Source organism: Cinclus cinclus, chromosome 6 (genome assembly GCF_963662255.1).
Source record: "Cinclus cinclus chromosome 6, bCinCin1.1, whole genome shotgun sequence".
Lineage (NCBI taxonomy): Eukaryota > Metazoa > Chordata > Aves > Passeriformes > Cinclidae > Cinclus > Cinclus cinclus.
The window spans coordinates 4,056,844-4,196,988 of NC_085051.1; the positions used below are offsets into that span (position 1 = coordinate 4,056,844).

Here is a 140,145-nt window from a genome sequence, read left to right on the forward strand (position 1 = left end):
GCTCCGGCCTCCGCCAGGCTCACCTGGGGCTGGGGTGAGTGACCTAGGGCAGGTGGCCGTGCCAGGGGACGTGGGTGCCGAAAGGTGACGGTGGAAACAGTGCCGGGGCTCACACCGTTCGGTTCATCCTCCGCTATCCCAAGGTGAAGGGCCTGAAGGATGGGAGGGTCACCGCTGCCAGCAGATGCTTCTGCCGATGGAAAAACAGAATCGTGGTCAGGGTTGGAAGAGGCCTCAGAGACAATCTAGTTGCCAACACACTGCCATAGGCAGGGACACCTTCAGTTAGACTTGACTGTTCAAAGCCCCATTTAACCTCACCTTGATCACTTCCAGGGATGGAGTGTCCGGAGCTTCCCTGCTGAGCTTGTTCCAGAGTCTCACCGCCCTCCCAAGAAAGAGTTTCTTCCTAGTATCTTGTCTAAACCTACACTTCTTCAGCTTAAGGCTGTTTTCCCTTCTTCTGTCACTACCTGGCCTTGTATGAAGTCCCTCTCCAGCTGTCCTGTAACCCTCCTTTAGGTACTGGAAGGTTGTCATATCTCCCTGAAGCGTTCTCCAGCCTGAACACCCCCAGCTTTCCCAGCCTGTATTCACGGGAGAGGTGTTCCAGCCCTCTGAGCACCTTGGTGGCCTCCTCTGGATGTGCTCCATCAGGTTCATCTCTCTTGTGTTGAAAGCCCCAGATCTGGACTCACAAAAGAACTCAAGTAATAAAGTGTCAGTAGACAGTTTCCTGCAAGTTAAATTTCAAGCTTACTACCTACATTTCCGTCTGGATAACATTTTGCAAAGCTCTTCTGCCTGCAATTTTCAGCTGTGGTTGGGGTGAGAAGCAGTGGGCATTGTCCACTTATCCACTTCTACAAAACAAAACAACTGTTGTAGTCAGACCAATATTTCAAGCCTGTGGAAGGAAAGATGACTTAACACAATAGATTGCCTATACCAACCCTGCTTGGATTTGCAGATGAGCAGCTTAAGGGAGAAGTATGTTTAAAAAAGATAATTTGCTGTGACTGGTTCAGGAGGCATCCAGGACCGGAACAGCATTAATGTCATCTGGATGCACTACTTTCACTTACCACTTAATCACTTGATTAACAATTCAGGCAAAAAGCCACACACACTTCATGCAAATATCTAGCTATCCATTAGGCATAATAAGTGAAATGAAATTACCATGAGGATATTTCTAAATCAGCTAATAATTGTTGTGTTTTTACAAGCTGGTAACATCGGTTAGCTGATGAGGGGTAGACATCAATGCCTATTTGTTGCATGCAGTCAGTATGTGCCCTGGAGAAAAACTCTTATTCATCCATCCTGCCATCAGTTATAAGCAGAAATTACTCCAAGCCTTAGCACAATCCTTTCCTTACATTTGTTCTCTGTTTACTAGCACCAGTTACACAAATTTCAGCCTGAATTTCACACATTATTCTGTTTTGCAGAACCACTTCTTATACAGTGCATGTATTAGGAGATGAACAGTTTTGAATAATTTTTAAGAATATAATAAAAGTCAGTTCCAAAAGGAGAAATACACGCATCAAGCTGTTTTTAAAATATGCATGCATGTAAATCTGTGGAATTTACAGACAGAACGGTGACCCAGATGAATCTCCATTTGGAGCCAAATAACTGTACATGGATGTCAGTACAGGATTTTGTGGGCACAGCTGAAGAGAGAACATTTTGACAAGCAAGAGTGTGCTTGCCTTTGTACGCCTATGTTTGTGATAAATACAGAAAGAATAAGCCAGATATCTCACAAAGAGCAACAGGTACTGGGCTGTGCAGTACAGGGTGGTCAGAATTCAACATGCATTTGCCAAGTCCCTCACAAAACTGTTCAGAAGACCCAGAATCCTTCCTATTTCTCAACAATCAAAATACAGTATTGCTTTTTTAATAGCCCCATGAACTATGTCAGTTTGACATCACAAGGGGGAAAAGTTAAATTAAACAATGTGTTTATGATGAACTTTATCAGATCTGGAAACTCAAATACTGTGTTTAAGAAATGATGCTAAAGCAACAGCCAGACCCTAAGTTAACAGTTTTGATTTTGGGATTTCTTGCAGGACTTACGTGCAGTTCCTTGTGTGTAACATTACTGCAATATTTTTCCAATTGTGGCGTTTCTCTTTGAGGATAGTTAGAACATTTTCCCCCTGTATCTTAAATTTTAAATTACATATTCTACCTTCTTTTTTCTTTTTATGTAGGAATATATATGAACATAGAGCCTTAAATTAATTCTGCATTCATCACAAAAGCCTTTATAGGTACACACAAGGTCTGTTATGGCAGCTGTGGGGATGGAGTTTGCTCTGCTCTATATATGACAATGGAACACTTCCAGGATCCCAGCACAGGGATCAGCAGTCAGCAGGCTGCTGTGCAGGCTGGCCCTGCTGCACCTGGCACAGAGAAATGCAGAGCAGACCATGGGAGCTCTCACCACGCTCCCTGTCAGCCCCTTGTTCAGACAGATGAGCCAAACATTACATCAAATTAATTGTATCCTGCTCACATATGTACTTTTGCCAGGCAATAAAAGGTGGTTAAGTCTCCTCCTTCCTTCCACCCTTCAAATAATTTTTATTCACCTGCATATCTGTCCATGCACAGCTGGTTTTTATTTCTTTTAATATGAGACTCAGAATGTTCAGGAGCAGAGTTTTACTTTCCCAATGAAACAGAATAGGCAAGGTATGTAATGTCCCAACCACAGGCTAGGCTAGCAGAAAAGAGCAGCCAAGCTGGTTAAGACTGTGCAATAAATCATTTACTTGCCTTAGAGTATTTTTTAATACTAACATGTTTCTCCTAGGTGTAGCTCTGCTCCAGCTTTTTTACCACTTGGTCATTTAAAGAATGGAAGTGCAATTTTTAAAAGTGATTTATCAATTTTCTGCTACTGCTGTGCTTGCCCACAGGAGCACCCTTTGCTGACTTCAGGAAGAGGAGAACTAGACCAAAGTCTGCACATTTTATTTTCCTGAGCACTTGCAGTCAGCCTAGAGCTGGCCTGCCAGCTCTGTGTGGTGAACTGCAGAACGTGCCCACTCCTCCCTGAGTAATAGTTAACAGCACAGTAAAGGAGCCTGCTGAGCAGGGAAGGTGTTTGCACACCATCTCCACGTGGCTGCATCAGAACAGCAGAAAGCATCTTGTCAGGGATAAAAGGGATCCACATTTTCATTGCCAGCATCACCTAAAACTCATGCTTGAGGATAAATTTCTTTCCAGCTCACAAGGCGAGATTAATATTGGGTATATGCACATGCTGGAATTTAAAGGACAGCTATGCTTTCTACTCTTAACTTCTTTGGTATAAGAATATTCTGTTCAAATAATATAACAAAATAACAAAGTTTTATAAAAGTAACAGAGTATTTCCAAACAGATTCTTAAAACACATGATGAATTTTTGTTGTACATCAAGGAGCAAAATAGATAGGCTAAGATGTGACGAGGAAAAATGTGCATGAAAGATAAAAATACCATGTTGTATACAGCCACAAAAGTTAATATGTCAAAAGCTTCAGAGGAAAGAAAGTGGGTTTGAAACTTTTTCGTAAAATGGGAAGGTCATTCTAGTATTCACTACTTTTGGTAGCATGTTGTTACATCAATTAGTTATTTACAAAAACTGGGCCAAGTTTACTTGCATTTGAAACTGTCCTTCTTGAGATCATTTTAGGAAAAAATCAGTATTATGATTTTTTTTTCTTAATAAGCTTCAGTTAGTAAGTTGATTTTCTTAATAAGCTTCAGGCCCTTCATTTGGGCTTGTGGCTAGGTACAGGTGTGTTACATGAATATTCCAGCAAGCACAATGCTGGCATGCAGGGCCATCAGGTCTCTTCATAATTCATTAGAAGCAACAGAAGAAACCACAATTATTTTCATAAATATCAGGCGAAGAGCTCTGGGTGAAATCCAGCAAATACCTTGGCCATCACAAAGTTATTTGCCAGGACCCAGGCTCGTGAGATGAAAACTGAAGGAACAGTATTTGCATGCTACCACCTAAATGATGCCAAAATGTGCAGTCCATGCAAGACCCAGCAGGGACAGCTCTAGATCTCAAGCAAAGTCTTAAAAGATGTATCTTAAAAGATATACAGAGTCTCCAATCTGCTGTGCCACATCCTGTTACTTGCTGGAGCAAGGAAGAAAAGAGTGTAAGAGTGTATCTTTCTGGAAAAGGGCTATTAGGGTTTAAACTAATGTGAAAGTCATAGTTGAAATAACACACGCATTGGGCTACAAAGCAGAAGCTTCAAGGCACGAGACCTCTAAATTTGTTTCCTATTGGTCAAACACACTAAAAATCAGTGTCCCTTTACCTTGGAGGCAAAAGGATTGGTCTTGATTCAAACAGCGATTTACAAAATTGTTTTCCCGAGCTTTTTACAGAATCACATAATTATGTTTGAACAGACCTTTAAGATCAAGTCCAGCCATTAACCCAGTACTGCCAAATCCAGCACGGAACCATGTCCCTAAGCACTGAGTTTCTTTAGAACTGTGATCTTTTGAAGAGGGGCCAAGGAGGGTGTGTGTGATTAGAAGAGCCTCGGTAAATTCCTGCGATGGCATTTCTGCCCTGCTTGGCCAGAAAAGTCCACAAGATGGAAGGGAAGGAATGTGATACTGAAAGGAAAATCTCAGTTCAAAAGATGTCAGAAATCACACTGGCCTCTGAAGAGAAGCTCTGTCCTGTGAGGGGGAGAGACCTATCAATGAGTCCAGAGTCATTGAGCAGGGGACAATCGTGCTGGCCCCAGTCTTGCTTATCCTCTTCTCTCCTCTGGGCAGCACATGGTCTCGGCCAATAAGACTCTTCCACTGCTAGAAAGCAACAAAACAGGATGACATGACAGAGGTAAAAGTTAGTGGCACTTGAAAATTGACAATTAATTGACAATTAAGATTTTGATCACCATTTGATCAACACTTTTCCTCTGAGTCTTCAAGGAGCTGTTATAATTTGTGTGTCAAGCCCAGGGAAACCAGCTGGGGAATTCCTGTGTAAGCATGTGTGGAAGTTGTTGGTCTCCTGGGGTTTGTAATCCTGTCTATTAAAGATGCCCCCCTAGCCTAAGAGTGTCATTATTTCTGAACTACAAAAGCGATCTGTGCACTGCAAGATGCTGCAATTTACTTACCAGTACACGAGTTCAGAAGATGATTTAATTTCTTACCTATAGATCTGTTCTCATCTCATGTTATTGCACTGTAGCTGTCAGTGGAGAGAAATTTCTATGGAAATGATTCAGGGACTTCAAAGAGTGAGGCAGAATTTTATTCTTTCAAATAGAAAATTTCTCACAACCAACCTGTTTAGACACACTCAGTACATTCCAGCACAACACATTATACCCTGAAATGACAGTGCCATGAACTTAAAAATGAACAAATCTATCACAAATTAGTGAGCCAAGTTACAGAAAAGATTGAGCAGCAAGAAAACTGATAACCAAACTAGTGCTTAAATACATTTCTAGTACAAGCCAACCATATGGAACTGACCTGTGAACAGTGCACATAGCTTCTCCTTTTTTTAACCCCCTTCCCTACCCTCACAATACACCATGACCTGCTTTAAATGACTTAGGAGTTTATGATTTTCTAAATCACTTCCATGGTTTATGTTTTGATCTAATCTTGTGAGGTACTTAATAACAGGCAGGGCAGCAGTAGCCTGACAGGTTTTTCCACCCAAGAGAGACAGTTTTGGGTGGAGCATTTGTAACAACCACAGGGCATCCAGAAAAGTGCTTCTTTAGCAAAGAATATTTTTGGATGGTCCTCAGCTTCTGTGGACTCTGATGCTCTCAAGAATGAAGGTAAAGGCAAAGTACCCTTTGGAGTTTGGTTTTATAACTGAATGTGTGCCTGCTGTAAACAGAAACCTCGGGGCTTATTTGCAACAGCAACACTAATGTGAATGGACTTCTTAATTGTACAAGGAAGGTGAAAAAACCCAATCCTTTATATAACTGGAGATTTCTGCAGAATTCTCCTCCTGTGCAGAGCTCTAAGAATTTTGCTTTCAAACTTTTTAAAAATACCTTGAAATCATTATGACTTACAGAAAACTATGACATTTCCTAGACTGTCTTTTCCTACAGGACTGCATGAGGCAGGATTGGGACAGTGATAAAACCCAGAAATTCTCTGCAAAACTGGAAATACCAGCAAATCTCAACAGAGAAAATGAAAATATTTATTGCTTCTGTGCCTCTCCTACTTTGTGTCAGTCTTAAGTAATAGAGTTAGTTTAAAAAATCAGTCACTGCAATCCATCTCAGTAAAAAATGTCATCTGAAGATCAGGTATGCTTAGCCTGTGAATGAGAAGGGGAGAAAAACAGTCTGGTGGTTATTTTGGAACACATTTAATGATTCTTCTGCGTCTTTTCACTGTGATGAAAGACAAATTACATGTTAAAGCCCTGAATGCTGCGTTTTAAGGACATCCCTTCAATGGTCACTGAGAACATTGTTTAAAATGTAATTAATATTTTATTGCTAATTATTTACCAAATCTGTAAAGCTGTCTACTCTATGGTGCTCAGCTTTGCTGTAAACAGCTGTTGGAAATACACATTTTTCAATCAAAATCAGAGACAACATCCAAAATGTAGCAGGTAACCAGAGACCCTTACCCTATCTAAACAGTATAATAAATAAATAGAAATAAATATTGCAGAACAATAGTATAAAGCTTACACCAACAGAGGTATGTTATTCATCTGTGGCCAATAGCAAAAACTTGCCTTCACCTTTAGAAAGGGTATTTCAAATTTCTTGCAATATAGAGAAAAAAAACAAAACAACAAAAAAACAGAAACAAAACCAAAAAAACCCTGAAGATAAATCATAAATTATTGTGACAGAATCAAGTGTGTCTGTTACTTTGTTTTAGTACTCACCAAGAGGTTTTTCAGTTTAAAGCTTTTTTAGCAGGAATGTTTCTATCTTTGGCTGTACCATAGGCAGATGCTGCAAATTACCACCATTCACAAAATAATGAGAACATCAAATCTTCCCAGAGCATGAGGTAAAATGATATTTAAAAAAAAAAAAAACCAACCAAAAAAACCCCAAAAACAAAACCCAAAAAACCTCCCAGTCTTTCAGTTTCCCTTTGTTCTTTCCAGTTTGAAAATCTAGGGCATCACACATACAGGTGGAAATACCACCAATCTTAAATTGCAGAATTATCTCTTATTTAAGAAGTTACTTAAATTAGGAGAATTTCTGCATTCTGTTTGGCCAATATCTACAAATGCATGTACAAAAAAGATAGGAGATTGTCTTTTAAGTAAAAAATATGCATATATTCTCAAGCAGCAAGATAAATGTAATTTAAATACACTCACAATCTTTTCTAAAAACTCAGCAATTTTTGCAGTCCTTTTATGGGATGATTCTCAGGGAGGTCTTTTAACTGCTATACCTTTCATCACACCCAACAATACAATTTGTGATGTATTTTAGGAAGAAATTGTGAAGTCTGTCACAGTAAAGTCTGCCCTATAAATATCAATTGGGTCTGAATTACTATTTTTAGATTATCTTTTATCTTCTTTTAAAGACCTTAATCTCTGATACACAAAAAATTTTTGAGCATGTAACAGCTGTAAGGACAGTCACATCTTTGATAATCCCTTACCATTTTACAAAATGCAGGGATTTAATATTACTTTAACTTCTTGTTCAAAAATACACAGTGCAATAGAACTTATAAATACCTGAAAAATTAATTTCCAACATTGCATTTACAGTAGTTTTAGTAAGTGCTTATATGTAGTCATTAGTCAAAGGACTCTTCCTTCCACCAGAAATAAAGACTAACCCTATTTTTATGAGATGCTTGTTTTCTGACTTTTATACAGTTGACCATGGCTTGGCTGTGCCAAAATATTAACAAAGCCACACAGAAATTCGTACAAACAGATGGAAAGTGAGGCTGTCTCAGAAATACTAAATTATGTCATCATGTTCCTCAGAAACTCTACTCTCTGTATTAAAACAAAACTCCAAGAGAATAATGGATTCCCCTGAATCTGATTTCCCTTTCACAGACCCTGGTGCCCATCAGACAGGCAAATTCAGTCCAAATCTGTATCCCAGTGATCCTTTGAGCTGACAGTGAAATGACTGTCTCTGCTATAAGCAAAAGAACTGCTTTAAAGCTTTGGATAACAAAATGATGTGTTTCCCAAGTAAGCTGATTTTAAATTTGAATTCCTTCATTTTCCAGAAGACTGTATCTCTGTGATGGGAAATACTGCTGCAAGGATGTTTACTTGCATGTGGCTCTTTAAATCCTGCTCAGCTGATAACCTGTAGACAGCATAAGGCTTTCGAAGTGCTGGTCTTCTGTTCTTTCTTTCACTCTCTGCTCTTCTAAGGCACAAACGAGTCTATCCCTTTCTTCAACCACTTTCATCATCTTGGTAAAAATTTCATCCTCCTCATTCAGATCCATCTCATCTTTAAGGCTGTCTAAAAGGTCACAACAAAGAGCTTAAGAACCAGATCACTGTTTGCCTTTTAACTGTTAGTGCACAGCTTGAATTAACATTATAGTCAATGACAAATATAGTCAACAGCAGTTAGTATTGTTAAAGTTACAGTACAGGGACAATTTCTCCCAGATTTGGGCCCCTTGAAGTTAGAGTTCCTAGGGTCTAGAGTAGATCTTTTAACAGAATTTAGACTGGAAGCAGGAGGAAAGACACTACTTTATTATAGGAGCAATTAAGCTGTAATTTAAATTTAGCTTATAAGGTAAAAGTCCCAACATGAAATGTAGTACCTCTAAGAAAATGGAAAGCATTTTTCAGAAAACATACTGAAAACTGCCGTCACTTGCAAACCACATGCCTAGAACACAACAGGATATTTTGGCTACTCAGTGCTATAGAACCACTCTTCTCCCTGCATTGCTCCTCCCCACGCTCCTTTTCCAATCCCAAATGAAAGGACAAGCCCAAGATGTAATCCCAAGCACAAAGCAGTTCCAAAATAGTATTGCTGGTTAAGAGCAGATAACCTCTTCTGTTTAGGTGACTGAAGAAGTCACTTTGCGTTGCTGTCCATCATCAGACACTGCTGCCTGGAGAGCACAACCATTGTAATTACACGGGCAGTGCTTCTGCTCCAGCTCTGGGTAGAACTGGGCAGCTCAGCACAGCTGTCTTCACCAGGAGTCAGATGAAGAGACCTCACATTTGGCTGGCTGAGCTGCACTCGGAAGGAGCACAGGAGCCTCAGCCACCCTGGTTCATTTGGGAGCAAACAGGGCTGGCATGGTCTGTCCTGTGGGCTGGAGCACACTTTGACTTACCATCAATGGACATTTTCTCTCTCAGCTTTTGTTCCAGCCTGCTTTGGTGGTCCTCCAATTCCAGCTCTTGGGCTCTGGGTGCAGCAAACAGAATGTTAAAGAAGCTTTGTTCAATGAAGACATATATGTTAATTATGATTTCAGTGACAAGATTCTATGTTCTGTTTATCCAGTATTTTCTCCTCATGGGCTGCCAACACTAAAAGGTTTGCCTGCTCAACATCTCCAGAACAGCTCCAGAAGTATCACTGCCACCTTTTACATTATGTATGGGGTTCAACTCCCCCATACACAGCAACGCTTAAGGTTTTGAGCCATCTGTGCCTTGTTGGTGGCATCCACAGTGTAATTGTGAAGGGTTGAACCCACACATGATGTTCATGAACCCATATGGGGGTCTCAGCAGGCCCTCTGCACAGGAGAAGTCCTGAGACAAAGAAGTTAACACATCCAGACAGCAACATTTTGTGTCCTGCAGTGCTAAAAGCAGCCCGCTGTTGCCTTTTTAACTCACAGACAGAGCAAGGAGAAAGCATTGCTACCACAGCACCTGATGACTAGGAAAGGGGCAAGAAAAAGCTCAGCCTTGGCAGCACCAGCACAGCTGAGGAGAAACTGGGGAGAAACAACTGCAGCTCAGGGCTGGGCTGAGTGATACAGAAATGGAAAATGGCACTGAGCAGCCTGCACGGGCAGCAAACCCAGGGGTGAGCAAGGACTGCTGAGGCTCCCACGTTGCCCACGAATAGTGGGAAATAGCTGAGAGTCACCTCCAGGTGTCTGTGTTCACAGGAAGGCTAGGTGAGCAAGCTATAGCACACATTCCATCCACCCCAACATCTCAGGAAGGGTTATTTGCCTCTTGTGTTGATGCATCTGCTTGTTTCATGCTGTAGTGAATTTCTAGACCTTTATTTCCTATGTCAAATAAAACCAAATGAATTTGTCAGAGTATTTTTCTTCCTAGGAGAAGGTGCCCTGGTGTTCATTGGACCCACGTGATGTGAAGGAGAGCATCTCTGTGCCACATTGGTTCAGAGCATCGTACAGAACTGAAATGTTTGAGCCACTGCAAGAGGGAAGGGTGAGGAGGCCTCAGCTGCAAATCTATGTTCAAAACAGGTTGTAGCTACTCTGGATTTTATTCCTCAGCTGTCTCAAATGCAGCACACAGGAAGGGGTTCAGGTGTACAGTGAGCTGTGAGTACATTTCTGCCCTCTCCCCTCCCCATCTTTAATACTAATGCTTGTCCTTACTTACATAATCAGGAGCTCAGACTCATAACGCATCAATTTATTCTTCTCCATGACCAGCTCAAACCATTGATGTAGCATCTGATTTTCATCCTTTGTGCCTGAATCTGTGTGAAACAGGAGATTTCAGTGTGCTTTACCAGCTTTCTTTCCAATGCTTTTGCCAACTAAGTTCTCCTCCAATAGTTCTCTTGTGTAAGCCTACGTGACTTCAAAAGGAGATGGTTTTGCTGTATGCAACCTACCCTAGTAATGGCTGAGTGCAGCAGGTATGACCTTCTTGTCTGTTTTTGGTTGCCAGTTGTGGCTTACTGCAGCTAAAGATGCATAGGATTTTAAAATACTTTTGTCCTGAAGTTCTTCCTTTCAAATAATCACTTTAATGATTATATGATAATATATGAATATATGATAATAATGGACTATAATGGGCACTATTTCTGTCTCTTAGCTCTGCCTTTGATAAGATAGTGTCTCTGTGGAAAGTGGGCTTTAGGTCTGAACTGTGTCTAAGTGGGTATTTCATGAACACCATCAGCTTTCAGGATGCACACATTGGCAAGCAGCAACTTTATCCCTGCTTCCAGTGGACATCAGATGCACCTGCAAATCCTCTGCAAATTTCCCTTCACTTGTCAACTAAATCTGCATCTGCTTTGAATGACAAATCTCTGATTACTGTGTGGTTTTATAACACTTTGGGTCAGGGCATCACTGACAGACAGCCTTTCTCCCAAAGACCTCACAGCTTGACTCTGCCTTGCTGGAGAAAAGGGTGGATCTCTTTCATCAGGTAAGGACCTTTACTCTCCTAAAATACCCTCTGTACAAACTCTGTGGCAATGAAGAACCCCTGGGTGTTTTCAAATGGCATGTCAGAGCACATATGTATTTCTTGTCCTTGCTGTCCTTTTCAACAAGTTTTCTGTGCATGGAAGCTTATATGATTTCACCTACTATAAGAGGGACTGCACCTTTATTTCATATGACTGAAAGCACTGAAACTTAACCCAAAAGGTCTCAGCTCCAGAGATATCAATTACAAGAGTATCATTAAACTGGATTACCAAGGGGAGAGACAGCCAGAGTCCTGGGAAGTTTAGCAGTGTTTCTGATACCTTTCTGTTGTCATTTTGAAATGTGCTTCGTTTTTTTGCCCCAGGAGTTACCCTCTTGCCTCTGCAGCTTCAGCTGCCCGTCACTCTAAGGTCAGAGCTAGGGTTTGACTCCACTCCAAAGCAGCAGTTTAAAGCCCAGCATGAGGCAGACACGATGTCCCCCAGTGAAGCCCTTTGGCCATCCTCCTGAGCTGAGGGGAATTGCTGGCTCAAAGCCCCTCTGCATGCCTTCACCACCACCATCACCCCAGGGAACCACCCTGCCAGCACCAGGAGTCACCTGGGCCCCCACACCAAGGACAGGAGTCATGCTGCCATGGGTGCAGTTTGTCATCAGGACTTGACCCCAGCTGGAAATTACCACCAAACAGGAGGATAAAACAGCGGGAGAAGGCAGAGCAAGCTCTCTTCAATTCCTGCCTGATTCCATTAAAAGTTGGCAGTAGTGGATGTGTTCCTGTGGGATCTTCCTGGAGCCAGCTGTGATAAAAAAGTGTCTTCCTAGAGTGACTGCAGGAGCAGTCCTTGCTGGAACATGCCAGCTTCTCACCAATCCAGTTCAGGGATGCAGAGCCTTAGGTCTCTGTATGCCACCTCAAGAAATGGTGGCATCATCAGAATTTGATCTATTTTACTGTCAGTAAAAACACTGCACAGACACAAAAGCTTACCGTTCCATTTTTGTTGTTTCCTTGTTTAGGCAAAAATATTCCTTCTTTTAACTTTTCCTCTCTACTCTTCAGAAGCTCTGTATCTCCAATAAAAGACTGTGTATTGTAGGTTGATTGAGGTAACCAAAAATAATGCACTTTGCAAGAAAATACTCATTTTTGCAAAATTCTCAGTGCAAGATGAAACTAAAGTAGCCCTTGTTTTGCTTCCTCCTCCATCCCACAGAACGCCCCCTAAGTGTTCCCAGGGGCAGTTTTCCCTTGAGCTTTCCAAATGTTTGTTACTACCAATGTTAATTCTTATTTAATTTTGATGGAGTGCTTGATGGGGCAGAACAAACCAAAGGGCATTTTGGACAATGCAGTTCAACAGATCCTGCAGTTTTTTATAGGTTAGAGGGAAAAGAGCCTTGCTGTTTTTTGTGAGCCAGATTGGCTTTTCCCTACAGCATTGCTAAAGCAAACCTTTCCTCTTGGTTTACCCGAGTCTCCTCTGACTGTGATCCATTTGAAAGTCAGACACTCTTCTAATTACAACATAGGTATTTCTATTTTCATCACTTTTGAGGGAATTGTATAGGCTGGGGAGGAGTAGTTACTGAACACTCCTCTCAAAACCTGAACCTTCTGCTCTCCAGATTGATGCTTCACTGGCCCTCCTTACAGTCATCTCACAGTTTGCACCTTTTCAGGTACAGTTAAACCATCATATTCCTTATTTCAGCAGGCTTGTAACTGATTTCTTTTGAATCTGTTGAAAATTCTGAGACACTTCAGATATGTTTTTTGTGAAATCAAAAACTAGCTACAACACGTGCAGGTATTTGTTCAACTTCCAAAGCATGGAGACCTTTCTTAACATTCTCTCAATGCAGGTTTTCTTCTCTACCATCACTGTTCATTACTTGTTTAGTCAACTGAGGCCTTATGCTAATTTCAGGGGAAAACGTGTTTTGAGATTTTTATTTCTGTATTTTCTTGTAGGCAGAAGCTCTCCATAAGCCTTCACAAATGTCAGTGGAAAACAAAGCAATGGTACATCAGTGATTTATTATTTGGTATTTTGAAGCAGAATAAAGGAAATAACGAGCATGAAAAATTATTCACAGGACTGATATTATTTCTTAGTTTTTTGGTGTGGTTTTTTGGGGTTTTTTTTTTTTTTTTTTTCTCTAATGCATGAATTGCTGTCACAATTAAAAGATCATCAAAACCTCATTTTGCTCATCAGTCTTCATGGCAGTTGTTTCACACCCACGCATGTTCTCTTCTAATTCAGTTGAGGAGCTAATGAATAACTCCCCCTAACAAAGAGGCCATTCATCCCAGGTTTACAGAATTATTAGAGGAGAGTTGTGTAAATGTCACTGAAGACTGGTGTTTGCAGGCCTGCCTCTAAATTTGGTTATTCACAACCTTTGCAGCTTGATATTATTGCTGAACTGTGATCGTTTTCTAATTACCTTAATAATACCTATTAAATCACTTGAATTGCTTAAGCCCAGACCTGCTTAAATACAACTTAACCTAATAAACACTGGTCATTCATTAAACAATAATGTTCATTATTTTTAGGAAGCTTGAACAGAATATTAAGCTCAGCAATTCCTGCATCATTACACATATGTTTCTATGAGCAACAAAGCACTCACGTTTTGTCTGGGAAACTCATGGCTTCATGCTTTTGCACCACAAGAGTTACTGAGAGACAGTAACATCCTACCTTTCTGTATCTGCCCTATTTGTAACTGGCCACCTACACACAAACAATCAACAGGGAGAAAAAAAACCAGTACTTTCACCTTAATGAGGGCAATCCAATTACCCGGGATGGTAAGAGAATGAGAAGCATCAATCTCTTGGCAGACAGCCTTCTTTAGAAAATGCAATTGTCAAAACAGCAACAACAAGAAGTGGCTCTAGGCCATTTATCCTGGTGCTCAGTGTCTATCCCAAGAGCTAGAAGCGTCTTGTCCCTCTCTATTTCTTAGGTTTCCAAAAAACAACCACCTTTGTATAAATCAGAAGAAGAAAGCTAACTTTCCAAATTCTTGCAGTCTTTTTAGCAGACTTTCTCAGGGACTGTAAGGGGGGTGCTGTTTGATAAAGGGTTAAGATTTCATTTAAGAAAAATAGATGATAAATCTTTAAGTAAAATTTGGGATAGACTGACAAGACCAATTCTAGGAAATCAGTTAATAAATATAAAGGGCTGAGCAAATGATCTCTTGCTGAACTGGTTAGTGCAGTGTCGGAATAGGAGTGAGAGCTGCTATGAAATATGGCATTCAAAAGGCCAGCATGGAGGGGTTGGACTGGATTGCCTGGTTAAAACAACAAGATCAGGTGCCACAGCATATCTGGGTTTTCCGTGTTGTGCAACTACCTGTCAGGAAAACACAAGGCTCAGTTTTCTAAAGGGGAGGTGAATAAAGACACCTTTGCATTCAGGCTGTCAGTGTCTCCAGCACAGAGCCACAGCCCCCTCTGAAGTCCCTGATGGGAACGGTTCACACTCCCAGCCCCATTCCCAGGGGGCCCTGTCCCTCTGCTTCACCGTGTGTGTGCTGGGGAGCAGCACCAGGGCTGCCCAGGGGCAGCATCCCACTGCCCTGTGTGCTTGGCAGTGCCTCTGCCTGGGGCCAGGGTGACACCCCTGTCACCTCCTGCCCACTGGGGGAGAAGCTTTGCTCTTGGGGTCCGTGTGTGTGCCTGCAGGCTGCTGTTGCTATAGCATGGCCACTGGCTCTAATCATATTAATGGCATTTCACACTCCAGGAAAGTCATTAAGGCCTCTGTTACTAGGCACGGGCTGCTGCTGGCTTGGTAACTGAGATACAGCTCCTGGAAACCTCACTGGTTCCCTCCACAAGATGAAATTAAGCTCAGGATGGGACTTAAATAAAAAAAAAAGGGGGGGGGGGTAGGGGGTGGTGCTGGGACAAATGTCAATTCAGGTTTGGTAGCATTGCCAGTAATTCCAAGTCTGTGATAACCAAAAGAAAATTTAAAGCATTCAATGTGAAGGTGCTTGAGCTAAAAGAGAGTTTGAGAAAAAGGTTTATCAATCATTTTTGTCCTGCAAGTTATTGTTCCTTTTCAGATTTTGCACCAAACTATTTCCATGACAACCATTAAAATCCTCTGCTTCAGAACAGGTTAAAAATCCCACCACTAAACAAGCAAACTGCTTTGTGTACCTGCTTCTCCTCTTAGCTCTCTCTCCAGTTCGACACCAAAAATCTCCAAAGCTCTTTGTCTTTCCTCCAGTTCTTCTAGCTGGCGCTGGACTGCCTGCAGAAATGTAATGATAGAAAAGCTACAGGCACAGCTTCAAAGTTCAGAGACAAAAGATGCTCTCAGTGCTTAGAGAAATAGCCTGGAAAGGTCTCAGAGGAGCTGTGGCTCTTGCCAACTCATTGAGTGTACCAGGAGCCTAAGTAACTTAAATGTGGCACCAGGTGTCCATCACACCAAAAGAGCCTCATTTTTTTTCTGAGTTTTACCTCTCCCATTGTTAAAAAAAAAAAAAAAGAGAGATCATAACATTTCTGTGTCTTACAAGGTGTAAAAAGTCAACACTTGCATATTCAGAGACATATATTGTGAGATATTACATTAGAAAAGCTCATATAAATAGGGAAGATTTACAGCTGGAAAGCTCTGCTGGCTATTTTATTGTCCATGGGATTTTGTTTGGCTTGCCTCCATTTTTTGCCTGCTTTTGACCCAGAAAGAAAAGGGTCTAATAGCTAAGATGTGACAATTCAGTGGCACTTCAGGAAAGATTTCTGCATCCATTGTCCATTCCCTTTGAAATAAGATTTTCAGAGGTGTGGTGGGGATAAAAAGCATGAAACACCTTCAAAGGTTGAAATGTCAAAGTCAGATGCTCAGCAGTTCCCATTTCAGGCTGTGTTAGGGCATTCCAAGCCAATTCCTCAGCAACAGGCTAACAAATACAAAAGATCATTCAAAAAGTTTGGACTTGATTGTCTGCACAAAGCATTAGAGTCATCATATATGCATCCAATGCTACCTCGAGATAATTTACAATTCTCAGATAAAAACTAAAACAGAGCTTCTCCTCTCCCCTTGTAGTAAATAGGATACATCTGAGATCAAATTGTGCAGAAGTGCATTTGCAAATCTTAAACTGTAATTGGAAATAATAATACATCAGTAGGGTCTAGAGCTTTCCTAGCATTTTCTGAAGAGCAGGGCCTGTATAAAATGAAGTGACTCTCCATCATTAAGGAAAAAATGGATTCACTTTCGTCATTGTGACAGGGAGAGAACAAAAGCCATCACTGTATTTTTGCATCCTCCTGTAATGCACAGAGGTAATGGCTGAGTTTCTTACATTCTACAGGGTTGATGTTATTTCCCCTTTCTATCTCTTTCCCTCTTCACTTCCCTTCTCTCATTGCCAGTCATTGTTCCCTCTTGTTCTTCATGCACATTTACAAAATTATGATGGCAATAATGATGATCTCCAGGGACTGACATGGATTTGTCCCCCAGAAAGATGCAGGGCCCTGCCACAGGCACCTTCGTGCTGCTGCTGGCTGGGGGGATTGCAGCACCGAGGGCAGTGAGCCCCACTGAGGAGTGAGGGGAGGTGCAGAGCCCCTCCTGGGTGCCCCCATCCCCACAAGTCCCTCTTGGGAGACAAAGGGGACACCTGTGAGCTCCATTCTCACCTGTGCTTTGTGAAGCCTCTTCAGCTCCTCTTGTTTAATCAACTGCTTTGTCTCCTTCTCCAGCTTCCTTCTCTTTCTGAGAGCCCTTTTTGCCTTTAAAAGACACAGAGGGAAAGAAAAAGGCAATCAAAGCATGAATATGCCATGGGGGCTTTCCTTGGAGCTCCCCAGAATCACCATTGGAGCCACTGGGGTTGGGACTGACCCCTGGGGACAGTCTGAGCCCATCCCCTGCTCAGAGCAGGGTGAACTACTGCAGGGTGCTCAGGGAGAAGGGAAACACCCATGTGAGGACATTTACATGCATCTGCTCTGCTGGTTTAAAAGCATTTCAAGCTCCTCAGGCAACCCTAAATGAGTGTCAATAAAACGTTTCCAAATCCCAAAGCTGACTGTATACAACGTCCCACGATCCATGGCCATGCACGGGCTGGGGAATGCACCAGTTTAAGGAAATTCAACCCACTTCCACTGCTATATATAGCTATAAAGTGGTAAATTCCCATCATGGGATACTACCTGAAGCCCTGTGAAACCTACCCTAATGCCATTTCTGTGCTCAATTACAGAGATTTTTGCTTTTCCCCAGGGTACTTGCTGCTGTCGGGAGATCAGGAATCAGGACAGCACATGCTGCAGGGAATCACCTGTCACTGCTCCATCTTGCCTTTGACCCAAACTCTCCTGAAGTGCTTCAAGGCTGTGGTGTTCCCATTTTTGAGGAGGCAGGATACTTGAGCACCATAGACCAGATAATTAAGAAGTTAACCAGCCAGAAAGTCACTAAAATTTTTCCCATCGAGTTTTGGCAGATATAAATGGTGATACTAGGAAAACAGCAGCCAGAAGTGGCATGAAAAGGGATAGTAGAAGGCAGCTGAAAGAAGCTCACTGAGTGGGGAATGTGCAGCAAAAGTGAATCACTGCTAATGCCCATGTGCAACAGCTGATCCTTCTTCCCATTTCTGGCAGCTTCCCTGGAGCTCTGCCCTCCTCCTGCCTGGTCCTGCCCTCCCTGTGACTACCTGAACTGCTGGGGGCTGCTTCTATCCACTTTGCTCCCATGTCTCCCTTTGTCTCTCTATTTTAATTAAACCTTTTTTTTTTTCTTTTTCTTTTGTTTTTTTAAATTGACTGTAACATTGTTGTACTATTGATTGTCTTTCCTGTAACAGGAAAGATGAATGAGGAATCCTGCCATACTAGCACATCCTGACACAGAGCCACTGGGGACAAGTGCTGCCACACATTGCTGTGCTTTGGTTCCTCTGTTTCCATCCAAAGTCCCAGTTAACTTTCCTATTTTTCAGTGTTTTTCAGCATGTTGTTTTCCTTCCTCTTCCCCCCAACCCTCAAAGGCAGCAGATCAAAAGGCCACCTCATACTGTTAATGCCATTTGCTGACATTCTGCACAGGAAAGTGATGAACGCATTTCTGATGAGCTGTTCAGACAAGAAGAGCTGTGTTTCCTCACATCAGAGCTGGGTAGGGGGGTTCAGGTTGCTGCAGCCCCCCCCAGCTCCTGCAGTCAGCCCTTTTGGGGTTCAGGTTTTAACCTAATCAGCACAAGTGTGGGAGCCACAAAGTGTGTCCCAGGCAACCTGCCTGCAGCACTCGTCAAATGAATCTGTATTCCCCCAAAGGAAATCTGCATCTGTTTGCTTCATTTTTTTCAAGGGTTTGCTTGTTGGGCTACATATTAAGGCCACTTAAGAATCAGCTTCGAAGTGTTTTGAGTGAAACATGTCTGTTTGTCAAATTAAGACCTCTGTCAGCGCTGGGGTAACCTGGGGGAATTAAAGATCCAAAGAGGTAAAAGAAATGTTGATGTTCATCTGTCTTCATGTGTTTTCTCTCTGTGACATGTAACCTCCAACGTTCTGGTCCCCACTTGGAGGAATTGCTGTGTGGTTTAGATCAAAATCATATGATGGGTTTTAAACACAGACCAACTAAGGAAATTCCTTTCTGTTTCCCACTCAAGATTACCTTGTGTGTTAATGAAGGCTTGGATTCAAATCCCTCATCGGAGGATGAAGTAGAATATGCAGTAGCCTGTTTTCTGACAGGTAAGTGTTCATATGCTGAAACACAACAACAAAATGGTCAGTGAAGCAAAAAATACTAGTCTGTGACTTAAACAGACACTTTGCACCTGCCCCGAGTTCTAATCAGCAGTACCTAGAGCAATTTGGAAATTCAGCTGACAGCACTAATTAAATTTTTGATCCCTGTCAAAAACTGTCTGGCTATATATTTTGTTTTAATTTTTCTAGGTACTACAAACAAATAAACTAATTCCTTGAGCACCGTGCGTGTAGCACGCTGCTCTGGATGCGCTCAACATTCATTAAAATGTATATGTGAAGTTAGCCATATTACCCAAATGATTGTATAAGGCTCACTATACAGTGTAATTGAATGCACCAAGTCTGAGCCAGCTCTTAAACAAATTACCCTTATGTGGCTTGTAGCATCTGGCACCCATTTTTACTACATGACATCTGCTCAGTGTAAAATAGTTGGCGTCAGAATGTCTGGTCATATAAAAAAATCACAAATGTAATCAGAAGCAAATGGACTAAGAGAACAGGGCTTTTATCACACAGCCTCGTGCAACATAAATATTTCATTAATTATGTCTAAACAAACGTCACTTATTTTTCTGCTTTAGGAATATTATCACATCATTGGGCTGTTGATTAAAATGCCATAAGAAGTCAGGAAAATCCATACATCACAACAGTACACTCCATAAGGAAAACTCAAAGTCTGCCTTTGGAAGAAGCCTGCTTTCACAATTATAAATTAAATTACATTTAATTGCAGCAATTTTATCATGCCTGGTTTTCCAGCATTTTGTTTCAACAGGGTGTAAATATTTGAATTTCTTCTTAATTTGTCTAATGCATAGCTTCATTGTCTTTATTTCAGAAAATAAAACTGCTTTTGGAACATCTGTCTCTGTGCTTCAACCTGCTAGAGGGTTAATGATTAACAGCTGGGCATCTTGGAAATGTACATTATTTAAAGCTAACAGTGTTTGTTTTTCTTTGTATCTACAAGGCAACAGTTGGCTTTCTATGTGTATTCAGATTAAAATCACCTCCCCTTCTCCCAGTGTAGATGTTTCTTCTTTGCCTTGCTCTGGGTCCTGGGGCTGAAGTAGGAATTCTGCCTCCAGCCGTAATTTAAACTCAGGATCCATGAAACATGTTCATCCCAGACAGTAAAGAAATAAAAGCAAATCCAAGTAATTTGAGGCAGAAATCCTGATTTATTTTTTCCAGCAATCTCAGTTTTAGAAGCAGCCAGTCCTTGTGCTCAGAGAAGCTGAAAGCTCAGAGGGCTCAGTGGAGTACAGTTGGGTCCTGTCCTACCCTTTGGGTGATATCAATAATTTAGGAAGCATTGCAGGGTCTGGAGGAGAAGCAGCCTGCTCCAACACAATAAGACAAACAAACAACAACAACAAAAAAAAACAAACAAAAAAAAAAAAAAAAAAAAAAAAACCCCAAAAAACCTCAAATCAAACAGGGTGGGATGGGCAGAACTTAACCAATGGCTGTGAGAATTTGGACAAAACGAACACAAAAATGTTCAAACTTAGGCACTTTTACTGAGTCATTAAATTCTGAAATTTAGAACTGCAGTACTAAAGCTGAATGATAATAATTTGCTTCCAAACATGCCAGGTCTTAAAGCTCAGTCTGCTACAGAAGTGATCTCAAAAATGTAGGTTCGTTTTCAAATATTAACTCAAGTCTTGTAGACTTGAATTTTCACTTTCCAGGCATCTCATTCCTTCAGACTGGGAGTTATTAGGTATTTCTTATTTCCCAGGTACTCCAGCATCTCCCTAATTTCCAAATTAGCATATGTTATACTAGAGCATTCCCTCCCCATGGAACAAGACCAATGAAAGTGCAACGCTTCTGAGACCCTCTCCCTTACCATGGACATCCAAGGGACCCATTTTCCCAGGAAACCTCTGAAAAACGAGGGAGGTATCACATGAGTAGGCTCCCAGGGTGATCCCTTGTGGGAAAGATATGGGATCGCTGCTGGTTGTCCTGGAGATTTCTAGGGAAAACCCACCCCTGGTGTCAACCTGCCTGTCACAGCTCACTTCCCTTTCTCTCCCAGGGTGTTTTTGTGTCGTGGTAGTGACTGCAGCCTAAATACAATACATAAAATGATAATTGAAATATACACACGATAATAAAATAAATACATACAATAGCCTGTCTTGGAGCAGGAGCTGTTTTGGTAACACAATGCTATATTAATGTAACTGTCCAAGATTGCATGTTTTTGTAAAGTTATGGGAGTTAATCATGACCACTGTAAGAACTTCAGTGTTTCATAAATGAGAGAGATAAAGTTACACATATCTCCTGGGGCACTGGTGTCCAAACCCAGAAGGAAGATGGTAGGAAATAGCAAGAATGGTCATAGAAATCCAGTAGAATGACCAGTAGGAAGACAGGACTTGGCTATTTGGTTTCACACCTCTGCTTCTCACAGATTTCTCATGTGGTCCTACACATGCAGTTGATCTTCTAGTGCCTCAGCTCCCCTTCTAAAATACAAAATCAGTGCAGGAGCAGTGTCCTCACTGAGCTGAACACTCCAAACACACATTTTCTGGGGCACAACAATGCAGTAATGGCAACCTGAAACATTTGCAAACAACCCCTTCTCAATCTAAGGGTGAACAGAATCAGCAAAGTGAGTTCACAGTACACTAAATTTTCTCATCAGCTGAATTAGTTATCCTGCTTAAAGTATTAGTAATTAACACAGTGCTTTGGCATTTTTTTTTGAATTTCAAAAGGACAAGTAGGTTTAGGAGAGAACAGTTAGCCATGTGATTAAACAATTTTATTGATCAGGTTTTTTTGGGTTTTATTGCAGGTTGGAACACAAAAGAAGCAGCAGAGGACAAAAAAGCCTTAAAGATATTTGTGCAGTAAATCAAAAATCTGGAATTCTTGCACTTAGGAAGTCCAGCGTGGTTATTTGTGGGCAGCTGTATATTCTATAGGTAAACTTGGGATTTATTTTTTTTAAACCAGTCTCTCAGTGAAAAGTTTGCATGAACCCCCATTGATCCAGTGAGGTTTGTCTAGAACAAATTAAATATCAGAAGTGGTTTCTAAGTATTTGGTTACTCCCCAGGGGATTTCTGTGCCAGGAACTGGTCCAGGCTCATCTCGAGCCCATGAACTTTTATCACCCAGCTCAATCTCATCCACAAAGCACTGAGGGAGAAAACACCAGTGCAATGCAATACCAACCCTACCTGCACAGAGCAAGGTGACCTCACTCAGCACAGGAAAGCCCTTCTGCAAAGAGCCAAGAGGAGTATTAGAAGGAGTCTCATGAAACTGGCTTCTGCAAGGTGCTGGGAGGTTTGTTGGGTTTTGGGTGGGTGGGTTTTTTTGTTTGTTTTGTTTTTTGTTGTTGTTGTTTAGGTTTTCATTTTTTTTTTCCTTAAATAAATTTTCTGAAATTTGTAGTAAAATCCAAGAGAGGAAAATAACAACATGAAGTGTGGGCTAAAGCTTGTCATCACTTCATGTCTAAAGTTTGCCAAGCCTGGGCCTCTGGCAAGTGCCTGTATGAGACAGAAATGCCATTTTTGAAAGCCAAGCAGGACTCATCTCTTTTCTAGTTTTACTATATACAGAATTATTCAAATATGAATGTTTTTAAAACTTCAGAGAGCTACAATGTTGAAACATTGAAGATAGCACATTACTGGGGAAATGCCAAGATTAGAGCTTCATTTCCTTTTTTTTTTTTTTTTGTTTTCTAAACAGACTTTGCATTGCCTGAATTCAATAATAGTAATAATTTAATAATTTCTCTTTTGGCTTGCACAGCAGAGGAATACCACACATAACACCAGCATGTACACCAGCATTATTTTCAGCATAAATAAAATATAGCAGTATTCAAACCTTGCAAGAACTTTTCCCACTTCAGTATAAGCACAACATAACTAAATGCTTTAGAAGAATTGGTAAGATCAAGTCAGGTTGGTTTAGTTGATGGAGTACAGACTCTCCCATTTAAGAAAACAGTGAGAAGTGTGAGCCAGCGACACTCTGTGGCTTCAGTACAGCCCTCAGCATCTTCTGGTTCAATGGTAATGCCTGGTTTTGTGAGCTGTTGGATGAAGGATGCTCCAGGGATCCAATCCAAAAACCCAGGAACGAGAGCAGGAGTTGTTCTATCAGTTTTATGTTATCTAACAGTTATCTATCAGGAGTTATTCTATCACTTTTGTGTTATCTATCAGGAGTTACTCTATCACTTTTGTGTTTTCTATCAGGAGTTATCTATCAGAAGTTCTCTCTCAGGGGTTATTCTATCAGTTATCTATTAGGAGTTATCCCTCAGGAGTTATCTATCAGTTTAATGCTATGTCTCAGGAGTTGTCTATCAGTTTTAATGAGCTCCAGATCAAGTGCCTTACATCCTGATTCTTTCCCACAGTGTGTGGCAGCTCTGAAGCAGAGGGGATGCAGAAGGATCTGGCAGTTTACTGGGAACATTTCAGTATCTTTCCATTCCACATACAGGTTTTATTGCTGAGGCACAGCAGTGATTTTGGGGTTCCAGTTTGGGTTGCAATTGCATAAAGCAAGAGACAAACAAGTGTGTTGACAAAATTCAATAGTTTATTTAGTTAAATAACTGAGACTTTCTGCAGTGGGTGGATGGATCACAGGGAAAGACAGGTGGCTGCAGCTCTCATGCCTCATATTTCACACCTGAATCTGTGCTGCACTTAATTCTTTCTGAATCCATGTTCAGATCACTCAGCTTGCTCTTGGTCTGGCATCAATATTTCTTAGACTTGTCTGCAGTTTCAATACTAACCTTGCTCTCGCAAGCAAACAAGAAAATTGATGCCTTTTAATCACTGCCCAGATAGACTCACAAACAGGTCAGAGGAGGTCAATAGGCTGCTCTGTCCTCTCAAATTAAACAGCAAGGGGATATTAATGACACTGCAAAGCTCCCAAAAGTATGTCCACAGCATGGTCTCTCTGACAGCAGAGCTGAGGAGACACCTGCTGAGGAAGCAGAAAGACAGAGCAAAGCTTCTTGCTGCTGCAACCATATTGCTTCAGCCTCTGGTTCCTCATGGGAGGAAAACAAATGTACTCTGCTCTGCAAAAACAGAGGTTCTGGTGCTCATTCTTCTGCTTGCCTGCTCTAGTTCTCCTTCCACAGCTCAATGTCACTGCAGGAGCTGCTCTGCCCAGCATCCCACTCCTTGCCCCCCCCTTCCACCTCTTGAGGACAATTGTCTGACCCAAACATGTCCCAGTAGCAGCCAGTAGCAAACCAAGCTTGGGTCCAGTGAGCTGCTTCTGCTTGCAGATCCACTCTGCTCCTTTAAATCTGTAGCAGCTCCTAAACTTTTGCCACAAAATGTATTACGTCTCCTTATGTAGACAACAACTAGAAATTTAACACAGCCCACCACAGATGGGTGCCTGCATTGTCACACACAGGTCTTTTACAGGTTAAGGGTTCTTACACAGTCGTAGTAGTAGTAATAATAATAACAGTAATAATAATTACTAAGTAATTCTGCCAGGGTCCTCACCTGTGAAAGGATAACACAACCTTTCTGGAGAATGGTCCTTAATGACAGGCAGAGATAACACCAAGGAATTCTGCTCCTTTTCAAGAGCTTTGCTTCTCAGTCTATTGAAGAGTGACCCTTTTTGTGCAGAGACATCCAGACTGCCCTTGAAGGAGTTCCTGGGCTCTGGAGATGAAAGAAGAGTGGACTTTTTCTTACAGATACATACTTCATCCATTGGAGTCCCTAGAGGACTGTCCTCAAAGGTAAACTTTTCCAGGAGTCCTGGGACTTCCTCCATCCTAGTGCAAGCTGGTTTCTGAGGTATTTGGGCTGTCTTGGAAGGCCTGTAGGGTGTGAAGGATACCTCTTCCCTGTGATCCATTAGAGAGATCCCTTCAGAACCCACAGAAGAATAAGACAGATTTGAGTAAAGGCTCCCATCTCCTACGTCCTTTGCTACCCACTCCCTTACTTTAGGATCCCGTGACTGAGTGTTATTGTTGTTCCTGTTCCTTTGGCTTAGGGAATACCCAGGAGTGCTGGGGAACCAGAAGAAGGAGTGTTCTGAAGAGGCTTTGACTTTGCTGTCCGAGTCCTGCTTTAGTGCTTCTGGAGCTGAGGTTAGAGGCTCCCAAAGGGACCTTTTGATAGCACTGGCTATCAGCTTCAGTGGGGATTTTGGCTGGCCAGCTCCATGCTCCCTGGAAAGCACATCTGGAATCCTCAGAGCATGCTTTATGTCAACTGATGAAGTTGGTGGAGCACCATCTGCAAGCGAGAGAGGCCCAGGACAACCAGAGTGTTGGAACACTTCTTTTCTGCATCCAGCATCCTTTCCCTCCAGAGCACACAGGGCTCCATCGTTCCCATACCCTGGACTGCTCCCACCTGGCTCTGTCCTGCTCGAGCCAGACAAGAGCTGATGTCGAGTACGAAGCCCCAGACTCTGTTTTGCCTCCTTTAATTCTTGCTCAGGCTTTTCTTCTGGGTACCTGGTATTTTTGCCATCTTTCTCTTTCAAACTCAGAGATGACAGCGCTTTGCTCTTCCTGTTGAAGTGCTCTGGCTCAGAGATGCATTCCCGTGTTCCTCCCCTCCAGCCCCGGGCTGGCTGTGTCCCACTGTCACTGTCTGTGTCTTCAGGCTCATAAAAATCAGCAGCTAGTGTTCCATTCCCAAGAGGGGTCCCTGGAGGACCTGTGGTGCTGCTCTGAAGAAGACAGTGGGGAACATAGCAATGTGTATCTTCAGGCATGTCCCTGGCTTTTTCTTTTCTTTGCAATACTGGGCTGCAGGGCTTGAAATGTTCTCTTGGAATTTCTGGTGGTTTCTTGTAAGAAGCCAACTGTGAAATGCATTAAAAAAAACACATATATTTTAGGGATTTAAAAACACTGCTCTGTGTAGCTTCTATTTCATAAAATATTCTAACCTATTTTAATCTTAACATAATAGTAATGAACATAAAATTTAATTTATACACAAATCCACACGTAGATGATAATGTGAGAAAAGCTTTTCTCCCTAAAGGGCTAATATTTCTCTAGGAGAGATCTAATACTACTGGAAATTTTAATAGCCTAAAAATAATGTTATTCATGCTAAGAATCTGTCATATCTTTATGAATTACCTTTAATATTTTCTTTGGAAAGAAACAGTTCTATCTCCAGGAAAAGAGATAAGAGCAGATCTGCTCTATTCTCCTGTGTGTGTTCCAGATGCACCATCTTAGAATTTTGTGCAAGCAAAAGAGACCATTATCCATCCCCTCCAAATGTTTTTCTAATATTGCATGTTTATGTAGCGCAGGTAGGAATGGAATAAGTGACCCAGAAAAGATCATTAAATCTAAGATGGTAGTTTTAAACAATTCAATTAGTTCTCTCTCATGATTATTTTTCCTTTGGTAAAGGTTTAAATTCATTACTGTAGCCACCAAAATAGTAACAGGATAAATACCCACTTTATGTAGCCAAACAAAACTAGAGTTCTCCTTTCTTAAAAGGGAGGCATTTTATCATCAGTGCTATGTGATAGATAATGGATGATGTGAAGATTGAATTCCTGCTTCCACTTATGTGCCAGATACCCAAATTGACAGGGGTGAAGCCATTAATCTGTCTGATTTTCATTTCCCAGAAGCATCAGAAGTAAGGCAATGATGCTTCCACTTTGTTTCACGCTTCTGTTTGATGGCTAGAATTGTTACTGGCCAGGATCTCGGATTAAAAAAAAAATAAAAAAAAAGTAAGAAGCACAATGAATAAATAAACACCCTCTTAATCCTTGCTTTTTAAAGTAAGTAAAGGGCCACTAAGCAGTGCTGGTAGAGCAGGAGCTGGATGGAGTCACCTCTCCTCATGGCAGGCAGCTCTCAGAGGTGCAGCTCTGCTCCCCTGAGACCTTCCCTTCCCTTCCCTTCCCTTCCCTTCCCTTCCCTTCCCTTCCCTTCCCTTCCCTTCCCTTCCCTTCCCTTCCCTTCCCTTCCCTTCCCTTCCCTTCCCTTCCCTTCCCGGCCACATTGTCCTGCCCTGGATCTCAACCCACACCGTGCATGTGCAAGAGTTGATTTTCTCCTAGCACAGGCCCTGGGGTCAAGCAATTTCAGTCATGTTTTAGCCAAGGGCGAGGACAACTGCCCAGGGATGGAGGATGTGGGCTGGTCCCTGCTCCCCCTGGCTGCAGGAGCCCAGGGATGTGGTGCCCTTTGCTCGGGATGCTCAGTCACCACTGCTCCTGCAGGGCTGCACTCATGGCAGCCACACCCTTCCTGAGCCTTAAAAACTCTAAAAGTAAAAAAAAAAAATAAAATACCATGGAATACCGAGGTCCTGCAGGACACAGAACATGCCCCTGAGCAGCAGGATATGTGAAGCCCTTTTCCAGCCTAAACTATTCTGTGATTTTATGAGTGGTGCAACAGATTAGTGGCTAATTCCTGATGTGATGGAGGCCTGAGTCTCACAGCTGCTTGATTTGGGAGTGATTACATCAAATCCAAGAGATTACATCTCTTCCCCACATGCAGCACAGGTCTGACTCCAGCCCCAGCGGTTGCTGTGATGACCAAAACTATTCACAGCAGCAGAGACAGACCAGACACGCAGAGCAGACATGACCCAGCAGCAGTCCCAGCCATTCTGCTCTGCACAATTCCCCTTCCCACCTGTGCTGGGGAGTGCTCCTCTGCAGCACCACTCTGGCAGCGGGCTGAGCCGTCCTTCCCCTGCAGCCCAGGCCTCCTGCTCGACAGCAGAGGGAAGCCTGCAAAGGACACAAAGACACAGCCTTTACCTTCCCATGGGGACTGACTTGGTCTTTAGTGAAGTCTTCAATTGAAGAAGAAGAGTAGAAGATTGAACTCTGTTCTCCTGGATAGAATGAAGCTGAAGAAGCGACCTCCAACATTGCTATGGCCTCTCTCACGTGTAAGTGTGTGTGTGCTGTGCCAAACACGTGGTGATATTTCCAGTGGTGGACCTGAACTGCTTCCACTTGGCTGGAGGAAATGAAGCAGCTTTTGAGCTCCAGGAAACTGTCTGGAAAACCAGTCCTCTTTAGAGGGCCCTCAAGCCTCAGAAGCAGAGGCAGTCAAAACAACCTCTGACTTTTGAACTTTGGGTAATTCCAAGAAATTAAGAAAATGGATGACTTCTGAGAAGGCTGTCCATCTGAATGGGGAAGGCATGGGAAATGCATCCACCTGCGGGCAGCAAGCACAGAGAAAAGTCTCCCAAGCCAGGACAACAGGCAGCACCATGGGGGCTCTCCAAGGACCAGGTAAGGCAATTAATTACTAAAGGAGGCAACTTGCACCTGAAGGGAGGAAGGAGAACTTTCCACTGTTTGTGTCTGTGGGAATTCTACACAGTAAATAATGTCTGGACAAACAACAGTATCCCTGATCCAAGATATCATCATGTCCAGCTATAACATGACAGGTATATTTAAAAATCAATTATTAACTCCCAAACCCAACCATTAGTTCCAAAATCCATGCAGACTTTGGTTCCCCTACATGGGGATTAAAAGGTGCAGGAGGACAAAAGCAACACTCCAGGGACAGAGAGGACAGTTCCTGCATGTGGACTTAGCAGAGCCAGGGAGGGAGGCTGAGTCCCCTTCCCTCTCAGTGTCTCACCTATTTGTACCCAACCTTGATGCAACTTGTTATTTTTTTTCTATGTTTTGTTTTTCCTTTGATCAAGACTGAAGGGACACACTGTGCTGGAGCCTGCCAAGGAGCTCCTGCAGGGATGGCAGCCAGGCTGACCTTTATATTCTGAGCAATAGGAAAACATGAGAATCCATAATTAGGCTGAAGAAGCCACCATCACCACCTGCATAAGTGAGCCAGGGGGGTTCAGCCTGACCCACTAAAGCCTTGAGCCTCCTGACAGGAGCAAATGTCATGGTGCAGGAAAGTGAACTGGGGGGAAATGCAAGTGCTGCAGCAGTGGCAGCCAGAACACTGGTGAGGGCATAAAACCCCCAGCCCAGGGCTCTGCTTGTGCCCATGGGGAGAGCTGCTTCCCACCCCAGCTCTCATGGACAAGCTCACAAGGACGTGGGTGCACATGTGAGAACATTGCTCCACACAGAGCCACAGCTCCCCACCTGTCACAGGGAAAACACAGGGTTTCACTCCCACCAAGATGCTGAACCTGTATTTTCAGCTTTGCTTTCAAAACAGGATTTAGAAAAAAAATGAAAAACAAACAAACAAAAAAACCCCAAACAAACAAACAAAAAAAATAAACAACCAAACAAACAAAAAAACCCCCAAAACAAACAAACAAAAAACAACAAAAAGTTCCCCAGGGGACTATCATGATCTGCTTGGCCCAAAATCCCAAGATAAATTAAGAGCATGGCGTTCCCTGTGGCTGTGCAATGGGGATTAAAGGTTTTGAAAGGTAATATCCTGCTCTGAGCCTTTCAGCCAATATAGCTGTGACACTGATTTCCTCTCCTTGGCTGCCTACCCCGTGCTGTTTATGGAACATATGTGTTTGGGGAAATACGTCTGAAAAGGAGAGGGAGGCTTTTTCATGTGACTGATGATCATATGAATTCCTGTAATCAAATTGGATTAAATACAGAAACTATGGCTTACAGTCTTCCTCCAGAGAGTAAAAAAAGCTTTTATTCTGCTTCCAGCATATGCTGACTGTGCTTTACACCTCATTTTAGCAGCATATTTGAAGTTCAGGCAGACTCATGCAGCACGTTGCTTCTCTATCAAAGGCTTTTAGCTCCCTCTAGAGCCCTTGAGGCACGTGGAAGATTTTAAAAAATGATGGAAAAATTAATTGGCAAACCATTAAGTAATGCCCCTGCTGAGAACAAGCTGAAAATCAGTCAAAATTAAGAGTGACACCCTCTCCAGTCGTCTCTGCTTTCCTGCATAGCAATCGTTCTTACCACACACACAAACCTGGATCAAGAGTCATTACTGACTGATCTTCTAAAAACTGAGATCAATGAAGGCAAGACATTAAACCCAAGCCTTGGGTGGAGGCAAATTCTGATGTCTGTGCCCGTTCCCACGTGCTTCTCAGTACTCAAGAAGCACAGACAAGGCTGGCAGGGATGCCAGAAGACTTTGGGACACGTGTGCCACTCCCAACTGTGCCACTCTCAACTGTGCCACTCTCAACTGTGCCACTCCCAACTGTGCCACTCCCAACTGTGCCACTCTCAACTGTGCCACTCTCCAGCAGTGCCACTCTCAACTGTGCCACTCTCAACTGTGCCACTCTCCAACTGTGCCACCCCCCAACTGTGCCACTCTCAACTGTGCCACTCTCCAGCAGTGCCACTCCCCAATTGTGCCACTCTCAACTGTGCCACTCTCCAACTGTGCCACCCCCCAACTGTGCCACTCTCAACTGTGCCACTCCCCAACTGTGCCACCCCCCAACTGTGCCACTCTCAACTGTGCCACTCTCAACAGTGCCACTCTCAACTGTGCCACTCTCAACTGTGCCACTCTCCAACTGTGCCACTCTCCAGCAGTGCCACTCTCAACAGTGCCACTCTCAACTGTGCCACTCTCCAACTGTGCCACTCTCCAGCAGTGCCACTCTCAACTGTGCCACTCTCAATTGTGCCACTCTCAACTGTGCCACTCTCCAACTGTGCCACTCTCAACTGTGCCACTCTCAATTGTGCCACTCTCAACTGTGCCACTCTCCAACTGTGCCACTCTCCAGCAGTGCCACTCCCAACTGTGCCACTCTCCAACAGTGCCACTCTCAACTGTGCCACTCTCCAGCAGTGCCACTCCCCAACTGTGCCACCCCCCAATTGTGCCACCCCCCAACAGTGCCACCCCTCAACTGTGCTGCTCTCAACTGTGCAGCTCTCAATGTCTATCAGAATTCCCTGCATTCCTGTGGAATTCTCACGGGGAAAGACAGGCCAGCCCAAACCAAGGCTAACTCCTGCAGGACAAGAATTACTAACATTATTTTCACCATCTCACCTTTTTGGATTGTCTTTCTCCCTTTCTCCAACCCAGAAATGTCTTCTTGTGGGGTTTTCCAACAGAAAAGAGGTGACAGAACAGCTGTGGAAGTGTGTCAACAGGCACCAGGACCATTACTAATGAGTGACACCAGGCCAGACCCAGGGTTCCCCTGAGGAAAAGCAATCAGTGCAGGCAGGGCTACAGACAAAATATGCACCTCTGGGACAGGGGTGAAGAGTTGAAGTAGACACCACCTGCTGATGGGTACAGGTACACAGAGAAGTCACAAAAAAAAGGGGTTTCATCTTATGAGGTTAAGAAAATGGAAAGAAACATTTGGTGTGATTTAGATCTCTGTTTTCTCAACTAGTGACTCAAAAATGCAAAAATTCTGAAGGAAAGGAGGGAAAACAGACAACTAAAAGACAGACAAACAGCATGAATAGAAGATCCAATCTTCTATTATACAGTACTTCTCAGGCTCTACTCACTCGTTTGGATCCTTCTCCTCCAACTGTGGTACTTATTTAACGCTGTGGACTGGAAGCTGTTGGCTCTCTGGAGTGCTGAGCACAAACAGAAGGGACACAGAGTCAGCAAATGCAGCCAAAGCCAGAGAGCCAAAGAGAAGGGGAAAGCAGAGAGGAGGGGCAGGACTCAGATTCCCGAGCAGCCTGCACCGGGAGAGGGCAGAGCTCACCGCGGGGATGGAGGGGATCAGGAACCCGCACTGATCCCAAACACACACAGGGGATGGAGGGCATCAGGAACCTGCAGTGATCCCAAACACACACAGGGGATGGAGGGGATGGTGCCAGGGAAACCACCTTGGCAGGCAGGGACAGCGGCAGCGTGAAACCAGGGAGAAAAAAAGATGCAATCCTTCAGTGGCTACTTGGAGCCACACACTGCTGGGCACATTTTGGGGTCCACTGCTGTCCTTTTGCCTTCAACAAGGGCTCTGTTATTCAAGAGCTGGTTTGAATTGCTGTATAAAATACCCTCTTTTCTGCTTGGCTTAAAAATGAATATATGGATGTGGTGGGAGATGGGAAGAAATGAACACTGCTAGCCTTTATTTTCTGCTTTTAGTGCATCTATTAGTTCTGACCAGTTCCAGAAAAGAGTTTCTTTCCATTTGAAGGCAGATTGTTCTCAAGCCTCTCCCCACCTCCTGCTAGCTATATCCTTTCCTCCCTGTGGTTTCCCTGGCTAAAAAGCCCTTCAGCAGCTCCCTGTAGAAACCCAAATTTTCACAAGCAGAGCTCTCTGATGACTCCCAGCCCCACCCTTGCCCAGGCAGTGCTGCAGATATTGCATTGCCTAATACCATCCTAACATTTTGCCAGTGGGAAAACATTCATCCCACCCCTGCAAGCCAAGCACGAGGCACAGCTCCTCCAGGTTACCCTGCACCATGGAAATGGTGCTTGAGTTACGGCAGCAAAAAAGGCAAAAAGACAACCTGGCCCCAACTGTAGGGAACTTCCTCCACTTTGAAAAGCTTCCCCCAGTCCTACCTGCACCCCCAGGTCAGGACACTGCTTACCATCAGCGACTTTGGATGTTCTGGGGCTCTCCTCGGGCACCACGGGGCTCCTGATGAGGGATGCCCACCTCTGGATGGGGCTGGAGCAGGCTCGAGGCTCGGGCAGCCAGCTCTGCCCTTCACTCACCTCCGAGTTCGAGGAGTCCCCGTTGAAATCAGACTCCAGCTCTGAGCTGCAGGGAAAAGGGCAACAGGGAATTGGGACATTTCATGGGGTGCAGCAAGCACCAGCAGGAGCACTGGCAGCAGTGTGGGTGTTTCAGAGGAAGAGCTGTCTGGCAGCCAGAGCTGATGGCCTCATTTTCCCTCTTCCACCACCGTTGTTTATGATTTGCTGTAGGTGTTACCTAGCTGAGCTAGCCTCATTCCCATCAGACTCTGGGCTTGCACCCACAGCCAGGATGTTCAGCACCTGGAATCAAAGTGCTGCTGAGAGGGACGGGATGAAACCCCTCACTGCTCCCACAGCAGGGCCAGGCACCTCTGGCCCTGCAAGACCGTGCAGCAGGATGAATTGAGTGAATTACCTCAATATTTGCACTGCTGGGATTGGCCTGGAAACAATGCACAAGGGTAAAAACTCTGCACTTGTCACCTTCTTCCCACAGATTTTTGAAAAGGAGAAAAAAGCCCAGAGGAGAGGTGTGAGGATAGCCCAGCAAGCAAGGCTGAGTCCAGGAGCTGGAGAAAATTTTAAGTCTAGAGAGAGAGGATTGAGTGAAGCTGCCTGAGCAGCCTTCAAATGTGCAAAAGGTGTCTTTAGGAAAGAAGGAAACAAACTCTTCTCACTCCTAGGAGTCGCTGGGCCAGCCCATGGAATACTGAGCACTACAGAGAGGTACCTGAGCTGATCACAGAGGCAGATTATGGGATCCCCTGTGTAAATGGAATTAAAAACACATCACACAAACACACGCGTGAAGGATATGCACATCCTGACCTTACCCTGGGGTACAACGGTTTGAGGTGATTATTAGCCCTTTTTCCAATAATCAGGCTATTCCTTTCATCTCTGAAGTCTGCAGGGAACAGACACCATAAGCCCTTCTGATGTGACCACATTCCCACTGCCATGAAGGAGTGCAGCAGGATCCAACTCAGCCTCTTTTGCATGCAAACAATACTGGCAAGCTCATCCTTAGGTTTACTGCGATGACTAATAGCTGTGCCTCCAAGCCAGAGCAGCTCACACCAGCCCAGAGCAGCTCACACCAGCCCAGAACAGCTCACACCAAAGCCAGAGCAGCTCATACCAGCCCAGAACAGCTCACACCAAAGCCAGGGCAGCTCACAGCAGCCCAGAGCAGCTCACACCAGCCCAGAGCAGCTCACACCAGCCCAGAGCAGCTCACACCAAAGCCAGAGCAGCTCACAGCAGCCCAGAACAGCTCACAGCAGCCCAGAACAGCTCACACCAGCCCAGAGCAGCTCACACCAAAGCTAGAACAGCTCACACCAGCCCAGAACAGCTCACACCAGCCCAGAACAGCTCACACCAAAGCCAGAGCAGCTCACACCAAAGCCAGAGCAGCTCACAGCAGCCCAGAGCAGCTCACAGCAGCCCAGAACAGTTCACACCAAAGCCAGAGCAGCTCACACCAGCCCAGAGCAGCTCACACCAAAGCCAGAGCAGCTCACACCAGCCCAGAGCAGCTCACACCAGCCCAGAACAGCTCACACCAAAGCCAGAGCAGCTCACACCAGCCCAGAACAGCTCACACCAGCCCAGAACAGCTCACAGCAGCCCAGAACAGCTCACACCAAAGCTAGAACAGCTCATACCAGCCCAGAGCAGCTCACACCAAAGCCAGAGCAGCTCACACCAAAGCCAGAGCAGCTCACACCAGCCCAGAGCAGCTCACACCAGCCCAGAACAGCTCACACCAGCCCAGAGCAGCTCACACCAAAGCCAGAGCAGCTCACACCAGCCCAGAGCAGCTCACACCAGCCCAGAACAGCTCACACCAGCCCAGAGCAGCTCACACCAGCCCAGAACAGCTCACACCAGCCCAGAGCAGCTCACACCAGCCCAGAACAGCTCACACCAGCCCAGAGCAGCTCACACCAGCCCAGAGCAGCTCACACCAAATCCAGAACAGCTCACACCAGCCCAGAACAGTTCACACCAGCCCAGACCCACTGGGGCAGCAGGAGAATGCTGCTCCATGCTCACACAGCAGAAAGCAGAGTTGTCTTGTGACAGGAGGAAGAAGAAGTGAAGAAGAGGCTGCAGGCCCTATAAAGCCACACATTTGGGCAGCACCCAGCAGTCCTGGCCCCCAGCTTCATCCACCTCAAACCAGCAGTCCTGCGAGGCCAGGTCAGGCAGGACATCAAGGAAGGGAACACCTCTCCAGGTGCACTGCTCTCTTGGTGGGCTGAATCAGAATTTGCCTTGAATTTCATGCTAAAACACTTTTTAAGCTGACTTTCAAGCAGTGTAAACCATGCAGATAGATATAGACATATATATGTAAAAATACGAATATACGAAGGCTTTGATAGCTGAGACCCTGCATGGATGGAGAGACAGCATGCTGAGATAGGGTAGAATGCCACACCAAAGAAAAAGAGCCCTGCCATTAACATTGCTTGATATATTTCTGTTTTAAAGAGCTAGACATTTTCTTCGGCCAGCAAGGAGGTGAGTGTTATAGCACGAGGTTTCTCCTCTCATCTCTGCTGGAAGGGGGCTCATTACTCACAGTACCTAAAGGCTGAAGTGCAAAGCTGTGTCACTGAGCTGGTTGTTTGCCAGTGGCACTGAGCTCCCTGCAGCCAGCTCAGCACTGCCATTTGTCACTTGCTGTTTTCTTCTTCCCCCTTTCAGGCAGGGGCTGGCCCTGCTATGCTGTCACCCCCTGTGCCACCCCAGTCCTGCTGGAGTTAGGGCCCTGCTATCCAGAGCAGGGAAAGGAGCTGATCCCTCAGATCAGGGCAATCTTCACTGCCTGGACCAGCACAGGGAAAGGAGCAGATCCCTCAGGTCAGGGCAATCTTCACTGCCTGGACCAGCACAGGGAAAGGAGCAGATCCTTCAGGTCAGGGCAATCTTCACTGCCTGGACCAGCACAGGGAAAGGAGCAGATCCCTCAGGTCAGGGCACTTGTCAGAGCACCCAGCACACACAGAGCACAAGCCCCATTTACAGCCACCTCAGGAAACAGCACGAAGTTACATTTCCCAGAGCCAGGCTGCTCTCCAAAAGCTGCACACAGCACCATGAACAAGTGTTTAGAGGGTGGCAGGAACTTGAATGAGCTTCCCTGCAGTTCAGCAGTGTTTGCAACAGTTCAGCTCTCCGCTTTGCCTTTTTTTTTGTTTTGTTTTTTTTTTTGTTTTTCACTCCCCCTCTTCCTTTTTAGTTGTCTGCAAGGAAAAGTCCTTTACTCAGAGGATACCAATCTAATCTTTGGACAGAATGAACTGCTACAGAGCCGTGCCCAAAAGCAAACATATTCTAATGAGCGTGTAGGAATTGGGCTTCCTCTGACAGCTCCCCAAGGTTCATCAAGTTTCAAATTTCTTAGGGATGGGCAGGCTCTCAAAACCCAGGGTGGAGAGCTGCAGGATGGGGCCCAGGGTGGGAGTTGGCCATGTCACAGGATGCACCTTTTGCCACAACACACCCACTGCCCAAATCCCTGTGTACCAAAAACTGTCTGGTCCAAGATCTAAACCCAGGCTGATCACGGCAAGGTTCATCCCTCTGATTCAGGCCCCTGTGTGGGATGGGAATGTCTGAAGATTTCCTGCAAAGTGACTCATGTACCTTGTGGGGATTTATGGCTCTGGTTAAGAACAGCTCTTATTCTCAGCATTTGTGGGGGTTTTTTTGGTTCTCCCCCCCCCCAGTTGTACATACACACAGTACTGTATTTCGTTATGATTTTCTCTAGCATTCCAGAGAAAACCAAAGTGCTCTCAGGTGTGCTCGGAGGTACCTGCTGGCATCACTGGTGACCATGACCCGGACAGCAAGGAGGTTGTGCTCGGCCATCTCCTCCTCAGGGATGACCCTCACGGGGGCCCACTCGGGGCAGAGCCAGCACTCCAGCTCCTGCTGCTCCACGACGCTCTTCGCCTTCTTGGGGGATGTGGGCTCGTCAGCCACGGGCAGGCAGCAGCCTGGGGAGGCACAAAGGGGACAGCAGGCTGTTAGGGGAGCAGGGAGCCCATGGGGCACCTCACCCCTGTGCTGCAGTGGTCCTTGGCTGGGGTCCTGTGCTGTCCCCGAGGTGTATGCACAGACAGCCTGGCATGGCACAAACACCCCTCCAACCCAGCACAGCCCTGTCAGGGCTCCTCAGCTTGCACCCAGAGAGAAGGAACCTTCAGGAGCAGCCTGGAACCTTCAGGAGCAGCCTCAGGTCCCGCAGCTGCGTGTCCTGGTGCTGCCAGGGGATGGACACTAGCCTGGTGGCAGCAGTGCCACACGTGCCAGCCACACCTGCAGGGATTTAAGGGCTCTTTTCCAGCCCATATGGACCTGTGTGTGTGGCAGGAGGCAGATCAGCCAACCTTGTTTGGGTGGCTGAACCTTCAGCCTCACACTACAGGTTTAGGTCAGTTTAGGACAGTCCTGAACACAGACCCTTCTGGTTATTTTTTATTGCACACAGCAAATACAGAGTCTGATTTGTGAAAAGAAGCAGCATCCCAGCAGCTGAACAGCACTATCCCTGAACTTCACATCCATAAATAAAGGGGTAATAAAGAATCAAGGCATGTTTCCCTTGCTCAGCCCAGGTGAGTGAGACAGGAGGGCATCACTGATGAGCAGCCTTCACTTCTGAGGAACCTTATCCACCCACAAACTCCCACCCAAGACAACACAAATGTATCAGCTGCAGAGTTCCCTGGGGCTTGGTGAAGAAGGCACAAATGACAAAGGAGAAAGGCTGCGCCTGGTTCACTGCCCACGTGTGGTGCCTTTACTGCATCCAGTTCAACGCTGGTGCTTCTAAATTACACCTGTATAAGTGGGGGAAGAAAAATCGAATTTGAGACATGGCTTATTTTCTCATCTACTGGAGCAAACCATTTAGTTAACATCAATTAAATTCCTATTTAACTTGTAGTGCCTCCATGTATTGCAGGAGTGCACTCACCCCATCCTTCTCTTAGCAAGAATTTTGACCTTGAATGTGCTCAGGCCCTACACCCAGCTCAACAGCACCACAGCAGGCACATGTTTCCTGGCTGCACACGTTTCATTTCCTCCGGGAGACATGGGAAGGAATTCTCTCTGATATTTATGTCTGACTTCCAGTTTGGCCCTGCCAGGCCACCCACCCAAGGATGCTATGGGCTCCAGCTAAGTACAAATCAGTGTTTTGAGCCAAGCAGTAAACCCCAAATCCTTCATCTCAACTTTCTCCTTAAAAGACAGTGCATTTTGCATGAAAATTAAAGCAAGAAAATGTAAACAATAGTTTGCCAGCTCTTTCTATAAATCCTGCACCCATGCTGGCAATAAATGCTGCCCAAGGTCACTTCAAGTGGCTGCTACAGAAAGTCTGTTGTGCCATTGGCTTGCACACTCAGTGGTTCCTTCTCACTCCACTAAGGCACCACGCTTTCCCTGCCATGCTAACAGGAAAGGGGAGAAAACATGTTTATGACTAAGAGAGACACAGCTGGAGACCATCAAAACCCACAGACAGTCAGACAGACAACCTACAGTGATTCCCAGCATAGTTCCTGAACAGGAACACATTTCCAGTCAACATGTCCCTCTGCAGCTTGCTGCACATCCAGTTTCCAACCACGAGGGACATGTAATGGAGCTGCTGAAGGACCTCAGGGTGACATCCAGGACACCAGGTGACAGTGATGGATGGCACCATTACCTCTCTGAAGAGGCAAATTTCTGCGCTTGCTGTTTTTCTATTGCAATCTTTTTTTTTTTTTTTTTATAAATTTATTTCTGGCATCACAATCTGTCCTTTCTTGAAGTGTGCATCCAAGAGCTGACAGTCTCAGGAAGCTGTTCAAACAGTAGAGTCCTTTTGTGAGCAAGTCAAGTTTACATCCCCAGTGATACCTGCAGCAGCACCCCTGACCCCCCCATGGCAGGGGGCTGGACTGGTCCTCTGTAGCTCCCTTCCCAGCCAAACCACTCTAGGACTGAAAGCAAACCCACTCCTTAATAACATATTTCATCAGTATTTGCAGTGTGACATATAAATTGAATAAATTAAGTTGCACTCAGCTCCACAAAAGCAGAGGCTGGACCATCTTGGTGTTTCAGTGCATGGGATGTGCACACTGACTCCAGCACTGGCTTACACACCCCACAGGGCATTTGGGAAGTTTGGGGTATAGCCTCTGTGCCTCATCCCAGGGCTGCACCTTGGCTGACAGGCTCAAACAGAAAGCAAATATGTTCCATATGTCCCCCATCACGGGGGTTTTTGGAGGCTCTGAGGATGTTACAGCACCCAGCTGGTCCCTCCTAGAAAGCAGTGGAGTTTTCAATCCCTAAGGACTGCAGCAGCAAGCTCAGGCAGTGGATGTGCTGCTGCCAGCCTCCTGTAAGCACCCCACACCTCACGGGGGAGAGCGTGGCTGATCCAAACAACAGCCCAGAGCTGCAGAAGCCTGGATCCCACCTGGCAGTCATTCCCTGCTCCCCCAGAGCTGGGCAGTCCCATCCAGCTGGTCACCACTGTGACCGCCACGGGCCAGCACTGCTGCTCACACTGGAGGAGGATCCACATGGAGAAGTTATAGTCTGATACCAACAAAGCATTCAAAAAGAAACCTGGGGCCTCTTTAAAGCTCTTACTTTGCACGGTTAGAGAAGAAGGGCTATGTGAACTGACTTCTGCTGAATCAGCCCGAAGGCTGAGTACTTACACAAAAGTGAGGCACATGCTTATGCTCCTGAACAGATGTTGGGCTAAATTAGAAGCAGGTCATCCAGAAAGTTCCAGCTTTGCAGCTCTCCCTGAATCCTGAACTGCCACCCATCCCTGCAGCACCAGCAAGGTCCTCAGTGAAATGTCAGCACAGCATGGCTGAGCAGGAGGACCCCAACTTTCTGGAATTCTGACTTCAGGGTGGAAACCAGGCTGTAAACCTCAGTGCTCTGATTCCCATCACAGTGCAGGCTGGGACTGCCAGCACCTCATAATGCCAGTGAAGGACCTCAGGCTGTTGCTACTTGAGTCCTTTCCTAGATCTGTGCCTGGCTCTGGAGTGTCTGCAGTGAGGGAACCTCCCCATCCTCTCTGGGCAGCCTGTTCAGTGTGTGATCAATGCACGGTGAAGTTCTGCCTCACGTTCAGGTGGAACCTCCTGGGCACCAATTTCTGTCCATGGCTTCTTGTCCTATTGCTCAGCATCACCAAACAAAGCCTGGCTGCCCTCTTTTCATCCTCCCTTCAGGGATGAGCCTTGACCAGGTCCCCTCTCAGTCATCTGTTCTCAAGGCCCAAATCTCTCAGCCTGTCCTCATAAGAGAGATGCTCCAGCACCCTAACCATTGCCTCCCCAGGACAGGAGATTTTCCATTAGAAGCCAAGGGACTGAGCCAGAGAAGCTGAGCTTCACAAAAGGAAAAAGCTGTGGAGGTATCCTGTGTGCAGGATGGAAAAGGCACAGTTTCCTGCCTGTGCAGAGTGGGGCCATGCCACTGAGCTCAGCGTGGAGCACAGGGCGTTCCCAGAGGAAACCCCAGTCCTCAGGAAACAGCCCCTCAGAATAGGAAACAGTCCCTCAAAATAGCATTTGCGTAAGGTCTGGCTTCATTTCCATCTCATGTGCTCACTCCACGTTTCCTCCTCCCTGTGCCACGGCATGGAAGAATTCCAGCAGGGGATCTGCCTGCGCCACAGCACCCTTTGGACCAGAGGCCCTGCTAATCCTTGGCCAAAACCCTCAATGACCCATGGAAGGGTCTTGCAGCCAGCACAGATCAGTGTGTTTGTGCTGCTTTGGGGTCTGCTCCTACCCAGCTCCAACTTGCTGACAGGGTTAAAGAAATTCATGTTTTCCATTCCTCCAGCTGTTAACTTCCCCCTTGCTCTGCTGTCACCCACATATGATGGTCCTTCTCATCCATAACCCTACCCCAGTCTGTGACTGACTTGCATTTAGAGCAGATAACAAGGCTTTAGGGTTTGTGGGGAGGGGGAGGGGAGGTTTAGGAGAGGAGGGGTTGGTTGGTTGGTTGGCAGTTGGAGTTTTTAACTTTTTTGTGCAAGCAGTGAAGCCTTAGCTGCCTTCAGCTACTTAAACAGCAGCAACACAGCCAGTGATTTGAACAGAACAATCACATATTCATCTGGCCTTCCCACTCAAACACAATGAAAAAATTTGGACAAAAACAATTTCTCCTTTGTCTGCTTTTTAAAACTCACCTCGTCCTCCTCAAATGGGCAGAGAAACTACTGTTCTCCTTACACGGCAAGGATTTAGCTCAGCCCTGTGCCGAAAAGTGTTCCTAAGGCTTCAGCTTGCAGGGCTTGCACCTGGGTTGGCTCTCACCCAGAGGTTAGGGCTGGTCAGAACTCACTCCAGTCCATGGGCTTGGCCAAAGAGCCCCTGCAGACCCCAAGGACGGACACAGATACAAATCCCTTTCCAGTAAAACATAGTTTTTCTCTCCAGTAAGTGTCATGCCAAGTGTTTGAATTCAATGTTGTGCCAGGTCACCTTTGCATGTGAGACAGCAATGTCTGCACCAGGCCTCCAGTCAGTCAGAGATGCAGCAGTGTGGGATAAAGTCCTTTTAAAAGACCTTTTCCTCCAAGTCTCTGGAGATGCTCTCCCTGGCTGAGCCCTTCTGGAAGCTCAAGGCATTGTCATGCTAACCAAAAGCAGGGAAATCCAGCACGGCTCATCTGCTCACTCAAACAACCCTGATTCTCTCAATTTCACATTGTAAAATTCACATTGCTTACAGAGTGATAATAATGTGTGAATAAAAACAAGTGAATATAATAATAATAATAATATGTTAATATAATCCACCATAACCTAAAAAAACATTTTTGTGTTTTTACTTATTTAAATAACTTTTTGTAACAGCAGCCTGAATCTGGATGCACTTCAGCATCTAACAAGGGCCTTTGTGCAGCATCACTGTCCTGCAAAGGCTCTGTGTCCCAGGCAGGACATGGCAGCGAAACCTGATGTCCCCACATCAGTGGGGAGAGCCGAAGCCATCCCAATGGCCAGAAACAAGAACGGAGAAATTTCCTGGGATGTGGGATCAGACACTGGAATCTGAAGTGGTTTTGCTAATACTTTGGGTTGCCCTTCTTCCTCGGCTACGAGGGCAAAGCTGACAGTGCAGCAGAGCAGTGGAGAGATGTCTTGTTATAGACACTACATGAACATTGTGACAGCCCTGAAAGCTCACATTACTCCATGCTCAGAGGTGTGATTACAACGAGTTTTGCTGAGCTGATGGAAACACCATGGGAGTCACAGGCTCAGGTGCCCTTCAGGAGTGTGCCAAGAAGCAGCGTGTCCTCACAAAGAAGTGGCTCTTTCCAAGGGGGCTTAGTATCTACCCACCCACGGCTCTGCTCTTGACAACTTCTCTGGCTACCACTGGCAAGGGGTGGTAGTACCAGGGTACTATTGGTGAGGGGTGGTAGTACCGTTGGTAAGGGGTGGCAGTGCCATTGGTAAATGGTGGTAGTATCATTGGAAAATGGTGGTAGTACTGTTGGTAAGGGGTGGCAGTGCCATTGGTAAGGGGTGGTAGTACCATTGGTAAATGGTGGCAGTACCATTGGTAAGGGGTGGCAGTGCCATTGGTAAGGGGTGGCAGTGCCATTGGTAAATGGTGGCAGTACCATTGGTAAGGGGTGGCAGTGCCATTGGTAAGGGGTGGCAGTGCCATTGGTAAGGGGTGGCAGTGCCATTGGTAAATGGTGGCAGTACCATTGGTAAGGGGTGGCAGTGCCATTGGTAAGGGGTGGCAGTGCCATTGGTAAATGGTGGCAGTACCATTGGTAAGGGGTGGCAGTGCCATTGGTAAGGGGTGGCAGTGCCATTGGTAAATGGTGGCAGTACCATTGGTAAGGGGTGGCAGTGCCATTGGTAAGGGGTGGCAGTGCCATTGGTAAGGGGTGGCAGTGCCATTGGTAAATGGTGGCAGTACCATTGGTAAGGGGTGGCAGTGCCATTGGTAAGGGGTGGCAGTGCCATTGGTAAGGGGTGGCAATGCCATTGGTAAATGGTGGCAGTACCATTGGTAAGGGGTGGCAGTGCCATTGGTAAGGGGTGGCAGTACCATTGGTAAGGGATGGCAGTGCCATTGGTAAGGGGTGGCAGTGCCATTGGTAAATGGTGGCAGTACCATTGGTAAGGGGTGGCAGTGCCATTGGTAAGGGGTGGCAATGCCATTGGTAAATGGTGGCAGTACCATTGGTAAGGGGTGGCAGTGCCATTGGTAAGGGGTGGCAGTACCATTGGTAAGGGATGGCAGTACCATTGGTAAGGGGAGGCAGTGCCATTGGTAAGGGATGGCAGTGCCATTGGTAAATGGTGGCAGTACCATTGGTAAGGGGTGGCAGTACCATTGGTAAGGGGTGGCAATGCCATTGGTAAGGGGTGGCAGTGCCATTGGTAAGGGGTGGCAGTGCCATTGGTAAGGGATGGCAGTGCCATTGGTAAATGGTGGCAGTACCGTTGGTAAGGGATGGCAGTGCCATTGGTAAGGGGTGGCAGTGCCATTGGTAAGGGGTGGCAGTGCCATTGGTAAGGGGTGGCAGTACCATTGGTAAGGGGTGGTAGTACCAGAGCACCATTGGTAAGGGATGGCAGTACCATTGGTAAATGGTGGCAGTGCCATTGGTAAGGGGTGGCAGTGCCATTGGTAAGGGGTGGCAGTGCCATTGGTAAGGGGTGGCAGTACCATTGGTAAGGGATGGCAGTGCCATTGGTAAATGGTGGCAGTACCATTGGTAAGGGGTGGCAGTACCATTGGTAAGGGGAGGCAGTGCCATTGGTAAGGGATGGCAGTGCCATTGGTAAATGGTGGCAGTACCATTGGTAAGGGGTGGCAGTGCCATTGGTAAGGGGTGGCAGTACCATTGGTAAGGGGTGGCAATGCCATTGGTAAGGGATGGCAGTACCATTGGTAAGGGGAGGCAGTGCCATTGGTAAGGGATGGCAGTGCCATTGGTAAATGGTGGCAGTACCATTGGTAAGGGGTGGTAGTACCAGAGCACCATTGGTAAGGGATGGCAGTACCATTGGTAAATGGTTGTAGTACCATTGGTAAGGGGTGGCAGTACCAGGGTACCACTGGTACTCACTGCACATTTGAGTGCCCCCAGCCCCAGCTCCCAGCACGAGATGCTGTCTGTGCTGCGAGTCCTGCTCCACAAGGCAGCTTGACTCTGGCTCTGACTCCGGCCAGGCTGCTGCTGCTCCTGACTCCTGTGCCAAGCCCAATCCCACTGCTGTGACCTGGCATGGAGGTGACAAGGCCTTGGGAACCCGCCAGCTTTGGGCAGAGCCAAGCTCCTACTGGGGCAGCTGGACTGGGTCCACTGCTTCCTCCCCACCTCAGGCAGCACACATGATGCCCACAGTGGCACAAAGCCTGGGCTCTGCCAAAAATCCTCCTTCCCCTCCCTGACAGGGACCCGTGCCAAGCAGCTCAGACACCAGTTGGCCCAGGGCAGCTGGAGAGATCAACTCCTCTTTGATCAGCAGTGGCTGCTCCCCACATGCCCCTCTCTGTCCAGCACGGACAAAAATGGTCAGAGATGCTCCACTGAAAATCCCCAGCGAAGGCAGCTGCAGCCCGCTCCCCATCCAGTCAGTGCTGCTGGGCCACAGACAACCATAAGTGTTCACATTTCTCCTCCCTCCTCCCCTTTAGCTGGTTTTAAGTCATGCAAAGGGAATTTGTTTTTAAGCAAATCCTGTGGGATTTCTTGGCTAAACTGAGTCAGACCAAATGGGAGCCCCACATAAGAAGAAAGGGGGAGTGAACCTCACCAAGTCAACCAAAGTATGAAAACTCACACAAACCCAGAGAACATCCCTGAAGGCAGATGAAAAGCACAGAGCCAGGAAACACCAAATTTTAGAACTGTACCTGTATTTGTTCTTTGGCCCACAACACACTCAAGGTACTGGTGGTCAGGACCAAGGTATTTGTGGGGAGGCTGGTCCAGAAAACAACTCCAAGAACTCCTGATCCACCCAGGCCAGGGGTCCCCACACACCAAACACAAGGTGTGGTGGCTGACCCAGTGGAGAACCCCTAGCAGGGCACTCAGAGGGGACAAGAAATTATCCCTGGCAGTGCAAGGGGACCCTGCCACAGCCTCCCTTCCCTGAGGGGCTGCCCTTGCTCCACAGCTATGGAAAACCAGACAAGAAATAATTCCTTGTGGGCCTTGTTCGGGGGGATAGGGAGGAAGAATGGAACCTCCTGGAATCAGCTGTCCCAGCCTGCACTGGGGATGTGATGTTTTGCCACCTCTGGAACAGTCCAACAATACTTACCCAAAACTGCCCCAGCCACTGAGGACTGGCACAGGGCTGAGTGAAAGGCTCCTCAGCGAAGGGCAGCACCCAAATGTGGCACTGCTCTGGGTGTGGGTGCCTGGCAGCAGGGCTGGCAGAGGGCACAGCACAGTGCCCCTACAAGGCTCCAGCCCAGCTGGCATCCTGCCTGCCCAGTCACCCCAAGCTCTTGGCCTGCCATTGCCCTGTGCCACCTCATCGCTCACTCCCAGAACAAGGGGACCCTGCCTGGCCTTGTATGGAGCTGCTGACTCAGGCACTGACAGGAGCGGAGTTACTCACACACGTGGGCAGCTCCGGTGGTGAAAGCAAACACCAGCTGGCATCAAGAACAGGCATTAAGAAATTCGGTCAGCAGACCACAAATGGATCTGTAGTACACCCAGTCCGCCTCACTGCCTGACTTCTCACTCTGCAATAAACCAAAAAACCAATCTGAGTCCAGCTCACAAAGCAGCAGTGCTCCAGGAAAGCTGTGGGGACAGGAGGAAGGTGTGGTGTGCTAACACCAGAGCTGGGCCAGCACAGCTGGAAAGAAGCCAGTGAGCTCAGGGTGAGATCCCGAGCAGAAGGCACTGTGCAGGGAAGCACAGCCCATGTGGGACTGGCAGAGGAAAGGGAAACACCTCCAGCTTGGTTAGACCTTGGTGCTGCTGAAGCACAGGGCTCAGCAGCCCACACGAGTGAAACCCAAGTTCAGCCCTGCCAGAGCTTCAGCTGCATCCTGCACCATGAGCTCAAAGCACACCAGGCTGCACAGGGGCACTGCCTGTGTCAGAGCTGCAAGCTGAACACATCCACTGAGCTATTCCACACATCTGCTTAGGAGGCCACCAGGATTCCAGCAGCATTCCCAAAACCATGTCCTGTCCCAGCTTTGACTTTCCATCTCACCCGGGATACCACCAGGCAGGCTTCTGCCCTTGGAAAAGGATTCCTACACAAGGTATGATGGCTGACACTGCACGGATTTCAGCTCTTGCCACATCTCCCTTTCTTGTTCCTCATGCTTGCTTCACACTTCCAGCAGAAGCCAGCTGCACTCTGTTTTGGCCAACACAAAGCAAGGAGGGAAGGGAGCTGCTGTTCCCATTATCCATGGGGTGGCCCTGAGCTTTCCAGGCAGTGGGACCAGAGCACCTGCCTGGCTCCCAACCACCTGCAGGGGCTTTCCTGCCACCTCCTCTCCCTCCCTGGTGCAGGGATGAGCCCCCTCCTCCTGTCGCCCTGCCAGGAGACCATGTCCTCCCACTCCCCTGTGAGCCCTGCCAGCACCTACACAAGTTCTTCAGCAGCAGAACAAAACACTTATTCCAAGTCTCCATCACTTATTTTGTAAACAAACACCTCCGGAGCCTGGCACAAAATTCAACCAGGGAGTTTTAAACTCTCCCAGTGAGACAGAGACCCCACGATTTTTTTTAATGCATCTGAGGGGACAGTGCACATTTATGTGCTAATACAAACTGAACAAAAATTAACAGAGACAAAGGAGAAAAAAGGGAAACTTAGAGGAAATCTGTTAGATATACTGAATATGTGTCTTCAGGAAAAACTGAATCTCAAACAAAACGTGCTATGATAGTATACTACTTCTATCATTTTAGAATAACTATATATTTAATTAGAGCAATCTGTGTTAGTCTGGTATATTAAGGCATGTATTAATTATGAATTTGGAATGCAGCAACACCACTTTCTGTTTCCAGTGTCCATCAAAATAGTATTTTTGGACACAGATTCAAAAGCACCAAACACCTTAAAAGAGACATGAATGAATGAATGAATGCCTGCAGAGCAAATGCTGAAAAGGGCAAATTCAGTACTACAGCAACACAGAAATTTCATCATTTCACATTTCAAAACAACATTTAAGAAATTCCATCCATTTCAAACAAGTCTGGAGCCCACCACCTGATGAGATTAAAGCCTCCCTTCCTTTTATGTGAGCAGAGTTCATGAAAAGGAAAGAGATTTTGGGAAATATTTACATGACTAATACATATACTTGCATACAGGCATTAATCACAATGTCTTCCTATCTTCAGTGACATGATCTTTCAGGAAAAAAAAAACAAGTCATCTGCAAACATGTCATGTCTTCAAAAACATAAATATTAATGCAGAACTCAGTGCATTTCAAAACTCAATGTTTTGATTGGAATGTGAGGAATGAGTGAGCCAGAAGTGAAATTAAAGCAAATTATAGTAACTAATTGCCATAATGCTGTGGAAAATGCAGACCATAGTCTTTGCTTGAGGTTGGAAGACACACAGAAGAAACTTTCACTGGCATTTTACAGCTGTAGCAATTTAGAAGAAACTCAGAGGAATAGAAATTACTCTTCTTGGTAGAGTTAATGAAAGGCTGATGTTTGAATTTGAACCATTTTAAGAAGCTTTGTCTGTATTCTTCTATTCAAATCAAGTGTGTTTAAAACCTGCAAGATCTTTTTAATTTTAAAGGCTTAGCATAATTATAGTAAAGGTGGGCTACCTTTAGTGAATGCTGATATGTTTGGTTTTCATTAACAGACACCCAGGCAGTTAATGCTGCCTGGCTTTGAGAATGAAAGGTTAGCCTGGCTTCTCTAAAAAAAAAAAAAAAAAAAAAAAAAAAGAAATTTAATAGAGAAAATAGGCACATTTCTGCACTTATTTTCAATCCAAATGGCCCTTGTGGCAACAGACAAGTTCAGAACCCATTTGAAGCAGTGTGAAGAGGAGGAAAGACAGAGCAGCTCCTGAGCCTGCCAGGGTCACCTCTGCCCTTCTCATGCTGGAGTGGCACCTGCGACATCAGATCTCAGAGGGCATGAACTGTGCAAAGAGGCACCGGTGTCCCCTGCTCGGGAACCCCGGGTTTTGGGGAGGCACCCAGGGCAGGACAAGCCCAGAGGAGCAGCCTGCAGCTCCTATTTCACCAGCTGCAGCTCTGCAAAGGGACACAGCACCACAGCTCTGGGGGCACTGCTGCCAGCCGGGCTCTCAGAGAGCTCCAGAGCAGAGCAGGAGCAGATCCAGGTCTCCTGCTCACGCTGCTGGTTAAATTCACACAGACCTTAACGCACCAGGCTCTCCCAGCAGCAAAACAGGGAACATGTGGTGGTGGTGGTGTATCATGGTTTGGACCTAGAGCGAGGGAACCAACACAAACTTCCTCCCCTCGTGCTGATCGTTTCGTCTGCTTCATTTCTTATCCATACGCTGCGTCCTGCCTTGCACGGGCTGCCCACTGCAAGGTCTGACCCTCTGCTGACAGCACTGGCTACTGATGTGACTGCTTGGGCCTTCTGCAGCTCTGGGCAAAATAAATCCAGGCTCCACATTACCCCAGTTCCAAGTTATTGTACTGATATGTTAGCAGGAAGGAGTGAAACTTTATGAGAACAGCATGAACATCTGATGCCTCTCAAAGCTTCAGTGCCAAACAAAGAATTCCACCACCATCTTAAAATGCAAAATATTTTTTTTTAAGTAATTAAATAAAGCAAGGCAACTGTGTCACCACGAGCTGAAGCTTCCGGGGTCCAGGAGGTACTGGGAATAGAAGTCCAGAGTGAGTAGCAAAGGCAAAGATTTATCCTGGGTCATTACCTGCTTTTTCTGAAGGCAACCAAAAACCCAAACACATTAACTTGTTACCTTTATGACACATGTTAATCTGTAAAACAACAGCGTAAGGAAAGGCAGCAGAGGCCAAGGAGAGGAGGACAATGCTGTCTGTGTGTGCCCCATGCCCACCAAGACCAGCTCCCCATGTCCAGGAGGGTAAACGTCAGCACCGGCCACCCTGGGTCTGCAGCGGGGGGACAACTCCTCAGGCCCTTGATGTGCAGCCCTTTCCCAAGGGACACACATGCAGTGACACCAGCACAGGGACAGTCTCAGACCTCTGGCTCAGGCCACAAGCAGGGTAACACCACAGCTTCCACCACAAGAGGAAGGTACAAAACCAGAGTGAAGTCACTGCCAAGTCTCTGTACCCAGGAAGTTTGTATAAAAGGAAGAGATGAAACAAGGAGACTTATAAAGAACTACATTTATTTTTGTTTACAGCAGATATCATAAATAAAGCTAAAACAATTTTTATCGTGTGCAAAATACAGAACTTCATGTGAAAATTTAAATACAGAGTTAAAAACTACTTAATAAAAATATTCAGTTAAGATTATCAAGTAAAATGAAGACAGAAGATTTAGGAGGAGAAGGACAGAATCCTCATTGGGCAGGAAGAGCAAGGAAGACTCTGCAACAGAGAGTAAAAAACACAGCAATAGGAAGTGGTTTGAAATGGCAGACCTTTATGTCATGACCTTCATATTAAAGCATGCTGAGCTTTTTAACAACACACTGCAGCCCTGAAATACACTGGGAGTCACATCTCAGCCATTTGTGCAGGAAATGACATTGGAAACACAGAGAGATTCTGTGTGGGCACAACATGGGGACTTTCAGAGTCCTCAAACCATTTTGGGATACCCACACAAATAAATACTACTGGCTGAGTCATGCAAACATACAGACCAGCAAAGTAAGGTGCATGCTGCCAGAGGCTCTGAAATGGGACAGATGGCAGAGGATGCTTGGCCCCTCCTAAAGCTGCTCCTAAGATCAGTTCCAAGGCCCTTCCCTTTGAGAGGGATGCTCAGCAGGGCTAGGACCACATCAGTCAGGCTCAGTGCACTTGCTGGGATTCACTTCCCCTCCCAGACTGTCCCCTAGTGATTATACCAACTGGAACTCATGTAAAAAATAAACAAAATCATGGTGGGGGGTGGTCGTGGAGAGGGGTGGCAAAGAGAAACCCATCCACCAGAGTGCCAGCCAAAGAAATAAAACCTCTCAGACCAAAGCATTCTGGAACTCGGCACGTGGATAGCTCAGCCCCAGAACCACATGCACTCTTATGCCAGCCTAAAGATGTCACTTGGGGTGGAAGACTAGAATTGGCTTGGTTTTGGCTGTTTTTTCTGCAGAACCTTTTATACCAGATTTTTCCAGTAGGAAAGCAGGGAAGTGCTCAGACACTGCTTGCTCATGGAGTGTGTGAGCTCCATGCAAACAGGTTAACCTGGAGAATCAGCTGGGTAATCACACCCTGGCCTTATTTTAAACCTTTCCTTCACAGTTCTTAGAAAGCAGTAAGGCTTTAACAAGTTCTTTCAAGAAGCCCTTTGCTTGCCTAATTTACCTTAAAGGCACAGGGAAGCACACATGCACAGACACAGAGAGAAAATCATTCCCTACAAAGAGCACAGACATCATCTTTTCTAGAACTGTGAACTCAGCAACAGGTTAAATAATCATGCCAAAGCTCCATTAATATACCAGACACACAGATTGCTCCAACAGTTTAAAAAAAAAACAAAAAAAACAACCCAAAACACACAATGAAATGACTTCGAACAACAGGGTTAGTCATGTAATTTTGGAACTGGAAAAAAAAAAAATCACCTGAGAGTAGAAAGGCTTCAGCCAGTGAGCGGGTGCAGCACCGGAATGTTGAATTGGACTAAAAGCAATGAGGGAGATTGGCAGAGAAGACAGCAGGGAAGAAAACACAGAACTTCACTTGGTTATGTAGGAAAGCATCAGGAAGACTACATGGGTACAAAGAACAACTGGCCAAAATGAAACTGCTTTTTTTTCATCCAATTATCAACCAGGACAAGCAGGTGTGAGTATCACTAGCAGAACAGTAAGATGAAGAAGTCAAAAAAATCAACCAATTAGAGTCATACCAATAAAATAACCCTCCCAATAGAATTATCTGTAAAATCACAGTGGGATATGCATGGCAATTAAAAACATTTTCATTATGCAAGTTCCTGAATGATGTTGTAGAAATGTAGGGATTTATGTCCCATTATAAAAATCTGCATAAAACAAATACCATATTTTTTTTAAATCTTATTTTTACACTTCATACTAGTAAGAATCATTTAGTTTAAGTTCATTGGCCAGAGATTTCCAGGTTTCTTACTGCATCACCATTTTCTCTGTGTTTACCATTGTGCTCACTCTGCTGTAGTGAACAGCAGGAGAAAACTTTAGGAAGAAGTGTTCCTAAAGACTCTCCTACTGACAAACTGAAGCCAAAATTGATGGCAGCCCAAATCTGGAAACCTGACCACTCAGCAGTTTGCTGTGTTGCAGGAACAACCACACTGCACACACTGTCTCCTGTTCTGGGTGAAGCAGTTACTGTCATTAGCAAACAATTGAAAATAATACAGTGTTTCCATGCCAGGTTTTTAAAATGCTGTAAGAAAGATGCAGATACATTCCATATATACAGATGGGTCACTGTGTAACTGTAATTATTGCTGTGCTCACTCAATATTGTAGCAAAGTTTGGCTGAATACATGTTTGAGCATTAATGGCAATTTATGCAAAGAAATGCTACCTTATATCTAACCATTTTCTTCAAGCACTTTCAAGTTTTGTGCATAAAAAGAACAATTTCCCCCCCAAAATACATAACCACTCTAAAATGTGAAAAGCTCATCCTCATAGTTTAAAGAAAGGCAAACTATCTAGAAGAAAGATCCAGTTTGTCATTTATTTGCAACAGCAGACACATTTCCTTTTCATACCTAAGATGCAAAACAATTCAAATAATCTTTTCCCACATTATATTAAATCAAAACAAAACAGAACAAAACAACAAACCCCAAGACCTGCCAGCCCATAGGCAGCACAGTCACTTGAGACCACTAGCAGGTGATCCTCAGTTTTGGTACTAACTTGAATGCAACAGTATTTCCTACTGTTTACACCACATTCTTCTGGCTACAAATGAATGCTACAGATGCTTTTCATTTCAGGCTACACATATTGCCATGTTTAAGGGTTTACCTGGTAAACTTCTGAGTATAAAAAAGTACTTGAAAGGCAGGGAGCACGCTTACCTAGGCTGGCTAACTAGGCTGAAAGCAATGAGCATTGGGATGTCACTGTGTCCTTGTTTAACAAGCTAAGGTAGACCTTCTGATTAAGGCAGACCTTGCTGGGGGACATCTGATAGAAATTTACTCATCTGCCACTGCAGGTAACAGAATTTCACCTTTCTACCACCAGCTGAACACCCTGAAATGAATTAACCCCAGAAAGTTGTTCTTGCCTAAGAATACATTTATAGGCTTTTGATGTTTGCTCTAAACCTGTGTTTTTTAAAAATTCCTGAAGACACTGAGAGCAGTGCCTGCCCAGAGGCACAACAGGAGTGACTTCAGTTACAGAGGAGCGCTCAATAAATTGATATTCCTCATATCAGCCACTAAATGAGTAATTGTACAGGAATTACATTCAAAAAATGAGGAAGCTTGGACTTGAGGAGTGTGTGGTCTACTTCTTCCTACCAGTTCCCTTGCCTTAAAATTTCAATCAAGCCTTCACTCAACTATCATTTGCTCTTTAAATTTATTTTAAAACTTCAAATAAATTAGCAGAACAGGTAATACCCACTATCAACAAAAGGTATCCTTCACAAGCAATGTAAAAGGCATGACTAGGAACAACCTGAATTATGTACATGGTTTTTTTGAAACATATTCATGCAAGTTATAAACCTCATAGCCTAGAGCAAAGATGAGAGCAAGGACAAAATAAAAAGCTATGTGCCATACTCAGGTTTCAAAACCCAGTCATCTGTCAGAAATATTCCTGAAAGAACACACATTCTTTCTTGGTCTAACTGAAGAAAAAAAAAAAAAAAAGAGAAAAGAAAAAAAGAAAAACAAAAAGCTGCGGAGAGTAAGGAGAAAAATGGGTTCAAAAATGTACCATCTTCTCCAGTGGTCTGATCACAGAATAAAACAGGGGGGAAATAATCTAGAAAATATCCTTCATCTGAGTGCATGTTGTGGAAATGTGTTTGGACACTGTCCTTCATGCTCTAACATACAGTACATTTTACGTTGAAAATTTTGATTGTACCTCGCTTCTATCACAAGGAATCCACCATTCAACAAAGTCACACGTGAAATTGCACGGAAAGCAAAACCAAAACCCTCCAAACCAAAATCCACCCCCCCCCCCCCCTCCCTGCCTCGAGACAACAGCCAGGCTGTTAACTTGGAAAATCTGAAAGGCACGACTGAGCAAGACACAACTCAAACCCCACAGAACCTTTTCACCCACTCAAGCACGTTCTCAAGTGAGAGCTCTGCCTCCCGGTACATGTGAGTGAGTACCTCCAGGAGAGCGCAGAGCAGCGGCACCCCAAGGCTCAGGAGCTCGTACAGGTAGGTATAGTTATAGGCATTGTCCCTGAAATGGAGCTGGGTAGCGTGCAGGACACCATGCATCCAGTCACCCAGGCGGCTGGGAATGTCAAGCAGATCCCTGGTCACCCGCAGGGGCCAGCTTAGCGCGCCCCGTAAGAAGGAAGTCAGGATACCTGGGGACCTGTCCTCTGGACTGCTAGCAGGGGACAAAGTGCTTTCTGTGTTCATCTCTGCGGGCTTGGCTTCTACTTTCTTCCACGCGTCGATCGCCTCCTTAGGAAAAGCATTAAAAAATAAAAAGAGTTAAAGATGCCTCCAAAGTATGTCAGTCCAGCTCCTGCTGCTGCCTTCAAGCCTTGCCATGCATTTGCATTTCCAGTTGCTCTTCAGTTCAGCTTTACTTGGCACAGAAAAGCTAAATTCCATTGAGAACCAGATGAGAAATACACCAAAGCTGCAGAACCAGAAGGTTTGGATTTTAACACTGATTTCACCGCACGTGAGGCAGAAAACATCCACATCCACACACAGGTACTGCAGCCTGCCCCAGATAAAGTTGCCCCAGTATTGCTTTAGCAATATAATCACTCCATACCTGTCCATGGATCTGTATTGTTGCTCTTCTCTTTCTGTGTTTCGTACTGATCTTGCAGTGCGTAAAATGAGGTTTACAGTAAAATTTACCTACAAGAGGGAAAAAATCAGTTACAGGATATGTTATCTATACATGCATGGACTGAAAAATCACTGTTGAATCTACCAAAAAAAAAGAAAAAAACCAACAAAAAAACCCCAACAAAACCAGGGTAATGAACAGGTATGCAGCAAAAGGCACAGGAAACCTGGCACTCACCCTGATTAACAGCTCTGAGTAGGTTTCTTTTACAGATTTTCACATTAGTGCAATAACATGAGGTCATTTATCTACCTCTCAGGTATAAGATTAATAAATAGCAAAAAAAACCATCCCATAAATACAAAGTCACAAACCAACACAAGGCATCAAACATAAAAAAAAAAAAAGTCAAATAATCAACTCAAAAGGACAGCTTTGCAGATTCTCCACAGTGGTAAAGAACCACTTTGAGCTTGAATTTTTAATCCTGAGGCAGAGGGAGATCAGGTTAATACTCTGATCTACTCAAATACGTTGGAAGGGGCAAAGGAATTTCAATTCAGTTTGATAATTCTATTCCAAACTGAAAAAAAAAAAAAAGAAAAAAAGAAAAAAAAAGAAAAAAAGGCAAACCCCAGGATTTAGGAGGGATGAAGCACCCAAGATCTGAACCTCTTGTTGTGCAGCAGCCTGGAGCCTGGAATAAATCATGCTGTGCTTGGCCAGTCCTGCTGCTTTCAACTCCTGACCATAACATCTTAAAAAGAAATAACCTACATTCCCTGCGTCCCTGTAAATCTGCCACTATTACGGCTTGTCTTTACAGATCACATTATTTAACAGTCAGTTTTAAATGGAGATAAGAATAACTGTAATACTGGAGAAACCTTACCCCTTTTTTCCACCCCTTACTCTGACCTGTGATTCAATAAAGTGCATTTCGGTCACTCAATTTATTTTCCACTGAGGATTTCTTCATTTAAAGCTCAGGTCTGTCGTAACTCTTCAGAGAGACTGGGACTGCCAGTGCAAGGACTCAAGGATCATCGGGGACACAAGCAGCACACTCGGCAGACCTCCCCTGGATTGTGCTGCCGGGCCAGATCTTTGTCCCTAATTCCACTAAAAGCACCAGTACTCGGACATTTCAAAATACTCCTAAGTAGCTCCTCCATTACCTTCCTCAACATCAAAGGCATAGATTCCTAAGCGGAGTGTTGTAGAACATATTTCACACTTGAAGCACTCCCTGTGGAAGAAGTGGCCCTCTGCACTCAGCCGCTCCATGACATAGACCCTCTTCTTGCAGAAATAACAAATATCACTCCCCCCGATGGACTTGGGGAATTCCTTCCGCAGAGAACCCTGTTCAGAGATAACAACAGAACATAAAGCTGTCGCTCCACACCCAGATATAAATCTTTATGAAGGGGACAGCTGCTTTAGCTGCTTGAAGTGTTGCACAGCACCCTCCAAGCAAAATTACAGTAAGCACCAGTCAGCTTTTGTATTACTCATTATTGCAATTCTGTAGGTTTATGCAGCAATTAATAAATCAGACATCACAAGGATTTTAAAGGGGTGACTTTGATGCTGGACTTGCATTCAGTTTCCCTCTGGGAGCTCACCAACATTTTGATTACTCAGGGCCAGGAGCAGCATCACTCCCTGGTCACCCTGCACCGCCCTGGCTCAGGGACTCGTGTCCCTCTCAGGAGGTGAGGGCACACCTCACCAGCCTCAGACAGCAGACTTGCATCTGCAGCCAAGCAAAAAGACACCCTGAAGACTCAGTTCAGTCTGATGGAAAATGCAGGCTTGTGCTTTGAGGCCCAGGAGGAAGAGCAGTGTTCAACGCTGCTGTCTGAACCACCCTTCCCATCACCACAGCCGTGCCTCCCCCTCAGCCCTGTTACTCCCGACACAACAGCCCAGCCTGGGCTCGGTTGGCTTCCAAAATCACTTTGCTTCCTACCACACACATGCAGAACATTTTTAAGGCATTCAAAATACAATCCATATTAACAACGTGGAACTATTTCAAAAGTTTGTTGAAATTAGGCTGGTAATTAACATTCTTTAATTGCCACAAATCTCATCCCCTCAGATATACATGCACAAGGTACAGAAAAGTGAACTAGAATGATTAGATGCCACTGGACTTCCCTTTTCTTACTAGAGGCAGGTATGAGGATGTTACTTTACATTACTGTGTTATGGCTGGTTACAGGTGGACACAGGTGAGCATGCTGTGCCTGCCACATCCACCACACCCTCCTCCCCTTAAACCATCCCTGCTGCCACAGCAGAGACTCCACATGTGGGATGGAGGAGAAGTCCAAGGCACATTCAGACAACAGCACACAGTCCACACAACTCAGCTTTCATTTGCCAGCAAAAGGAAGACTAGGAACCATTTTTTTAATGTTAAGCAGAACTCACAGTTGTTATTGTCACGTAGTCCTGTGCTTAGAAGTTGAGAATTCTATTCCAGATTTGCCATTAGCAATCCACTTTGCTCTGATGGATCATTTCAGAGCATGAACCTTTCCAAACAATCAACCATGCAAATGGAAAACCACACAGATGTGTTTTTAAAACCATGGTGTTAATAGATCAGATAGTTAACAGTGAAGCTGAAACGACTGAGTTTAGTGCTGGCTGGTAAGTAAAGTGTCATCACTGCAACACAACACCTTGCTTGGCTTCCCAGTACCTGACATCTCTGAGCACTGGAGGCAGCAGATGGAGAGTGAGGAATGGGGCAAGAACCTGCAGCTCGGTCCAGAGACTGCTTCTGAATTCAACACAGAACAGTGTCAGAGCTGAGAAACAGCCCTCTTCAAAAGGAGGCACAGTGATTCAGCACAGATTCGTGTCTTAAAAATAACTGCATAAGCATGTACTCCACAAAACTTTCTTTAGAAGCCACCCTGAGTAATAATTGCATTCTGTTACTAATTCTACAGCAATTACACTTAATGAAAGCCTCCTGACGTTTTAATTCACACAGTCAAGTAACAGAAATATAAATAGAAGATGTGGTGAGCAACACTTCCATCAGCACATTGTGCCAGTGTGCACTCAATTCTTTAATTAAAGTGTTAGACCTTTCATAAGGCTTCAAGTGCTCCACAACTGGGGTCTTAAGTCAGGGTGGCATTCTGGGAACACTGCTCTTAAATCAAGTTACTGTTTCTTTCTGGGCTTAGTCTTACCAGTTCAAGCTGTGGCTTGGGCCTGTGATCATTCACATACAGATTTACAAGAACTTCAGCCACAGCTCCAATGGCACGTGAGACCTTTCCTACAGTTGTCTGACCAGGAAAGGGGAGAAGATGAAGAATAGAAGGAAAAGCTTTAGTTACCCTTGAAAGAGAATTTAGAGACAAAAAAGGACAAGAATGATGTGGACACGTGCAAACACTGATAGAAGGAGGCAAGAGAAAGAGCAGAGGGCAAGTCCAGCAGAGCACAAGCATGTTCATGCATGGCCAGCATGGTCCAGCTGGGGCCACAGAAGGCTTCTGTGCAGCCCACAGGCTTCTCCCTGAGGATGACTGAGACGTTCCTGATGGGAGCAAACCATTCTCCTCAAGGCTTCCTGCTGTGTCCATGAAAGGCTGAGCTGAGAGCCACTGCCTGGCTATCTGAGCTGGACATTCCAACATTAAAAAAAGCCCTATTGTTCACTTTGGCTTCTCTGGGACTTGATTGTTGCATTTCAGAGCAGGGGTGGGATTGAACTCCACACTAAGACACCCCAAACCGTGACATTTCAGGGAACATTCTACAAAAACATGCGAGCCAAGTCCCACACAGAAGTGTTTTGTTGGTGCTCACAGGGCAACCACTTGGCCCCTCTGAGTGACTCATGGCAATGCCAGGGCAAACTGCAGAAACCACACTCATGAGAGGGAAGCATCTCCTTTAATCCACTTGGTCACCCTGCTGAAGCCACCAAAGTTAGGCTGTTTTTAACCAAATGTGTGAATCAGGCTGCAAGGAGCCAGCAGCTGCTTGGGCTCTGGCTCCAGGTGTACAGCAGGCAGGGCAATGACTACTCTGTGCTTCCCTGCCTGGGACACACCTGAGGAAGCTCCTGGGGACTGGAAAAGGGAAGAGCGTGTGTGTGCGTGTGTGAGGGGCAGCAAGCAGCTAGGTACTCTGCTCCTGGGAAAAAACACAGTAAAGACTTCACAGATTTACAGAAATATTTTCTATTCTAAACCAAATTTCCTGCAGTGATTGGGATTTTAGCTTTTGAGTCAGTGCGAGACCCCACAGCCTCTCTGATGGCAAAGGCAGCAAGGGCCATCCTGTGCTGGCTAGGGCTCTGGCACTCTGCTTCTGAAGTCAGGGCATTGCTTTTTCCATGAGGACAGACACGTGATACTGATGCTTTGGGTTTTAGCTTTTATATTTTTCAGAACCTCTACTGCTTAGTGGGTAACTCTGACACTTCATATTAGGTGTTAGTGAGTTCTCTTCACAGGATAGTGACAAAAGAATTCCATTCTAGCTAGGGAATCAAGGACAACTGGTACCCAAAAGTCAGAAACAACACAGAGAGAAAGGGGGCAAGGCAGGGGGGCTGAGACTTCATAGCCTGGGGCTGTGGTTGGATAATTGACCCCAAGATGTAGATGAACCAAAACTTACAAAAGTGTAAAGACCAGGATCCACCTTGGATTTGATTTGGGTGTAGCCCCAGCCAGGCTATTGCACTGCCCAAGGTGCATCCTTTCAATAAATACCTATTTTATTCCTTTTGCTCTGTCTAGTCTCTGTTCCAGCTCAGCCTTTCCAGGCAACAATATCTTAATACTCCATTTACTTCTCACAGACCCCAAATCTCAAGGAAGTCCCCCTCTTCTCAGCAAAATGATTTATCTTCTGCCACCTCACTAAGTCCTGCTAGTTAAAGGTTTTACTTTACCAGAAAGTTACCAAGAAGAAAGGAGAAAAATATAAATGAAACAGTATTTGGAAGACTTCAAAACAATTTTCAAGTATTTTCTACCAAGTTTAAAAAACACTTATAATGCACTGAGGGTGTGTTCTCAAAAATTATTATGGATAAAAAAATTGAAGGGAGCACGTCCAACCCTTTACAGCTCCCCTTATGAGTTATCTCATAATTAACTTGATATCCCGGCAGGTACAAAATATACACATTAAAACTACAAAGGCCACTTAAGGGACAAATGTCTGTCCTGTTTGGTTTTGTTTAATATAAAAATACTTTAAAATATTATTCAATATCTAGACAACTTGTGGGTAACAACTGCAAAGTTAACTGCTAATTCCATACCACAATGCTGTTCTAAGTGGTACACCAAATTATAAACCACTACAAGAAGTGCTACTTGCCACTACAGGAAAACTACATTCCTTTGATTTGTTTAAGAACATGGAACAAAAAAATTTCCCTCCCCAAATTCTGCACCTCTGAATATGCTGAGCAATTTCTGGGCCACATACAAGTACAAGTCCTTGTCCACAAGCTCCAAAGTAAAAGTAAGTATTCAAAGTCAGTTGAAGCAGAAAGTTTTCCTTGAGCAATCAGTCAAATAACAAGGCTGTGAGTAAAGTGCAAGTATTTGAATTTCAGGAAAAGTATCACTGAGCCTGGACTACACCTTGAAATTCATCAGGTTGGCTGATTTCTGTCCTCCACCCACTGGAACAATCTATGTCAACATTAAAGCAGTCAAAACAAGAAAATTGCATGTTTATATACACTTCAGGAATGTTATTAAAAGGAAATGTTCCTCTAATGAACGTGGACCCATATTTCAACCAAAAGCAAGTGGGATTTCAATATAATTTAGCAACAATTCCCTTTAACTTTTGGTCAGCCCTGACTTGGTCAGGGAGGAGATGTTTGCTGTACATCCCTTCCAACAGAACTATTCTGTTCTGTCCAAGTGCCACCTCAGTCACCAAACAGAGACACCAGGGCAGGAGGAGGACCCAGCAGGGCAGCCCCAAGAGCACCTGCCACAATCAGAGACATGCAGAGAATGTCCCCAGTGCCCTGTGGCCACTGCAGAGAATGTCCCCAGTGCCCTGTGGCCACTGCTGTACTGCAGTCACACACAGCTCTGAGATGCTGGGGCCACTGTCTGCATGGAACAGGCTACTGCTCCCAGCTCAGGCAGCTTTGTGGCAGCAGCTTTGAAGCCTTTGCTGAACAGGAACCCAGAAGAGTCTCCTTAGAGGGTGAATTTCAGGGGACAACAGAAAACCCCTAAAGACCCCACGTGGCTGTGATTGCCCCAGACTGCTGAACTGTCAGTGGCACGCTGCCTTTCAGCAGGTGGACCAGGGCAGTTATTACCATTGAAGAGAAAGCTGCCTTCTCTCTTTCCCTGGGTTCTTATTCAGAACTGCACAGCCAGCCAAGTAAGCCTCAGTAGCATTCTCATAAAACAAAGGAAACATGCTTTCTGCCTCCAAAAGCATACAATGCTTTCCCTTTTTTCTTTCATATCCTTAGTGATTTTCCTGGTCTTATTTTGCTTTGAGGGTGATTTATTTACTTTCGGTACAACCTGCTATGTATATTTTCCCTCTGAGATAAACAACATTTGAGTGATAAGTTACTGTGTGTAGGAGCCACCCCAGCCCTGCTTACTGCTGGAAATTAGAGTCACGTCACTGAAGGGAAGTCGTTGATCCAAGCTCTTCAGGGAGCAAACTGATTGCAAAAACTTCCCAGTTCTTACCACACACTGTGGGGATTCACTCTTGCACAACTCAGGTGAACAGAGTTTTCTGAAGGTCAATTCAACCTTGAGCAGAAAACAGGAATAACCAAAGCCCAGCCTGTAATATAACATATGCTAACTCATAATTCCAGCTGTGTGCTTGAAGCTAGAAGTTACTTTTTATTATTATTAGCATATTGCACATAGAAGGTAATTCTCACTAAGTTGTAATGACTGCATGTCATGAAAGAAACAATACTGTCCCATAACCTTCTTTTCAAGTGTTACTTGCAGAACTAGACTTAATAACACGTTTCTGTAATTAGACAGTATGATTTCACAGCCACCTTTTTCAATAACTGTGTCCCCATAACTAATACTGTTCCAAGGAAAACTCAACAGGTGCAATGGATTTTCATGTCTGGCAACAACCTCAGAATTCACCTGAAATTAAAATGACAGCACTAGCTATTTAAAACCATGGGAGGGTGCTGACATTTATAGGTCATATACTGTGAAGCCTTACAGAATTCAAAACACTTCTATTACCTTCTTGCTTTCTGCTGAAGAAAAAGCAGAAACACTGACAGCAACACACAGCAGCTCTTCCTGTTAGTTTATCAATCCCAAAACACTTTCTGATACTGAAGCCTACACTTAGCTAATGATAACTCTCAGAACAGAGACTAGAAATACAAATTTTGAGACCCCTTCAGATAGCAGAGATGTGAGCTGTTCCAGTACATATTCACAGCAGAGGTCCAAATGTATTGTTGAACAGTACCTGAAAATGCACACTGCATCTGAAACACTGTTGAGTTTTTATTTATACAGTATAGCAATGCATATTTAGTCAGTGTTTTATAGAGTAGGATAAAATTTTCACATTCTGTGCAATGTGTAAGGATAAAACAGAGGGACAACAATTTGACCACGAAAGGGCAGGGACAGATTCTATTACCACATCTGCCCCTGACAGGAGGAGTAAAAGATCACCTGATCATTAGATCAACAGACCTGCTGCTTAAAAATCCTCCAAAAAGCCACACAAAATGCCCCATATTTACACCTGTGAAATACACGGTGTAGGAGAGGCCCTGAGCTTGTACAACACCTGGAGCTGTGTATGCAGGCATCAGGATGCTCACACATGTAGATCTGCTGAAGTGTAAATGCAGTCCTACTAAAGCAGCCAGGTATTTACCTAGTGAGATGAACATATGTTTACTGTGCTGCTGACAGAACTAGACTTTCTTGCTTCAGCTGAGCTGCATCCTGCCAGGATCTCTAGAGAGAGCAGCACTTCTCAGCTGAAGTAAACTCAGCCTGAGTGAAACCAAGTCACAACAAACTATTGCCACACCATTTAAATACAAAGGCAAACTAATCAAGACTGTCAGGGCACTTTAAACAAAATGCAGTTTTAATAACAGCTGAAAAAAAAAGATTGCTCAGACAAACTTTCTCCAAGAAGAGATGTTAAAATCCCAATGAAATTATTGCTCACAGAGTTTCCATATGATTAAAAGCCTATTCTCATATTCTAAAGGGCTTTTCAGATTAAAAAAAAAACCAAAAAACAAACAAAACCAAACCCCAGTTAATTCTCTTTGCAGAGCCACAATAGTTCTCCAAACTAAATTAATATCAGCCCCCAATCTTTTGGAAACCATGACTTAGCTTAAAACCCATCACATGCTATACCTCTTAGGTCATAAAAAGTAAGAGGTAAACCTAGGCAAAGGAATTACCCTGAAGCTGAAGAGAATTAGGGGATTAGTGCAGCAAGGCACCTGCTGAGCCTGCAGTGTCCTTGAAGGCCATGTCCCCTGTATTTCCCTGGGGACTGGGAGCCAGGCAGTCACTGCAGCACAGCCCATCAACATCAGCCTCAGTAGTAAAAATCTGACCCAAGTGTCATCTCCTCCTTTCAGAGGATGGGTGTTTCCTCTCCATAAGGTCTGCTATTACAAAGAACTACATTCTAGCTATTCACATGCAGTAGCAAGTTTAAAGCACAAATAACTAAACAAACAATAATAAAATGTCTGTATTGGTAAGTGCTCATACAATTCTAACATGTGCCCATTCTAAGATGTGGGTAAAATAACCATCATTGTGCGTGTTCTCCCCTGCAGTCCAGATGGATATTCTTATGAAAAGAAACACAAATGCCACCCAAGAAAACTAACCAACCCCACAGCACCCAATGTGCTTTATAATGTGAAGCTTTCTTCAGCATGCCTGTGGTATTCATCCAACAGCAGATCATCTAAAATAAGCAGCAATGCAGAGTTTTCAGAACTGAAGTAAAAAAATGTTAACCATTTGCTTTTTTCTTCAGCTTTTACCTGAGCCATTTCTGATGACAATATTTCTCTTACAAACATGCAGAACTAACAGCAGTAAAAAAGGAAAGTTTGATTTAAATGTGAATCACAACCTATACAACAGGTCTGGGGGCAGCACCTTTCATCCAAGCCATTTCTCAAGCATCCTGAGTACAAGTTTGGGTTTTACATGAAAAATCTCTTAATAGAGTACCTGTTGAGAAGAAACAGCAGAGGAAGCTGAACCAACAGATGATGAAGCAGCAACAGCTGAATGATGAGGTGGAGGGCAAGAGGGAGTTGGGGGCTGAGAATGGGATAAGCCTTTAGTAGGTAGCTTATTCTGTGTAGAGCAGAAACAGGAGAGTTATCCAACAGACAGTGACATAAACACAGGTTAAGCTCACAGTCATGCATCAAAAAAAACCAGAAAGGCAACAATGACAGTTCTACTCTTTTCTCTACCTCTGCACAGTAAGGGCCCGCAGAAATCATCATGGCATCTTCATGGTAAATGATATTATTGTACTATTTTTTAATAGAAATATTCACAGTGGGCAGTAAGGTAAGATCATGCTGGGAGAAAGCAAAATGAAATCCAGGGAAAAGCAGAGTGCACCAAGTACCACTGCTCACCAGCTGGTCAGAAACTGTGAGCCAGCAGTGTGTGCTTAAGCACAAGACACAGTTTATTTGAACAGATTTCTCTCCCGCTAAAGCACTCTGCTTAGCTTTATGATTCAGATTGTTTTACCTCAATTAAACTGTGCAATAATATTTAAACAACACTTTTTATTAGTTTCAGTGGAATCCACATTACTTTTCAGATCCACGCAGGAGGAAAGGAAGATAAAAACAAAACCACTGCATTTTTTTCCCCTCCATGAATTCTTATACATCTTCCAATTCAGCAGTTCTTCAGGTGCAAAACTTAAAATTCACCTTCGGAAACTCCATGTATCCAAACATTGAGGCAAGATGTGCTGCTTTCTCTTTAATGTTCTTTTTATGAAATTCCCTATTTGCTATGGTCTGAGCTCTTTTCTGCAGTGATAGCCAGGGAAGGACAGCCAAGAAAAGAAAGAGAGAGATTTCAGTTAAAACCAGGTCCATCAAGAGAACACAGAATTTTGTAGAAAGATTTCTTATTGTCTTAATACAACCTACAGTCAACAGAGAACAAGCCCGCAAAACCACAGTACACAGATTATCACAGGCAGTTAAGAGACAGAAAGGAAAAGAAGTTGCTTGTCACCTGTTTCATTTTTTCCTCCAGGTGCTGAAGACGCTCAAGCACTCCAGAAAGTACAAATGCAGCAGAACAGGCAGATGCGAGATTTTCAGAGGTTTCTGACAGACTGGGCTGGGGATCTGTTTTGGGCACAGTCTTTGCTCTCCTGGCCATATGATCAGAACCATTTAAAGACTGTTTGGGTTCCCTGACCTCGTGCTCACTCCTAGCTACCACCTGAAACTGGGAAACACTTGAAGTGAACAAAACTCTGCTTTCTGCACTACCATGCAGCATATGCAACTTTTAAGGATGCTTCCGAAAGCGCAGCACAGTCATGCACATAACTGGAAAGAAAATGTTCTCATACAACTCTCTGCACACTTCCTACTGCACTTCTGGTGCTTGTGCACATGCACTGAAATGAATCAGACCTGCACAACTTGTGCAGGCCTTGACATCCTTCTCTAGGTTTGTGAGTTTTTGTGACACACAGCAGCAGTGCAGAAGAACAACTTCTCCTAGGGTTTACAGCAAAGGTTTTGGGTTGGGTTTTTTTAGCATCACATCTGCCTGAAACTAAGATTATAATCAAATTATGAGGATTTCAGCAGTAGTTCTTACCACAGTTCTAGATCTAGTCTGACCCAAATCAGTGCATGATGTATTTCAGATTTAAGCCATCTTCTGAGGAGTTCAGAACACATCTCTGAATTTGATTTTTCATATAAAATTGCTTCTGACCTGCAGATTTCCACATGCAACACAGATATCATTTCTCTGCAAAATACTCTTAAGTGCCACTGCAGGATGTTTATTTCAATTTAAAACTCTGATGTAAAGTGAAAATCAATACTGTTTGAGATGAGATTTTTTTAAGTAAAAGTACTAAGAGAAAAATTTAGACTACATTGTCAACATTTTCCCCCCATATATGTGATGCTGCAAAAGAGCTTTCAGCAGAAATTCTTATCACAAATTCTACTTATAGAAATTAAACACCTGGGCATCAATATCAGCTTTTCAATGCTCAAGCTTTTATCTTAGACATTTTTGCCAGGTTTCTCTCTTGGCCTTATCATAACAATAGCCCAAAGCATTGAGTACATGCACAAATTTTTGGGTACTGCTGTAGTTCTCTCACATGTAAAATGAAGCTGTATAATTACATTCATACAATTTGGAGCCTAGATGTGCCAACACAGAAATCAACACTTATGTTTTCAGGGTATTTCCACACTTTCAGGGAGTCTTCTCATCTGGCAAAGTAGGTGTAAAATAAACTTCTAATGTGGTGTTCACAATTCTCAGCTAAATGTGTCTGAGAACTTGCAGATCCCATCCCAATTCCAAATATTGCTTTGAATCTTGTGTAGCTGTGCAATAACTGTGAGCTCCCAGCAATAAGGAATGCTGTGCTTGCCACGTGCTGCCCACAGGAGCTTCCTACCTGCCTTTTTGGTTGAGGTGGGAGAAGGCTTGGATCCATAGGTTTAGCAAAGCGAGGATTGACAGGAGGGTCAGAGGAGAGCAGGGCTGGTCTATCTGTTAGCTCCTTGGAAAGCATTTTTTAAATTGCAAAGACAGAGTGAAGGAGAAAAAAAGAAAGAAAGACAGTAAATAGGATTCAAGGAACTTCTGGGGCAGAAAGAAGTAAAAGCTGCTTTTAAAGACACATTACTATGAATCTTAACAACACATTTTGCAGATATTTTCCACCCACCCATTTCATTAGCAACTCCTACCACCAAAGATACACTTGAACACATTCGGTACTTTTTACCAGAGTTTGTGATCAAAATAACTTCCTTCAGCATGGCCAAGGAAATCTCTGGCCACTTACCACACGCAGAAAGCTCAGGGCATTGACAAGTAGCCAGGTAGTGTGCCAACAACCTTGGTTCAAGGATAGAGAAAGTCACTGGGCATCTATAAAGCCTACACTACTGGAGGACCCAAGTATTTAAATAAACAGATGGACACAAGGACAAAGAATTTAAAAAGCCACCATCTTTGTCAAAACACCCACAAGTTGGTCATCCTTCTTTCAGATCTTTCTGGTGACAAGTCCAAACTCTGCTGATTCCAGCTGTTTCTGGCTCAAGTGTGATTTTGAGCTTCTCATCCCTACCCTGGCAGCATGGGATTGTTTTTAAAACACCTCTAGTCACACTAACAGCAAACCATGAAAACACTGCATGAATGGGTTCCACTCTGCCTAGTTTTGGAATGGAAATGGCAGCCAGACATATCTTACAGAAGATTAGGTTTCCTTTTGACAGTTCCTAGATTTTCCACAAAGACAGACACCACAGAATATGCAGTGTCCTTTATTTGAAAAATACAGGCAACAACAGGCCTTCTGCAATACTGTATGCAGCCAAATAACAAACTCCAGAGGCTGACTCACACGAGATTTCTAGACACTATAACATGCAACAATACATTACATTTATAGGCATTAGTCGATCTGTATGAGTCATGCTGGTTTACCAAGTACTGAGAGAAATACTTGTAATTTGAATAAAGAATGAAAAAAGACAACCCACTTCAAACACCTAACAGAACCCTGTCTTCCCTTGGAAATCTGCACCACCTTCACAAGGAGGGACTACAGTTTAATTTCAGAGATGACTTTCACATTTATCTACGACCTACCTGTCTCCGCAGAATTGTATTGGAAGTGTTCTCTTCAAACTTTGCCAGCAGCTGAGTTGCCATGGATTTCACTTTGTTCTGGTTCATTCCTTCTCTGCCATCACTCTGTTCTTTCCCATTGTCTGTCCCCTGGCTTGGAAAGCCTGCAGTCTGCAAGGAAACAACAAAATGTGTTTTTCTTAGGTTTCCTACAGCACTCATAAAGGGAGAGGCGAGAGATATAACATCCTTATCAGCAAAGGGCGAAAGGAAATACAGTCTGCAGTATACTAAAATGACATGTTTAGCATGCAAAAGTCACCAAAAAATATTTTCTGAGTCCCAGAATACAGTAAAAAGGAACATTAATCAGCCCAGCTATGCGTAAAGCAGTCACAAAGGTGACTCAGAGAAGGGCGAGAAACCAAGCTGCAATGCAAACTCTTCAAATAAAAAATTGTCTAAATAGATGAGTTAGGAAAAGGAAAAATCCACAATACCTTAAAACATTCTTGCGTCAGAACAAAAACTACTGCAATTTAATTAGTGCTCTACTCCCTACCAAATGATTTAAATTAATTTAGCTCTTTAGTGCATGCCACAGTAAACTCGAAGTTTTAGGGGAGAGGTTTTTTTCCTGCCAGGTTTTTTTTTTTTCCTGCCAGGGGTGGGCACCACTGAACACCAACCTGCTCAAAGACACCGAAGAGTCCTTTCCGACGCCTTTTGTTTGTTTCATTTTCTTCTGTTTTCCCTTCAGCCTGAAAGGGCAAAGCCAAAATGAGTTCCACAGGTTACTGCAGCAGTTCCCAGGTTCACCCCAGCAGTTGCTCCCAGGATAACCAGTTCCATCTCCAGGTCTGTGCCCAGCCAGCACACCCAGGGGAGCAGTGCCAGCATCGGGGGTCTCGCTGCCCATCACACCCCCAGCTCATCAGGATTGCTCCTCCTGCAGCAGAAGCTGTCCCACAGGCCCTGACTGGAGCTTCCACTGGACTTCAGGGCATGAGAACACTGTGCTGAACACAGGCCCTACAACTTGGGTCTTTATCTTTCCCTCTTTCGCTACTGAGGAGTTTATAATTCATAAAGCACTAACAGGTCTTTGAAGAAAAAGGTTTTATAGCATGAGTAATTCTGTGAATTTTCAGCTAGACTGCACTGTTTTCCAGAGAAGCAGCAAAATCCAGAAACCCCTCACTCTTTCACTACAGCCCCCAGATCTCTCTTAACCCATCTGTCTGCATGCAGATCATGAATTCAGAGCACAGTCATACTTCCCTTTTAGAGCAATTACTGGCTGCCTTAAAGGTCTGTCTCCCTCATAAGGTTCACCTCCCCGACTCTGGTTGAACATTACAATACTTAAGCAACCAAATTGCTTCTTTTGTGCTCCAGCCACACACATATTTCCTTATTTTACTCAACTAGAGATTACACAAATCAGTAATACTTCATACTCAGTCTGCACAAACTTGAAAAGTAGTCAGTGCTTGGAAATTTTTATCACTTCTTACAACATTCAGTCGTTAAGATTTGATCATTTATTAATAATAAACTATATTCAACTTATTTGCATTTTCCCATGCTGCAACTTAGTGCCTGCTCAGACAACTCAAAAAACCCTAAAAAGGAATAAAGAGAGAAAGATCAAATAATGCAGGTTTCCTTTTTACATATAGACTGTTTGTACTAAATCATTATGCAGTAAATATTAGTAATCCCAAACAACTTGTGGGCAAACACCAAAGGAATCAGATGACAATATATGAATCAGAGGACAATATTTCAGTTGCTTTGTCTGCTTTGACCCACTGTTTTATTTCAAGCAGCAGCTCGGTGTCTCCCAGTTTTGCAGTACCTACAGTCATCAGTCCACCCAGAAACAATGAACACAGAACAGCACAATGTATTCTGCATAATAGCCCTGGCCACATAAAAGCAGATTTTGCTTGAGTAAACGCAGCAAGCAAGATGCTCCCTTTCAGAAATCTGACATAAAGGACTCTCATTAACATGCTGACAAAGAAGTGAAAGACAAAGCAATTTAATTGCCAAGCAAGACTCCAAAAGGGCTGCGCCCTGCATTGTGTAAACACCTCCATTCATTTATTAGTCTGGAGCACAGGAAATCTCAGTTCCTCTCCAACCGGGCTGACACTCAGAGAATGGAAAACATGATCCAGCTCAGCACAGGCTGCCAGAACAGCCACAGCCACCCCAGCTCCAGGCTCTGCTTCCTGGTCCCTCACAGCCTGGGCCCAGACAAGGATCCATCCTGCAGCCCAATCCAAGGACAAACTGCACACCATGGAAAGTTCAGCAGCAGCACTCTGCTCCCCTAAAGCCTGCCTAGAACATGTGATGTGTACACACTTGGGTAATGCTCAGCACCACTTTTTGCAGGGGAAAGAACCCTAAAACTGAACCTCAAACTCAAAGCAGCTGCTTTCCAAGGAGCTTCATCTCCTAGCCTGTTTCAGCTGGTTATGGCACCCCCAAGTCTGTCCTACCCTCAGCATCCTAACCCACCTTGCTTGGTTTTACAGCCCATCCACGACAGAGCTGAAAACCTCACACAAAATGCCTTGTTTCCCAAGCTGATTTGGGAAATAATACTTCCACTTCTTGTTCCCTACAAGCCCCTGCAGTGTGAAACCACAGGGGCCCTTCAAGCAAATCACCTCGTGCTTTCATGTACTGCCAAGAACTCCAGCTCCTGCTATGACAGAAGGCTTATTTCATGACAGTAGGTTAATCAGAGGCTCTAGGACTCTGTAATGGAAAGCTCTCCCCACTGCTAAAAGTATATTTACTTCTGCAAACAACTCCTTGAAAAACAACATTGTGGTCACGATAGAGGTTTTTCTTCTAAAGAAGTCACCCACGAGAAAGAGCTAAGTTTACTCTGCCTGTTTGGTTTCTCACTGCTTGGCTGTCTGGGAAACACATCACTTAGTTCTGTGTATAGGTGGGTGGCACAAAAAAGTTATTTCCTAACAAGGATATTCAAAGTTGCTGGACAACTGATTGTCCACATGTTTTGAGAAAGTATTTGCAGATGGAAAATATTCCAGACAAAAGTCAGTGCAAGAAGTATCTGGAAATTCTGGAGTAATTCTTCAGGTGAAAAAAATAGAAGTCACATTTGTACAAGACAAGAGAGCAACAAATATAAAAAGCAGTGTATTAAAATACTGAGAAATGCAGTAGATGTGTGGATGTGTTCACTCAGGCCCAGCAAAGCTTCAAGGCTCTGTAATCCTCAATCACAGCATGTATGAGCATGGATATTTTTATAACACAGGGACATAACAGGGCCTGTCAGCAAGTTTTCATTAATAAGTGACCAAGAGGGAAAAGTACATGGGCATGACTAAGACATTGTTATCCCTGAGCTGCTGGTCACCCTGCCCACTGTTTGTCACCATTGCAGGCTTCTTTTTTAAGAGTTGGAAAGCTTCCCTTCAGAACCCTGACAGCACCCACAAACTGTGCAAATCACAGCTTTTTTCAGAAAGCAGCACTCCCTCCCAATCAATAAACAGTCTAGCACAGCACTGATTATTTGAGCTGGTATATAATAGAATGGCTGTATATTTAACTCCAGGAATACAGAGCTACAGGACTCCTTTTCTAACAGGTAGAAATAGCTCAGAAAATTATAGCAGTGTACACATAAACCCCTTATTTCTGAGCCTGAAAGTTTATTTTCACCTTTTCAGGAAAAAGAAAGATTCATAGGGCAAGTCTTGCTCCACAACTCACCTTTGGTACTCGTTTTCTTGGTAAAGTTAAATTGATATAATTATTAAAGATGAAATTCGATGATTTTGCTGAACCAAGATCATTATTTTCTCCATTTTGCTTTTCAGCAGCATCTGTTGAAAAAACAACTGCTTAGGGTATTTACTTACATTTGTTTTTAAATTATTCTGACTATGCCAAAGCTTTCCAGTGGAGTGCTGGTAGCAGTTATATATAAGAAACACAGGCAAATAAAAGTAAATACATATGATGTAGTACACTGTATGTACATAATTCAATAATACATACATAATAATACATAATACAAAAGCACATACATACAATGCTTTTTAAAACAAGAAAAACACAAGCATGGATGTGCTGTGTGCAGTCATCCCTACCAGGGAATCACACCAGAACTTGATATATGACCTTCATGATGTCAAGCAGCAGTTATCCACCTGCTCTTCCTCCCTGAAACCACCAAGGACCCACAAAACCTCGGTCTTCCATCAAGTATTCCTGTTTGCCACGTTAAGCCCGAGGTAACCCTCGCAGGCCAGGATGGCTCAGCTAGGAGAAGACTCTTGGCTGCAGAGCAGTGCTCGTAGGCAGCCAGGATGAGGAACTGCCCTTCCCCACTGCCAGAGCAAAGTGCACTCACCTACTGCTCGCAGAGGGGTGCCCCGGAACAGCTCGTAGAACTTGGACAGGTACAGCACCATGCTCAGCTTGTCGGGCTCCCCAGCCGAGCCCAGCTCCCTGCCCGTGGTCACCGGCGGGATCCCGAACTCCTGCTCGGCCACGTCGAACGCCAGCTGGTTGTTCCTCACCACGTCCTCCTCCTTCAGTGCCTCAAAGTCACTGCGGGGACAGCAGCACAGGGGTGCCACTGCATCCCTGCTGTGTGCCAGGGAACACCGCTGCACCCCTGCCCCCTTTGGGAACACCGCTGCACCCCTGCTCCCTCTGGGAACACCGCTGCATCCCTGCCCCCTTTGGGAACACCACTGCATCCCTGCTCCCCCTGGGAACACCACGGCATCCCTGCTCCCTCTGGGAACACCGCTGCACCCCTGCTCCCTCTGGGAACACCACTGCATCCCTGCCCCCTTTGGGAACACCACTGCATCCCTGCTCCCCCTGGGAACACCGCTGCACCCCTGCCCCCTTTGGGAACACCGCTGCATCCCTGCTCTGTGCCAGGGAACACCGCTGCATCCCTGCTCTGTGCCAGGGAACACCGCTGCATCCCTGCTCTGTGCCAGGGAACACCGCTGCATCCCTGCTCTGTGCCAGGGAACACCGCTGCATCCCTGCTGTGTGCCAGGGAACACCGCTGCACCCCTGCTCCCTCTGGGAACACCACTGCATCCCTGCTGTGTGCCAGGAAACACCGCTGCACCCCTGCTCCCCCTGGGAACACCACTGCATCCCTGCTGTGTGCCAGGGAACCCCACTGCATCCCTGCTCCCTCTGGGAACACCGCTGCATCCCTGCTGTGTGCCAGGGAACCCCACTGCATCCCTGCTCCCTCTGGGAACACCGCTGCATCCCTGCTCCCCCTGGGAACACCACTGCATCCCTGCTCCCTCTGGGAACACCACTGCATCCCTGCTCCCCCTGGGAACACCACTGCATCCCTGCTGTGTGCCAGGGAACACCGCTGCACCCCTGCTCCCCCTGGGAACACCACTGCATCCCTGCTGTGTGCCAGGGAACCCCACTGCATCCCTGCTCCCCCTGGGAACACCACTGCACCCCTGCTCCCTCTGGGAACACCACTGCATCCCTGCTGTGTGCCAGGGAACACCGCTGCACCCCTGCTCCCCCTGGGAACATGCAGTGTGCCACAGAACACCACTGTATCCTTGCTCCCTCTGGGAACACGCAGTGTGCTGTGCCCATGGAGAGCAGCACCAGGAATGAGGGCAAGGGTGTCTCACTGGGCCAGAACTCAGGGTTCACATAGTGCCAAAGCTAAGAGCCTCACATTAATCCCCTTACTGCAGAAATATTTGTTTTTTGCCAGAAATGAAATTTAAAAGCTTTTTCACTGAACTGGACCTTGATGTAGTCCCACAAAAAATGATTCTCTTATTTATGAAGAGATGCAATTCTTCCTCAAAAGTGCTAAGAAACCTTTTCCTTCTCCAAACACAGGTGAACTACTACAGACTTCATCCATTAGCAACAGATGACTTAGGTTCAATTAGTTCTATACATCATCAAATGTAGGAATGGAGGAATAAATTTAGGACAGCATTCTATGGAAGCAGCACATGTCTGTGAGTGCACACACATGCACAAGCACTACCTTTCCTTTTTTAAAGTGTTACACACACAGGCTGAGCAGGGTCCTCCTGTCCAGGTCCTAACTGAATTTAGCAGTGCACTAAAAAAGTACATCACACATCTGGAACTCTGTTATCCACTCTCTAATCCATTTTCTATGGGACCTATTCTAAGACTCTGATCTTTTGAACAGTTTCCAAAATTCAGGATTAAAATAAACATGCAAATAAATTACAAAGCTCCAGGCAGGGTAGTTTCTTTCTCCTTACAGTGGAATGTGAGTTTTTGAATTCCCAAAGCATTTCTCCTCTTCCCTCTCCCACACACTGCCCATTTCTGAAGCTGGGGCCTGTCACTGGCAGCCACCTCTCCTGCCTGCCTGGCTTTCATCCAGCCAAGTCCTCCTGCAGGCTCACTGCATACAAAAAGCCAACAAGATCCAAACACAATGTTAATTGAACAGCAGGAGGTCTGTTAGCTCAGGAAGATAAATTTATCCACTTTATAGAGAGCAGTGTAGAGAACATGTTTTCCACAGGCAGCAAAGATTACTTTGCTTTCTGTACCCTCTCCCCCAAAAACATCCCTAATTCTAATTGTTTTGAACCAACCCAAGCAAAAAAAAAGAAAAAAAACCCTATTCTTAAAGTCTCAGCTCTTCCTCTGGCAAGACTGTACAAACAAGCTTCCTAGGTACTACTCTTATTTATTCCAATCTATCACACCTCATAAAAAAGCTCAATCATTACTTTCATTTATCCTTATTATAATAAAGGGAGGTTTAATTCATGTGTGACTCCTAACGCTCTGTAATTAAGACAAGAGAATGCATCCACTGCATTTTGGGAACTGGTGAGAAGAGACAGTCACCCCACTGACTGCAGCCAGCAGTTCCAGCAATTGCCATTTCCTGACACCTGTTACACACCTGTATCTAACTATGGGACGTGACAGAATATTCAGATGCATGAAGTTGGGTCATGCAGCACTAGGACACCACAATACTGTGCCAAAAGGGGAATGCTGTCTCACTTTCAACCCCCAGGGCAGTTCATTTTCAAAGCCCAGCCCTTGCTGTGCCCACATGAAAGGGCTCTGTGCTCTCCTGGACAGAGCTGTGCAAAACCTCAACCTCCCTGGTCCAACATCTCCCTGTTTGACTGTCACAGCAGCCAGTACAGCACACAGAGCTCACTCCAGGCTCACACAGCACTTCTGTAACTCACATCTCCCTGTCTGTCTGTCACAGCAGCCAGTACAGCACACAGAGGATGGTTCACTCCAGGCTCACACAGCACATTTGTAACTCAGGACTGTGATCCATGGCTGTTCTTTCAAATGGACACCAAAACCTTTCTCCAGGGATCCGGGAATGCAGCTGTACACCGTTCCCCAGAACTGCAAATTTCATTTTAGACAGACACCCGACTCCCACAAACATGATAAATCATAGGGTTCAAAGCCTTCCTAGCTCTTTGAAAGCACACCTATTGCAATTTAAACGACATCCTAGGGCATACAGAAGAAACAAAGCAAACCAAATCCCACCCTGACCACCCCCAAATGTGGACAGGGTGCACTTTCCTTGCAGAAAGCAGCCACAGAAGGGACTGCCGAGTGTCAGGGCTGTCCTGGCTGGTCTTGCACTACCCTTTGGCAAATGCCCCAGCCAGGGAGCTCCACAGGTGTCACTTACATGAGGTCAGGCCTGAAGCGATGGATGATGGCACACAGGGCAAGGCCACTTTTCCAGGAGGTGGTCAGGTCAGTGACATTCACGTTCCTGTACCCCTCTGTCTGCTTCTGGCACCACGTCAAAAGCTTGTTAGGCCGAATATCTGACTCTGCACAAACAGGAAAGCAAACATTTCAGTCAGCTTTGCATGCTCAGAAGGCCAGAAACGAGAAGGCACAGCAACAGCATATACCACTTACCTTGTCTTCTGAGGTTCACTGATCTTCTGATGGAGCTCACCCTTTCAAGAGGACACTGCTGCAGCTCATTGGTAACATATAACTGCCTCACCTACAAGGAAAAGCATTACCAACATAATGCCAAACAAAAATCCAGCTTTGTTTCCAGGTTAACTTTATCAGCAGCTGGTTCTAAATTAAGGAGTCTCCTGAAGATTTTGTTTACGCAGTCCTTGCAGCTCTATTTACCCTTGACAAAAAAAGAACTGATTTCACAAGCAAGCCTTTTCAGTACTGACCTGGTGAGGTCGAACGCAGCTCGAGTTCAAGTTCGGGTATCTTGTTCCTGGGTCGATGGTGTACTGCTCAAAGTTTTTATTAATATTTTCAGGGGTCGTCTGAGGCAAGAGTCGATAAATGCTCTCTCTTGCAAAGGAAAAAGATGCAAGAGTTATGTATTAAAATAAATATTTATTACACAAAGAGAGTGGGGGTTTTTTTGCAGCTGCCTGAACCTTATTTTGGTTCTGCCAGGACAAGTGTTACAGACGAAGTGCGTAATGCATCCATCCCATTTCTTATCCTCACTCAACAGAAGGATGCCAGATAGAAAAAGGACAACAAGATGGACAGTTAGAGCTTATGCCCATATTTTCCTGAGGCAGGAAGTGAGCAAGAAAAATAAGGCAAAAATAAAAAAGGAGGTTACATCATCCAGTCATCTGGTTTTGCTTTAACATCTCAAGGACTAAGTTCTTTACCACATAACGGCACTAAATCCTATCATCCTGCAGTTCCTATAACCACCACAGCTTTTTTTACTATGCTGTTCAATTTTCCATTTGGGACTAGGCTGTTTGAGTCATCCCACAGGCTTCCACCTTAAAGCTTCCCAAAGTGCTGGGGTTAGTAAAGCTCCTGCTCACATTCCCAAAGCCATGACTCTTCCCATTCCTTATCTGCCCCAAAACAGCCTGGGCAGCTGCAGCAGAGCAGGGTGGCTGCCAGCAGGACCTAAGTCAGCAACTTCAACCATCAGACCATGGTGACACCAGGACTGCTTCTGTACTTAACAGATTTTCTTGCTCCGGTCAAAAAAAACCTTCTGGTGCAGCATTGTAACAATTCTCCTTTGCCACATGTTTATCAGCCTAAAGAGAGCACCACTAAGCCAAACTGCAGAGTTAAAATCACAGAGACCAACTCTGAAAGCTGTTAGTGTTGAAGAATTCTTTATTTATACTACTTTCAGGATTTTTTTTTTTGATGATAAAAACCCAAGCGTTGAGATGGCTGGAGGTTTGGGTTTTTTGGTACAAGGTCTTTTTGGTTCATTTATTTAAAAATCACACTTAAGTGACATAAATCAGTGATTTAAACCCTAATAACATTACTCCTGAGAGCACTCTGAAGCCCACTGCCTTCCAGCACTGCTGTGGCTCTTCAGAGCACTGGAAATGCTGGGAACGGTGTAATGGAGTGGTGTTTTGCACCACTTAATTAGTGGTTTGTCTGAAGTTTCTTCTGTCTTCACTCAGAGCCAGGATTAAAAAATACATGAAGGAAACAGATTTTCTCATGTTTGGGCTTGGTTGTTTATTAAATCTTATCTAAAGTACAGAGAGTTCAGCAGCACCTCTAGCCACCAGCTAGAGAAGTGAGCAAAATGGAGAGAGATCCAGCTGCTACAAGGTCTCTTAAAGCTAAATAGTCCAATAAAGAAATATATTATTTATACTTTTAACCCAATAACCAACATCCCGTGACCCTCAGTGCAGCACTAACTGACCAACCGAAAACTACTACCTGAAACCACGAAGAAGAAGGAGGATGAACACCAAAAGAGACACCACCCAAAATCCTCCATCTTGTCCCATACCTATTACTGCATTATAGAAACCTCAAATTCCAAACCCTTCACCACACACTTCTATTTAACTACACACCCGTGATTTTAACTCCATCACTCAAATTCGGAAGCCTTCTCCAAGGCCTCAGGTCAAAAGCAGTGTTCTCCAGGGGGTCAGTGCCAGAAAGCACAGAAAGCTCAAAAAATCCCAGGTTTCTGGGATGCAGCACTCACCGTTCAGCCAGGATCTCCAGCGGGGGCTTGCCCTGTGCCCAGCTCCGCACCATCCACGCTGTGTCAAAGGCAGCCAGGAACCCTCTGGCACAGCCAGTGCCCATCGGCCAGAAGGGCTGCAAGAAGAATTCACACCTTAACTCCTTGCACTTCTCCAGTTCTCACTACAAAAGCAACTTCCAGTGTGAATTCGGAGTCTAGGGTTTCATACTGTCTTGGAAAAATAGCTCAGAGAGAGTCAAAACGCAAGACAGGCAACACTTGGAGGTTTTAAATGTGCCTCTCCTTTAAGTCTCATGTAGGGAAAAAAGATTACTTTTTGTCACTTTTTCCTTCTTTTCAACTTCTATATTTAAAAACAAATTTCTTAGCCTCAAAAGGTAAAGGCTGAGGAAAAAAAAACAAAAAAAAAAGAAGACAACTCCAGAATTGTTCAAGGAAAAAAAAAAAAGGGGGGGGGGGGGGGGGAAGATGCCCTTCTCACCTACTAAATTTGCTTTGGACTGTTAATTTCAAATGCTTCAGGCTGTCAGCATGAGAAAAAAAAAAAAGTTGCAGCATGCACTTTTCACTTCAGAAAGAAAAACAAGCGAAGGTACTAAGGTAAGGAGACTGCAATAATAATTTGGATCAAGTTTTTGTCTATGATGGAATTCAGTAAAATTATGCACCCAAGCTGAGGACATGGAGCTCACAGTTTTCAGACAGAAACACAACTTGCATAAAGTGAAATGGGATCTCAGCCAGAGGCTGCCAGCCAAGCTTTAGCTATGACAAACCTGGGCATAAAAAATGAGAAAAGAAAAAAGGGGAAGTCTATTCCAAAGAGAGTACCACTGTTTCAGGACATGTAAAAGAGGACATTTTACACTGGAAGGTAGATTGAATGGTTGGATTATGGAAATAAAATTAAAAACCTGAAAATACTACATGGAAGGCATTGTAAGATGTACCTCAAGCAAGCTGTCTCCAACAAGGGCCACCAGGAGCTGATGCCTGTGCCTCTCTCTCACCAGTGCAGCATTCTCAGATGCATACATGGAGGTAAAATCAAACATTGCTACATCTGGTTGCCCGTAGTGATTAATTGCAAAATCCAAGGAAGGCAGCTGGTAGTTGGTTGCAAAGTCAGCAGCTTCTCTGGCATAGGACAGCAGATTGTTCTGGTTCACATTTTCCCCACAGAGCAGCAGCTCGGTGTCAATGGAGTCCTGCAAGGAGAGGAGGATGTGGGATGAGAGACTCCAATGTCCAGTATCCTCTCTGAACTGGAACACTGCAGCCTCCCAGCAGGACTGGGAGCCACACGTCTCACGAGAAACAAGTGACCCTTGTCACCTCCTCCGGAACGCCAGTGCACCAACACAGGCACTGCCCCAAGGAAACTCTCCTTGCCCACACTGAACGAGCAGCTTTGTTTGCAATGGAAGGCTACAGCTCCTCCCAGCCCCCTGCTTATGTGATGTTTTCAGAACATTACCTCCCTCACATCAAAAGATGTTACCCACATCACTGCAAGGCTTTTCTGCACACGTGCTCCCCTATCTGAATCCACAGGAGAGCAGAAACACTGCTGCTGTGACATGTGGGGCTCAGCCTCCAGGTCTGACTGACATCTCAGGAACAACTCCACATTCAAACCCGGACTGTAGCAGCTTTTCTGCTTGTTTTTGGGCTGGGGTGTTTTTTTGGCCAGAGTGGTGAAGGACTCTGCCTTTACAGGTCGTCCTACTTAAAGGCAGTGATTAATAATAAGGCAAGTTCTATTTCCAGCATAATCGTGGATGAGACCCCTAATCACAGATGATACCACAGAACCCCTATTAGCCCAGTTGCTCCAGACAGACTGGGGTGGCTTTTTTTTCCACTCAGAGCCGAGTAGGTCAAGAAAACAGCTCTTATGAGCCACAGCTGCTGCTCCTCTGCTCTGAACTCCCCACAGATCCCCTGGGACTGCCCCTACCTATAAACACCAGCCCCACAGCCCTCAAAGGATTGCACCCTTCTTCTCTCCCACCCTGGTTGCTCATGGGCACAGCTCTGCCCTAGGAGCCCCTGGGCCCAAAAGGGCAGAGAGTCATGGCACTGAGCTAAATGGTCTCATTAGAGAGCCAAGAGCCCTTCTGACAGCTCCCCACAAGTACTTCCTTCAGGAAATTACATTTGGCTGTTTTGGCACGGTCTTGCTTTGCAAGAAAAATTGACCTCTCTTGGGTTTCCAGGAAGGGAAACTTAAGTGGTGCCATAACACTTTTTAGAAACAAAGGAAAATAAACCCTATTTTTTACAGAAGAAGAAAAATGAAAAAAGAAAAAAGAAAAATAAAAAATACCTCAAAATCCCAAGTATACTTCTGAAATGTCAGGCCATCATGTTTATAGCCTTCTTTATGTTTTTCCCACTTTAGAGAATTTGCAATTTAGCCTGGGATAGGTTTTTACACTTCCTTATTTGCCTGAAAAAAACTGGACGTAGCTGTGCTAAGTTCACCTTTAAATAATTGAGGTTTTTATTTTCTGCTATGATGATCCCACTCCGTATTTCCAAGGTGAGTCAAGATCCCATTTCAGGCAGACCAAAAATGAATAATTTAGGAAGTACTGCTTTCAGTTCGCTACAGAAAATTCGAGCTGACTGAAGGGAAAAGCAAATTCTAAAAATGTCAGAGTAAGATCCAAGTGACCTGAGCTTGAATGAAGTGATTAAGTCTATAAACACCTTCTCCAACATGCAACAGCGCTTATGCAGGTGTTCACACTTACTCTGAGCCAAATAAATAAAATAGGGTTTAACCAGCATTTTTACATACATTAATAATCACTCCTTTGTCCAGAAGACTCTGCTTTTTTGCTGTCATCACAAAATAATGCGTGCTGTCCTTATAGTAAACAATATTCTCCAGGTCAATCCCTGAAAAGAGACACATTTGTCAGCGAGCGCCGTGCCCTGCCTGTGTCATTTCTAACAATGTGGGACTGAACCCAGCAGGTGCCTTCCCTTCCTGGGATGCACCCGCTCTCCCAGCTGGGATGAAGGATTAGTGGGCAAAATGCTAGGAAACAAAACTGGAGAGAAGACTGGTCTGGCCCAACAGGAGTTTTCCTCAGCACAGTTTGAAGTTATTCAGCATTCTGTCAGGGAACAGCATTAACAGCTCCTGAGGTAGGACAGGGCTCTACCAAGGAACAAAGTAGTTTTTGGGTTCCTAGGCCTCTGGAACTGGGTCTAACCAGGCACTTTGGTTTCAATTACAATCATGTTTTTTTTATAAAAATCAGCAGTAAATCAATAGAATTGATTGTACCGACAGTGAATGCAACTATTCTGAAACCCCTTTCCATTAAGATGTGTTTCACAGTTTGTATTTTAATATTTATGGCAGATTCTAGTTCTTCTCAGTTTATCAGCTCCACACATCAAAAAGTAGGAATAAACTCCTCCCAGAAGGGCAGAGACTTTTTCAAAGGGTTTAAGCTGTTCAGCATGTGAACGGACAGAAACAAAACAAATCATGTCTTAAGGGAAAATCTCTGGGCCCTGAAAATGCTCTTCCAAATTTGTTCAACATAGCAGACATTTTTACAGTTGAGAAAAATTTAAAAGACTAAAACAAGCCATGATATGACAACATCCAAGCTAAAAAAAAAATCCCACTGTACCATAAATGGACGCCTTCATCTGCAAGCTTCTGACATGAACAACATTTTATCACTTGGAAATTTTTTATACACATTATTCAAAACTGATGTTACCAGTAAAAAGAGGGTGGCCTGGCACACAGTTCCCCTGCTGCCTCTTGGATTTGGTAGTGGAACAAATGAGGATGCACCCACCCGTTTCCTCTTTCAGGTCCTGGAAGAACTTCTGGTTGAAGATGAAAGCAACCCCACTAATTTCTTCTACCTTGGCTTCTGCAGTTGTATTTCTGTTTATAAAATTGGCAGTGATTGCAATGGCCAGCTTTCCACGAAATTCCTTCCTCCTGAAGCCTGGGGAGCAAAGACAGGAATTAAAACCACTGCAAACTTCAGACTGGACTTTGAGGGAGCTCAAGGCAGCTCAGTATCTTTCCAACACTTCATCAACCAACATGCCACCAGTAGATTCCACCAGGCCTCCAAAATTCCCTTGAATGTAAAGAATCTTTTCTTCCCACCTTCCCACCTGGAGCTGAGTTGCATTCAAGATGGAGTCCCACTAAAAAAAAATAGTTGGGTGGGGAACTAAGGAAGAAGTTAAGGAAAAAACTGTGACTAAACAAAAACGTGAAAAAAATTTTTGACACATCTGGAAATAGAACAGGTCCATTTCAGTGGAGGGAGACATTTTTAACATGCTAAATGGCAAGTTAGGTATTTGTTACATAGGTGGTAAACAGCTCATGAAAAAAGAGGTAGGAGATCAGCAGCCAAAAGCAGCAGAGAACAATGTGGAAAATAGAAACCTCTGTAGTAGTGCTCAGGTGCACACACTACTAGCTAATGACATGTTTCACAAATATTTGGGATTGAAAAGTATTCAGTGGCTTAACTGTTGTATTTCCAAGGTGAGACCAACTGAGAAGCTCCTTGCTTCATCTTTGCTTTCACTTTTCACTGAAAAAAGCCCCCGAGCCACAGGCTTGCAATCACACGTAGAAGCTTTTCCATCTGTATGTTCCCCTTAGCTGTACTTAAATTATGAAACAGGATAGAGGATCCTTAGAGTATCCTTAGCCCATTGCAGATGACTACAGAGAATATGTAATTTTACAACAGGAAATAAAATGGTTATGAATTTTTGTCTCTGTGCTTCTTGATATGCTCCCGTTATTTCACTGGGATAGATTTGATAGGACAACACCAGTTTCTGTACACCTCTTCATTGGTACAGCACCAATCACTCCCCTGGATCCTGGTATGATGATAAACATTAACCTCTCAGCAAACTCTGCAGCTGAGATAAGAATAATGAGGTTTTACCAGTGCCTGACTATTTAAACAGTCTTTTATGGGGGACAGCTGGACAACAATGTAGGGAAATTTCCAGTAGAGCATTATGAGGAATTAACTCTAAGCACATTGTGATTGGCAGATAAAAGAATAAGAAGATAAACTATGATGCTAATAAAAAAAGGAAAAAGTGTACTAGAGAATGGAAACTAGCATGGATATAATTAGAGTTAAAAGGGAAATACATAATCAAATAACAGTTTTGCTTCTGTGATGCAGGAGCAGCTTTTGCAGTGTTTAAGAAACAGCTCAGGTGGTCTGAATTCTCAGCTGTGACTCACCATATTTACCCCTTTTCCTTCCACACTCTTAGAGCTATTTATTAGCTTTTGCTATTGTTTCTAAAGGAACTGCCTCTGAAGTTCAGTCTCATTTACAAAGAAGCAAAGTCTCTGTTACCTTCATTAAATACCTGGCAGTCACCTTTTGATCATGAGTTCAAGCACACAGGGCAAATTCACACTACAACAGCAAAGGCTATGCAATTCCTGACATGTTATCTTGTCAGCCTCCTTCAAATTAAATCATCACATAATTACTTAACCTTGAAGCAAGCCCAACAGCAGCACGATGCATTCTGGAGGCAGTGCAGATACACAGAGCTCAGAAGCAGAAATTACATTATAAATGTCTTTTATTTGGAGCTACAACTTAACAACAAAACCAAAAGATGCCACATAAAACCACAGCTTTCACACAGACTTCTGTGGATTGAAAGGCAACCTGCTGCTTTGAATTCTTCTCTGACTGTCAGATCTTTCAAGGTATCCTAAAGACCACTAGTAAGGCTAAAAACACACATTCACCCACCTTCTAACGTGTTCCTGCGGCCATCTGCACCAATGATAACATCAAATTCATACTCTGACAAAGGGTGATCCACGGGGAGAAATTCAGCCCTCCAACCTGTCTCTGAAAACACAAAACACATTTATCAATTCTTCAGTATTACAACGGAGATGTGATTTCAGAATCTGAGGAAAGGGCACTGAGATAAAGGGTGCATGTCTCATTCTCTGGATCATTTAATGCAGTGACTTCCTCTCAGAACCACATCACAAGAAGATGCTCAAGCACTTGATTCTCACAGGAATAACCCACAGCCACCTTACCAGGGCAGTACACACACAAGGTTACAGCAAGGAAGAGCTGGCTACTGAAAGAAGAAAAATAGCATTCCATCCTCAATGCTTTTAATTGTCTTCTAAATAGAAATTAAACGGAAGCATACTCACAAAGCTAAATTGAATCTTTTCACAAAGGTGATTATGTGAAAATGTTTGTACTGTCCATATTTTAAAATTGTATATACTTTATACTTAAACCAATGTACCTGTTCTACTGTCACTATATGACCTTATGAAGAGACACTATAGTGTTTTATTTAAAGTAAAATTTTGAAATCTTGTAGTGATACTGCATCCCAAATGCTAATACTTAAAAAAATAGAAAATTAGAACTCTTGTTCTGTTGTTTAAAAATCATGCATGAGACTGCTGATAAGACTCTGTGTGCTGGTGGGAGTTATATCAAATGTGAACACAAAACAAGGCCCTGGGCATTTAATCCATTCTCAATATTTATATTATCAATCAAAATCTGTTTTTGCAAGAAGATCCTGAGAAGCCACACCAGACTCCCTACAAAGCCTCAAACGCATGCCAGAAGGCATAGTGCAAAATCCCAGCTTCTCAGCCTGGGTTGTATTTTTAGATTTATCAGAGCTCTGTCACACTGACACTTATCATGCCTCTAACTGCACAAAGCAAGGCTGGCTGAATAAAGAGGGGCAAAAAACTCTTAATTTCTTCAGGGTTCGACTGCCTTGTACAACTTCACATAGCATCCGGCACAAAAGGAAGTTGCTGTGAACAGAACTGTATTATGATAAATTATACTTTGGTTTTCTTGATCTTCAGGAGGCTCCAGGACTTTCACAAACTCCAGGTTCACGTGAATTTCCACTCCCAGGATGAGTGCAACTTTGAAGAGGATGAGTTGAAGCTGTCGAATACCTGTGGGGAGCAAGTGACAAAGATGTATTTGATAAGCAAGCAACCCCAGCTGCCCCCAGCCTGCTGGAGGACTGAAATCCATTGTGAACACAAGCGTGCAGCATTTCTATTTCCCGTGCTGTAATCAATGCAAATATAGCAACCACCACAGGACGTGTTCTCTTCCGCCTCCTTTTCCTCTCACAGCACAATCTTGTCAGCAAAACTCATTTCAGTTGAGTTTTCTTAGAATGCTTTTGTAGAGGCTTGCCTCTTAATGATATTTAAAGTATCTGCTTACCAGCATGTTTTAGAATACAAAATTTTACAGCATAGTTTCCTGTAAAACAGTCCACTGTGTTGTTTGCATCTACCTTCAACATACTGGCATAAATATCAATATTCTTCATACCTCATACACAAAACCTGTTGCTTAGCCATACCATAAGCTGCTCCATAAGACTGTAACTTGCTCTCCTGCCACTCTGCTTAAACGAGACCATTTCTTTTCCCCTCTGTGTGCACACGTGCACTTTCACATGGTTAAGGCAGATGAACTTTCTGCCAAACCAAGAACGTCTCCACCAATCTTGTGCTCCTGGTAACCTCTAAGTCCGAACATGCCCACGCCCTCAGACACTTACTGATGTGATCAATAGATCCTGCACAGAACTTCCCATAGAATTTCTTTGCTCCCAGTCCCCGAAGGTCATGGATGGTGAAGGGCCAGAGATGCAGCACGTTGTTCCTTGAGAAAGTGTCCCGCTTCTCCACGACCACAACCTTGGCTCCCAGGAAGGCAAGTTCAATGGCAGTCCGCAGGCCACAGGGGCCACCACCAATAATTAAACACTGGCAGACAAAAGCACGAGTGTGACACAGGGTTTTGTAGCACTTCCATACAGTTTCCAACTTACTTTGTTGGTATGTCTTGAAATACAACTGTACTTGCACTCCTGAGAGCACAAACAAGTAATTTATTTAAATCAACGAAAAGGAAATATTTTTTTACATGTGGTGTTCAGCCTATTTAAAAAAGAGGATAAACGGTGCTTAATGCAGACACAAAAGCATCTGATGAAGAGAAGTAAGAGAAAAAACAGCAAAAGGCCAAAAACATTTTTGAGCATCTGCTTGCACATTTCCAACCCCATTCAGTGTTTCTCAAGTGCTTGCAGTAAACAGCATTACAGTTGTGTAAAAGGGAGGGGAAAGGAAATAAGTGGTCTTAGCAGGCTTTTTTCTATTTTAAAGAGGAAATGGGTGTACATTTAATAGATTTGTTGGACAAACCGACGATAAGCCAGTAGCCTTACAGTATTAGCTCCTCTCAAGGAAGGGTGGATGCAACAGCCTGGTTCACCTATTGATATAAAGCAGGACATGCCAAGGGAACTCAGCAGACTTGTCCTGCTCTGCCAGGGCCAGGGGACTCATCCTGCCCTATTCCATTTCACCCAGGGTTAAACATCCTTACTTTCAGAACGTTCACACTTAAATATAAGCTCGGGCATCGTCGGAATTACACTGCAGAGGATTCCTGCCCAAATTTTAGTTGACAGCTGTAATTTTTCATAGACTAAGTGGCGAAGGATTTCCAGAAAGCAAGCTAATTAAACCCCAAGCATATCTAATGCTTTCATTTCCTTGACTGATTACTAAAAACTGATTAGAGGCAGCCTTATAGCTGGACAATACTGTTTTTCCATACCTCCTACAAACCCCCTCCACTCCTCCAAACCCTTCTGGATTTCACAAAACCCACGCCATGAGTTCCAGCTCTGCTGTGGCTGGAGCAGGGAGAGCTAAGGTGGGTCTGGGAGGACGGGAGAGCTCCAGCACAGCCAAGCTGGGCTGTGCTGAAAATCCAAGGCTAGACATGCTGCTGTGTGTCCTGCACACAGAGCCAGGCACTGACTGCACCTCCAGAGCTAGCACAGCTCTATCTGCAGGCTCGCTGGATTCCAGCCTGGTTCCCATCACATTGCAATCTCACAAAATACAGTCATTTATTTCCTTTGGTTCAGTCATCATTTGTTTTCAGATTTAACAACTTAAGCAAAAAGTATCCGGTGCTGACTTTCGTCCAACCCAAATCATAGAAGTGCAAAAATGTCTTTTTTTCAATATAATAAATAATTCTAATAAATTCCCATTGAAAGAACTCCTATGAGGTGCTTTGGCTTTGCTTTAGGCAAGTGTTTTATTAACCAGAGATATTAGACTGCTGCCCTTGCCACTTGGCTTTGTTCCTCTTCAAAGAATGTACCTAATTCACAATTTCAGATGAACACTCCTCACTGCATGATGAATATTAAAAAAAACTTAAAAATCAAGAGCTGTAACAATATAAAGGAAAAAAATAGAGTGCACATGTAGCCCTGCTACAGAAGAGGAACACTGGGGATCTGGGTCAGACTTTTCTGCACATGCTTCATGTGATTTACATGAGAACTCTGAGCTCTGGCAGGTAAGCGACTCAACTGAGCCTTCACAACTACAGGGTTTTCCAGCCATGTTGAACAGGCAGCTAGAAACATTTTACAAATAAAGCCCAGACACGGTCTTGATAAGATGAGGTTGTTTTTTTGTTTTTTTTTTTTTGCTTACCAACTGTACAATACACAAATAAATGCAACTTTAAAGAAAATAAAAAAAATAAAAAGAAACTGCAGTCTTTGGAGCTTTAGTCATAGCAGACCCTGCCAAGTAACAAAACCCACACAGAAAACCCTTCGGTTCACTGGTGCTTTGCAACACACTCTGTTAGCATTTTAAGGAGGATTCTGCCCTCTCCCCTCCTCCTATCACATTGACAAAGCACCCTCATAATTGCCTGGAGACACCATGAAAAATGGCTGTATGTTTGCCACCAGCCATGGTTACCTCCAGAAACACATTTATCTACATCACAGAGCTATTTGTTCTTTGATTTATTGAGCATGCTTCCTGTTGGTGTAGAACTTACTCTTGGCACTTCTTCATCCAATTTTGAAACTTCTGGGGTCAAAACCAGCACAAAACCCTTGCAAAAGTAATTCTTACTAGATTTGTGCTCCTATCTTTATTAAGTCAGGGAAGGGCCCCTGCCACTCCCCGGCGGTCTGCTTGCCAGCAGAGTCCCAGAAGAAATCTTCCTGCAGCCAGCCTAGAACAAACTTTGAATGGCATTCTATTTTCCCCTCCTGTTATCCCAGTCTCCTGGCTCGGCAGGGCCTGCTTTTGGAACTAATTTCTTGCAATTTAACTCAGATCATGACAGCTGGCATCGCACAGGGGAGTCTCAAACAATCAATCCTGAATGAACAAATGCCCACATCACCACTCAGACATCAACTGCCTTTTAACACTGCCAGACCATCCCCTACAAAGCTAAAGGGCAACTTGACTTTTCAAAGCATGTCCTACAAATTTATTCCAAGTAACAGCTGCTGAAAAGAACAAACAAAGAGCTTTTGAATATTTCTTGCTCAAGCTGGAAATGAAGGGAGAAAGTCTTGTATAGCTTTACAGGGCAGCTTAGAAAGAATAAGATCATGACCAGACTTCTGTGACCTGTGTGAAGAATCAGGATCATGCGGGATGTTACACCTTATTTCACTACTGAGAGTATGCCATGTTAGTGCCAGACAATACCAAGAGAAGATATTTTTCTTGGTGAAAACCTCCAGTACAAATGGCTGATATTCTGCCTGCAGATGTACATGAATATTTTCTGTCAAAAGAGAAGCTTTTCCCCCAAGAACGGCACCCAAGTTAAGGCAAAATTACAGAAAGAATATGGGTTACAAAATTCCCATTGAACAAGACTAATCCAAGTTTCCAGGCCAATAGTAGTTGCCTAGTGACTAACTTAAGACTATTTCAGTTTAAATTCATACTAAATAAGTAAAGCATTAATAACTAAAGCATGCACATTTTTGCACTCAACAATAAAACACTAATAAGCACATGTATATTTTACAGAAGTTGTTTATTCAAGTTGCTGAGTAAATATTCTGTTTCCATGATACCGTTAAAAAATATTGTACTATTCCCTAAAAGAGAATTGTTTCTGTATAAATCTTGTCCCACACTACAACCAAGCACAGTACACACTGCATTATTTTTCTTCAGGCTGAAATAGAGCAGAACTTCACAGATTTCTTCCTCCTACAATTAAAATATATCAGCAATTTTCACTTATATTTACTAATATGAACACACACAGAATTTGGTAATTCTCATAAACTTGACTTCACTCAAGGGTCAGTCTGACTGTTGGAGATGCTACTTTCTCTGAGTATGTTTAGGAATGGCAGAGCCTTGAAGATCTCCAGGAAATATTCCTAGCACAAGTCACCTCTCCAGTAGCAGAGTCGCTTCTGTGCCATGCACGGGATTTAGAGATGATCGCCTGTATATAAGGTACAAATACATGACTCAAAATAGGAGGGGAGGAAAGGGAGAGGGATACAATGTAGAGGCCTCTCACAATCCCTCCTTTCCCCCACCGTTAAATCAGCAGCCTGTGAATAAAGGCACCTGCATCCCATTCTGGAAACAACATATGCAGTTTAACAAAAAAACCCAAACAAACAAAAAATAAACAAAAAAAAATCCCAAAACAACAAACAAAACCTCCCCACAACAACAAAGACTAAAAAAAACCCCTACCTCAAAATAACACTCCACAGCAACCAAGTCACAAAAATCTCATCCACTATAACTGAATGGCTGAATCTTCTCATTGACCTTGACAAAAGTCAAAAAAACATCAGCTCTCAGCATTTACATCCTCAAGGAATCCACCAGTAGCATGGGGGTGGGGATGCAGCACAGAGCATCTCTTGGCACAGCCAAGAGCACACAAATCCTGCTGTGGCCCAGTGCATCCCCCCACTGTTGTCACCCTAGTCTCCTGTCCCAGGTACCCACACATTAAATTCATCCTGGATAACAAAAGGAGTGTTACATGATGATCCACTCCCTGTATGTCCTTGGGATGGACACAGAAGCTTCAATCACTCCAGGAATCCAAGATTTCCTCATTTATGCCTTTCAGTTGTTCTGGAGGTGAAAAAGAGGAAATTATTTTTAGACTGACAGACACAGGCACACCCCTTTGCTGTGCCATGCCATGCCAAGCCAGAAGCACCACTGCCACTCTCCAGTGGAAATGCACACACACACTGGAGAAAAACCAGCAAAACCCATCAGTCCATGTTACTGAGCTGCCTTTGGCCAAACCATCAAGTAGAAGCCGACCTGCAGGCATGGATCACACTCCCAGGAGTGAGCAGCAAGGGTTGGCTTTCCCCTCAGAGCCCCCGATCCCCACGAGCACGGGTGTGCTCCCCACGCAGCAACAGGAGCTCTGCAGGACACACAGGGACAGTGCTTCGCTTTTCCATGGCAAACATTCACTTCCATGGCCAGCAGGTCTGGAACCATGAGAGAAGACAATTTGCACATCAGCGCAGCTTTTGTGCAACACCCAAAGTGATAGGGGCACACCAAGGATTGCCTTGGTTGATCCCAGAGGGTCACACACATCCCACATGGATTTGGACAGGGGTTTATTGGGGATGCACCAAGGACTGCCTTGGCTGATCCCAGAGGGTCACACACATCCCACATGGATTTGGACAGGGGTTTATTTGGGGTAGGGCTTAAGGCACTGCAGCACGAGACAGGCACAAAACTAGACATTTTCTGGAACAGCAGCAACAGACCATTCCCCTGGAAAGGCTCCCAAAAAAAAACCAGCTGCATAAGCAGCTAAGACAGATGGCCACCAGGAGCTTTCTCCACCACAATGTTTCCAGCCCATCCCCTTTACCAGATATGAAAATGCTTCTGGCAAAAATAGGACTGCTCAGCAGGACATTCCTGATGTCAGATTTTACCACATAAATTCACTGACAGCCACCAGATGCAACACTGCAGCCAAACGCACCCCGAATCCACTGAATAATCAATTTAAAGTTTGAAACATCATCATGGAAGACGCTGAAAAATGAAAATCTGTATGCCACTTCAGATGTTAAAAATGTCACAGGCTGAAGCTTTAACTTTAATAAAAAGTAATTCTTCCATCCTCTCCCCCCAAGAAAGGGGGGGAGAAAGCCCAGGAGCTAATTAAACTCTACTACAAAGATTATGTAATCTTTAAAAGAGTATTTTTTTCTCTGTTGCACTGTTTCATGAGCTCCTTATAGAATTAGCAAGTTTAAAAGATGTGTCATTTGACCAAAATAATATTAACTTAGATGCATTTTAGCGAGACATCCTAACTCTCCAAAGGGTTATTAGGTCACTGCTTAAACACATTACAGATAGAACCAAAAATCTACCTTAAAATATTATGAAGACTAGCTGGATCCTGCTGAATGGGCGTTTTTGGACAGTAAACACCACATAAATACCAGTGTTGGGGAAGTTCAGAGGATCACACAACCCTAATGGAACAAAACCCTGTGACAGTGCATGAATTCAGTGCCTCGCTGTGAGCCCACTTCTGCTTTAAATCCCTCGAGTATTTTACCCTGTGTATCCCCAGCTGACCACCTCAGAAATGTGAGGTTTTTATCCTCTTCCAGAGCAGTGATTGGCAAAAATGGGGTCTCAGCTTTATTTTTCTTTCCCCTCGAAGACTGTGCCATGGATGTGAGGCCACCTAAGCCAGGGTGACTTTGGCCAGAGCTGTTTCCCCAGCCCTGCACCCTGCAGCTGGACACAGCACAGTCCAGGGATCAGAGGATCTATCTTTACTGCCCTCCTGTTTTATGGAGTCAAAATGCCACAAGTGAAACCTTAGTACATTTATTGCATTCATCTGGCTCATCTTTACTGGTTTTTTTTTTTTCTCTGTTTCGGAAGATAAGCTTCTGCACGGAAAAAAAGCACGTGCCTTCATTTTTCCTGCATGTATTTGGACACACTTGTCCATCCAGGCTCTGTGGCACAGGGATACATGTACTAATATTAGACCTGTGTATTAAAAAAAACTCTTTCCATAGTTTGAAATTAAAACAATGGTATGAAGGACGTCTGAAACTCATATTCTGCTATGCCACACATTAACGAGTGGCTGTGTGCACTCAGGGTGTTAGAAAGCCAATAGTGCCTCCCATAGTGCATCAGAAATGTCAGGACTTTGGGGCTTTTCTGAACAGCTCTCTCAGGTGTAGTTTGTTGTATTAAATCTGGTGACTTGATCTCAGACCTTTTAGAACAGTTTGCAAAAACACTTCTTCCAAAAATTGCAATTGACAGTCTTCATATAGCAAATTCTGCCTGGAAACTTCCTGTTGTCCCGCACCAGTTAGAGCTATCCAAAAAAACTTAGGCGTTACTAACAAAAAAATGTTACACTGACTTCAGTAAACATATCCACCAAAAGCCAAGCAAGTGCTTTAATCCAAATTTCTCCTCAAATAAAGCCCAAAATAAGCCCTCCAACATCCTTTGGAATTAAGTGTGTTTGCTGTTCTCTTACCTGCCTTTCATTGTAACCAAAACACAGGGAAGAAAAGAAAAACAAGCCCACACCCAAAAGCCAGAAGAGATTGCTTTCTTTTCTTTTCTTGGCCAGCTGCTTAAACAATCAAAAGGAAAACAAGATAAACCTTGCAGAAAGAATGCTGCCTGACTATCCTAGCCATGAACAGGGCTGGCAGCATGTGAGCACCTGGCCTGTTTTCTGTAGGCTCACGCCTGTCACACTGAGATAGCGCTCCGGGGCTGCTTTCAAAAACTTTCAAAAAGAGCAAAGCCAAACAAAACCAGGACACAAAGAATCCATCCAGGGACCAAGAGCTGATGGAGAGAGAGAAAGGAATGAAGGCACCAAGAGGCTCACCTCTGAGCACAGCAGAGCCCAAGCCATGAGTCTTGGGAGAGACTCATGAGCAGATAGAAAATGTTTCATCCTCTACATGGTTTGCAGGGGCTTTGCTGGGCAGCCAGCAAAGGACTTGTCTGCTCACCCAGAGGAAAGGATTTCTCATGCTCCACGGCATCTGAACCACACAGGCAAGCTGGTCAGCAACCATGGCTCTATCACAGCAAGAGCTTGGTAACAATGCTTAAAAATACACCCCTATTCTCCAGTCTGCACAGAAACCTGGAACTTGTAACCCAATGTCACAACAATCTAATAAACTAGCTGAGCTTCCACTTCGAAGCTGGCTTTTTCAGCTGCGGGGGAGTCAAGTTACTTTGAGGGTATTTCACAGAATATTTCGAAATACATTCTTAAGCTCCTTTTTCTATTAGGTGAATTGTTAACCAACACCCATTTCAGACACGGCTTTCAGAAGCCAGTCTTGAGCAAATGAGCCCATACAGAACTAGACATCAGTTCTGAGTCAGAATCCAGATTTTTAAATTACATTTATTTATTTTAAAATATCTTAATCATTTAATCCCATCATTCCTAACTCCCCTAAACAGAATGACTGTACAGCAGTGTACATCAGCTATAGATGAGCTCGAAATGCAATACAATACCAGAAGGCAACAATTTTAGGCTCCTGGACTCTTCTTTATTTTTTTTTTCCAGCTCATCATGCAGTCTTCAAAGTCACTGCATTTCTACTGCTAGCACTAACAGACATCTAACCAGTAAATCTAAACAGAGCTCCAAAAAGAGTGATAATCTGATTTTTTTTCTAGTTTAACTGGTCACTTCCACAAACCAGTTTATCATAGGTAGACAATGCCACTTTACTTTTTACAGTTTTTCTCACAATTTGAGAACACTATGAATTACCAACCAGCACTTTTTAGTAACACAGCATACAAAAGTGCCAGCAAGCAAGATGGACTTGAATTTTCAAACAACCAGAATTAAAAACATATACCTTTAGTACAACATTTTTTAAGAAGGCTTCTGATAGCAGGGAAAGTTAACAGCACTCAGAGAACCCACAAACCAGGCTGCAGGCAGCCCATCACACAGTGAAAGTTTAATTTCAGCACCTCTAGCTCTTATTTCCAAAATGTTTTTTGGCTGAAAGCAAAGGTGGTACACAATAACCCTGATAACTGAGGGAAAGAGTCTCAGATAATAAATATAAAATGGTGAAAAAATATAAAAAGAAGCATGCTTCAAAAAGAGGGGCAGAGAGACACAAGCTTTGGCAGCAAATTGCGTATCACGAGGTGTAATAGTCTCTTTTGACACCATCATCCGAGGCAGCAGAAGGGAGATAAGCACACACAGAAGAGCAGTGTTTATTTACATATTTAATGAGCCTGTTTTTGCATTCCAGGCAGGGTGAAATGCAGATGCAGGCACCGGCCACGCTTGCTGTACCACGACCAGGGCTGTACCTGGGCTAGCAGGCACCAAACCTCCCAGCCCAGGTGCCTCCAGCCAGGCAGGGCAGGCAGAACCACGGCTGGGCAAGCAGGGACCAGCCCCATTCCTACCCTATCCCCTTGTTTCCCACCTTGCTGAAGCACAAGCAAGAGAAAAAGGGGGGGAGAAGAAACCTGAGAGAAATGTCTTTGCCTTCCACCTTGCCGAGCACTTGCTGATCTGCATACCTTGTTATTAGCGCTCTGGGTGTGTAGTCCTTGGCAGGAAGCTCACTGCCCTCTCTGCAATGTTTTCTAATCTGAGTTGCAATTTACCCCGGAGCAGTTGTTTCACCTGAACTGTCAATGCTGCAAGGATGGCAGGCAGAGTGCAGGCAGGACAGGGCCAGGAGCAAGGAACACTTGCTGCTGCACAGAGCTGCTCTCCTGAATCTTTCCAAGGGGCAGCATGAGGAAAGGGCACCAGGGTAACTCACCACAGTCTCTGCTCAGACAGGATCTCAGTCAGATGAACAAATCCAGAGAGTGGTGCAAGACAAGTCAGGCAGTGTCTCTTAGCTGGTTTGCCAATTAGAAACAGCACCCTTGGAAAAACACGAGCTGTTCTTCAGGAGCAGCAGACGTCCAGGACAAAACACAGACTAGGACGAGCTAATCAGAACTTGATCTGTCAGCATCATCGAGACGGTGAGAGATGGAAGGTGAAATGCCACAGCAGTTCTGGCTGTGCTCAAAGAGCCCCGTGGTGCTCCCCTTGGGCCTTCCCCAGCACAGGCTGGGTCAAAGTATGGAAACACTCTCCAGAGCTCTGACCGCTCCTGCTGCTCCACTCTGGACTTGCCCCAGTTTATCTGCCAGAATATTTCAGCTGGGGTCTCACCTGCCCCAAGGAGGTGGCTGGATGTGTGGGTCCTTACAAACACCAGATCATTTTCTGCAGTGTATTTCCAATTTTCTCTAGGTATTACACTCCTCTGCAGGAAGGTTCATAATCTCCTAGTAGATTCTAGCAATTTTACCCTGCTGATCCTAGGTTAAGACACAAATATGCCAGAGACCTGAGATGGCAAACAGTTTGCAGAAACCTGGCTGTCTGTAGAGGCAAATTATGTAAGTGCAGACTTGTTAGGGAATGTGGAAACTTCAAGAACTGTCTGACAAAAATAACCCCCCTTTAAACAGTGTAGCAGAGAAAGTAAAGCAAATTAAACTAATTTCAAGGGCCTTAAAAGGGAATTCCTACTCTTTCTTTTCAGCAGATACCAGCTAAACTTCTTTTTTTCACCATGAACGCCATCAACGTTATAGCTTTTTAGAGGAAAAACACAAACAGAAATTTTCCTGTTTGCTTACAAAAATAATAATCTACTAATATATTTTTCCATTTTCTCTTCTTGTACAGCATCTAAGAACAGTGGCATTTTTCGTTCTATGAAAAGCGCATTCAAAGCTATTCACCTAAACAGCAGACAACAGCAGACAACGTAGAATTTTGTTTGTCAGCAGAAAGAGCAACCACATCCCCAAACCCCCTGTTCTCAGGGCAGACATGGGAACCTCAGGGAGGTGCAGGAGACAGGAAATTGCCTTATTGTCTGAAACCTGGGGTTTAGCAGCCAAGTGCTTAATCACTTCTTGGTAGCAGAAGTTGTGTGTTTCCTCACTTATCACACTCGAGCACTACCGGAGCACAGCTGGAAGCACAGCCAGCCACAAACCCCTAAGGAGCACATCTGGCAGCGACCCCAGAACAGCCCTAGGGGTCTCGTGGAAGGCAGGAGAAAGAGCCGAGCCCAGCACAGCATCCTGCCCCGAGCTCCCCTTGCCCTACCGCAGCCTGCCTGGTGCCTGGGCACAGCCCAGCTGCCCCAGAGAACCAAAGCCCAAAGGCCAGAGCCCAAAGGCCAGAGCCCAGAGCCCAAAGGCCAGAGCCCAGAGCCCAAAGGCCAGAGCCCAAAGGCCAGAGCCCAAAGGCCAGAGCCCAGAGCCCAAAGGCCAGAGCCCAGAGGCCAGAGGCCAGAGCCCAGAGGCCAGAGGCCAGAGCCCAGAGCCCAAAGGCCAGAGCCCAAAGGCCAGAGCCCAGAGCCCAAAGGCCAGAGCCCAAAGGCCAGAGCCCAGAGCCCAAAGGCCAGAGCCCAGAGGCCAGAGGCCAGAGCCCAGAGCCCAAAGGCCAGAGCCCAGAGCCCAAAGGCCAGAGCCCAGAGCCCAAAGGCCAGAGCCCAGAGGCCAGAGGCCAGAGCCCAGAGCCCAAAGGCCAGAGCCCAAAGGCCAGAGCCCAAAGGCCAGAGCCCAGAGCCCAAAGGCCAGAGCCCAGAGCCCAAAGGCCAGAGCCCAGAGCCCAAAGGTCAGAGCCCAGAGCCCAAAGGTCAGAGCCCAGAGCCCAAAGGCCAGAGGCCAGAGCCCAGAGCCCAAAGGTCAGAGCCCAGAGCCCAAAGGCCAGAGGCCAGAGCCCAGAGCCCAGAGGCCAGAGCCCAAAGGTCAGAGCCCAGAGCCCAAAGGCCAGAGGCCAGAGCCCAGAGCCCAGAGGCCAGAGCCCAAAGGTCAGAGCCCAGAGCCCAAAGGCCAGAGGCCAGAGCCCAGAGCCCAGAGGCCAGAGCCCAAAGGTCAGAGCCCAGAGCCCAAAGGCCAGAGGCCAGAGCCCAGAGCCCAGAGGTCAGAGCCCAGAGCCCAAAGGCCAGAGGCCAGAGCCCAGAGCCCAGAGGCCAGAGCCCAAAGGTCAGAGCCCAGAGCCCAAAGGCCAGAGCCCAGAGCCCAGAGGCCAGAGCCCAGAGCCCAAAGCCCAGAGCCCAAAGGCCAGAGCCCAGAGCCCAGAGCCCAAAGGTCATAGCCCAAAGGCCAGAGCCCAGAGCCCAAAGGCCAGAGCCCAGAGCCCAAAGGTCAGAGCCCAAAGGCCAGAGCCCAGAGCCCAAAGGCCAGAGCCCAAAGGCCAGAGCCCAGAGCCCAAAGCCCAGCAGAGCCGGGCCATGGTGCACACCCTGCCGTGACCTTTCCTTTCATTCGGACCTCATTAAGCCACTCGCGGTGACAACGGCGTGGCATGTGTGAAAGTAGCTGCATGTCACTCCCTGTGGGAATCTTGGTAAAGTATCTAGGAAATCAGGTCAGGGTGGGATATTTCCCTTCTCTCGATTACTTGCAAAGATATTAAGGGAAGGACGGAGAAACAGCACGGTTCTGTTAAAATACAGATGTAAAGCTACTGTTACCCTCCAAGCCAAAAAAAATTTAAATTCCACATGCCTGAAAAGTCTTATCTAGACTGTCTGATGGCTCTACTTTGGCCCGGCTTCATTCCTTTTCATGACTGATAAAGCTGAAAAAGCTGTGTGTTTGTGGAAGTGTCTCCAGGATAATGAAAATAAAGTGATTTCATTACCAAATCACATGCCAAACATTTGCTTTTGCTGATGTAATTTGGCCCAATCTCAGTTTAAAACACATCACAAAGAGTCAAATGCTTTGTTTTGTTTTCAAAGAACTGTCTGCTCTGTGTCCTGTCATCACCCCACCTTCTCCCTATCCCCTCTAAAAATCCTCAGAGAATGCAAATGCAGTGTTCAACAAGTGTGGTTTCACTGCATGTTCATAAGTTATTTACTGCTTCTCCAGTCATCTCAAGCAAATCTTCCTTGCCACTCATCCTCATCTCAAGCAAATCTTCCTTGCCACTCATCCTCATTATTCCCATATTTTCTACACCTTTGAAACAGAAGTTGATTATTACAATCCTTTAAAATGAATCTACATTGGAAATCCGGTGCAAGGCTTTAGAAGTCCTGTCCTAAAAGGCAAAAGCCAAGGAAGCACCAATATCAAGATAAAAAGCTTGTCTTTCAAGTATACCAAGCACACCTAAGGTGCCACTTTAAAAGTCAGTAGAACGTGTGGCCTTTAATATTCCCAAAAACCTCAACAGCTTCTGGATTCTACTATCCAAGCACTGTTTGTTTGTTTAAAATACACAACACACACATACACACAAAGCAGCTGAATGCTTCTTTGCAAAAAGCCACAACCTTTCATTCACTCTGCTTCCTAACTTGGCAGACATCTTCTGGCTGACTAGTTCAAGTTTCGTGGACTTCACAGGAATGCCTTTTTATTAAAATAAGCAACACTGTCTAATATATCTGCAACAAGTCTGGTGTGTTGGTTACAAACCCTGACTATAAGGTTTGGAAATCTACACAGTCCAATAATTATTTTGAAGAAATTAGTAACTCCAGCAAAAGGAACGGGTATTTACTCTTCACAGAGAGTAAAGAGGCTAAAGTTTTCATTATAATATGGATATTTTTTTTTCCGTTGGAGCATAACTGGCTTTCCCTGCTTTCATCTTACAATTCAATTACTCAATTAAAAACCAAATGTTTGTCTTGAGGGATGCAATCAGTCATGTCAGCTGAACACTCAAACTTCTGTACTGGTTATGCACAGCACTGGAGAAACCTGGCTGAAAATTCCTATTGCCTCTGAAGGATCAACAATGCCAGCACATGGGGAGGAAATTTGGCCACCTTAGCTGCAGGTTCATACACGCTGCACGATTTGCTTAATTAAGAGACAGGTATTTGTCTAGGACAGCAGAAGGTGGGGAGAGGAAGCCATGGGGAACCCAACCTGCCTGATTTAGCAGGAGGGGCAAGGCTGCAGAATGGGATGTTTGTCCCCAGCTGAAGGCTGGTGGGAAGGCAGTTGGTACCGAAGACACCTGGCACCCTCTGCTCGTCCTGCTGAGCACCCTCCGGCTACGGGGCACGGCAGCACCCAGCCACACCAGCAGCTGCTCTCTCCCTCTCAGCTCTGCGGCAAGGACAGCACCAGCAAAGTAGGTTTGTGAACTCCCAAGGCGTTCACCTGGCAGTCTTTAGAAATGGAGACAATGTGAACAGGAGTGGGAAGGGGTTTGTAGATTAAGACCACCCTCATTTTACCGCTCGTGGGCACACCAGTGTGGTTAGAACGGGGAGACGTGGCTTGGGTTCAGCCAGAAAACCTCCAAGCCCAGTTCTGACCCTCCTCCTCTCTGACTCACACCCTGGCCCAGCTCCCCTGAAACCACAGGCTCCCTGTACTGCTGTGTTGGCTAAAGCATCACCATGGAGCCCTCTCGGCAGCAGGGACCCTGATGCCACCGAGTCCCAGTCAGACTGACAGCACATGACACGACCAAAGAGAGCCAATCCATTCTTACCCACGTCCTGGAAACATGCTTAAAAGCAATTTTAGAGTCATTCTCTTGCAATCAGTCTCCCAACAGGAGTTTTTGGAAGGAAACCTCACCTATTGTAAAACAAGATTTGAAAGGCTGAGTTCAGGAATGAGTAGAAGAGAGAGAGGCCCCTGGATTTAGTGGTGAACACAGTGATGCTGACTTCACCAGCTGGACTCAGTCTTAGATGCCTTTCCCAACCTAAATGATTCTATGATAGACCAAGATCACTGAATTTTCTTTTTTAGGATTTTATATGATTCCCTATACACATATACCTACCAATGCACATATGTATGTTTTTAGATGCACTTTTTTGAAGCTTTCAAATTTTGAAGCTTTCAAAATGTCATGGCTTAGTTTTATTGCCTTGCTTTATGCTAATATTGTTCAGTTTGAAACAGCAGCTCAGCCTGTACAAGTCCCCTGCCCAGGAACTGTGCCCAAGCTGGGGTCTAAAATACAGACAATGCTCAGAACACCAAAGCTGTGCCCAGGAATTTGTCCCTCCTCCACCGGGGAGGTTTGTCCCAAAACTCGTACACCCAGAGAGAAATGCCAGAGTCTACCAAGGCAGCTGATAACTACATGGCAGAACTTTAAAAAGTAACAACTTTAAAACCACAAAACTTTCTCAGGTGTAAGCATGTGTTTTGCAAGAACAGCATGGACCTTTGAAGCAGAAGGCAACACCACCTTTGCATGCTTTAGAGAACCAACACCTCTGAGAGTGAGCCTGGGATGTTCCCATGTGCAGAAATCTCTGCTCTTCTGAAGCGTGGGAGAGCCTGAATTCCGGGTGCACAGCATGAGCCAGGTCCTACCCCATGATATATATTCATACCTATCTCAAACATCAGTGGGAGCCTCATTTATATGTGCATGCACATACCTGTATCATTTGCACAGGTAAACTGAAAGTAAATGTAAATCATGTGCAAGTAACGAATCTGCTCCATACACAGAGGCAATGCTCACAGATGTCTTAAAAAGGCTAATGACTACACTAACAGCAGCTGGATGAATTCTGTTCATCATTGCATGGTGTTTTGAACGTTCAAAAATTTAGACTGACATTCAAACTGCTAGCATAGGGAACAACATGCATTAAACCTTTTATGTTCTTCAATTGTCTGGCTTCATTCCCTGAAGAAACAAACAATCACTTCAGAGTCCAGCCATGCTCCTCTGCATTAATTAGTAGAAGATCAGAAGAAAACCAGATAGAAATTTTGTCAGCGTAAGAAACTTGTGTTTTTTCTGAACGTATTTGCAAAAACCACAATGTGCTATCTACAGTTTTGCCTGGTTAGTACAAACTTGGGTTTCTCTCTAATGCTGGTGAACTGGGCAAGCACCAGCTCCAGAAACAAATCTTGAACAGGACCCATTCCCAACTTACAAGTCCAAGACTGAAGAAAGTTTATGTTTTGTAAAGATTTAACACTTATACTGGTGGACTCCTACAGTTTCAGAAAGTTCATTTCTGCCCCAATTCTGTGCATGTCTTTCTACAGCACTCTGGTTTTATTTTGGGGTGTTTGTGGGTTTTTTTTCTTCTACAAAGAATTCAAGGAAAAATAATGCCCCCAGTAAGACAACTCTGAAATAGCAGTGGGTTTGAACTCCTTGAAAATTGCTCAACCGGTTTTATTCATGCAGCTTAAAAGCGTATCAGTGTAGAAACTTTGAAAGCCATATTTGGCAATGTTCTTCAAGAGCAGTTAAAACACAGGATTATTGTTATTTAGCTGGAGTGGAACTTTCTGTATATATAAAACTTGTGTATCTTGCAATGAGTAACTTAAGTGTGGCTGAAGAGTTCACAAGCACAAATACCAACAATCATTCAGCTCTTAAATACCATGTAAAAAACCCCACCCCAAACAGCTTTGGGATGAGGCAGCAGATCTTCATTTAAAAAAACCCAAAACAAAACCAAACAAACAAACACACACCAAAAACCTCCTACAAGTCATCGAGTCATTTAGAACCCAACTGCATCTTCTTTATCTCTGCAAAAGACTGGGAAGATTGCAAAGCCATACCTAAGAGCCATGAGCTGCAGGCTCAGCTGTAGCCTTCAAGACCACAACCTCATTCAAAGCCTTGAAGTCATAGATTGTTTTTAAATTATGCCTACTAGCAACCTTGGCTCTGTTTACTGAGCTGCAACTGCAAAAATCCACTTTTAGCTCGCTGCTAAGAGCTGTGATCCTACTTTAACAAGAAGGAATTGTACTCTAGGGCTGATCTGCTCACCCATGGGGTGAGTGTTGGGACCTGCTGGGCAGGGCTGGGCACTGCTGTCAGGATGCAGCTGTGAACCCCAGTTTCACTAGCACAGCACAGTCAGACAGCAAAGTTAAAATCAGCAGCTGCACTGGAAGGAAGGGTGCTGTGCATACTGCAGCCTCACCCCTGCACTTCTGGGCACAACATTTCCGAGATAAGATGCTTTATCTGTGAGCAGAACCAGAGCCCAGAACCACAGTGCACACAGGGGTGCTCACTGCTGCCCTGCTCAGCACAGCATCCTCTCTCCCCAGCATCCCCTCTCCCCAGGGACACACAGGGGTGCACATCCCTGCCCAGCACAGCACAGCACAGCATCCCCTCTCCCCAGGGACACACAGGGGTGCACATCCCTGCCCAGCACAGCACAGCATCCCCTCTCCCCAGGGACACACAGGGGTGCACATCCCTGCTCAGCACAGCATCCCCTCTCCCCAGGGACACACAGGGGTGCACATCCCTGCCCAGCACAGCACAGCACAGCATCCCCTCTCCCCAGGGACACACAGGGGTGCACATCCCTGCCCAGCACAGCACAGCATCCCCTCTCCCCAGGGACATACAGGGGTGCACATCCCTGCCAGGCACAGCACAGCATCCCCTCTCCCCAGGGACACACAGGGGTGCACATCCCTGCCCAGCACAGCACAGCACAGCATCCCCTCTCCCCAGGGACACACAGGGGTGCACATCCCTGCTCAGCACAGCACAACATCCCCTCTCCCCAGGGACACACAGGGGTGCACATCCCTGCTCAGCACAGCACAGCACAGCATCCCCTCTCCCCAGGGACACACAGGGGTGCACATCCCTGCTCAGCACAGCACAGCACAGCATCCCCTCTCCCCAGGGACACACAGGGGTGCACATCCCTGCCCAGCACAGCACAGCACAGCATCCCCTCTCCCCAGGGACACACAGGGGTGCACATCCCTCCCCAGCACAGCATCCCCTCTCCCCAGGAACACACAGGGGTGCACATCCCTGCCCAGCACAGCATCCCCTCTCCCCAGGGACACACAGGGGTGCACATCCCTGCCCAGCACAGCATCCCCTCTCCCCAGGGACACACAGGGGTGCACATCCCTGCCCAGCACAGCATCCCCTCTCCCCAGGGACACACAGGGGTGCACATCCCTGCCCAGCACAGCACAGCACAGCATCCCCTCTCCCCAGGGACACACAGGGGTGCACATCCCTGCCCAGCACAGCACAACATCCCCTCTCCCCAGGGACACACAGGGGTGCACATCCCTGCCCAGCACAGCACTGCATCCTCCCTCCCCAGGTCCAGGCATACAGAGGCACTGCAGCAGCCTGTAATTCACACCCCAGCAATGCTGGGGAGATATCCCCACGGAGCCCAGCTCTCATCCCCAGCCATCTGAAGATTCATGTTTCCCTCGTTAAGTCGACAATGACACACTCAATTGCAGGTCTGGGCACGGGCCAGGCTCATGATGAACATCTCCAAGTATTTCACAGAATATCTATCCCCACACTCCTCACATACAGACATTCTATAGCCATCTGCAAGTTGGTCATTTGTGCATCATAGAAATGTCCATGAATTTTTGCAGATACTTACACCATGCCAATAAAAATAAATCTTTAATCTCAATGGGCAGTAATACCATACTTCCAACACTGTGGAAGGTGCTGATTAGCTGCCTCCTTGGCAGCCTTGTAAAGCATTACACAGACAATATAATGTGTAATATAATTACACATTCTATTTTACATACCAACCCATTTTCACAAGTCTTCTCACAAAATAAAAATTAATCACTTTGCTTAGGAAGTTTACAGAAAAAAAGCCATGGCTTTGTAATGTCACCATTTGAGAGAAGAGTTAGTTTTTACATTTTTGCATGGCTCTCAAAACTGCTTTTTTGTGTGGCAAATACTTCCTCAAACTCACCACCATGGAAATTTGGACCTGGGACTCTATGTGTACAGTGAGGTGCATGTAGAATATTTCCTATAATTTGTTAATCATCAAACACTCTCATTCCTTTCCTTTCCTGTTTTCATCACAAAGATGTTCCATGACATACGTTCAAGGACTTTTCCAAAGAACAAAAAGGGAGGAAGGAAGCACAGTTGAAAAAGGGAAATGAAGGGAAAAAGGAGAGAAGAAAAACAGAACCTGCCAGGAACACAATGCAAATAGCTGCAATGACACACCTTCACTAAATAAAACTATATTAAGGACCCTTATGACCTTAAAAACATTAATAATCATTGGTAGTTTATGAAAAATTAATAAAACCACAGGACTCTCTATGTACTGAAGGTAACTTGGTGTCCTTTATCGTGCTTTTGACAACTCTCAGTCAATCATGCAAACCAGAAGAAAAAGTTTCAACACTGCCTATCTACTGAGCCCATGAAAGAACAATTCAGTGATAGTTTTAATTAAAAAGCCCTCCACATTTTGGTGATTAGTTATCCTCCAGTATGCCCCTCCCCTCTGTTCTACCTCTATACAGTCAACTGGCTTCTTAAAAGTTACCCTTCTTGGGGCAGCATTTAGCCATCACTTGGCAGTAAATGAATGAATTGCTCTTGGGACAAAGCTAGAGAAGAGCATTTTGTATAGATTTGTCAGCAAGATTTACACCAGTGCTCAGTGGTGCACTCTATCAAAGTATGTACTGCATGCCCTGTGAAAAGATCCTTTCCTGCCCTCTCCAATATCCAGCAGACCATGTCCCTCAGTAACTACCACAGAGCAATTACCCACACTCTGCTTGTGAAAAAGCACTGCCAGGAAAGGACTTCAATCCATAAATAGAGCAGGATTGTCTTCTGCTGTTGTTCAGCAGCTGGGGCCAATGCCAGGTGACAGAGACAGACCCCCAGACCTCTGTGAAGCACTTTCAGAGAGCAGCTTAGGAAGTGCTGCTGAAACACATTTGGCCAGCCCTGGTCTCTTAGAGCACACACAGAGCTGAGCAGCCTGCTGAATCTGTTACAGGTTGTACCTTGCAACCCCCTGGTTAATAAAGCAAGCGACTCTTGAGAGTCTGTGATGAATGCAGATACTTCTTCAGAGGTTTGCATTTTACACTTGTTTGGTGATGAGTTGTAGAAAGGATAGAAAGTTTGAGACAGACTGGAAAACAGAATGCTTTGAGGCTCACTCTTATATATTGTGAGTTTCCACGGAACTTTCAGAACAAAAACACCTTAAAATTTGTCCGAATCAGTCAATAACCAGTTTCAGCACATTAAAGGAAGGGTACTGAACAGACACACTGTATGTGATGGTAGAAACCTTGCTTCTGCAGAAAAGCAAGTTTAAAAATTCCAAAGCTATGAAATCAAAAACTGAACTCCACTTACCTTAGTGTTCATACAAGACTTTCCACGTTTATACTCTTTGTGACTTGCTCTTTTATCAAGCTTATTCCACAAAGCTTTGGCCTTCCATGTGGTCACTCTCGATTTGAGTTTGGTGAAAAAGTTTCTATTGTCCAAAGGATCCAATTCAAGTTGGCGAGTGAGAATATTGAAGGCCTGGATGGTGCCTTTGCATGTTGAAGCTTGTACAAAGTTTTCAAATATCTGGCCAGCTTGACTGTATTTTTCATCATCATTTTCCCCCATGTTCTGAGAGCAGAGCTTGAGAAGAACGATTAAGCTGCAGCTCTTGTGCTGGAGTACAGGTGATCAACAACGGCAAGCACTTCCACACATGTTATTCCTAGAAAAGGCAAACAGAGGCCATATTAAAGCAGGTTCTGCAGCATAAAATTAAACCCACAAACTGCAAATACAGTACGAACATAAAACCCCAGCATACAGTGACTAGACAAGAAGGCACAAAAAGTTAGCAGTGCTACCCAAGTGTTACAAACAAACATAACACGCTCGTGCTGTCATGACTTGTACTCACAAAGTCTGTTATAACCCCCCTGCTAACTCAAGCCTACAGCTACAGCAAAACCAGCTTCACTGAGAGCTTGAGGATTTATTTAATTTCTGTTTTTTGTTCAGTCCTAGATAACTGATGAACAAACCCCCAGTGTCCAGATTCTTTTCCCAAGCAGAATTTACGTAACAGCAAGTGAAATTTTGGTCTTAAGAATCCATGGAAACCTTCAGCCAGAAGTCAATACAGTTTGATGATTCTTTTTATGCTGTTGCACAAGTTAGGGCCAAGGGTGCAGCTTACCCAGAGCAATTTAGAATTGGCACAATCACTTGCCACAAGCAAATGCATAAAACAGCCTTCACAGAAACACCATCACAAGTTACACCAGAACTGAAGAAACCAGAAAACAAGCAATCACAGAGAGCCCCCCTCTTCCTAATACTCTTGCCAAAATGAGCAAGGGTTTGGTGCTCTAGTGCATAGAAAGGAATTTTATCTCCACGTCTCCCACATGTTCAGTGCTGAAGTTATGTCTTTGGAGCCTCACCTTGTCATGTGCTGATGATATAAAGTAATGATGTTTGGCCTGCTAAGCCCCACTGGCTTTTCCTAGTAACATGATCACTGTCAAACTGTGCCTGATATTCCAGATAAATACCCTGACATCCTGCAAGAGCAATGCTATTCTAAATTAACACGAGTTTCAAAGAACTAAAATACTTTGATTGCAGCATTCCCTTATCCTTCTTTAACCTTGTTCTCCTACTCTAATGGGGAGCATCTTGGAGTCAGACAAGATCCACAGAAAGTATCCAAGTGGCTTTCACATTTTCCAAGAAAAATGTTACAGGTTATGTACAAACTTGTCCTCAGAAGAAGGTTTACCTGGACTCAAGTACAGAAATTTAAGTCATGTATTCTTTTCCTTGCTATTAAAGAATTATCTGCCAGTCCAAGAAACCAAAAACTAAATCAATGCTTGCCTAACTTCTCACATAATTAGTTATTTTACTTGGAACGTCATATGTTGGCTGATAGTTTCAGAATAAATTGTTAGAAAGGCCTTTGAAGTCATGCTTCTCAGCTTAACACTGTTCACAAACTATTCATTCTCTGCTTGCATTTCCTTCAAAGAAGAAAAAAGAAAGCATAACCTTCATATTTAAGTAAAGAAGAGACCCACCACATCTATCTTAACATCCTCTAATACAGAAAAATATTATGCAATTTATTAAAGAGATCCCACAGGGAGATATAAGGAAGCATTTGGAGCGCTCACATTCCCTGTCTGTGCTCAAAATAAATAACCTTTGTATATACATCATCAGTCTGTTGTGGGTTTGTGGGTAAAATAAATTGCTAATGTTGCGAGTTTGTACAATTTCGTAGACCAAATGTCATGATTAAACATCTGGTGCCAAGAATAAGTCAAGAAATTTTTGTTTTCCTCTCTGAATACTTGATTTACAGCACATTTCATGCCCTCTTGTGAAGGGCTTTACGAGGTAAAAGCACCAACGTTTTACATGCCCCACCTTTCAGAAGATGTGATTTCCCAAGCAGATGAGTTCCCCATGAACTCACACTGGCTCAGGAGAGCTCGGGACACCTTTCAGAAGATGTGATTTCCCAAGCAGATGAGTTCCATGAGCTCACACTGGCTCAGGAGAGCTCAGGACACCTTTCAGAAGATGTGATTTCCCAAGCAGATGAGTTCCCCATGAACTCACACTGGCTCAGGAGAGCTCGGGACACCTTTCAGAAGATGTGATTTCCCAAGCAGATGAGTTCCATGAGCTCACACTGGCTCAGGAGAGCTCAGGACACCTTCCAGAAGATGTGATTTCCCAAGCAGATGAGTTCCCCATGAACTCACACTGGCTCAGGAGAGCTCGGGACACCTTTCAGAAGATGTGATTTCCCAAGCAGATGAGTGCCCCATCAACTCACATTGGCTCAGGAGAGCTCGGGACACCTTTCAGAAGATGTGATTTCCCAAGCAAATGAGTTCCATGAGCTCACACTGGCTCAGGAGAGCTCAGGACACCGTAGGCAGGCTGGAGTCTGGGATGATGGGTGAGCACAACTCCAGCAGGAGCGAGCCTGGCTTTGGGTAGGCAGAGCTACACCACGGGATTAGGCCAGACCTAAAGAGACCGAGGGATCCAACAGCTCCACAGCAAAGGTGGAGAACAGCTGTGCAACACAGAGCAAGATGCTACCACATGTTGGAACCCTGAACCCTGAGTGAAGATAAACACCAATAACCACAGGGCTGGAACAGCTCGCTAGGCGCATGTCTCAGCACTTGAGTCCTATTAAAAAAAAAAAAAAATACTTAAAATCAACGCTAGATACTGCCTTGACCCGACTTTTAAACTTGCCTGCTATTTCTGCATCAGAGAAGTGGAAGTATTTATTTTCCTTTTCACTCAAAATAATTTGAGAGAATTGGGGGAGCAGGGCAGCATCAGTAACGCGTGCCAGCGGCAGCCGGACGCGCTCTCCTCTGCCACCATCGTACCACCAGCTGACATTCTGCTCACCAGCTCCTAACTCAGTGCCTTTTCTGAGAGCTCATGGCCTCAGCTGCTGCCCTCAGCAGGGAAGTGGAGAGCAGAGCAGTATCTGAACCAAGCAGAGAAGAAAAGCAGCATGTGGCAGTGCTGACAGCAGCGAGGACAAGGCAGCGCCCACTGCAGCCAATGGGAAAGGACAAAAACATTTTTAGCACAGAGTACAAGTGTTGCACACACACAGGCCTGGCCTGGCCCTCCTCTGCCTTTCTACTGAGAAGGACAGGCAGGACACCTTCTCCAGCCATAAAACCTCCCTCCTCCAACACCACAAAGCCAAGACTCAGACTGTTTTTCTGGGCACAAAATCTTCTTCTCAGGAACTTCCAACAAACTCCCATCTCGCCCATACTGAAAAACTAAGGAGTGGAACAAGTGGCAGAATCTCAGAAGAGACATTTGCTCACTACTGAAGCATTTCTCCTTGCTGTGTCAGAGGTCATACTCTCCAAAAAAGCAACATTTTGTGGTCAAAAAAGCAGGATGAGACAGGAGACTGGTTACTAAGGTTTCTGGATTACTGGGAACACCACTTATTTTCTCTCTTTTTTTTTTTTTTTTGGCATGAACACTGTGTTGACAGATGACAGAGCTGAAGATGGTGCTCTAAGTATATGCAGCTGACAGAGAAGTATGCATTTCTTTCTCAGGAGTCATTGATATTTCACTGCAGTATTGTATATAGCTCACTAGAAGCAATGCAATAAGGATAAGAAGTTCAACAGGGTCATTCTTGCCTATAATTAAAGTTTTCTGTCCTGTAACTGTCTCAAAGACTTAAGAGTCAATGCATTAACTGCTTATCTGTAGTAGAAAAATTAACAGTGTTTGGCAAAGTACTTGAGTTCTTAGAGCATTACCATATATCCTTTTACCTCCTTCACCACATAGATCACTCTATGGATGAAATACAGAGCCAAAAATCTCATCAAGGTGAGTATTGATGCTGAAACTTCAAACTACACTTTTTCAAGTGTCTTTTGAACTACCTCTACTAGCATGATCCAAAAAATAAAACGCATTTTATTTGAAGCTTCACTGAAGTGGTGCAGAGCCCAATAAAAATTTGGGCCAGTGAAAGGAAAAGGAGGAGGGAGCAGGAAATGGGCTGGACGAATAGGCCTTTTAAGTTAGAACTGAAGCATTTGTGGGTTAAGACTCAAGAATTGCCATTTTAAGTCCCATGCATGATGTATTAAGCACTCACAAGAACTTGGCTTTCCCATGGCACTGCAGGAGTCTCTGGAGGGCAAGGAGCACACTAGGAAGAAGAATTCTGTCTCAATGGCCCCTCCAGTGTCAGAAGTTATCCCTGCCCCCTTTCTGCCTCCAGCCAGGGCAGCAGGAATGTCAGATAAGGAAAGCTGAGAAGTGCTGCTCATGCCCGGTGGCTGCCCAAGAAGAAAGTGAAGGTCTTGCTAACAACTGAAAGGAAAGCAGTGCAAAAGGGGCAGAGAAAAAGCAAAGTTAAAGCAATGGCACGTGCACAGATGTATCCATAGAAAAGCTAATGTCTCCAGTCTTGGCTGGTATTTCCTGTCAGCAAAACAAGTTCTGCTACTGCAGACAATCCTGAGAATACTGAAAAAAGCAGCTCCACTGTCAGGGTAGTTCCAGCAAGTATCTCTAGGCACAGGGATGTACAGAGCTGGTTCACATCTGCACATGGAGTCTCTCAGCAGCAAGCAGTAAAGTTGACATATATGAGTCATTACAGGAAAATAACACAACTTTTTGACAGCAGCCCCGTAGGAATTGCTTGTCAGCAAGGTCGTGAGGTACTACCCACAAAAATTAAAAACCTCTTTTAGCTTATTTGTCCCACTGGAATGAGAACAACCCTAATTTAATTCAAACTTGGAGCACTTAAGTTCTTCCTTAGTCCCTTAATGCTCTGCCTCTAACACTGGAGAACATGTTCCTCGGGGAGATCAGAAAAGGATTAAATTCCTAGCATTTCAATACCACTAATCCTGATTCCATTTTCAATGCAGTCCTAATTCTGCCATGTTTACCAAGACTGAATTCTTTTATTAAGGCTCCAGTTTGGCATGCAGGATACAATACGTTTATTGTTGGCTTAAGGTTAGAAACAACAACAGAAACAAAAGACTGCATTCTGCAACGTCCATGTACTCCAGCCCTTCCTAACCATCAGGTAAAACTCCAGTATCTCTGCTGCCTCTTTCCCTGACTGAACTGTCAAACACATCAATGCCATCACAAAAAGTGAAGCTTGCAAGTGAAATTTGCCACATTACACAAACTCCTGAGTTTTTCAGCTTAGTTTCTACTGTGATGCACTTTGTTTTTGTGGAGACCGTTTTAAATGTAAACATTTCTATCTGGAGGAAGCACAGCTTTTTGGTGGTTTGGTTTCTTTGCATGTTGTCCTAAAAATGACATAAAAGGAAAAGAGAATTATACGTGATTCTGGTAAGAAGGGAAGCTCTCATTTGCTTTGTTTATAAAACTAGTCAAAAGCATGTTGGTCTGAAATACTAGCTTTGTGCTGGCCACAGACAGACAAGCCATTCCTTAAGATGCACAGTCCTACCAGAAACATCAATGAAGGGAAGCAGCCTCTGAACAAAGCCTCACAAACCGTCTCTGTAAACAGCCAGATTACTCTGCTGTATTTTCATGAAAAGCCGACTTCCACAGAACTCCTGCAAAAATAGCTTTCGGGGCCAAATGTGGAATTCAAAACAGCTCCTACTGAGACACTGTGTGCCTATGAACTCACAAGGTTACCATACACGCTATCAGCTTGTTTTGCAGTGGTTATATGAGACATTTCAAGTTACAGGAGACATTTCAAGCACAGGCCTTCCAGCAAGTGCTGCTGTGCCCATTTAACCTGCTGCAGCTGGAAGCAGCCACGATAAAATACAGCCAGAAACTTGTGCACGAGCACACTAGGGCTCGACACGGGATATTTTAGATATATTCACAGGAAGCATAAAATAAAATGACCTGTCTGTAGGATTTTATCTGCCACACAGCCTGAGTCACATTCCACACGTTTTAAAGCTGGAAGCTTTAAAAATAGCCCGGTTTGTTTCCTGACATTACCGACTTGGGCTCGGCTGTGGGAATGCGCTAAGGCATGGCCAAGGGAGATGAGATGAGCCCTGCAAGGCAGCAGCCTGATGTGTCTCCATGCACAGGAGCACAGTGCTGCCAGGGGGAAGCGTGGCAGGCTGTCCCGGGGGCCACATGTGCAACCCCAGGGATGGGGACTCAGCCCCTGCCCCAGCTGGGCTGGGCACGAGGACTCCGCGCTTCCCAGCTTCCAGATAAATCCCAGCACAAAACTGGCAGCCGCGCTGTTCTGCTGCCTGCACGGGGAGTCCTGTCCTCTGAGCACCACTGAACCCTTCACTTGTTCATTGTGCAAAGACACAGGTTTTTCAAATGAACAATGTCCAGGCAATCTGTATGCGGCTTATATTCAAACCTACTCATCAGAAACACTGTAATTTCTGAAGAATGAGTCCTAAAATAAAGAAATTTTCTTTTTATTTTTTTTTATTTTAAGCAATGTTATAGCTACACCACTGGAAATTATAACTCTAAACCTTCAAGTCCAATGATTTAAGGAGAAATGTCTCTAGCTGAGCTCCTATTCTGTACAAGTTACAGTAAGTACTTGAAATTTTTTTGTACAAGGCTCCTGAAAGCTCTGCTGCGAAGTCCCAGGTTTCCATGTAGCCTGCATTTTCAAAGGTAACTGCAGATGATTATACCACAGTCATTTGGGGTTAATGCCATGTATAAACAAGATATTAAAGCCTGACTCTTGTTTAGACTGGTTACAAGGAAGAACATTTTTCAGCTCTGTTGTAGATCAGAAACACAATATAAACAACAGTAGAAAGTTTATGCTGATGTTTCCCTAGGTGAGGATCACAAGAACAAAGGATGACAGAAGGGTAACATCAGCCTACAAGAAAGCATACCTCTTCAGAAAAGACACCTGTTATTTAAGCTAGAAAGATGATTTATGGATGTAGTCTCAGAGAAAACAATTTAAAGGACAATCTTCAAGCTATTTGAAACTCCTGACTTTCTTTTCCTATAGTGACACTTCTAATTTCAAACTCACAAGCTGGAACAGCATAGATATTAATCACAGAACAGGCAGGGCTGGCTGTCTTTAATCAACACAAGATTTTCTACTTTCAATGGGAGGTTTGGAACACTGAGCCAGGCTACCTTGGAGGGTAAGTAACACTCTATTTTTCCATTCCCAAAATCACAGCAGCAGGGAGATGGCAGGGCAGGACACAATAAGCAGGGATGGAGGACACAAGAGGATGATGGAGAGGGAACTCTGGCACCACTCCTGCCCAACTGCCAGTGGCAACTTCAACATCCCACTTCTCTCACAGCCCTCCTCCCTGCTCCTCACCCTCAGGTCACAGGCAAAACTCAGATGGCACAACTGTGACCATGAGGAAGACAAATAAAAGTATACCCTGTAGCTGACAGAGCCCTGTCAGCAAAACCCCTGGTACATATAAAGCCACACCAACAAAACTGAGCCATGTTCAGCAGCGGTTCCTCTAGTGCAGCTTTCCCTTTGTATGCACTGGGACACAATTACGGAGTAAATACACCAAAGAAAACAAACACATGAAGCAGTAAAAAGCAGACTCTCTTAGTCAGCAGTCCCAGACATGATGTTGGTCCATGGCACTTTGAGAACAGGAATAATGCAGCAAGACAGGCCATGAACCGGCACAGCAACGTGGGATTTCTGGTGCAGCCCAGCAAGGAGCAAGGCACCAAGAGTGCCACCAGTCTAGAATCCTTGAAGCCACCCAATGCCCAGATACAGGCTGTCTCTCCCCTCACTGTGATCTCTCCCAGCCCAGAAAGCAAAAAAACAGCAGCTATGCTGCTTCTCTGAGAGCTGCCAAAAAACATCATCTGGAGACACCAGAAAGTGCCCTCACAGAACACTGGATGTCAAAACAAGGCTGTCTTTTGTTTCTCCCCAGGATTTCTGTCAGAAAGGAAATTAATATTTGTTCAGGATTTTTTGAAGCAAAAATATGAAATTATGGCTGTGCTGAAGCAAACACTCTAGGTTATGTCTTTGGGGAGAAAAAGAACAGCACCAGTGTTAGTTTTCATAGGTACGTGCCAAAAGCTCTCAGGAGTGTGTTTCAGATCTTCTTTCCAAGCATGGATCTGTAATCTCTGCTCTCCAGGACGTGTCACTCTTGTTGCTGGGGCTGTGGTAATTACCCAAGAGGAATAAACAGCCAGGGCTGGGGCTGCAAGACCCTGAGGGCTCCAGTCCAGAATAATTCATTTGGCAGAGCTGCCCTCATCTGTAGACATCAGCCTTCCAGATCAGTAGCAAGGATTAATCCATTGAAAACACAGACAGGATTGCTTTGCCAATGATCAGAGAAATGAAACATTCTGGGCAGTATTTCATATGCATGCACACACATTTTTAGGAATCAACACATTCCATCGCTGTAATTTTTTTTTTCCAGCACAAGGTAGCACAAAGTTCTTCCTGTGCTTTACTGGGACATTAATTGCTATCAGTCACACTGAAATCCATGGGAACCACAAAGTTAAGGAATCAAAGAAACCACAAAGCAGTTCTGAGTTGTAATTGATAGGTTCCTTGGGTGCAGCAATGCCAATTCACCACCAAGAAACAGCCATTGAATGGCAGTGGAGAACTGAGAAGCCACACCCAGACAAGTCAGCCAGAGGGTGATGGGAAACCAGAAGATTAGCTTAAACACCAAATTCTGCTCCAAGGAGCATTTACATAAAAAGACAAAAACAGATAGAAAGCTGCTGTGTTAGCTTTGTATCTGTTTTAGGTTTTTTGTCCTTGTAAACAGCACCCACAGTTACCAGAAGAGATTGGAAAAGACATAGTTTCTGAAAGTAGAAACAGTATTTTTGGAAGAAAATGTGCAGGACAATTTCTACCCCCCCCTCTGCCCAGACGTCCCAAAAAATGAAGAACAACAAAGTATAAAAAAAACGGATAAAGATGCCAAGAGAGTTACAAAAACACCATCTATTTCTGCTGCAGAAAAATCCTCACAGTCAAGCTATAGAATGCATCCTGAAATACTAGTTTTGGGACATTCACTATAAAAAAGAACAAACAAAAACACAAACAAACAAACAACAACAAAAAAAAACCAACCCATGGGAGTAATATTCTAGGAAGCAATCCCATCAAGAAATTAAAAAAACATAAATAAATAACTCTGAGGACAGAACATCATTAACCAACAGAAGGAGGGATGACAAATGCATCACTGTTTTCACAAGGCAAACTGAGATATAGTCGGGATTAAATTATGATTCATCTTCTCCAGCACAGCAAAGTTTACTAGAAACTGTGAAACACCAAAAAAGCCACTTCTTAACAGTAATTGTTCATCACACAGCCTGGCCCCAGAAGCCTAAGGTTTAAATTCTCTATGTTAGTCCTGTCAACAGTAATGAAGGTCAGAGGTGGTTGCACCTCCTCTGTTGAAGTTTTTATGCAGCAATGGCCATTTGCTTCCAGTCATCTCCCAAACTGAATGACGTGTGCTGTAATATATAGATGTTATCATCATGCTCTTCACTAGTCAACCATTCATTTGAAAAACTTATGTTATCACGTACCTGTATTTCACTGCATGTAAGTGGGCAGAAACTGTAGGAATGCAAGCACTTTTAAAGCACCAAGGCGAAAGACAACGTTAATTTTTCTCTAACAGTTTGCTTTTCTCACCGTCATCCAGTCCTGACATTCACTTCACTGTACAGAAGAGTCAAAATCTCTCAGTGCAAGCATGCATCTGTGACCAGCACCAGCACACATACCTGAGAGACAACGTGAGCAGTGCATTTGGAGAGTCGAGCCTGCGTAAGTGCACAAACATCACAGGTATGTTACACAGACCCAGGAAGTTTTAGGGCAGTGCTGCTATTTCATTCCCATATATTGACATAAGCTCCGTGGAGCAGCCACAGCTGTTTGGGGACCCTGAAATACTGCCATGTGTGACTGTGTGATGCTTACTGCAGCTTGGTGCTTTCAGGGCACAGGAGATAAGAGGCATCACATTTCTTCCTGCAGCTACACGAAGGCAGAACTAAAGCTGCTTTGGTGCCCCAACTCTCAAACAGCCTGTAATTTTCAGAAAGGGAAGGGATTTAACTGCTTCTGGGTTCACAGAATGCCCAGTACCCAAGGTGCTGACTAGAACTGGCTTTGTGAGAGAAAACAACAATTTAGGAAGGCAAGTGGTTTGCAGAAAACATCTTGGGTCAAGTTGGTTTTGCTTTAGCTGAGCCCTCACCACTGATCCCCTGAGCACCACATTCCTCCCTCTCCATGCTCCTCTGCCAAGAGCAGAGACTGGGGAATGGGAACTGGTGGAACATTGGAAGTTTTTATCCAACTGCTGATCAGGAAACCCAGAACCCATTCAGCCAATGTGCCTACACAAAGCAGACCAACTGAAGACGTGCTTCATTATTATAGCTCCTTAATATATAGTTCAAACAGCTTTAGTACTCCCCAATTTATAGAGACCAAGAAGAGAACTGACCTTCAGAAAAAGGATGGAGAGAAAACTATGTGAATCTAAACTGTTCTCAAAATAAATACTGTTTAGTTCTCCACTTTACAAATGTGATATTTTTAACATTTTGTTACTGAGCCCAAGATTTTATGCTGGCTTGGACTTCATTCTGTTTCGATATTAGCACAGATTTCTCCTTCTCTTCTGCATACAGGTAAACAGGAATGCTTTTATTTCACTGAAATGTGCAACCAGATCTTTATCTATGCTCTAGTTATCAAGGTTTAGTTAACTAGGAATGAGGAGTTGGCTAATGCCCTAATACCGTATTACCAGAGTGATTAAATTCCAGCAAAACCAGTGCCCCAAAAGCCATATGCACAGAACAGGCTTTGTTGCAGCATCGTTGAAAAGCAGGACATCCTTGGAGTTCACCACGCAGGCTCTGAGAGGTCATAAACCCATGAAAACAGCACAGAAACTCAGCTTTTCTGCTGGATTTTTTAAATCTATTTTATCCCGGCCACCCCCAACAATTGCTTGGAACTGCTAATTTGATTACCAAAGAGAACAAGCCAGTGATACACTGCATTAAAAAGTTTGGGACAGTTCACACACCAGGTCCAAAAGGACACAATTTGCATGTTATGAGCTCAACCCCGGAAAGGGAAAAAAACTAAAACTGAGTCAATATAAAACCTAAATCTCAGGTAAAGATTAAATGGTATTTGTATCAGCTATGGAAGCAAAAATTTCAAGAAACAGTGCTTTCTTTTGTGTGCAAGTCGTACCATAGCCAGACATTACTTAAAACTCATACCAGTAGCCAGAGTAAAAAAAAAAAGAAAAAAAAAACTGATAAAAAGGCAAAAGGCACAGCAACATTAAAAAAATATTATATGCCAGGCCAAGTATTTCCATAATGCATTTCTAAATCAGAAAACCTTTTTCAAGGAAGTCTGGAACTGACTGCAGCAGTCACTGAGTCAGTCCATCTCCTTATTTCCTTCAGGTACAACACGAGAGGCTTTACCCCTGCCCTCGTTCGTGCCAGCACATGAAGTTCAAATCCTGCTGTGTGCAGCACAGACTATCCCAGCACTGGGATGGCTGGGAACATCCCAAGGAACATCCCTGTCCCCTCGGTGCTGCTCCTGGAGCTGGGCAGGGCTCTCAGACCTCCTGTCCCTGCCAAAGCCAGGCTGAGCACGACTTCTCCACTGATGCTACCAACTCCAGGCAACTCCTTCCTTCTGTGTCTGGGGAAAAGGGCTCCTCTCTAGGCAGATCTACCTGCTGCCTCCGACTGCCATGTCCAAAACCACACGCACACACATCCAGGGAATATTACAGGCATGGATTTGGCTTGTGAACTCATATTCAGCACTCCCGCTGCCATTAATGATGTGGAGCTTCCAGGAGAAGGTCTTGCTGTATTTCATTTGACAGTTTATATGCCCTCCATGATCAGAATTCCATCTCCCTCCACCACACACAGCATGGGCTCTTCTACCCCTGCTCTTGGCTGACCACCAGTCCTGCCAGAGAACACCACCAGGGCCCTGCCTGGCAGAGCAACACTAGGTAACACCCAGAAAAACCTCAAAAGCCCCAAGAACAAAGGGTTTGCTTACCAGATGCCCTAATGCATAAGTCAATGACATCCAGAACAGTTTATTCTTGATTTTCTGTGATTGACAGGACAAGCTAATAGTGCCAGAATCCTGTTTTCTTCACTGGACAAAAGATGCCATAGGCTTGCATAAAAGAAGACAAAAAAACCTGCGAAGAGGTACGGGTTACAGATGTTGAGTTGGCTGCTACAACCCTCCTTCCGTTGCCCATGAATATATAAACAGAGCCTAAGGGAGATTGCTTGGAAAAAAGTGCAGAAGGCAGCACTTCATTGGATTCCCAGTATCCAGCATATCAACTAATTATGAATCAACTCTCGCAGAGCCCGTTTCCGCAGGGCGTGCCGGCAGGCAGCGCATGGCAGCACACCAACAGCTCACCTCGGCATTTTCAGGCCAGCACAACAGCAGGTGGAGAGCACCCTAGCTATCCAAAACCAGAAGCTGGCAGCTTTGTACAGGTCCCTTCCAGCCCATCCTCTTGCTGCCAGGTGCCGCACTTAGGTGCTGGCTCCTTTTACCTTTCCTGGCAGGGCCACTCGGAGTCACCGTCTGGTGTGGCAGCTCTTGGGCAGGGCTCTGATCATCTCCAGCAGGTTAAAAGGTCAACTGAGCAAATCTGCTTAGGGCAGAGCCTGGCAGCCAGGGGCAAGGACCACAACAAGGACGGCCACTGCTCGTGGGGCTTCACCACTCTGGGTGTGCAAATTGTGGAGGGGGAGAGGAAACACTCCGGGCACAGAGGGCAGAGAGCACCCAGCTCTGACAAACCGTGTGACTTCAAAGGCACAGACACTTCTGGGGTTAAACGCAGTGAATACAACATCCTTGCACTCCCAGACAGAAACCCCAGATTTAGGAACAGCTACCTACACCATTACCACGTGGCTTTCTCCCCTTTCTTGCCTACACCCTATTTTTTTCTGATCCCTGTGAGGCTGCACACAGATCTCACAGCTCAAAGCTGACAATTTTATTGCTGGAAGTTTAATCAAAAGCAGTAAGAACATAATCTAGAATACAGGCTTAGAGGAGAAAATAAACAGGTAAAGGCAAAGAAACTGAACGAGCAATTAGAGTACAATTTTGGTATAAGAAAGAACCACCTTTGGCCCGAGTCTGGCTGCCACTCTGACACTTTGTGACAAAAGTTCACAACAGCCTTGTAAGCCACACTGACCAAAACCTTCAAGCCACAGTATCTTGAGTGAAATTTTTAAACATGCTGTACAAGCAAAAAGCTCAGCTGTCTCCACCTCTCCTGAGCACTGGCAAGGTTATCATTAGAGTGTCAGTGCTGTAAAAAAAAACCCAGTCATCTGCCATCGCACCAGGGACAGGATGGCTCTGCTGAGCAGGGCAGGGACTGAACCTGCCAGGGTGTGCCAGGTGAAACTGCATGAGCACAGCACATGACTCAGCACCCACAGTCTGTGCCAGCACCCAGCACCCAGCTGCAACGAAGGAAACTTCTCCTTACCTCCCCCTCCCACCCACTGGGGAACAGGGGAAAGGCAGAGCATCGCAAAGGAAGTTTGAGAAGCCTTATGAATAAAAAAAGCTCAGTGGATCACAAGATGTAAAGCAACTCTTCACACAGGACTGTAACTACAAGTACTCTTTGTAAGATTAAACTTGATCAAGTAAGAAGTACCAGAAACATGGATCCCATTGCCAAAAACTGAATGGGAATGCAGAGACTCTTAACAGAGACTCTCTACATGAATACAGATCTGTTTGCTAATTAAATAATTAATGCAAATGTTACCTTTTTTTGCTTCATTCTAATTGTGAGAGGTTATATTTATGTTGCAAATACTAGCTTCTAGTGACAAGGTCCAAAATAATCTATTAGTTTTCATTTTAAGTTCCCCAGACCTCTCACTGAATAGAGAAAATAGAGAATAAAGAAACAAAATAGAGAAAATAATTGAGAAAGAGAGAAAATATAGAATAGATAAAAGCTCTCACTCCTCTGGATATTCTTCCCAAAGAAATAAGAATCATCCTTACAATCATAACAGAATCATCAGCCAAAAGGAAAAAAACACTACTTGACTTCACTTCCTCCTCCAAAATTAAGAGACACTTATTTCAGCCCTGCAACTGGCAAAATATCCCAGCTAAATATTATACAACAGACAAAACCCAAGAGAAATTTTGAAAATTTGGATTCAAAATATGAGGTGCTTCTTAATATGACAAAGGTGTATTTCTTTTCTCATTAGAGAAACAGTCATTAAAACTAAATGCGCTGATGGCTTCTATGAACTCATCAGAAGCTCTGCTCACAACCTTACAACGCCTCTTGAGACCTAGCAGGAAAGTTGGGCAAAGTCATTAATTGACTTTGTAGAAGACCCAGTAATTCTCTCTTGCCCATACCTTCAATAAATGGCACACGTGTGTTGGCCTGCTGGCTGGATAACAAGTGATTAGGCAGAGTGGCAAGGAAAACCTTGCCATCCTTGGCTAATTCAGTAGAGCAAACAAAAGTGAAAACTTGTGGTTCAAATTCTTTGTTCACTAGAACTATTAAAGCAAAAAAACCTGTGATATATCTGCATTAATATGTACCTCTAAATTAAACCTTGTGTGCAAATGTAAATCTGCTATACTGTGTGTGTCATTCCTGGATTTATCTTGGAAATTAATGAACTAAGAGACACTCAGATAATTACACAGCTGTTCTTCAGAAGCCAGTGTTTGTAGTTCTATTGGCTTGTGATTTCAAACAAGTCAAATTGCCTCACAAGCAAATTCTGGGTCAGAATCCACAAAACTTTACAACAAAAGGCAGAAGATTCCTATGGACAGTGCTTTGCAGAACCTCCTGACCATCCTGAAGGATGCACGCAGGTGCTGCCTTAGAAAAAGCTGAGCCAAGAAACTCTCAAACACAGCATTCATGTATTTTCATTTCATGTATTTTACTAAGTGTCAGGGAGAACCTTAGACTAACCCCTGCAAGGGAAGAGTATTGTGAACAACACACAAAAATATCTCACCTTGCTCTGAAACAGCCATACAGTTCTTTTTGGTCTCTATTAATGCCTGACAAACAAAATAATTGGGAAATATGCTTTGATTCCATAACTGAGTTTGAAGATGCTTCTACACACAAGTTACTAATACCATCAATCATTAAGTCAGGTAGTAGCTGAAGAAGTAGCTCTAGACAGGTGTGGTGGTCTTTATCTAAATGCATAAATAGGGCCTTAGGATGTCAAGATCCTGCAGTGGTCATGAAATAGTGTCAGAAACTCTGCTGGAGTCCTCTCAGCACATGCATTCAGCAATGCTAGAGCACTCTGCGTGAATGTACTCAGCAAACAACCACAACCCTTTCCTCAGTCAAAAAGAAAACAGAGAGAGAGAAAATAACACTTTCCTTTGCATCTTTGCATAGGTAAGTGTGGGATGAAAGCATCATGGCTCTCCTTTCCCACATAAATGCACAGAGGTGAACGCCACTGTGATTGTTCATTCCCAGATGGGGGGGAAGGATGCCCAGAGAGAAACCCTTCTCTCTGGATCAGGGGCCAGCACCCAGCTCTGCCAAGCTCCTGGTGCCTGACACTGCTCCTGCTGCTCCACATCTGCCAAAGCCACATCTGCCTGCTGGGGCTGCCAGCCCCAGGATACCCTAGCTCTGCTCTGGAGCACAAACCTGCCCTGCCCGAGGTCAGCATCCTCCCCCTCCACGGGAGAAAACTCCCAAAGGAACAACGCCGTGCCCCTCTGCTCCGTTCTATCTTTAACGCGAAAACTGATATGCGAGGTAGTCATCAGAATTACTTCATAGGTGATACTAAAGGCAGTTTTTACCCCATGACGTGCACAAAGCTGGCCTGGTGAACATTAACCTATTTTCCTGCCTGCTTATCTACGCACCCCAGCAGCAGAGAAGATGAGGCTGACCTATGGCACCCGGTGGCCGTGCCACCCTGCATGGTGCAGAGCGGGGGTCCCACACCGCCGTCACCCCAGCACTGCAGCTTGGACACCTACTCCCAGCTATGTCCCAGTGGCCAGGACAAGGCCCGGCACACAGGAGACACATGCACTTTGTCCCCAGGTCCCGCTGCCACGCGGAGCTCTCCGTGCACCGTGGCACACGGTGTGGCTTGGTGGCAGGGCAGCATCACACCGTGCTGCATGTCAGCAGGTGCGTACCAACCCCAGCTCCTCCACACCTGCACGAGGAACCAGGTCACAAACAGAGCAACACCTCCTCTGTGCACTGAAAATGTGTGCTGTTCTTTTATAAATAAAAAATTTTAAATAAATAAACAAAGCAACCACCCCAACTCTTCCCTCACACACCCCCTCCCCCCCCCCGAACATGAAGATGATTTCTTTTCTCTGAACAGGCTCACTGCCATGTATTTAGCTCTTTATGCAAGCTTTACTCTTCCTAATGAATTTTTTGATACCTAATGTTGACTTGGTGCCACGGCAGAGTTTCAGTATAGCAAGAGGTATTTTATTACCTCCAGCAACTCAGTTTTTGAATGCACCAATAGCTCATATTTACGGAGCTTTTGTCCAAGCCTTAACCATGTGCATGTTTCTGACATTCATTTAACCACATGAATTTTCTGAACACAAATACTGTACGCAGGGGTGTCAGCTGTTACTTTTAAAAAATCCATGGATAGAGACAAGAGGAACCTACACTCCACATTCACAGTCTGAAAGCTTAAAAATGGCTCCAGACTTCAATATTCTTCTGTCTCTATAACCATGTAATCACTGAAACAATGTTCTGAACTGACAGAAACAGCTGGCTGCATAGGTGGCAACCAGAGGAATTTGTAGCACTCGGTGAAAGGGGAAAATCAAATACCAAGCAGAAGGCCAGGAGATCAGATCTGAAAGAGAACTCGTTCACATAAATTATCCAAGCCCAAATATCACATTCCATCGGGAGTTCTCTGAGTTCACCTAGGATGGAAATGAGACCTGGAGAAGTAAGCTCTTGTGTCAGGATGCCCACAGAAAAGCAGTGGCAATTCAAGTGCAGGAGCAGATCCTGTATGTGACCCACAGCTGGGGTGAATGATGACACAGGGGTGATTAGCACTGACTGCACATTTACCACCACCAAGTCAAGCCCAACACAAGCCCCTTTTTTTCCTTCTAATCAGCTCAGATTGTTGTTTTACATTATTCCCCAAATCAGAGCAAGGGGCCACAAAGACAATCAATAAGAAACAGCCTGATAACAAGCACATACAATAGGTGAACCCGCATGAAAGGAGGTCAAACTCTGAATAAGCAGAAACCAAAAAGTACCCAATGTCTTGTAAAGTTCTTGTTTAACCAGAGGCTTTCCTCAGCTAGAAAGGATGTCAGCAGAGAAAATTGCATTCCGTTCTGAATTCCTCCCCCTGCTTTTAGCAACAGCCTTTGGAGCCTGCATTTGTTTCTGTAAATCCTCCTGTGCTGCTCCCTGCATGCATGAGTTTAGAGGGCAAGGGTATTGCACATCCCCGACATCACTAACAGATGGGGCTCACCTCAGCCAATAACACAGGTCATGGTCTTTGCAATACACTCTTATCCGGTTACACACAAAAGAGAATTCCACTATCTGCCAAACACGAGGAGGCTTCTCAGAGGGGAAAATCTGTCTTCTGCTCCACCTTCTGCTTTGCTGTTTACAAAACTGTGGGTTGGTTTTTTTTGTTTTTTTTTTTTTTCTTTTTTGCGGGACTCCATCATACATGATTTGCTCATTATAGGCTAAGAAAAAAATCTTCGAAGATTTAAAAGCCTTCCAGTTAGCTACAGAAGTCACCTATTCAGGTAAGAAAATTACAAAATATGTTATCAGAATCAGGTATTTTTTTTAATGTCCTTAGTCCGCTAAAAGTAACACTATATAATAAAAATACCGTGGTTCCAGTGGCTCACCAGCCCCAGAGCAAAGAATTTCTTCCTGATAGCTAATCTAATCCTACCCTCTTCCAGTTTAAAGCCATTACCCCTTGTCCTGTCACTACCTGCCCTTGTAAAAGGTCCCTCTCCAGCTCTCTCGTAGCTCCTTTTGGTATTGGAAGGGTGGTCTAAGGTTTGTTGAATTACCATAACACTATTCAAAGTTGATTACAAAGCATCCCTACTTCTTCCCAACAAAGACTTTGCATGGCTTTGGGAATTCTGTTTTGATGCTTGGTGATGACAGCAGTAGAGAAGGATGAACTGCAGAACCCCTTTGGGCATTACTGCAGTCTAAACAGGCAATAAGCTGCCAGCTTAAAAGGTCTGAGAAGGATATATGTGGACTAACAGATCCAAAGAAACTGCTTTTGAGGAAGCCAAAACTCCACAACACACAATGCCAGGCACAGTAATTTTAAAATCTGAATTGGTAATGTCCCCTTGGCTGAATGCAGCAATTGGAGAAATTGCTGCCTTTATTTCTACAGAGCATGGCAGAGGAGATACCAGAGCCAAGAACAAAAGTTGAAATCTAGTCCACCTATCTTCATCACACAATTCCATAAACCACCTGCCTTGCCAGGTTTTGCCATCACAGCTCTAACGAGACAAAAGCAAGAAGAAATAAACCCAAGTTTCCTCCTAATTACACCAGTGTTACTGGGACATTGAAATAAGAGCAAACAGAATTTAACTAAATATAAGCTATGGCAGTAGTGTATTCTAATTTGTGTTGTAGTACCACTTACCTTTCCCAACACAGAATGGGGTTGCTCTCGTTCTTCTCCCCACACAGTAAATTGCCCACAAAAATGTGGAGGAGATAAGAAAACCCCTGGAAACATAACCCCCACTGAACACAGGGTTATCAACTCAGAGCAGAAAGAGCGCTTGACAGCACACACAGCTCAGATTCAGGGACAAGTCTGAATTTTTTCCTTTCATGGAACTAGGAGTCTAAAGATAATTTGGGGTAACTTTTTGCTTGCTTGTAAACGTAACTATGCATACATGAAAGAGTTAGTCATCTTCTCCAGGTCAAAAATAAACACAGCAATTTCCAGAATGTGTCACAACACAATATTAACTGCATATCTGCACAGTCACTGTATCAGTGGACACTTAATAGCCTTAATTTAGAATGCCTGTATTTTCCAGAATCAGTCTGATGTACCCCAAACTCTTAAGATCACTTCTGAAAGAGCCAGTTTGCTGTATAAACACCTCTAAAAGTGGTCCCAGTGATAAGAAGCAAGCAGTGCCCTCCCTGCACAGCTGAGCTGCCAGACACATGGGCTCCTCACACAAAAAGAGCTTGAACAGGAAAGGTGCAGCCAGGAATCTGCTCACACCAAATTCCTACAATCTATTACAGAGATGCATGCAGGCCAGGCTGCCAGCACACACACAGAAAGCAACCCCTCAGCCTTTCTGGAGCTCCTTGTCTCCAGGTCCAACACTGAGCAAGCTGAGAGAACACAAAGGACCATTGGGAGGCAGATCTCAACTTCAGACAGCTGAAATTGTCTTCATTTTAAAGGAATCAAAACACACCATGCCCGCAAGAAGCAAAGCCTCTTCCACTAGGAAATAGAGTTTTCCTGCTGATGTCAGGGGAATCAGAGTGAGAAGAAGGAACAGACACAGGTGACCAGGCACTCACAGCAAATGTCACAGCCACGTGGAACAGTCCCAATGGGAAACATACACCATGGCAAAGTATTCCCTTGAGTATTTTCAAGATACTAGTTATAAAATACCAGAGCAGCGAGACAGCTGGAGCAGACACAAGCTGTATGCTAAAAGAGGTGAAAGACTTAAAGCAAACTCATGGGGAAACTGGAGAGCAATCCCCTCTCCTGTTTTATGGTTTCTTACACTTCAATAACATTTCCAGCCAAAACATAGGCTCTATCAACCTCCACTGGGAATGGGATATCCACTAGAAATCCCTGCTTTAGCATACCTTGGTGAAAACCCAACCTTTTCAGACCATAGATTTTAGGCAAAACGGAAGGAAACATGATCTCCCCACAAACAGCACCACCCTGATGTCAGGGATGTGGTAATGCTACACAACTTCAGAGCAACTTTGAGGCAATTCACTAAAAACAAACAAAAAGGAAATTCAGAGTGAAACAGAGACCACTTCCCATTTCTGTATGCTTTTCTTTATACCGATGTGTTAAGAATTCACCTGATTTCACAGACAGGGCAGGAAAAGTCATGTCACTTGCTGCAGACCCCAGGGCAAGAGGAAGCAGAATGAAGCATGCTTCTGCTTCCCTTCAGAACCTCACTTCTCCACCACACATTCCAAGATGTATCTCCAGTACTTTTTCCTAGTACCATGAAGAGAACAGCGTTTTGAAAGGTGTGTCTTGGTGTGACCCCAATGTCCCAGCCCCCTGCTATTGCCACGGCAGGCTCTGCTCTCTGCCATGGGGCAGCCAGCAGCCATGAGGAGGAGGGGGCAAGATTCAAATCAGGGGAGTGAAGCAGCTAATTACTCCTTGGAGCAGCAAGTAAAACGGTTAAAAAAATACATTTTTTTTTTTATTCTAAAGCTTGTATTTTCAAGCAGAGATCTGTATATTTGTATGTTTTCTCTATTTCTAAGGAAGTGAAACATTACAAAAATTGAGACCGACATAAGATTCAGGGAGAGTAAGATTCAAGATCAGGGAATGCTGAGAGTTGAGTCAATAGTTTTAATTCTTAAAACCTTTACTGGCCTCATAATACACAGAGAAAAAGTGTGTGGCATCTCTAGAGTCAGGAGCAGAAAAGGCTGTTGCTGCTTCAGGGCAATTTCTCAGATGCATCCTCCAGAAAGGAAAAACCCTCTAAAGTTTTTAGAGAAACACCCAGACACCTCCGACTAAGCATAAATGGGCATGCACTCACTTGGAGCGCCTGTGTCAGTGATAACAGACACGAATTCCAGCTCGGTTGTCAGATAATCTGTTTTCCACCCAGGTAATGTAATTAGCACCCAAAACAAAGTGGCGAAATGAGGGAAGCAAGGTGCCCTCTTTTTCTCCCAGATCAAGGCACTTCGTGAGCATCAATTAGATGTTACTGTCCCTGAGAGGCAAGCGTGACAAGTCTTATTAAACCATTTTAAAGATTAGGACAATGAGTCACAGAGAGATTAAGAACTTCCTCAAAACCAAAAGCAGAGTCAGAGAGGGGGCAGCTACACCCCGGCTGGGACTGGCAGCAGAGGACTGTGCTTGCTGCTCCACCTTATGCAAGGTTTAGAGTCTCTAAAGAAAAAAAAGAAAAAAAAAAAAAAAGTCCACGCTCCGGCCATGCCAACATGCCTCCGTTTTGACCCGCAAGGGACCATCTTTAGATACAAGACCGTAGTCCCATTTCCACGCTCAGAGCTCTTTTTGGCTGAAGGCACCAATAGGGTTGCAGGTAAGCAGCTTTTAAAGTCGACAAACACCTCCAGATCTTCTTCAGTAAGCTTGAGAGAGAACGTAAAACTTTTTGATACTGGCTCAACCTTGCCGGCGTAGGGGCAAATAAATCTACAGTCAGCAGTCCACGAGGCAGCTATCTGAATTCAAGTCACATGCTGAATTTACACGCGAAAAACGGAGCGAACACGACAAGACAATCGCTATCACAGGTTAACAAACACTTCAAAGAGCAAGGAGAAACTCAGCAGAGGCCATCCTCAATTAGCCCAAAAGGTGAGCAGAGAAGGATGTTACACTCATTAACACACTCATTAGGACGCGACGAAACTAATAGCCCGCTCCAGTGTTCGGAAAGCGCTCGGCTGCCCTAATCGCAGGGTGCTCACGGAGCGAAAAGATTATTTCGACTTTTCCTGCGTGGCCGTCCCAGCCAGCGCGGCGTCACCGCCCGGGACCGGACCCGCCAGTGGGGCTCGGCACGGCTCGGAACGGCACCGCCGGGCACCACCCGGCTCGGCACGGCTCGGAACGGCACCGCCGGGCGCCACCCGGCTCGGCACGGCTCGGAACGGCACCGCCCGGCTCGGCACGGCTGGGAGCAGCTCGGCTCGGCACGGCCCGGCTCTTCCCGACTCGGCTCTGCCCGACTCGGCTCTGCCCGGCTCGGCTCTGCCCGGCTCGGCTCTGCCCGACTCGGCTCTGCCCGGCTCGGCTCTGCCCGACTCGGCTCTGCCCGGCTCGGCTCTGCCCAGCCCGGTCCGGCTCTGTTCGGCCGGCCCCGGCCGCCGCCCGTAGAGCACAGCCCGGCTCGGAGCGCTCCCTTCCCTCCCTCGCTCCCGCCCGCCCGCCCGCGGAGGGAACTCCCGTGCCGTGCCGTGCCGTGCCGTGCCGTGCCGTGCCGTGCCGTGCCGGCCCCGCTCCCGGCCCCGCCGCACCTGCTCCGCCTGTCCCGCGGACCCAGCGGCTGCGGAGCAGCTCCTCATGCTGCCAGCGCTGCTCGGCGCGCCTGGCCGGGCTCGGGGCGGGGCCCGCGGCCGGCCCGCCCCAGCCCCGGTACGGTACGGCACGGCACGGCACGGCACGGCCCATCCCGGCCCATCCCATTCCAGCCCAGCCCAGCCCAGCCCCGCGCAAGGTGAGCATTCCCCCACGCCCCGAGCAGAGCTGAGGCCGAGCGGTGTCCCGGGGCTGCTCCCGGGAGTTTCCCACGGCCGTTTTGGGTCGGTTTTGCGGTGTTTTGGTCCCTGAGCGGCGCGGAGCGGGGAACCTGCCACGGGGGAAGCGCTGAGAGCTTGAGGAACTTGGAGTTTCCTCCCGGCTGCTGAAGCTCTGTGCTTGAGGAAGCGTGTCACGTACGTTGTCACGTTTTCGGCAGGTCCGGGAAGGTTTCGGTCAGCAGGCAAACAGCAAACCGCTGGAGAGAAAGTTCAAGGTCAGCTAACAGCGCTGGCAATGTGACAGCACGGCTGCCATCGGCAGTAACGTCTTGCTGACGGCAGAAGTGAAGCTGTGTGGAAAAGGAGGAATGAAAAGCAATCGGAAATCAGAAAGGGCGGATGAGCTGAAGCCCGTATCTGCTTGCCCCAGCTGGCGCACTTTCTGGGTAACCTCAGCCAGTCACAAATAGCGCCATGCACCGCGCGGTCACTGCAGCCAAGTGACGCTGCAGAAGGTGGGGCAGAACAAGGGAGCGGGACCCTGCCTGCCATGGCATGAGCTCTGACCCTTCTCACACTGCAGCCAAATTTGAAGCGGCTTTTGGACAGCGTGGACAGAGAAAAAGTGTGAATGTGGCCCTTTTCATTCATGCGCAGATGAATGTAACATCGTCTAGTGACCCGAGTGGTTTAGCCAAGTTCTAAAATAATTTGTTGTTCTTAGGACAAGAATTTTGTTGTAGAAAATACCTCTCATTTGGGTTGAAATTTGTCTTCTAGTTGTTTGCATCGCGCTTGGCTGAACCCAAGTTTTACTCAATGATTAACTTTGAATTGCAGTATGTTTGTCTGCTGATTTAACTTCAAGAGATTAACTGTACTTTTTCCTCAAAGTGATAAAAGCAAGAATATAGAAATAATGGTGCATACCATTTCCCTGTTATCTAAAAGACTATCATCTTTAGCAGCCTTGGGGAAGGCAAGAACAAGGAATGAGAAAATCCTCTTGGCAAACTTCCAGGAAAAAAGTGCTCTGTAGTTAACGAAGGGGGATGTGTGTATGAAAGAAATCATATTTACATGATTTTTACAAAGTCTTGCTAGTTTCAGTCCACCACTGAGAGCCAGAGAACCCAGAAAATACAAAGTCTGAAAGAATTTAGCCCCTACTGGGAAATACTCCAAAACTTCTTTCTTCAGGATCAATATTCCTTTTTGGTTAGGAAAGGTGCTTCCAGCACTGGTCTCCCACATGTCTGCTCACCTTCACAACTGTCCTCTTCCCTTCATGCCTCCCAGAGAAAGATAATAAGATCATAAAATAAATAAATAAATAAATAAATAAATAAATAAATAACCCTTTCCTGCCAAGTTCTTCCAAAACTTTTCTGCATCGTCAGGGACTGCATGAAGACCAGCAGGAACCTTGCTGTTTATTAACTATAATTAGTGTATTTACTCATTGTCCTTAACTGTTTGATCTTTGAAAGTGGCTGAAAGATGGCTGTATAATTCACACTGTTATCACAACCATCTTTAAAAATTATGTTTCATTAGATGTTACTTAACCAGAATGAAGAAATTCTTTATTCGCAGTCACACCTACCTCTCTCCAAAGGAAAACATAACTGAGAGAGATCCAGTCTAGTCACTCTGGGCTAAGATGAGCACACATCAGTTAAAGATTAGATGAATAGGCATTGATCAGGATCCAGCAATCTGGCATTACGTGGGGCTCTGTGGCATATTCTAGCCCACCCCCCCTTCTTTGAGGTGTGAGACACACGGGCAGAAAAAGAAATAGCAACTTCCCCGGGTGCTGCACAGCCTCCCCTTCCCCTGAGACCAAGTTCCAAACCCTTTTATTAACAGTGTGGCGGCTTTGTAATGTTTTTTGTTCAATCCTAGCCTGTTCTCCTCCACTGAAAGGAGAGGAAAAGGGAATAAGAATGGTCCTTACAGAAAACAATCCAGCCTTACTGACTGGTATAAAGTTGTGCCTGCTACCTGTGCTGCGGGACGTGGATCCCTCTCTGTGGCTGGTGATGTGCAGCACTCCCTTTCCTGATGTGTTCCAGCCTATCTGTTCAAATTCTTGTAAATGGATTCCTATCTGCATATCCAGCACAATGAAAGCCCTTCTTGTGGTATGCAAACAACCTGTCTGATCCTTTCAGATGAACTGTGGGTGTTTTCAAAGTTAACTGAATTTTTCATACAGGAGGGATGGCCTGGTTGTGGCCTGGCTCTCAGGAGACCATGCTGAGCTCCCTGCTCAATCCTTTATTTCCTTTATGGCTTGGAGAATTCATCATGTATCAGTGTGTTATCTGTAGGGTGCAGGTAATAGGACTTTGTTCCCTTGTGGGGGTTATGAGGATGAAGCTCTCGGAAGAGACTGAAACCTTGGCATTCTGCTGCATCATGTGAAAGGCACTGTGGGTATTTATGCGAAGTTGCTCATCATTCTTATCTCTGGTGAGAATCAGTCGTTAAATAAAATTTTTTGTGTTCTCTTCCTTCATCAATGCTTCTTGGTTTATATCAACACAGAAAGCCATTAGAGTGGTTCTTTTAAAGGAATTTTGCTTTGCAGGGTGAGGAAAAGAAAACAGATCTAAGGAAAGGAAGCTGGATTCTTTATGTGGGAGCATGTAATTTTCCTGGAGCCTGGAATAGCTGGATTTTCTTACCACATGTGCAGGAAATAGCCCTTCCTACCCAATCCTGGGTGTATCAGATAATACCCTTAGCATATAAAGGAACTATTCCAGTGGGAACCACCTTCTAAACAACATTTCTGTTCAAGTTTCCAAGCACATTAACAGATTTACACAGGTGGAGCTCAAAACACTTTGATTCATTAGAAAAAGCAGACAGGAAGGAATACCTGTGAAGTATACCCAGCTAATTTTCTAGCCTTTTTCCCATGGGAGTTCATTTGTTAGGGAAGTTTGGGGATGGGTCCTTCATCATGCTGCCTTCCTCCCTTGAGCAGTTTCTCACACACTCAGATGCACGTTACTGACACAAATCTAGGAAATTTCACTCTTTGGGGCACAAGGATTTTACTGATGTGAAATTTCTAGTAATACACCGAATATGGGCACAGGATGATCTCTTGCTCCTGGTATTATTCAGCATTAATTGGTTCATTTCCTAAGACACTTTGCTAAATGCAATTTCATAGAGAAACAGACCAGCTAGCCAGCACCTGCCTCTTCAAAGTCTTCAGCTCATGAATCAAAAAAAATCCTTCTTTGAAGGCAGAAGAAAAGAATCTCAGCATCTCTAGGATAACTTTAATTTCAGTAAGGCATGAAGTTAGGATCCCATATTTATTCCTATAATGGAGTCATGTCTCAGTGTCATTTTACTTCATTAAGGGATAATGTCAGCTTTGGTGATGCTGTAATTACAAATCCTGGAAACATTTTTTGAGTTCTGAAAAGCAACAGCCGCAACTGTAAGAGATTTTAAACCTCTCATGGGGCACAAACCATCTTGTAAGGTGTCTTTGACTTTTGAGAAGGCTTGACAGATAATCAAATAAGGTGGACATTATGAAGGGTAGAATCAACCATTAGTACAAAGAGTTGCATCTTTTTCTTTCCTTCTTGTAGCCAGTCTTTTAGTCAGCTCTTGAAAGATTTAGTCTTTCATAAAGATATGCTTTTATTATTGCCCTTAGGAATACCATTAAAAGCCTTCATTTTATCAAAGTTAAGTCATCAGAGTTTATTCCACAGATATTTCATAGTTTCATTTCTGACGGTTTGTGTGCTCAGGAGAATAAAAAATCAGAAGCTTCTGATCCAACTTTGATTTGCAGAAGTCAGTGCTCTGAGAAATACATGAGAGATATCAAAGCCATGGAGCTGCTTCTGTTGAAACAAATGCCAACATCTCACTGACTTCAGAAAGAAAAGGATCAAGTAATTAAGTGTTGTTTTGCATGGATTCCAATAGGCTTGGGCTCAGACCTCGTTTCCCCAGCCAGTGCTTTGGATTGTGCTGACAAACGACTCTCTGTAAAACTCACCCACCGAGCTCTGCAAAGCCGAAAAGATTTCCTTCCTGCACTGTCATGCTAACACCTTCCCTGAAAATGTGCTCTTCCTTTGGCCACACTTGATTTCAGATTAAGGCTTTGCAGAGAAAAATGAGGCTTCAATGTGATAAAGTGATAAAGGAATTTAAGTTCATGTGCGCTTTTCCGAGCCAAGGGATTCCAGGTGATTCCAGGCTGTGTGCAGCTGGGAAATAGATTCTGCTTTGCTGGGGTGCTAAAACATCTGCATGAGCCAGTAACTGCCAGCTGCTTGAGGGATTGACACATTGCAAAACAGGCAGAGAGGGATCCGATTGTATCAGGAGGAAAACACAGTTTTCTGTGAGGGACGTGTTGGGAAGATTTTGTGAGAAAAGAAAAAAACCAAAACAACCTAAACACACAAACAATAGAAACAACTCACGCACCTGTGTGGAAAGAGTTCCTAGAATGTGATTGTCAGTGAGTAAGGGGAATGTTCTGTAAACACATTCTTAATACAAATTAATTTTTCTCTATGTGTTGTCAGCAAGAACGTAGATTATTTCTTGTCTGTGGGAAACCTCCTGTCAGAGACAAAGATCACTTTCCACATGCTTTGATCTTAGCATATTAAATCTTAGCAGAGATTTTTTTTAATTAAATGTTATTTATGTTTTGTGGGTGTTACTGAACAAAGACTTCCCTGAGTGTCATTAATGGAAGAGTGACAGAGGGTTTGAAGCAGGGAGGACCATCACAATGAGTCTGAATGCAGAGATATTTTAGGGAAAACACCATTTCTCACCCAGCTGAGCACTCAAACATACATGCCTAACTCAAGGATGAAACCACAACACTTCTCAGTGCCGTCCTCCTGGTCTCACAGATTCTTCATTTCAAGTTGAACACTTGTAGTTGGTCTGTGCTGCTGAAATTGTTTCTTTAATTGCTGTGACTCTGTACACTTGGGCAAAGAAGATATGGTCTTTTTAAAAAATTACCTGGCACAAATGTTTCTGACTTGCACTATGGAGATAATTGAAAACAACCAGTAACTGCTGGGCATGAGCTTTGTCTGTTATACATTATTGTCTGTCTTGACAGCATAAAAATAATAAATTATATGTATTCAAACCTCCTTTGTTTAAAAAATAAGGTTGCTAAGAAACATGAGTTATGCACGTTTAATGCCGTTTATGGTCAGAGGATCCTGTCAATAGGAGGGAAATAACTGAGGACCTAGAGGTTCCACATAAGTTTTGCTCATTGTAGTTGAACATACTTCAGCAAGAAGCGTTGATAATGATAAAAGTTTGGTTTTCCTGTGGGTTTGCATTTCAGTACGATTTAAATATGGCACAAATAACTGTGTATGTAAACTTTGTTCGAAACTGATCAGTTGTCATGGTGCAGGAGGTAAGTGGGTATGCCCAGTGAAATGTGCATATTGGTATTTTTCACTACTATTCTTATTGTTAAGAGGGAAAATTCATCCAGCCTCCTACATTTCGCTGGAGTTAGTGCTCATTTAAACCAGTAACCAAATTTTCTTCTGAACTTGCTCAACTGCCCAAAAAAAAAAAAAAAGAGAAAAAAAACGAAAGAAAGGAAAAAATAAGAACAAATGGCAGCACAGCAACACAAGTGCCAAATGTGAAGGTATTCCTGGCACTGCCAGGCCGCCCATGGTACAGACACAGAAGAGACTTTTCCCCAAGCTGGTGTTATAAAGTTGAGTGCTATAGGTCCCTAATCACCACCCTAAACTTAGGAAAATTATCCTCAAAAGATTGGGCTTCTTGCTGGGTAAAAATACAACAGTGTTCTCAACCTGCAGCTCAGGAGTATACTCTTCAAGGTTTAATTGCTTTTTAACTACTCACTGCAACTCCAGGCTTTTCTCTCTTTTAATTTTGTATCCAGCTACAGCAGCCTGAAGATTTCTCTTTCTTATCTGATCACAGGGGGGGGAAAAAAAAAAGCAAAAAAAAAAAGCAGCTTATTCATGGTTCCACCCTTTCATCCCTGGTTTCTTAAACGGGGCCTAAAGCCATTTTCCTGTTTAACCTTGTGGGATAATTAAGCTGTTCGAGCTTAGTCAGCTTCAGTTTTCCCAGTTCAGCTGGGCCCCTGCCAGCACTGTCATTTTTCCAGAAGCGATGGGGAAGGAAGGAAGGAAGGTCTCCATCACATCTGTGCTCCCAGGGATGTTTGGTGCTGCCCAGGGGATGTGTACAGACGTGGGGGCTGCCAAAATTGCTATGTTCCATGTTGCAGGGGGTTGCTCTGGTTTGGGGACACCGAGGATGCTGCAGCAGCTGCCTCCCCCAGGCTCTGCAGGACATCTCGTGCCGCCCGTTGGCCATTAGCTCAGTGTTCAGCAAAGAGCTGCCACCCCTCAAGTTGTCACCAGGGCTACACCAGGGCTTGTTGAGCAGCTTCCCTTCCCTTCCCTTCCCTTCCCTTCCCTTCCCTTCCCTTCCCTTCCCTTCCCTTCCCTTCCCTTCCCTTCCCTTCCCTTCCCTTCCCTTCCCTTCCCTTCCCTTCCCTTCCCTTCCCTTCCCTTCCCTTCCCTTCCCTTCCCTTCCCTTCCCTTCCCTTCCCTTCCCTTCCCTTCCCTTCCCTTCCCTTCCCTTCCCTTCCCTTCCCTTCCCTTCCCTTCCCTAGCTCACACCATCTCACCACACCACAGCACAAGCAATATTGTTCCTGACAACCTGCAAAATATTTTTATGAACTTTGCCATTGAGTGTTTAAACACGTCGTGTTAGCAACTTCACACAAACAGGCATGGCTTGCAGGGAGACCTTTGCAGACTTGCACCATCTGCCAGTAGCTTTCCTGTGTCAGTGCCAGCATTAAATTAAAAAAAAAAAAGTATTCTCTAATTTAAAGAAAAAGTGTATCTTTCAAGATATGCATCTGCCATCACCCATTCACCAACACACTGTTTAGCAGCGTATAAGATAAAAAAATTAAAGGCATTTTCAGAATTTAAAAAAAAAAGTCCGTTTGAAATATCTCCACGGGATTTGAATGGTTTGTTTACTTCCTGGTGAGCAAGAGATCACTGGCCTTTTACTTTCACTCACAGAGACAAATATTTGTTATCAGATGGTAAACAAAAGTTTAGTTGTACATAGATAATTCGTATTGGACTTCAGTACAATGTGAATACTATCCAAGACTGTTTCAGAGAATGGTTTATTGTGAAGCCCCCCACACAGATGAAACTTCCTTACCAAAAAAAAAAAAAAAAAAAAGGAAGTTCTGCGTTTTGAGCAGGCTCCCATTTCAATGAATTGAGTTGAAGGGCTGATTTCCTTCATGACACTTCTCTTGCCATTTACTCCAGGCAGTGACAGAGCAGGACATTTTTCCTAGTGCACAGTTCTTTTTAGGCAGCACGTACATTTCACTGGGTGCTCATGGAGAGAAAGTTTTTTGTTTTTGTGGTTTTTATTTCACAACACATCCAGACTCTGGAAACTTGCCAGGTCTTGCCTTCTGTTTTGCTTAAAACATTTGTCTACAAAGCACCAATAAACATCTTAAACTAAACTAATGTCTGCATGTCATTATTTATAAATGTGTAGGTGCTTGCCTGGAAGCAGAAGAGCCCATGATACTGCTACCATTGACTGTGATTTATATGTAGCCTTTTCTGGTTTAGAGTTTCTGCAGTAATTTTTTTGTCCCGGATTTTCATTTTGCCTGCCCCTGATGCTGCTCCACTTCCACCCTAACAGCTCTGGCCAAAGGGGTTCAGCTGAGAACAAGGGCCAGGGCTGGGCTGGGCTCCACCACCAGCACTGCTGAGCACAAATATGAAAAGTTTAATGAAGTCAGTGGAAAGACTCCTACTGGCTTCGGGTTGGCTTCAGGTCTAGCTGTAAATTATGGGAGTTTGTTTTTCTTTCCATGACTTGTCCACAGTATTTTTTGCCTTTTAAACAATGACAGAGCTGCTCTTTCCAGTTAGGTGATGGGTTTGTAAGTAAATTACACTGCAGTATGTGCAGATAGCATCCTGAGATTGCTGCTGGATGGAAAAGGGGGGAAAGAGCCTCTTCCTGGCTTTAGGGACAGTCATTGGCTTCAGGGGAATCGTCCAGTGTCCTATTATTCTTTGTATTCAGCATTCTGAAATGGGGGAATATCCTACCTTTCCAGAAGAACAAAGCAAAGGTAACTCACAGTTCTAGGAAATTATGGATAATTTATAGGTATTTTATAGATACGTATACAAATACATATAAATATATAGATAAAATATATAATTATGGGGAAATTAGAGGAAAACTGGTCCCTTCTGACTCCCTAGCTGGCCAGTGGCAGAATTTATACCAACCAGGAATCCCCAGCTCACGTCCCATTTCTGCTCTCTGTTATGTGAGACATGACATTTCCAGATTGTGTCACAGAGGAAAGCCCTCAGGAGGTGCACAGGAAATGGGATTTTGTCAGTTTGACAAGTTTTAGGAAATACATGTTCTTGGAATCAAAAGCACAGGCCATGGAAACAAAAGGACAGCTATCAAGGCAGTTTATTTTGAAGCTATATAGTGATTATTCTCCCTACACATTCATCTAAGTAAAATAATGATGTGAAGAAACAGTGTTAAGTAATTAAAGGGATCTAAATTTTAGCAAAGGGAAAATTTTCATTAAGAATGCTGTCTGTGAAGTCATGTATCAACAGACTTTGCTCTCTGAGTAACACTTTTCCCTCAGAACATGTTCTATTTATAATCCCCCTAAGCCTTTTGCAGTATGTTTCCTGTTCAGACACCAGAAAATGACTCAGCCAATCAGTCCAGTCACTTCCCAAACATGGAATTCAAAACCAGGCAGAAAAATCGCGAGCGTGCTCAAAACTGTTTGAACTGATCCCTTTTTTTTGTTTGTTTTTTGTTTGTTTGGTTGGTTTTTTTTTTGTGTTTTTCTTAGAAATTGTTCACCTTGTCATTGTGAGCACTTAGGTACTTGTTCCCCAAGAATGATAACATTTTGTTCATTCATTCATTCACTGTGAAATGCTTTCTATCTCTGTAATTATTCTGCCACAATATTGTATCTGAAAAGCAATGGCCAAAAATTGCAACATGGACAAGTCTCCTGCTGCTCTTCTTTGGTCTGGGGTGGGCATTATTACCAAGGAATGCTTGATACTTATAGCTTTCATAAAATTACAGACAATTGGTTAAAATTGTAATTGTCATCTTATTTACTAACTCACTGCTAATTTTTCAGCTCTAGAATATGAGAGATGTTGCTAAATTTTCTATGTGCAAAAATGAGCATTATTTAAATAATCATCCATAAACCTCCTCCAGCACATTTATCTGCAAAAAAAAAAAAATTGGAGATGGAACTGGAGTACAGAGCAGAGGCATTCTCAATTCTCCTTTCAAGAGCAGAAGCATTATCAAAAAACTGAGGATGGGATTCTATCCTGAAACAAGAAGTGATGCATAACTGCAATCTGCATGATTCATCATGGCTACAACCACAGAAATTCTTCCACATTCCACAGCTGAAAAAGAGAAGTATTTCCTTTTGTCCAGATGTAAAAGCACCACATTTCTGACGTTTCAGCCATTTAGCTTAAGGAGAGCCTCATCTGCAGGTCTTGTTCTAATCTGCTGGCAATAAAAAAAAACTCAGAATATTCCCGACCCTTTGGAACCTCAATAACATCTTGGGCTTTATGAGACCGTGGTCTATTAAGCAGAAGAACACACATGATCCGTAGCTAGAAAATTATCTTATTTTGGTATCTACTTCAATTTATTTAGGCTTTATCCAGAGAGACTAAACAGCCTTTTCCCAATCGCACTGCCTTTTTTTAAGCAGATCCTTGAAACAGGTTGAAAGTGGCAGAAGAACATGGCAAATATCTACAAATGAGAGAGGGCTTTTGGAATTAAGCCTTTCCCACATTACCTAAATTGATATTAAGAGCTTTCAGAGGCATGTGGCTGGCATGGCAGTGGGTGCCCCCACCCTGCAGTTAATCTGCACTTTCTCTAAATCAGGAAAAATTGTGCTTCTTGGGTAAGGTATACCTGCCTTCCCTCTTCTTTTCTGAGCCAAAGTTCTTTCAACTGGTCCTGTATGGGACAAGGTGACCTTGACTTCTGAAAAATAATGTTTTTTATAGCTTGGCATTATTCACACCTTTACAGGGAGTGGACAGAGAGATGGGTCTGCAATGTCATCACAAGTTCTGCTGCTTGCCCAGGGCGAGCACGCGTGACCCTCTCCCTATAGCTGCAAGAGGTTTTGATTTAGAATTTTGTTTTAAAATAGATTTGGACAACTGCCTAAGTTTGAATGCCTACGCTGCTCTCCGCAACAGAAAGAGGCAAAGAAGAAGGGAAGAGGGAAATGGGGTGGAAATTGGATTAAAAGAAAACTCCCCAAGTAAACATAAATGAAATAATTAAAGAGAGTCCTTGGAAAACTCCATCTACTTTAAGTTCTCAGGAAATAAGGATTTGGAAATACAAGCGAGTCAGCCAAAGTATAATTAAACAGCTCAACAGTGTACCTTTTATTTAACAAAAAGTCATTACACAACTGCATTTTTTAGATTAGATGGAAGCAAATAAGTCGTGCGCAGAACAGAAAGTAACGCTGGGCACCAGTGCTCCGTTCCCTTCCGAGACCCTGCTTCTCTGTCGCTCTGAAAGAGTCCCTCGCTCTCCTCTGTGCAGGGCAGCTCTCCTGCTCTCTCCTTGGCCCCGTCCCCACGGCCTGAGGCGGGAGCTGGGGTGCGCTCCGCACACAGGTGACATCCCCTGGGCAGGTACCGCCGCTCCCCTTCCCGGGACGTGGCGGGAGCCAGCCCGGCCGGGACAGCGAAGGCACACCAAACACAACTAGCTAACCCTCTGGCCCAGGAGCAGCACGTCAGCTGGACTCCTCTTCAGAATTGCTGAAGAGCGAGAAAGTGCCAGTTAGGGCAGAAATGGCTCCAAAAGGAGCACAAACACCACAGGGGACCCTGACTTGCAGGGAGCAGCCCGGGCACGTTTTTGCCCTCACCAGAAGCTCGCAGGACCAACTAACTCCATTTGGGCTCATCCCACTTCCATGGACCTCACTGCACGTGGGCGACGAGAAGATTATTTATTTTCTTACAACAAATGCTAACCATACCCTTCCGTGCTCTTTGGGGAGCTGGTGAGGCTGCAGATAGGCCAGGCTAAATGATTTCTGAGCTCAGATATGTCCTGTGGGCTGGGGGCTGCTGCTGCCCCAGAGCCAGGACCTTATCCAACGCTAATGCAATTGTCACGCTGACTGAATGGGTCATCTTTTGAAACTGGGCATTAAACGCTCAAAGTATTGGATTATTTTCAAACAATTATCATTTAAATTTTTTAATTCTAAGTTTTAATTAAATTTTAATTACGTTTTAATTTTTTTTTTTAAATTTTAAAATAATTATTTGTTAGTAGCCCCGACAAAGTTCTGTGTGAATTGCTTTTTGTGTGTGTATTAAACAGCAAATAGTAGCAATGGAGCCATGTCTTCTACCAGTTCAATACAGGTTGAATACACCCTGATAGCAGAGATTAGTGATAATCAGAAGGAAAATAGGCCTCAAAGGAAGATACATTCATAAATGAATACCTGAGCAACTTTATCTTAATTTGATTTCCTATCTAACACTGGTTGTTAATTTTTAACTATGTACTTTCTATATATAGCATTACTGTACCCCTTTTAGAAGTGTTTTAGCCTTAATTTAAAAGGCTGAAATATTAAAGAAGCTTCTGAATACCAAAAAAAATTGTACCAAGAGCTAGCTTGCCTCAGAATAAATAAACTCCTGCTGCTGCAGGTTATTTGTAGCTTGAACATATCTAGTTTCTACTTCCAAATTTAGGGTGTTTCTTCTGCTTGATTATAGAGCTGACAGTCACTTTTCCTTTACTGCCATTTAACCAGGTATTTAACATTGCATTTCTCTCTCTCTCTCTTTTTTCTTAAATCAGAATATCCAGTGTTCTTAGGACAATTTAATCATATATTCAATCAACACAGATGTGTTTATAAGCCACACTTAAAAATACACGTTACATGTCCATTGTCAAGCTCTATCACCCATAAAACTTTGTTAACTGACACTGTTTGTATTTCCATCAATTATTTATTTTCCTTTTGCAAACCATCTCAAATTTTGTCTGCTTTTGGCAGACAAAAAGTAACTGTTCTGAAGATCCTGATCCATACCTTTTCCCAGTTTAAATACTAGTATATCATCTGGTTTTAGTCCATGTTATCCTACAGTTTGGTAAAAATGTTACTTGGTCAAAAAATTCTTTCGTCATCCCAGCTTTATCCCTGAATTATGGGACTACACTCAAAGCTGAAAATATGTGGTTTTTTTTATAAAACTAATTACAAGAGGGACATATGTCATCACACAATGCAAAGAATCAATAATAAAGTGTCTTGAAAATTAAAAAATACTATATATTTCTGCTCTCCCTGTGTTGACTGTAGTAAAACCTTCTGCCAGGAGTTTAGGAGCAGGAAGTCTGGCAAGGCTCACAGTAATTCAGCCCCAAGTAAATAAAGGTGTGAGCAAGTTTCCAAACATCTCGGGTGGTGACAGGGTCAAAGCCTAGGATTCTCCTACAACTGGTGAAAAAAAAATTGTTCAAATGCTTGAAATGCTGTTATTCAATGGGAAGATTAAAAAATATCACAGCAGCCTGAGGCCAAAAGGATACAGTCGCTGAAAAGTAATTCCATATAAAGAAAAGAAATAAAATCAGTAAATTCAGTAAGTGGTTATATTTAGAAGGCCTCAGTGTCAAATGGTTTTCTGGCAATGAATTGTTGCCAACCCTATTCCTTCTAAAGATAAATAATATCAAAGAGGCAGCTTTTGGTCACAAGAAACAAAGACAAGGATGGTCAAGGCTTTGCAGAAGCAGATAGGGAGATGCTGCACTGGACCATGCACAGTAGATATGCAGGGATCAAACCCTGATATTATGGATTTCTGTGGCAGAGTTATCAATCAGAAGAAATAATTTCATTCAGAGGGCT

At 44.5% G+C, this 140,145-nt stretch overlaps 1 protein-coding gene across 1 annotated transcript; it reads right to left on the reverse strand.

Moving 5' to 3' along the window:
- Positions 1–51,447: 51,447 nt before the first annotated feature.
- MICAL2 (microtubule associated monooxygenase, calponin and LIM domain containing 2) lies at positions 51,448–104,466 on the reverse strand. The gene is made up of 18 exons (XM_062495924.1): positions 104,203–104,466; positions 84,686–84,893; positions 83,946–84,062; positions 82,858–82,959; positions 80,890–81,045; positions 79,866–79,966; positions 78,010–78,267; positions 77,057–77,172; positions 75,273–75,399; positions 74,995–75,085; positions 74,756–74,903; positions 71,429–71,628; positions 70,786–70,898; positions 67,703–67,778; positions 67,039–67,181; positions 55,285–55,471; positions 54,086–54,174; positions 51,448–53,760 (listed from the first exon to the last, which is right to left on the reverse strand). The coding sequence occupies exons 1-18, from the start codon at positions 104,464–104,466 to the stop codon at positions 53,377–53,379; spliced, it is 2,880 nt and encodes a 959-aa protein (XP_062351908.1). The 3' UTR covers positions 51,448–53,376.
- Positions 104,467–140,145: the final 35,679 nt, after the last annotated feature.

Bases quoted from the DNA above. Each gene is read 5' to 3' on its own strand.
- MICAL2 (XM_062495924.1), bottom strand. From the start codon at position 104,466: ATGGGGGAAAATGATGATGAAAAATACAGTCAAGCTGGCCAGATATTT. The intron at 79,967-80,889 runs GTGGGTGCATCC...GTCTCTTTTCAG, and splicing joins GGACCTGAAAGAGGAAACGG to GGATTGACCTGGAGAATATT. The intron at 70,899-71,428 runs GTGAGTGCACTT...TTTTTTCAACAG, and splicing joins CACCCCTCTGCGAGCAGTAG to ATGCTGCTGAAAAGCAAAAT.